Below are 144,179 nucleotides of genomic sequence, written 5' to 3'. Positions count from 1 at the left end.
CGACCCCCCTGTAGAAAACTTCCATTTGAAAGTGGAGATATTAATGTGTTTAAACAATTTTCCGATATTTGTCGTCTGAAATATCAGACGATACTTAATTTTGTAAATCCGTCACCTCTGTCAAAAGTTTTCGGCAGACATGAAACCATACATACAGAGATGCATACACACCTACATACTGTTATATATTGGTAACTAAAAATATTCGACCCAAACCGATTAAAAAGCTTGCCCTATCTCTGAAGACCCTTTATGTAAAATTTCAAATGTTTAGACCAGAAACTGTCTGTGTAATTTGGTAGAGACCGCAGTGAACTATTTTTTTTATAACTTTGACCCTTATTATAACCAATTAACATTTATTTTTTAGGCTCAAATCAAGTTATTCATTTAGATACATGTCAAAGGAACCTATATCTAAAATTTGTAGTGTTATGGCCCGAAATTGTCAGAGGAGTCTGGTAGGGATCTCAAAAGTAAAGTCGTTGAACTCTGACCCCTTAACAGCCACATTTCTGGCCGAAACCCAATCAAAAAGTTTTTCCCAAATCTCTGTACCCTGTATGTCAAAATCCGATACATAAGACTTAAAATTGACGGAGTTATTGTGACACACAAACACACATACAGACACACAGACACGTTCGCTCATATATATATATATATATATATATATATATATATATATATATATATATATATATATACATAAACACATTCGTATTTCGTGTTAGAGTATACAGTTTTTATAATTATCTTGTGATCGATTTTCTCACATCCTATTAATAAAGCAATAATATTGGGTTTAATATTATTACCGTATAAAAAATGAAATTAGTATCAAATGAAGCACACATGCATGCGCATACTCGCGCAACCCCACATATATATGTATCTTTCTCTCATTATATATATATACTAGCATTTAAGACCAGCCATGCCCGGGTGTTTGGAGGTGTATGTTGAGAAAAAAAAAAAAGAAAACGCGGTTGATTTTTAAAAATATTTGACCCCTATTATTAGCATTTGACATTTATTGTTTTGAGCTCAAATCAAGTTACTAAGTTAGATCCATGCCCAAAGAAACCTATATCAAACATTTCAAGTGTTTAGACCCAAAATTGTCGGTAGACTTCTCAAAGTTCAAATCGTTTAACTTTGAACCCTTTAACAACCAACTTTCTCGCCGAAAATTGATTACAAAGATTTTCCCAAATACCAGTACCCTGTATATCAAATTTCCAGTCTGTAGACGGAAAATTGACATATCTATGGGATTGGACAATGTATCCGCACACAGACACGTTTACTTTTATAGATGTACTAGGCTTGGTTCCCGGCGTTTCCCCGGTGTTTGGATGTGTGTGTTGAGCACAAAAAAAGTGGTTGTAGGCAAGCAGGCTCGAACCCCTACTGAAAAAGAGGAAAAGAACATGAAAAAACGTGACGTCTTTGGTGTTTCGCCCATCTCTAAAGCGCAAGTGATGCATGTTAAAATTAAGGCTAATCAATTGAAAAGAGACGATGGATTTCGAAAACATCAGCGAAAAATCGCCCAGTTGAGGATGAAGTGATTAATGCTTTGAGACCTTTTTTCCGTATTTGTCATCCTTCACAACGATACCGATCTCGTGAAAATCCGTCGCCTGTCGAAAAGTTTAGGCAGACAAACATACACACATATATACATACATTTAAACAAACAGGTGAGATTTATATTATAAATTATATTGGATGCCCTATATAGTAATGATTTAAAAGGTAAAAAAAAAAAAGAATCTAGTGCGCCACCACCGAGAATCGAAACCAAAACCTTCAGCTTATGACTGGGCAATGAAAACACATTTACTGTGAGGCTTAAAACTAAAACATTAACAAATAGCTACTCCGGTATGCGTTCGTAATGGCAGCGTTCGACTTTCCTCTGGCAAATTTCATTTTTTTTACATTTTCACACTTTTGCACCGATTATTCCGGGCTAAAACCCAAATATAAAGTTTTGCATGGATTCAAATACCTTATATAGGAAGTTTCATGCCTGTAGACCAAAAATTCTAGGAGAAGTTTGGTAGGCAGAATTTTTAAACAAAAAATATATACGTAATATATGAACAAAAAAATCCTGTTTACTACCAACAAGGTAATAGTTAACTGAAGATGCTTATCTCCTTAGAAAGCCGAAGAAACTAATAAGAAATTAATTCAAATGAACTTTTAAAAGAATATGCAAATTAGCTAGGTCTCCTGCTGGTGAATGCAATTCCACGCCCAATACAAAACGAAATTGTATTTTCTTTTTAAATAAATAGAGAAAGGGATTTTAATATGAATAGCAATACATGCGCTTGAAAAACGAATTCATAGGAGTATAGAAGATAGATAAATAAACAACGACTACGTTTAAATCTGGTACAGTTTTTTTTTTTTTGGTTTCTATTAAAATAGTGTCCTGCCTGAGCATTGCTGATAGAAATAATAATTCAGTATGTCGTCATATATTAAACATGCATCGGGGGAAATACCGGAGGAATTACTGTGCATAGCAGGAAACGATAGAGAGTAATTAACATTTGACGACTGCATTTCAAAGGAATGTCCTCCCTGTACAGTTTCATAATTGCAAACGCGAGCATGTAATTGTTATATAATCCGTATGCCCTCTTCTTTCCCCTTTCTTTAATTCTTTCTTTCTCACTGTCATCTGACGCCCATTATATTTCATCATATCAAGATAATATAATGCAATTATTGCTCCGGTTTTGTATTTAGCGTTCATTAAGCGAGCACCCGTGACCCTCATTAGCGAATCTGTGTAACATATTTTGTTTATTGTTTCAATATTCTTTTACTGGGTTATCATTAACTCTTGGAAAAATATCAGTAAATATATACATGGCAAACGGCACTATTTCATGTATGCTTTTAAATGTGACCCTGAAAATATGCAATATAAAATTGGAACAATATTAGGTAATCTTGTTTGCATTTTCTTATTAGAGTATCACGCCACTATTTTCCATTTTGATTTTAAATACACATTTATAATCTACTAACTGACGAACCTGGCGTTGCCTGGTTGTATATGATATATTTAATATTTTGTCCTTGTACACTATACTAAAATAAATTAAACAGACCATAAATTCATGATAGAGAATATATATTTCTTTTTCTTGAGAATCATATTCACGGAAAATAACTATTTTCGGTAAGCAAAGCAGCGTTTTATAAAAAAATAATAGGCAACAGGACTGAGAATGTGAGCGCTGACGTTAAAAATGTCTTTAAAAGTATGGATTGTATTCGACTTCGGTTGTGGTGGATTTCATTCATTCATGCATTACTATGAATTTTGAAATTTATTATACAAATTGCAAAATTTAATGAAAGGAACTTTACTCAGTGATTATTTATAATTTATTAGTTACAAACAATTATACTTTGTATGAAAATAAAAGTATATTTTCTGTTATAATTGTTGTAAAATAATTTGTACGCAGTAACAAGTTTCAGAAAAAATATTCTAAAAATCAACTTTAGAGGACCACAAACACGCATCCAATAATATGTACTGAAATGTATATCAGTATAATACACCTTTATGTTGTGTTGTCATAATATCCTGTGTAAACAGGCTCTATCAGATAAATTAAAAGTAATCCTAACGTTAGAATTATTGTAGTACCAATGCACTGTACGAATTATACTGGTAGAATAACGTTACTATTACGTTAGCCATTCTTAATATGCAGAGGGAAGCCCTTTTTACTGTTTTGCACTTTCACCAAACAATTTAATAAATTGAAAGATGCCATATAAATTTAATTTTACTTTGAAATTCTCTCTGAAATTCTATCACGGTGCCTACACTGTAAAAACACAGAACATCTATTTGACATTAATAATGGTTAATCTACTCGATCAAATAATAATAGTAAAAAAATATAAAGATATGTTTTCGTACATTATAATTAATGTCTAATATGTTGACTTTTATAAAAATAATGAAAAACGCACGCATTTGGAAGCGTTAGAATTTTGAAATTTGAAAGTATTGTTTGTCTTCTCGACAAATGAATAATAAAAAAAGATATTTAGGTTTTTGTTCGTATTTACAAATTCAAAACCGCGAGTATAATTTATGTATTATTTCATTTTTTTATTTATTAATACAAAGACACAAAAAATGAGTTGGTGTCATCAGCTAGAATTGAAATAAAATAATCTAGCGTTCCAGCCTGATATTGTTTTCTAAACAACTTGGACGGATGAAGCGAATCTGCGCATGCGCATAAAAACAAACATGTCGGCTTGATTACTTATCTGAATTGGCTGTTCGATAAATATAGTACCCCTGATTGTGTTCCGCTTAAATATTTCTCATTCATAATACATATCGTAAAAAATATGTTTCCGAAAAATATATTGTAATTAATATCCTGCTAATACATCCATTAATAATACTACGCTAGTCTTACAAGAGTCACGTGACATGAGGTATTTTCAGACACTTTCTTAGTACCGACTTACAATATTAGAATACATACACCGCGTGTCCATAGTTTTGTACCTGTAACCTGTAACCCATCCCTAACTCCACATTTCTTTGTGTTTCATTTTACTTCAGTCGAAGTTCTAAGAAATCAAGCGGGCAATTTTCCTTGGAATATTTTTCCTGATATTATAATATTTCATTAAAAGTTCCCTTTACTTCTCACTCACTTAGTTTGTACATGAGTTCAGAATATTAGTCCACCCCCCCATCTGATCATTTGAATATGTATAGTGTCTATTTACCTTGCAGTCTTAGATTTAACGAATTCCAGAAAAAGTCTGCCAGAGTAACTATATTCGTAACATTACTTGGAGAGTTTATTTCAGGCCGTAGGTTTTATGTAATTTGAATATGAATATGGGTTTAATGATGGGGAATGTATTTAATGCTATGTTATCCTGAGAAAACCCTGTTTGAGTGACTTTATCTTCTGGAGACTAGTGGTTTGTAGGCATTGAACTTTTCTAAAATCCCAATTCAAGTTCCATTCCCTAACCATTCAAATTTTTGTGCACAGTGTAAAAGATAGAAAACAGAATACGCAGAGAAATCTGAAATTATTTGGAAGTTTTCCTTTTTAAAAATGTAATGTTTGGTCTAACGTGCCATAAGAGGCTGGATATATTGATGCATACACGCATTTCAACTGATATTAGTAATTGATAGGCATTGGTTCTTTATTAAACCGATGAGATAGGTATGTAACAAAGAGGGTGCTCTATCCCCACGGTAAACTAAAGAAAAATTCAGCGCGTACACGAATTATGACATCACGTATAACAAACATTAAAAACAAAAACAAACAAATTCAGCGAAACTTCTTAAAAACTATTTTTAGTAAACTAAAATTTTGCAAACGGCCGACGTTGTTAGACCCTACAAAAATATAAATGCGTTTTAGTTCATTTTGCATAATATTATAACATGCTGACGATCTGAAATCTTTCATGTTAAATTTTTCATGTTTAGATCCGGTTTCGTCAACATTTCAGACATAATTAAAACTCGAAAACACGATTTCTTTAAACGAGTGAAATCGATCGTATTTATCGTTTCCAACAAAAGAAATAGATTGTTTTAATACATTTAAAGAGAGATAATATTGTAGAGGTCAGTTCCACTATAATTTGTATTCTCTTTCATATTTACTTGCGTATGACCGTTGACTTTAGAGAGACAAAATTACGCAAATGAGTTGCGCACCGGCTTCTCGCGAATGAAGTATAATTGTGCTAATTATTCGGGAGGTAATTATATAGATGACATTGTGATTATTAGGGCTTAGTATTATAAAGGGTTACGGAGTTGGACTTTTATAATTGAAATAATAGAGAGAGGAATCATTATAATATTACGATGACAAAGGAAGTAGAAAGACAAAATGGAAGTAATTGGACGATACAAAATGTATATCAAAATAAAACAAGAAAATAAACGAAGAAAAAATAATAATAATAATAATGGAAGTGCTAGTTGAATAAGAGGAATAATTATAAGAAAAATGTTATATATGAAGGAAGATGAAGAAAAAAGGAATGATAATAAAGTCTATAGTAGTAGCCATGATATGAGAGAAGAGAATAGAGATATATATCAGAAGTAGTAATATTATAAGGAAATCAATGCGTATTATGTAAATGGATTTATCAAACTCTTACAAACACGTATCTTCTAATTCCACCAAAAAGTAACGTTGTCTTGAGACCAATATTGTAGCGAAGTAGACAAAGAATAGAACATAATTTAGCTCGCTTTTTTTGTTGTAAAACGACAAATATTTCCTCATTCACTCGATACTGTTGTGACGTCCTTTACGTGATTTCGAATGTCATCCACGCCTAAGTCGTTTTCTTAAAAGTTATTGCCGTCTCTAAAGTAATCGCCGTTTTTACGTCTTTATTATCCCCTAAACGTAACTTCCTTTCGCATGCATCTCTATACCGGCATCTCCACTAAAATACCGGAGTAATCGATAGCATTCAAATTAAACTCGAGGTCGAGTGTTCTAATACTGCATGCAGTTCTGTACGTTATTGTATGAGGAATAATGAAGATCTAAGTATAGGACGCCTGCGTTAATACCATGTTTTTTCAAATGTGCCACCGACAAAGACAGCACGAATTTTTACTTGTGCTAGATGAATCAGATTATATTAAGTGTTTATCGAGTAATAATATATGATTTAATTACTCTTGGAATATCTTGATGCAAAACCTTTTACGAGGTTTGGAATATGTAAAGGTATGCATCTGCCTTTCTTGCCAGCTTATTTTACAGACGTTCCAATGTGATCGTAGGATAATCGCAGTATAATAACCCTGCTTGAATCCATACTATTGACCAGTTAATGTTTAGCTTTTATTAAGTGTTGGAATAATGTTTTGTTTAGTAATGACTGATAATGGACTGCAACCGATAGAGTTATATTTAAACTTGTCTGATACTTTAAAGCAATTAATTGGTATTATGAAGGTTAATATTCAGATGCTAAGAAAGTATAATAAACACATTCTTTATTTATAGTAAAATAAAACTGAGGTTTGCTGTAGGGAGGATCTGTTTATTAATATACTGCACATAGTAGGGATGATAAGTGCACAGTACTGGAAAACATTTATATCTTTATATGGCCTCAAACGTGAAAAGACATGATTTCTAATCCCTCGCGCGTGGCTTCTGCAAACTTACGGAACTTATTAAGGACATGATTTTATGTATATAATTTAAGTTCGATGCAAACTGGCGGCCAATATTTTAAGAAAGGAAATGTTGGTGTTCACACTATTATGGTTTTTCCAGAAATCACGGATTCATAATATAAGCTTAACTATGATTTCTTATACCCATCAATTATTATCTATTTTCACTTATTCATGGTGGATGAATGGATGGATTTCATACTGTTCATACGCAATGGAAACTGCACTTGTTTATGCGAAGCATTGAATCATGGGTGGCTTAATATACAACATCAGTGTTGGAATCTGCGCTTAAGTTGATGCTTAAAAGTATTCAGTTGAATTATTTGCATACTGCGCAGAAGGTAAAGTAATATATTAAGAGATGGTATATATCTATTTTGATCTCTCATATATTTCCAATGTATTGATCCTTTTGTAAATGTTTTCTCATTTTAGGAAACGGTACTGACCTTGTATTCGAAACGTAGGGGTGGTATCTACCAACATATAACAATGTGCTGCTTGTATCTGAGTGGGTTATGGACACGTGTCCCAAAGTGTCCGAGTAATCTGTTAGAAATCCATCTATAATTCAGGAAATATAGATTTGGTTTTATCTGTATGATTTACTTATATCATCCAAGTATCTGTATATCTTCATGCATGTTTCTTAGTATATGTCAGAACTTATCACTACGAAGTTTGAAGTTTGTTAAACCTCACACACAGACTCACACACGCACACACATATGTATTGATGATTTTAGATACTTTCATAATACAATAAAGCCGATACGTGACGATGATCCTGTGGAATTTAATTGGTGGCTCTTAAACTAAGATTCTCTAGTAATAATGCAACAACCCCTTCTACTCAAAGTAACAGAACGTGTAGCTTTTCTACTACTGTTGCTGAAACCTATGGGAAGAAGAAAACGCAAGAGCTGTGTTGCATTTTATAGAGGAGGACTAGATCGGTCACTAAAGAGATGAGAGTCACGAAATATGAAGTAGAACAAACTTATAAGAATAAATAAACAGTATTTTGTTCATGTTTTATGAGTTAAGTATAATTTTCAAAATTCTAAACCCAGCTTTCCTTGACAAACAGAAATCGCAGACATTTTACACCACTGAAAATTTCGAACTTTTTCTATAATCTATTAAATTATTCATCATATATTATAAAAATGTAGTATTAGCTTATTTCCATTAACTCCAATCCATAATGCAAAATGAAAATTTCAAATTAAATACAGGAAAATAAGCAATAATAAAAACTGTGATAATATATGTTCTGTTTAAATTAAAACAATCATTTTTTAGCAAAAATAGACACACCTAATATTCTACAATACGCGATGCTTCAGATAATAGATGAACACGTTCAATCTTTAGCTTAAATTCATACCTATATATGAATCCAACCATTATTTCGTTTATGATATTTAAAAATATTCTTACCCTTTAATCTAATAATGAAAATAGTTTTACTTCAGACATAGTCTAAATCTGATTTAAAAACATTTCTGCGATCATGCGATTATGGAATTTCTTAAACTCAGTTGTAAATCACCCCTTCTCAGGCGCATGCTATCGTAAGAAATCTGTACACTGTGGGCCTGATCTCATCCCGCTGTGCAAGTAAAAAGTGCTCCAGCGAAGTAGCTCCAATTCTCTCCAAACTTTACACCAACTGCCTTACTGAATCTTGCTTTCCTGCCTGCTGGAAAACTGCCTCTGTAGTACCAGTTTTCAAGAATTCTGGAGAATGAACTGATTCAGTAAATTATCGCCCCATTAGCCTCCTCTCACTTTGCACCAAAATATTTGAGACTATAATTAATCAAGCTCTGTCCACAACCTTACAGATTCTAAACTTCTGACTAACTAACAATAAAGACTTAGGCAAGCTTATTTCGCAGCAGACATCCTAACTGTAATCTCAGAAAATATATACCATTCACTGGACAAAGCGGGGGAGGGTAGAGCGATAGCTCTAGATATATCTAAGGCTTCTGACAGCGTATCGCAGGAAGGTCTTTTCAGGAAAATCACATCATATGGTATCACTAGACGAATACATTACATAATTAAATCCCTCTTATATAAGAGACTAATCCAGGTTGTCCTCGACGTTCGTTCATCTAAACAATATGATATTAATGCGGGGTGCCTCAGGGGTCTATACTTCGACCGCTGTTATTCCTAATATTCATAAATGACCTCCCTGACAAAATTGCCTGTGAGATGGGTATATATGCTGACGACACTACGCTCTATAAAAGACACGATAGGAAAACAAATGAACACATATCTAAAGAAATGGCAGAAACACTAGAGGATGACCTACTATCTCTAGTGGAATGGAGACATAAATGGATGGTCGCATTCAATGCTGCCAAGACTAAACTTGTTTCCTTCAATAATTACAAGAAACCTTCTCTACCACTAATAGCAATGCCCAATGGCTCTTTATCTGAAAGTACATCTTGTAAACTCCTTGGCCTAACGCTCAGAGGAAACATGAGTAAGAACAATTAGATTGAGCGTATCGCCAGGAACGCTGCAATGAAATTAGGTTCTCTCTACCGTGCTAGAAAGATACTAACGCCCGATAGTATCCTATACCTCTATAAGGCCACCATTTTCCCATGTATGGAGTATTGGTTTACTATTTGGGCTGGTGTATCTACCACTAGTCTCTCGCTCCTAGACAAGGTTCAAAAGAAGTCTCCAATCTGATAGGCTCTGATCTGTTATCTAAACGTCATGCTCTGTCCCATCGACGAAATATTGCATTCCTCTGCCTGTTCTACAAGTACTTTAACGGTTTATGCTCTGACGAACTGCAGGCACTTGTGCCCCCTCGACGCAAATACTCACGACAAGGCCGACAAGCAGCTAAATCCCACCCCTTCACGATAGAGATCCCTAGATGTAAGAGAACATTCTACTCCAGTAGTTTCTTCCCCAACAGTACTGACATCCAGAAATTAAAGTGCAATGTAAATCGACATCTTGCTGCCCTACTCAATACACAATACCCCTGATGCCTATTACTGTAATTGCTATTTTAAATGTGAGTGTGCGGATACCATTTTTGCAATCGACTTATATATTTTCACAGTCATTCTTAATATTATACTTTCATACACGATCATGTCAATATTGCAAGCTTTGTAAAATTAGTCAGTAGCATTGAAGGTCGTTGTATTTCTGATCCTCCTATACTAAGGGTTGTTGTCGAAATGCTGTCCTATGTTACGTATTTCAGACTTTGACGTATTCTATCTAAGATTACTTGTTTATATGTATACATTATATGGTTTATGTTCCAATAAAAGAAGAAATACATACACCTACATATATAGCAAAATGACAAACAACAAATATATGCTTCACTTACACACACATGTAGATACAGGAATGTATACAAATGATAACACCGGTATTCGAATGGATATTTAAATATAAAAATAGAATTAGACATGAACAAAATCTAATCAATAAAGACGGTTTAAAATTGACCAAATCCGTAATTAACTTTTATTACATAGATCCGTTGATTTGGAATAAAAATATTCAAAGCTTTTTGTTCTGTAAAAGTTTGAACGATTAGGTTGGAATTTTTGCTGGAGAAACTATGAATTATAGGTAAAACATGGTTTATTGAATTCTGGAAGAAAAATGTCCACTTTTACGTTTCATAATTTATATAGAATTAGCAACAAAATGTGATTTGGCGTTTATATGATGATGTGCGATGTCTTACAGGAAAATTCTTCTATCGTAAATGAAAAGATAAGACTAAAAGCAGAGTAAATTAATCGTGAGTAGTGATGCATGTGTGGCAGTAAAATAAGTCCAAATAGATAGGTAGTTTTAAATAGAATACGTACGTCGCCCAGGATTGAATAAGGGTCAATATATATTTAACACTCCGATATATTTATTGACATCGAAATCCGTGAAATCACCCGGAAGAAAGCTTCACATCCCTCCATGCAGTATATTAGTAAAAAATATACGTTATTATACATTGCACACTGTCTCTTTTATAAACTTATTTAATATACATTTCTTTTTCAGTTATAAAAAAATGAGGAAATTTACGTGCGGAGTTTGAACTTACACCGCCTGTGATGCAAAAAAAAACAAAACCGTAAATTTTCAAGTGTGCTAAAGTTATTTTGCAGTTAATGAAAAAGAAATAAATAAACTTATTCCTGGAGTTTTAACCTACAGACCAGGTCATGCAAAACAAAAACAAAAATAAAACATGCTATAAACTTACCAACAGTACAATGATTACGGCCCGTTGTTCTATAATTGCTGCTAAGAAACGACGTGAGAAGGTGGTTCTACAGATAATAGATGCATTAAAATAACAGATTGATTATTATCAAATTGATATATTATCGATAATTATGTGGAGTATTCTGAGACAAATCTTAAGTAAGATAACTCCCGACGTATACATGCAAATTCTGTAAGTTGTAAACATATCTATTTAGCCGAATCGGAGTCTCTCTGGAATGAAATCACGCACACCGACAAAGTTGCATGCATGTATATATACATATATATATATATATATATATATATATATATATATATATGTTTATATATATATACATATATATACATATATATATCTATATCTATATATATATATGTTTATATATATACATATATGCACATATCTATATCTATATCTATATCTATATCTATATATATATATATATATATATATATATATATTCTTGATAGCACCTGTTGTGTAGCGCATAAACTAGCATTTAATTCTTATCTCAGAACAACAACTAGTTGACTTTAAAATAGAACGAAAAGAATATAGATATGAATATATAAAATCTGTCAATAGTGTTCAAGGATATTCGTAACACTTTTCAACATCTTTAAATTGGGAATACAGATATTTGTCATCCATTTGCTCTATATTTATATTTAACATATATCTAGGTGTATAAATAAAAGTATAGGAATAAATCAAATGTAAAACATAATCTAATAAGCAAATCTTCCTATATATACATATATATATATAATATATATATATATATATATATATATATGCTTATAGGGGAATATGTTAATCGAATTTATATATATATATATATATATATATACATATATATATATATGATATTAGCAGCCTATATTGCAATATCCCACACAACCTAGGAAAAATATTGGATTGACAAACATACACAGACTTTACCCCCCCCCAGATTTAATAAACAATTCGTGATTGATAGCATTGACATAATCCTAAACAACTCCTTGCGATTCAATAATGACAACTACATCCAAATACTAGGCACAGCCATAGGTACTAAAATGGCAACAACATATGCTACCCTTACACTCGCCTTCCTAGAAGATACCTTTTATGAAAGGATAGAGCAGAAGTACGGGCACAATATAAAATCACTCTTCATAAAATCTTGGAATATATACCTAGACGACTGCTTTTTCTTCTGCAGAACGACACGGGGGAATATCAGATAACTCCACACTTTGCTACAAAATCTACACCCCCCAAAAAAACTTCACATTAGAACAAAGCCCCTACAGAACTACCTTTCCTAGACATCCTAGTGACACTCAAAAACAAAATAATCACAGACATCTACCACAAACACACAGACACTCAACAATACTTCCACTTCAAAAGCCACCATACTAAAAACTGTCTAAAATCAATACCCTACACCCTAGCACGTAGAGTCTGCACCCTAGTAACAGACAGACACCTCCGCTCGACTAGACTGAATGAACTACAAATAACACTGCGGAAAAGAGGATATCCACTACCACTTATACAGAAAGGTATTGAACTGGCAGAACAAATTCCAATAGACCAACAAAGAATCCCAAAATCACACAACAAAGAACAAATTTTAGCAGATGTCTCCACACACAACACAAACAAACCAGCACTATTTACACAGATAACTAAACACTTTATACTACTCAAACAGAACGACAAACTAAACAACATACTTAAAACAACAAAAATAATAAAAAGCAAACGCCAACCCAAAAACTTAAAACACATCATAACTTCCTCAAAACTCGTTCCACACACTACAAAAGGGGTTACAAAATGCAACAAACCGCAATGTGGTGTATGTGACATAATAATAGAAGGAAATACATACACATTCAAAAGATCAACATATACATTCAAAATAAAAAAAGATCTAAATAGCACCTCCAGAAATGTTGTATATGCACTAAGATCGACAGCACATAGGTACCACCAAAGATTTCAACAATAAAGTGACCTTACATAAGAACAACATCAAAATTACAGATAACAGACGCATCTATGTTTCAAAACACGTACGTCCATACAGTTGAAACAGCTTCAAAATAATGCCGATCTTCCAAATTGACAATTATTTTTATTTACTTACACAGGAAAAAAAATTCATAGCAAGATTCACTCCTGAATTAAATAGAGGCTAATATCAACACACAAAAACATGAAATGCAAGGCACACTCGCATGCGTATCCATATACATATACACACCCACACATAAATCAAAACCCACACATTAAAACACACACACAAACGCATACAACCACACATAGACATAACACCCCTATCTCTAATACACCACACTGAACAATACCAATCCTACTTAATCTCGAAACCAACAACACTAGGAAACACCTAGAACCATAGTATAATATCTGTTCCAACACCTCGCTCCCCCTTTAATCAGTGTAGGAGTAATCCCTCATGACTGAGACAACTCTCATCCCTCCTATCATCCTCCCTCCCAAACCTATACCCCTCCAATGCCCTCTCCCTCTGGGGAACGATATCTTCCACACACTAGGAACCGATCGTGGGTCTGGCCATACCCACATGGGGAGACAAATAAATAGAGACATTGAAAAATCCCCTACACATATTTTTAAATACACCCCTCTATCTAAACAAACATAATATAAAGAATACCCGAACAGTCTAAGACTGGAACGAAAAATCACATTACTAAAATCTAAGAATCCAAAAAATAAAGATAAAAATTGAATGAAAGCAACCCTACCCTTATTTCAGAAGAGCTGGTTCTTCCCCCTCCTCACGCATACACATTAGTAACGACCTTGGATCAAAGTTACCTTCCTTGGGAAGCAAACAACTCCATAATACTATAAAACAGTACACACATTCTCCAAACCAATAAAAGAAAACACACACACATCCTATCCTAAAGGAAAAGACAAACACAAGCAGAAAGAGAGAGAGAGTGCGAGAGAGAAACACAACACAGGAGTTACCACAGCTCAATAAAACGTAATAAAAATTGAACATTCCAATTAATAGTAGACACTAACACGTTTCCACCTCTTCAAAACATTTCACATGAACTACGAAAATGCTATTTTTACAGCTCCAACACATTTTGAAAATAATGTCTGAAGAGGACGCTTCACAGAACTTCTGAAACGCGTTAAAAACGATTTCAATGGTTTAAAATCATTATTACAATGATCTAAATATAATACTCAATGAAAAACCAAGACACGGAATAATAAAATAATGTTAAAAAATACACATTAATGGTGACCACCCCCTTATTTAAATATGCATCTTTCTTTCGTTGGAATTTCTTCACATATTTTATATATATATATATATATATATATATATATATATATATATATATATATATATATATACACGCCAGTAACAAAATGGAATGTTTAAACGGTAAGAACATTTTAATACATACTTTACCTTTACTATGTAATTAAATGCGACATGGAATTAGTTAATTTAATGTTGAATTGTTTATCAATTAGAGATGTTATAATTCTTTGTCTACATCGATGTACAGTTGTTTTCTAAATGCCGGTGTATTGGTTACCAATATTGTTTCATAAGTATACGTCAAATTATTCACAATATTTAAACTTTGGAATCTGCTGGAATAATTAACTATTATGCTTAAATTGTTTTCGTTATATTTAGTTTAGCTTTTTCCCTGTGAATAGATGCATTATCAGCTTTAAATATAGTATATATTTCTTGAATCATCTGCATTGTTATAGGATTTACTTGATGGCACAATCAAGTCAATGGCCATCACGAAAGCAAGAATTTTGTAATAGTGTTTATACTCTATGCAGGACCTATAACAAAACCAACCTTAATTTACGTTTAACTGTTGGAAGAATATTAAGCAATTATTTCAGCTACACAAACCAACAATACGGCTACATCATGAAAATAAAGGTTAGGTTGTTTATAAGAATAATAAAAGAGATCATTGCAGTAGGAAGGCTTTGCGGAATTTTTAAGCATGATTTGACTTATGTTACATATTTGGAATAAAAATTTAAAAGAAGGTTAATTTAACTTTACCGACAGTTTCTCTCGATACAGTCTCAATCATAAGAAATCCTGTCATCTAAAAAACGCTATAATAGCACCTGCCCTCTACTTTCTTTGTATATCTGATATGTATTTCGTCTTATTTTTTTTTCACTGAAGTTCGCTATTTGGGAGGAAAATAAAACGTTAACAAAACAATTCCAATTACAAATAACATAAAATAAAATTAAAAAAACGCACATTTTCCTTATTAATTTATGCATTTTTAAATATTAACAAATGAGGTTTGTTCAATAAAAACACACGCACAAATACGCACGATATATATATATATATATATATATATATATATATATATATATATATATAAGAAGGCTCATTCCGTCTTTGATAGGCGACACATACCCTGGGCGTGCAATTTTTGTAACAGGAGGCGCGCAATCTCCAACTACACCTTTCTTAACTCGACATTGTTTAATAACATCATCAATTGTGATGGAATGCTCTCGTCTGGGTGAGGCCCCGTGTTTTGACAAGCTTCTGGGTTTTACCTTTACTCCTGATCTGAAATGGAACACGTACATCAAGTCTGTTGCCAACGTCGCTGGAAAGATGGTGGGATCCTTCTACCGCCCCAGAAGATATCTCACTACTGATGCAATTCTCTATCTATATAAAAGCCAAGTACTTCCAAGGATGGAATACTGTTGCCATATCTGGGCAGTAGCTGCTAAAAACAGCCTATCCTGCCTTAACCGATTACAAAATAGACTTCGTGGCTTGGTGGGGGACGCCCTTTTCTCTCTCCCACAGAAGAGACGTTGCGTGCCTGTCCTTGTTTTATCGTTATTTCCATGTCAGTTGCTCGGCTGAACTCCAATCTCTGGTCCCCCCTCGCCAATCTTTCACAAAAAAATACCCGTCTAGCTGAATTCACTGTGATAAATTTCCCCCACTCTATATCTGTGCCTAAATCAAAACGCGGATTCCATAAACAAAGCTTGTTTCTTATAACTGCACGCCTGTGGAACTCTGTTCCGTCTGGCTGCTTCCCACCGGACTACAACCTGGATGTGTTCAAGTCCTACGTAACCAAATTCCTAATGAACCGCCCCCTTAAGTAAACACTTCATCAAATCCCCACACTAACGTAATGTACTTGCAGTAACCCTCATCCCTGAGTGGCTTCCGGGCCTTGATAAGTGGTGATCACCGTGTAAAAAAATACCAGTGGCAAATAGAGTTCATGTCCAGGGCGACTAGAAACACTGGCCGAGATAGGCGGAGAGAACATACAGAGCCTAAAATTCCCTAAGTGTAATCCATCTGGAACTAACCAGGCTGGACGTTACTTAACTTCAGTAATCTTACAAGAACCGATGTGTCAACGCGATTATAGATATATTCTGTATATATATATATATATATATATATATATATATATATATATATATATATATATATATATATATTCACATAAATGTGTGCAGAGTATATATACATATATATATATATATGTATATGTATATATACATATATATGCGTGTGTGTACATGTGTGTTTATGAGTAAGAACATTATAATTCAATTTTCTATATAATGTTTATATCTGTTGCAATTTAATCATGCATACTACTTTTACTTGCTACGAAATGTATTAGAATTCGCTCCATCAAATCAACAATACTTTATAATGCACAAAAGGTAAAAAAGAATAATAAATTTACGTTGGAAGCATATCAATAAACAGCGCGGATGAGAAATGTTCGACAAAAAATGTGATTAGTTTCATCATCATTACATCTCAGTGACACTTCTCTTGCTGATGGAGTACGATTTTATTGACTTCACTCTGACAGACGAAATGAATTGAACATGTCATGCAATGCCATTAATACCCGCTGAGTCAGTAATTTCAGAAATTAGTGAAACTCCGAAGCTCTTTACCGCATCGGAACCCATCATTACTGCGACTGCGACTATTCCTGCTACTTTGCAAAAACTACCTCTGCCACCCTTACGAGGCATAACTAATAAAAATACTGTATATATATATATATATATATATATATATATATATATATATATATATATATATATATATGTATATATATATATATAGGAAAGTGAAGTTTCCATTCGTATAAGCTGTATCACCTACAGAGATTTCTAGTTGCTATTAACTAGCTGAACGAAAAAAGATCTGTGCTGGGTAGCAACATACTACTATTTATGTAGTAAAACAAATAAAAAGTATATATATATATATATATATATATATATATATATATATATATATATATATATATATATATATATATATGTGTGTGTGTGTGTGTGTGTGTGTGTGTGTATATATACATGATTTTTTGTAATATATATATAATAGAAATAGAATCGGAGGCCTGCAATATAAATGCTGGAGTCCCTCAGGGGTCAATCCTTGGCCCAACTCTCTTCCTGATCTACATCAATGACCTCCCGAAACACATACTTAAATCATTCGTTGACATCTATGCTGATGACACGACCATCTACGGCAACACATCAAAGGCTGTAAATGATGAAGTTCTCTCGGATTCTCTCTCCTCTGATCTCGAGCGCGTGGTTCAGTGGGGGAAGATGTGGCTAGTTACCTTTAATGCATCTAAAATCAAACTCCTATCCTTACATCATCAACGCTCTGATCCCCAGCTGGCATCAATTGTGATGGATGGCTCTCGTCTGGGTGAGGCCCCGTGTTTTGACAAGCTTCTGGGTTTGACCTTTACTCCTGATCTGAAATGGAACACGTACATCAAGTCTGTTGCCAAGGTCGCAGGAAAGATGGTGGGATCCTTCTACCGCTCCAGAAGATATCTCACTACTGATGCAATTCTCTATCTATATAAAAGCCAAGTACGGCCAAGGATGGAATACTGTTGCCATATCTGGACAGGAGCTGCAAAAACAGCCTATCATGCCTTGACAGAGTACAGAATAGACTTCGTGGTTTAGTGGGGGATGCCCTTTTCTCTACCCTGCAACCCCTCTCCCACAGAAGAGACGTTGCGAGCCTATCCTTGTTTTATCGTTATTTTCATGGCAGGTGCTCGTCTGAACTCCAATCCCTGGTCCACCCTCGCCAAACTTTCACGAAAATCACCCGTCTAGCTGAATCCACTGTGAAAAATTTCCCCCACTCTATATCTGTGCCTAAATCAAAACGCGGATTTCATGAGCAAAGCTTCTTTCTTAGAACTGCACGCCTGTGGAACTCTGTTCCGTCTGCCTGCTTCCCTCCGGACTACAACTTGGATGTCTTCAAGTCTAATGTTAACAAATTCCTAATGAACCGCCCCCCTAATTAAACACTTCATAAAATCTCCTCACTAACGTGATGTACTTGCAATAACCCTTATCCCTGAGTGGCTTCCGGGCCTTGATAAGTGGTGATCACTGTGTAAAAAAAAAAAAAAAAAAAAAAATTAAGGACGATACTTTAAATTTCTTCATAAACTGAGGACACATTAAACATAATATACAAATAAACATATAGCAACAATAAGATCATGCTAAGGTCTTATTTAATAACTACTCAGAAAGATTAAGAAAATCATATACAAAATAATTAAAAGGAAATATTCATTGGTACTTTACCTTAACTATCGATTGCGCTCATAGAAATTTCATTGAATAAAACTGAATAGATAGATGCATTAATCCATGGCTGATGAGAGATATGTTTTAAGATGAAATGAGAGAGTAGGAAACAGTAAAGAAAAAGGATACAGAGAAGAACAGATTAATACAATCTAGTTAGAATATATATATATATATATATATATATATATATATATATATATATATATATATATATATATACATATATATATATATATATGTATAAGAATATCAAAGGAAAGAATTTTTGCTAATAACATTTAGTTTTCTGGTGAATTTCTGTATAGAATAATCCAAGAAAACATTCTTAAGTGTTTGAATCCGTTCGTTGTTATGGGTTAAATTAAGATATCATAGACATAGCGTGCATATACAGAACGTTTACTAGTCTTAGTAATCTTTAATGTAGCACTCACTGAAAATTAATCCGAGATCGGAACTCGTTGAACTTCATATGCTTTGGTGTAGATATTGCCTTATACCCGTAAAAGTGTACTACTGTAGTACAAAATAATAGGGGTTATTTAATGTATTTGCTTGTTAATTTAAAGGGAAAGAAAAGCGAGTTGGTGTATATATGTCAGGGGTTATATTACTACTTTTTCTTGACGGTTAGTGAAAAGGCTGTCAAAATCGTAATGATTTTTTTATTGGTTTACTCAATTAAGCTTTTCCAATAGTAATCAGATAAATTTCCCTTAAAAACTTCTCTATGAACACTCACACACATAAAATATTGTATTTAGAATTTAAAAAAATGGCCAACCTATATACACTTCAAATTAATAACTATATTTGATAAAAAGCGATACAAATCTAATTAATAACAACACTCACGAAATAACAAAAAACAATCAAGCTAAATTTTAGACGGAACCATTTTCTCGTTACACTTTAAGCCCACTTAAACTCTCGCGTTTAATACTAATAAGACGAACAGAAACATAATACATCATCATCCGTCAAACGGTGAGTGCAAATTGAATACTTCATAAATAAACACACAAAAACGATTTACTTACCTAAGGTATATGTCTAGCAGGTTTGGAATTGGAATGTCGATATATACCTTAGAGAAATATTATAATAAAGCAGCGTTAGAAAACTAATCACGTAATTGAGCCTAAACGATAACTAAGTACTCTAACTAGAGGTCGTTGGGAACGATATACTCCAGAATATAGACAAATACATGCTATTACTTTCATGTGTGCATGCATATTCTCTTGAAATCCTATCTTTATTACAAAACATATAAATCTAAAACATATATATTCACACTATATATATTCAAGACCAGATAAATAACCCAAATAAAAGAATAGAAATGGTCAAAAGTTAGTTTATCTGTAGATATGAATACCATTACTCTTGTAATTATATGAGCCCCCAAGGTATAGTTTAAAAAATAATTCCCATTAGACCACCTTTATGTAAATCATATAAATAAGCGTGTATATCTGTTCATTGACTGTTAATTAAACCATATATAAATATATCTCATTAAAAAACAGTCAAATAAATCAATAACTAATTTAAAAGTAGAGGAATAAATAAAGGGATAAAAAGGCGAGGAAAAATGAATAAAGCTTATCAATAAAATACATTGATAGTGAAGTAGACATCAGAAACAAAACGAAATAAAACACCAAACACACATAAGTAACGGCGGTGAGGGTATAAGAGAATTTCAGATCAAACAAACAACCTTAGCTTATATACAACCGCCAACTTAAAATAATACACACACAGATTATAAAGATAGTTTCGAACTGACCCCTTCTTTCTCCTCCATTCCTTTACTCCCTTGTATAGTATATACTACACTGCTTCCAGAGAATAAACAACACCCGAATATCGTATAAAGAACACATGCAATGTTGACTCTCGCTTCAATATTGTTCTATTTTCTGTCTGATTAGGTGGTCTCATAGAATCGGCATTGGGATATATATATATATATATATATATATATATATATATATATATATATATATATATAGTAAGTTTGAACATATATATATACATATATATATATATATATATATATATATATATATATATATATATATATATATATATAGCAAGTGCAGTACACAGACTCGTCCACGTTTAATTCTAGTGCAAATTAATTATCTATATTCCAAATTTCAGTTACTTTTGATAATTAAGAATCAAGCACTGTCGAAATAATTACAAAGGCTATAAATGTATGTAGATACAAAAATATTATTTAATTATGCTTACACATATGTATATACACATTCACATACATGTGTGTAAATATATATACATACACACACGCCCACGCACACAAACACACGCACATGCACACACAGACAGACACACACACACACACACACACACATATATATATATATATATATATATATATATATATATATATATATATATATTAAGAGAGGGAGAGAGAGAGCGGCAGAAAGAGAACAAGATAGAAATAGGGAGACAGAGAGGAAACTAAAATACCAGTAAAATATATTTAAAAACATATTTTTTGTAAAGCATGTATTTTAATATATATATATATATATATATAAATATATATATATATATATATATATATATATATGTATGTATATATATTAGGGAGAATATTTTCAGAGATTATTCGATTATCATTGAATAAGGAATAATCTGATAATGGTGAAAAATAATATTAATGGCGAAAATAAAGGAAAAGGGAAGATTTATTTAATTACTAGCGGGGGTACCCGGCGTTGCCCGAGTGTTTGTTTCCGGGACGGGGGGGGTTAAAAATGTTATGGTAAGTAAGTTGGAAGGATCAAACCCGGAGTCATGAGTAACAGTAGGAAAATAAAGTGTGAAAAAAAAAAAAACAAAAAAAAACATCTGCAACGTTAACAGTTCGGCCACCAAGAAAAGTCCATTCCAGTTGTTTAGGAAAAAAAAAACCGACTACGGTAGGTCGGCGCGAACGTGAAACTATAATGTGAATTGTCCAGCACGCTAACCACTACGCCACATAGCACTGCAGCTTAGTTTAGTGATTTTAAATAACTTCACATGAAAGAACTACGAAGTCAAACTGGTGTTCTCTTCTCAACTGTTCCTTGTGAACGATCCCCAAACGGTGTTAAGTGGTGGCAGGGGGAGGAGGAATTTATGAGAGAGAAAATATTTTACCACTTCCATTGATCTTAACCGATTTTGGTCGTGACTTCTCAGCAGAAAAATATAGAAATCTAAGATTATCGAGGAATTTGAGAAATAATAAGCCTATAACACACCTCAGATATTGTTTTGCTGTTTGTGCATATTATATCTGCATGAAATATCTTGATTTTTAATCCTATTAAGGTCAAAATCCGGCGGGAAAAATGAGTTCATTTTATTTATATAGAGATTTAAGGTACCAAAGGACGATTTGTATGAGGAATGTAATTTAATAAACGAGTTTAACGTGAGTGAAATGGCACCGCGTCGGAGTATAATATAGATCGGATGTGGTAAATGTTTTTTGAAGAGAGTTTACCCTAACAATCAGTCTTGTCTACCTGCACAAAAAGTTTTCGAATCGCGATAGAATTGGAAGTACATCGAAGACCGTAATAAACCACGTTCTCTGTAATCCTTTCTCCTCTGATCTTGAGCAGGTGGTACAATGGGGAAAGAAATGGCTGCTTACTTATAATCCATCTTACACCAATATGTTATTTTTACATCATCAACGCTCTTATCCTCAACTGGCATCAATTGGTTCTCGTCTTGGGAGGCCTCAAGTTTTGACAAGCTTCTGGACTTGATCTTTACTCCTGATCTGAAATCGAACACATTCATCAAATTCATTTCCAAGGAAGCTGGTGGAATCCTTCTATCAATCCTGTGTATATCTCACTGTTGATGCAATTCACTATCTATATAAGGCCCAGGTATGTCCAAGAATGGAGTACTGTTGCCACATCTAGGCAGAAGCTGCTTGAACGGACTTATCCTACATTGATAGAGTTCAATACAGGCTTCGTAGCCTCGTAGGAGGTGTTCTTTTCCATTCCCTGCAACCTCTTTCTCACAGAAGACTCGTTGCGAACCTGTCTCTGCTTTATCGTTATTTTCATTGCAAGTGCTCAGCTGAGCTGTTATCTATGGCTCCCCTCACAAAACTTTCAAATAAAACACTCGTCTATCTGAAAACGCTACTAATAATTCCCACCCACTCGTTATATGTGTCTAAATCTAAACGTAGATTCCATGAACAAAGCTTCTTTCTTAAAACTGCACATCTGTGAAACTCCCTTTCATTTTCCTGCTTTCCCGCTGACCAGGATATGGTAGTCTTCAAGTCCATCATAATAAAGTCCTTTATGCGCCGGTCCTCTTAAGTAGTCCAATTTTCCAAATTTTCTCTACTAACAAGTAAAATAATACAAAAGGTCGTAATCCGTGGACTAATTCATAAATAGGTACAAAGAAAAAGAATTCTTCATTACACATTTTCTCGGTAGCAGTGTCTAACGCATATCTTACTTTTCTATCAATAATATTCTTGAAATTCTTTCCTCTTTTCATTGTACCTATTTGGTAATTATTCTACGGATTTCGGCCTTTTGGATTATTTTGGAACATCTTCCAATTACGCGATTTTCTTGGATTTTACTTGTGCGATTGGAAATTTAACTAACTTTCTTGGATCTACATTTTCGGATTTTACCGTCATTAGATACTTTACCTTTCACCAGACTATCCATTCCCGTGAAATCACCCTTTTCTTCATCCTAAGTAAGATCTTTGGACTTACTTGCAGTTTCATAAAATACATGTGCAAGTAAAATCCGCTCCCACATTTTGCTAATTCCTACCCTCTAATGAGAAGGAACTGTTTCTTCGAAAGTCCGCGGATTAAGGACTATCCACTTTTTTAGTTTCCTTTTTAAATTAAATATGTTTTCAACTCATTTTCAGAGTGTTTTACCCATGATTTATTAAATATTTGCATTTTATATATATATATATATATATATATATATATATATATATATATGTGTGTGTGTGTGTGTATTATTGGCCTGTATATATATATATATATATATATATATATATATATATATATATATATGTGTGTGTGTGTATACATATAATATATATATGTATATATATATATATATATATAAATATATATAAATTATAATATATATATATATATATATGTGTATATTACTGGCCTGTATATATATATATATATATATATGTATATATATACATGCACACGTATATATATATATATATATATATATATATATATATATATATATATATATATATATATATATATATATATATAGGGACCCCGGGATACGGTGCCCTTAGGATACGTATTTTAGCTTACGATGCTGAATAAGATGTTGTCTTTTTTTTGTGTTCCTGCTATCGGTATTTGCCATGTCTTACTGTGTTATGTATACAGTTATTTGATTATATACATGTGTATTATATACTATACTATATTTTTTACTAATGTTTATTACGTATCCCGTAGTTCTACTGCCCGAGTGTGTGTATGAGTGTGTATAAGTTTGTGCGTGTGTGTTTATGTAAAGCGTGATAGTTAATGGATCGCTGAAAACTACGATAACATATTAGTTTATTTGGAACAGTTTTCGCTTTGTATGATTTAACTGTTATGTTAGGCATTACCCTTGCATATATATATATAGCCTTATCCATGATTCACTTTTGATTTTAAATTAGCCTTTGCTTAAGTATAACATATTGAATGCTGTCTTTAAAAAGATTAATTGTGTCTGATGTATTAGTACAAATATGACATTATACAAATCTACAAAGAAAATGATCTAATGGGATACAATCACTGGGATCGGCTGGCTAGTTAACAGCTTCATACCTGTACGTATTCATTCATAGAATGTTTCTCAAAATAAAGTTGTCGTCACGAGAACTAATTAATAAATTGATAATAACAAGCTAAAAACATAAGAATAAAATGATATATTTATAAGCGTAAACACTATTTAATTCCATGTTATAAACAATAGCATAACGTTATATGTTATTTATAGATTACAAAAATACAAACACATTTCTTCGAAAATGTGTTTGTTTCATTTACTACCTTATGAACGGCCGTAATTGCCTGGTCATAAAATACGCTTTAATATATTTTAATTTGTGACGATTTCGTTGTTATTATTACAGGGCGAATTCGTCATGGAATATAATATTTTACCTTATATAGGGCACTAATTTCAAAAAGTTTACAGCAATTACTTCGATGCCACCAGCTAGAATCAGAACTAAAACATCATATGCACCGACCGCGTCCCTTACCGTTTTAGCTATCGACAAATAGAAGAAAAACGTTCTAAATATAAGCGCATCAAGTTGTTAAAGAATTTACGCATGTGCAAAAGTAATAGAAATATGTCGGCAAGTTTAAATTGACGTTTTGCATTTCAACTTGCCTACATATTTCTACACCAGTTATTATTCCATCCAAATGCTAAATTCATTCTAAGCCATAATTCATTATTATTTATTGTTAATTTAATTTCTATGTGATCAGAAGTTTAAGGGACTAGGGTTATTATGTTCATACTGCCAAACACACACATACATGCATCTAATGTTTTATTTATGTGGATATCATGAAGTTGATCGATACAATTTTTCTGTGTAACATTTTCTGTGATTCATTCATTCAAAAGTTTTATTCGTGATAAACCCTCTTTGGTGAATATTTATTATTTATTGATAATATAAGTGTTATGTTATTACTAGATTTAGAGATTATAGGTTAGATATTTTTATGCAGACAACCCACATACATACATGCAATGTTTTACGGCATCCATCGATGCTTTTTTTCTGAAAAAATATTTGCTGTTTTAAAAACTTTTTCATATATTTTGTTTAGTTGTCTTCGATGTAGCACATACCACACACACACACACACATATATATATATATATATGTATTGCTGAAAACGAATATGTATATATATATATATATATATATATATATATATATATATATATATATATATATATATATATATATATATAAATATATATATATATATATATATAAATATATATATAGGGTGACACCAAAAATACGGGCCCCAACTGTAATTAGGCCCCGATTCTTAAAGTTGTGTCTAAATGAAATGAAACTTTGGTCATAACTAGTTTATTATATTCAAAACATGGGGGCCTTTGGCCTTTGTTTTCTCCGTTCTACAGCATATGTTCTAGATGGTCTCCATTTAGCTTTTGCTTTTTTTGGTAACCCTGTATATATATATATATATGTATATATATGTATATATACACATATATATATGTATATATATATATACATATATATATATATATGTATATATATATACATATATATATATATATATCTTTATTCGATTGGCAACATTTTAGAATAATTATAAAGAAGTGAACCATCGCGTAAATTCAATCAACTAAAAAATGGAAAACCGGGTGAGGAAAAGAAAAAAAATATATCTATATAATGGGGCAAGTTATATGTACAATTCAATAAAATAAATAAGTCGATTAAAAACGATCGTTAAAATATACCCAAAGCGTTTTTCGTTCAGACTAACATCTTCAAGGGTCATAAGTCTGAAAATTATTATTTTTTTTTTTTTATAGAATATTTGGTAGTGGTATGGAATAAGAGCGGAGAGGAGGTTAAGAGAAAAAAAAAAAACTGACTACGCAACTAATTCTAATTGAAGCAGGAGGTTTCTCTGCTTGCACAAAGTAGGGGGGTTAGCAATGATGGCAAGTGCTTCGAGGACAGACAGGTGGAACTTTGTGCGTCCTCGGTACAAGATAGAAAAACACTCCGGAGATCAAACAAGACCGCACTCCTTTTTATCGACCAAGTGTTGGCCGATGGACGATTCTATAAGTTGAGATTTTCTGGTAGTAGGTTGATAATCTCGGATGAAACGGGGAACATGTTGGGCGATTCTGACCTGAAGACGCTGGGTCGTCTTGCCTATATAGACGGCACCACACCGACATTGAAATTCATAAATAACATTACTTGTTTGAGAGATAGGCAAGACATCCTTACGAAATGAGGGAAAGGCTGTTTTTGTGGAAAAGGCAATACGGAGCGATAGAGCACCAAAATTAGAAGACACCAGAGAGGAAATCTTATCGCAAATAAGTTGGCCTTCAAGTCCAATCCGCTCTTATTCGCTCTTATTCCATACCACTACCAAATATTCTAAAAAAAATAAAATAATAATTTTAAGACTTATGACCCTTGAAAATGTTAGTCTGAACGAAAAACGCTTTGAGTATATTTTAACGATCGTTTTTAATCGACTTATTTATTTTATTGAATTGTACATATAACTTGCCCCATTATATATTTTTTTCTTTTCCTCACCCGGTTTTCCATTTTTTAGTTGATTGAATTTACGCGATGGTTCACTTCTTTATAATATATATATATATATATATATATATATATATATATATATATATATATAGATATAGATATAGATATAGATATAAAGCTGAACGTACGTATGTGTATGTCTAGTCACGAATAGACTCCTATATGTTTGACTATTATAGAAAACTGATCACATATTATTATAGAAGATGTATCGAGACACAGGGATGGGTATTTTTGATCTGGTATAATGATGATTCATTAAAATTATGGGGTCTGCGCTCGCGCCTTGTCCACAACGTATGGAAATAAAAAAAATAAAATAAAAAATACAAGTGTTTTTGATATAGATGTACATAATAATACTTTGATAATTATGTTTTAACTTAAATAGGGATAGTATAATAAAATTTAGGGGTCTGCGTTCGCACCTGCCCTACATAGAATGGGAATAGGCACAAACTTTAATAAATACTCTTCATATCTATCTGTGTAAGTATACTTTGATAATTATGTTTCAGTTTGAAGATATATGGTATAATAAAATTATGGGGTGTTCTTTCGGGCCTGATCACCGTAGAATGGAAATATGTCACTAAGTTTAACAAGAGTTGTTTAGCATAGATCCACAGAATATTGTGATAAGTGTTTCAGTGTGAACAGCTATGTTATAATAAATTATGGGGTTTATCTATTTTATTTTTACTTTCATCGTATTTTGCTTTGATTTTGATACCCCCAAATTCGAAGCTATCTCTTTACAACCCTTCCTTTTCATAATTTATCATACTTTAATAAATTAAAGTCCATTTTTATAGGCTATTTTTGAACCCAGTAAACGACGAGCACTTCTGCTAGTGTACATATATATATATATATATATATATATATATATATATATATATATATATATATATATATATATATATATATACATGTATATATATATATATATATAATAATAATAGGACCAAAATTCGAAAGATGAGAAATGATTAATAAAATACTGTCAAAATTGAAAGTGCGACAATATGAATAAAAAGGTATATATTCATAGAATAACAATCTTATCCAGATTAAAATCTCTTCATCAGTGATAGAGGTTTTGTTCTGGCATGTGTCCTTTTACCTCTTTTCTTGTTGAACACTATAGTTTTTTTTATAAAGAAAAACTTTACATGTCTCTTTACACAAGAACTAAAGAGTGCATACGTGTATTTACTCCTGCATTTGACTACAATATTGTTCTACACTGATTTTCATACCATAAAGAGAGTCCCAACAATATCTAACGAAACTCTTGTTACATTTGTTAATTACCCCGCCCATTGCGAAATTTTGGATATCACTGAATATATACAACCATACTATATTGGATTTTGCCAATTATTCCATTTTATTTCATCTATAAATTAGTACTTCTCTTTACATTTTCATATTGACTGGTTTGAAAAATTGAGTTAACCAGCAAAAATAGATACCTGTCCAGACATCGTATTGCTAACTATTTCCTTTGTTAATAAGCGCCTTTATTTTATGTTCTATGTAAAACTCAATTGCTACAAAGCCAAAAATTAAAACATGAAGCAGTATCTACTAAGCTATGCATGCGTTTTCCTAATGCCGTGGTTGGACTTTCAGCTAGCAATTTTTTTTTTCTTAACAATTATCTACTGGTTTTTCCGGGCAAAACGAAAATATAAACTTTTGCATGGGTTTTAATGCCTTATATATAAAGTGTCATGACTGTAGACTAACACCTGTAAGAAGAGTTTGTTAGGCAATTTTTAAAAATATCTATGCTCTCAGAAATTTATTCGCAAATAATTTTGTGTTCACTATAAACGTTTTATGCAAATATTACGCAAGCATAAATCATGTAGAATATCTGCATTAATATATTGAAAGCAAATAGTTAGCTAAAGATGATAATCCCATAAGATACACCCCCAAAAAACTGATAAAGAATAAAGTAAAATTAATGTTTAAAAGAATATGCAAATTAGCTATATCTTTTGCTAGTGAATACAGTCCCACGCTCATATATAAGAAAGTTGTACTTTCTTTTAAATAAATAGAAAATGGTTATTTTATATAGATATCAATCCACAAAAATACGAATTCATAAGAGTATATAAATATATATACGTATAGTAATATATATATATATATATATATATATATATATATATATATATATATATATATATATATATATACCTCAGATACGAGTTGAAACATGAATCCAGGTGAGGTTAACTCCGATTTATAACGTGAGGGCAATTCTTTACTATGTTTCTGGGATGTAATTGAACTGATAAAGATTTGTAATTATTCCAAAATGCGAGTAGGGCCCTATTCAATCTTTACCAGATATTATAATTGATCTTGCAGATCTGGACGAACGTGATGTTGTTTAGACCTAATTTTATTGTTTGCTTTTACAAGGTGGGCACCACTTATCAAGGTCATTAGGCCACTCGGGGATAAGGGTGATTGTGCGTTCAGTACTTTTATGTTGAGATTTAATAAAGTGTCTACTTTAGTGGCGGTTCATCAGGAATTTATTTATGTTGGACTTGAAGACACCCAAGCTGTAGTCAAGTTGGAAACAGACTGACGGAACAGGGTTCCACAGACGTGCACTTATAAGAAAGAAGCTTTGTTCATGGAATCTACGCTTTGGTTTTGGCACTAATATAGAGTAGGGAAAGTTTTTCACAGTGGGGTCAGTTAGACGGATATTTTTCGAGAAAGATCGGCGAGGGGGGACCATGATTGGAGTTCAGACGAGCACCAGCCATGGAATAACGATAAAACAAAGACAGGCTCGCAACGTCTCTCCCGTTAGAGAGAGGTTGCAGGGAAAAGAAAAGCGCACCCTACACTAAGCCACGAAGCCTATTTTGTACTCTGTCAAGGCAGGATAGGCTATTTAAGCAGCTCCAGCCCAGATTTGACAATAGTACTCCATCCTTGGACGTATTTGGCTTTTATATAAGTAGAGAATTGCATCAGCAGTGAGATATCTTCGGAGCGTAGAAGGATCCTATCATCTTTTCAGCGACCTTGGCAATAGACTTGATGTGCTGTTCCATTTCAGTTTAGGAGTAAAGGTCAAGCCCAGAAGCTTACCAAAACATGGATCTTCCCTAGTTCAGAGCCATCCATTTCAATTGATGCCAGAGGGTATCAGTTCGTTAATGATGTAAAGATTGGAGCATGGTTTTAGATACATTAAAAGTAACCAGCCACATCTCCCTCCCCCCCAATGTACCACGTGCTGGAGATCAGAGGAGAGGGAATAAGAGAGAGCTTTGTCACTTACTGCCTATGGCGTGTTTGCATAGATTGTTGTTTAATCAGCATAGATGTCAACGAATGATTTAAGTATGTGTTTTGGGAGATCATTGATGTAGATCAGGAAGGGAGTTGGACCAAGGATGGATCCCTGATGATCTCTAACATTAATCACCCTCAACCACTACTCGTATGAGCCTATCAGAGAGAAATGATTTAATGATTGAGAAAAAAATTCCAGTAATACCGTAACTGGAAATCCTGTGAAGTAGGCCTTTATACCATACTTTATCCAAGGCTTTTCATATGCCAAGAGCAATTGCCCTAATGAGAACACCCTTGTCAAGAGATTTACTAATTCTATGAGATATAATCGTTAGCACATCTGTTGTAGATCTGGCAAAACCTAAACCATATTGTATGTAACTAAGAATTTTTTTCCTGCAGAGGTGTTTTACTACCTCTTTATTTAATATGGATTCTAGCAACTTACTCATGAAACACAAGAGATTTATTTGTCATCACTGAGAGGGCGGCGACTTAAAACCTGAATTCTTAAATACAGGAAATACTGAGGAGATTTTCCAGAGTGTTGGGAAGCACTTCTCTTTAAGGAAACGCTTAAACAGTTTTGTAAGTATGGGGGAAAGAATCTTTTTCATCACTATAATTGGAATGCCGTCAGGGCCAGTTGCTTTACTAGAATAACGGTTCTTTATTAGCTTAGCGAACTCACGAACAGATATTTGTATGTTGCATAGCGTGTTGTCTGTTATAAGAGGAAATACGGGGAGCTGATGGCCTTCGTCGTGTGGGGTAGAATTATCTGCAAAGTTCTTGGCAAATCGTTTAGCCTTGTCTGAAGCTGACGGGATGATCTCAGGGGCATTAATGATGGTTGGGATGGAACGCACGCTTCTGTTCAGGAACCTGTTTGCTATTTGCCAAAACTGGCGGGAACAAAGCAACTGCTCAGCAACTTTGGATTCAACGGACTGAGCATATAGCTCTCTTGCATTTTTATTACTCTTTTACAGTGGTTGCTGGCAGTCCTGAAAACAGCTTTAGTCACAGTGCATCTATTACGTTGGTAGCTATGGAAAAAGTGATTTCTGTGCGCGATGGCAGCAGCACATTCCGGGTAGAACCATGGCTTGCTGTAAGGTTTGGATTGAAAATTTTTGGATAATATGGATCGGTCTATGCCTACAATTAACCATTCGGTCAGGTGTAATACTAATTATCCTTTTCAAACATGGAATGTAGGAGTAGATCAGGTATCAATGTACGGAAGCGGTCCCAGTCAGCTGTAGAGTATCGATATACCGGATGGTGGAGAGCTATGTCTGAAGACTTGTTGCATTTCGTTTTTATCCTTACTGATACAACCGAGTGGTCGGAGGAGCCCAGAAGAGATAGAACGGAACATGAACAATCTAGGCGAGGTCATAGACAATGGCGAAATCATAACAGGATCTTCCCTCATTATCTGTCTTGTTCGAGTGGGTCAGCCATTCCACATTGTGGACATTGGAGTCAACACAAATGTGGATATTAGCCGAAGGATGAGCAGCCAGGATGTGGTCAATTTTTTTTCAGATATACACTTAAAGATAGTACGTCCGCTGTTGTCGAGACAATAGAGGGCACATATTAATGCAGTGGTGTAAGCTAGTGTAACCCGGAAGCACATATAAGGTAAATTAGGGTCTTCACTACCACATGGGAAGCCATCTTAAATGTAGGCACATATTAAATGCCCATGGCGATCTTGGGAGTCAGATTTAGATGTTAAGTTATATCTTTACATTATGAATTCTTTTAGCGATGTGGTCGTCCCCATTCCAGTTTCACTTAGAAAGAATATATCCGAAATATCTGGAAAGTTGGAACGTAGACCTCTGATGTTAGAGAAGGGGGCATTGAAGTAGGAGTCTACGTTAGAGGATGGGGTTCTAGGTTTATTCGTGATTATTTCCCGGGAAATATTTCATGTTGAAAAATTGGGATTTGTGGAACAGGTCTACTGGCTTGGTTAGAGCAAGACAGAGAGGAAAATCAGGAGAGAAAAAGAGAGGATTTTTTGTAGCATATGATAAGGTAAAGCCGTGACAATTACCCACTAGTATGCCATCGAGAGGCCCCACCAAAATCTACAGCATGGTCCAGAATCCATTCCCCAGATGGCAATACAGCAGCCCCATTACATTGCGCCTGCTGATAGGACAACTTCCTTAGTGGTTAACCCAAGGTTCTCGTCCCTGACTATCAGGCGGATAACATCAGACCAGATGAAACGTTTACCTCCAGCACCTTTACTAGTGACATGCCCACCAAAATAGACACAGAAATAGAAGATTTTCGACATCTCAGGCTACTGTTCACGAAGTATTGCCGTCCAGAAAAGCAGCTTTTTCACCCTTTGTCAGAAAAATCGCTCATTGTAAATGAGGACTGAGGCACCATTAAGGAGACGCGAGAATACCGAGAGGTTGCGATAACGCATCCACAATGCGTTATCTACTCTCCATTAAAAAGGGGGGAGGGGGTTAAAGACTTATTACTCGAATAAAAATCATAAATTCCCTACATAAAAAAGCTTATTATAGCTTTACACAAACCATCAAGGCATGAACAGATTTTAGACAATATTATTTTTTAGAATATTAATGATTTGCGTGTTTCTGCATCATGTATATATGATGTGGTATATTATTAAATAGGTTAATAGAATTATGAAAAGATAAAAGTGCTAGACAATGTCGATTAAAATTTACTCTTCCGGTTTTAATATGAACGTTCGTCTATCTCGTAATTACTTTTCGTTTAGTGGAACCGTTCTTAAAACGAACAAATAAAATATAAAATGTGAATTATTTTATGTATATACAATAATAATGCATATTAAATAAATTTGTTCTGATTCGTTGTTTATGACCATTTTGTATTGATGAAAACACCTTTATTGTTATATAATGCTTAGTTAATTTGCCTAAGGATATTTTTGCTATTTTTCAATAAAGTATGTGTTTTCTAACATTAATTAGGGGGTAAACATGCATATTTTACAGGCAATTTATCGCGACGTATATTTATAATTATAATAGTTTTGTAGAAATGCAACAAAATTATGTGCGTATAAGTGGGTTAGGGTAAAGTTTAGTGTATTTATGTCAGCAAAAGAGAAACGTTATGTTTTATATTTTACAAACTAAATCTTTTTGTTCAGAAAGTACAAATATAAATTTATTTGGAGTTATGTAATTTTGTTTTGGTTTGTGGAGAGTATCTTTAATATCATCAGTGATTACTTGTTAACATTATTGCCATGTGTTTATCTCTACAGTTTAACTAATAATGTATAAAGTTTATAGTTATGAAAAATGTATGCTTTTAATAAATTAATATTATGTCCGGGCAGCATTTTGTAGCATACTCATTTTTAAATATACTGAGTTGTTTTATGTTCATAAAATGTTTGTTAATAAGTGAGTTACGTAATTTAGATCGACAGACAATCAACATTGTCCGAATCAGTCATGTAAAGACGTAGACTGATAGCGATCTGACCTGAACTCCAATGGAATGGAAGACTTGTCATTTGTTTATTGTCCTAACGCGTAGTGATAAATAAGACTGTCTAAATACCCTGATCGTACCCTCATGAAGATTGAAAAGATTGTAACAGCCACCTATTTTGTAATATAATGAAAACAGTCCTTTAAAACTAAATTGTATTCAGTAGTGTAAAATAATATATATATATATATGTGTGTGTGTGTGTGTTTGTGTGTGTGCCTCTCTGTGTGTGTGTCTGTCTGTGTGAGTGAGTGTGTGTCTGTTTTCTTCTTTATTTATTTTTTACATTTTTTGTATTTTCCTTGGTCGGATAATTATATATAAATATATTATTATAACGTGTTTTACAGTAGACTTTACTTTTACTTCAATTATTTAAAAAAAATGATTGTTTTTTATTTTTAAATACATATATTAATATATACGCATATACATATATTTCCAAATATATGTACAGATACATGAAGATATACATACTTTTTAAATGCATATATAAATATATACAGGCATGCGTACTTTTTAAATATGCATACATAGCCGTCGTCGGCGACCGATTTCTCGTATATGAAAAAATCAGTTTCCTCTTTCCTCGGTGTTCGGATCGCAGCTGGCTTCTCAGACCAATCTGAGCGTGGAATTTTCGTGGCAGAGAAGGCAAGCAATGCTTGGCAGGGGTCGTTGTTGTTCAGCACGATTTTTTCTTGCCTGCCTCTTGATCTCCACCAGTCTTCTTCTTTTTGCCTCGTATCCTTTGATATAATGTATGATGGATTGGCGCCACTGCCACCGATCTTTAAATGTTGTTTTCCAGATGTGAAGATCAAATCCGGTATTTTTAGGGTGGATTTGAGATGGTCCTTATATCGCAGTAGAGGGCGGTCGATAGGTCTTTTCCTGTGGCTGGTTGAGGGAGTTTGCTTTCATCCATATGCCCCAACCAACGAAGGCTGTGCCTCATGGTGGTGGCCTCAATACTGCGGCTGTTTTCTCTCTCAAGAACGCTGTTCAGTATAGCTCGGAGTTTTTTGTTGGTGGAATTTTTCAAGTTTAATGAGATGACTTTGGTATATAGTCCAGGTCTCACAACCATACAGAAGTGTAGGTATAACAATCGCGTGGTACACCATGAGTTTAGTTTTTATTGAAAGATATTTATTATTGAAGACGTGCTTCGTCAGTTAACCGAAAGCTCCATATGGGAGGCCAATTCGGCTTTCTATTTCACTCTCATTTGAGCACTGTTCCGATATTATGCTACCGAGATATGGAAAGTGATGTACTTGCTAAAGAGCAGTATCATTTATGTGAATGCTTACGTCCTGTAAGATTGTATGCGGTACGGGTTGTATTGACACTTTTGTCTTACCAATATTAACAGAGAGTCCGAAGCGATGGTAGGTTGCCGTAAAGTTGTTTACGGATCTCTGGATGCCTTCCTTGGGATGGCTCAGGACCTTGTTGTCATCTCCACATTGAAGATTTGCAATGTGTTGGAATTTCACAAGGCTTTGAGATTTTAATCTAGCAGGCTTGAAAAGCCCTCCATCAAAATGGTACCTAATGTGCACCCCGGGGTTATTTGGAGGAAGTTCGTGCAACATTTCAGCAAGGTATAAGGAAAAGAGGTAGGTGCAAAGGCATAACCTTGTTTTAGTCCACGGGTATCTGGGAACGTCTTTGTTTCCTTTCCTTGGTTCGATACATATCCTGACCTGCCTTCCTGCAGTGCCTGGATGCGTTGTACAAAGTGAATTGGGCAACCAAATTGCTTAAGAACTTTCCACATTGCATCTCTTGGAACGCTATCGAATGCTTTTTCAGGTCATAAAATACAAGATAGAGGGGTTTCTGTTGTTTCCTGCTTTTCTCCTACAGCTGTCGCACAGAAAATCATTTCTATTGTTCCCCGAGAGGCACAGAAGCCGCACTGACATTCTGGCAGGAGGGATTCCGTGACTTGCAGCAAGCGATTCTCTAGTATGCGGACAAAGATTTTTCCAATTATGGACAAAAGGGCAATCCACGGTAATTACTACATCATTTTCGGTCGCCCTTTTCGAAGATGTCTACTATTACTGCATCTTGCAGATCCTTTGGTACTTGACGTTCTTCCCACATCTTAAGAATGAGAGTGAATAGTCTTGTTTTCAGATGTTGTCCACCAGGGTGAATAAGTTCGAAGGGGATATTATCAGACCCTTAGGCTTTATTTACTTTCATTTGCTCCATCGCAATTAGACATTCTGTTAATGATGGTCGTGCATTCATCCATAATTGCGCTGGGTACCGTGGAACCATTATGGGAAAGTCCTCAACTGCAGAAGATTCTTTATTGAGTAGAGTGGAAAAGTGCTCCTTCCAACGATCCAGAATTGATTGTGGATCGTTTAGCATGGTGGCATTGTCTGCTACAAGGAGTTTTTACACCGGCATGGAAATTTCTAAGGTCTCGGGCTTCTGCAAAACCCTCCAATTCTAAAGCTTTCAGCTGTCACCATTTGTTTTCTAGTTCCCGTAATTTTGATTCTTACTGTTTTTTGTGGGTTTTATAGATGTGGGTTTTATGCCGGCTTCGAGGGTGTTGTTCATAAGCATGGCGAGCGTTTATCTTTTCTTGAATGAGTTGATTAATTTCAACACAGTTTTCATCAAAACAGTCTTGATTTTTCTTTTTCTTTAAACAAACTGTGACGTTGGCTGATCTATTAAGGATCTTACTGATTGACAACCATTCTTCTTCCAGGTTACAAGAATTGGTTGGGTTTATACGAAGTTGTTGTCCATGGTGTGTTGGTATTTTGTTTTTTCCTCTGTTAGGTCAAGTTTTAAGAGGTTATATTTTTTCCGAGGTTGCTGTTTTAATTTAAATTTGGGCTTCTTTCTGGTGGTATATTTAGCACCTGTGATGACCAGACGGTGATCAGTCCAACAGTCATCTACACTTTGTGCTGATTTAGTCATATGGATATTCCTTTTTATCTTTCTGGCGGACGATGACATAGGGTAGAAGGTGCCAATGCTGAGGTCGAGGATGTTTTCACGTTGTCTTAAATCTATTTCGAAGCTGGAGCTGAGTGTTGGTAATTAATAGCTCAAATGCTGAGCAATGTCCTAACAGTAGACGGCCGTTTGAGTTTCATTTACCAAGTCCATGCTTCCCAATGACAGAATTCCAGAGTTTATGGTGTTTCCCAGACTCTCACGTTTAAGTGGCCCAGCAGCATTAATTTGTCGCGTGGTGGGGTTGCCAAGTTGCTAATAGAATTCTCATTTCACTTCACTGTCGGCCTCTAGGGTTGGTGCATATGCCGAAATGACAGTAATGAAGTTATCCGAAGGCAGTGGGACTCTAATAGACATAAGTCTCTCATTTACAGCTGTTGGTGTGAGCTGATGACCATACACGATATGTGACTTTATATCAAAGCCAACTCCCTGTATTCTTTTTTTCATTTTTCTTCCCTTCCAAAATCATGTGTATCCTGAGACCTTTTCTTCCAGATTACCTTCATCTGAGAGTCGGATCTCACTAAGTGAAGCAATGTTTTGAGGCCAAAGCAGTTCGTCTTGCTGGTCTGTCCGTGTCATTGAGGTCTAGCAGGGGGCTTACGTTCCATGCACATAAGGTTATATTTGTGAATTTGTTTTTTAAATTTTTCTGGTTTCGACCGCAAAATAGGGTGCCCCACTGGATGCGGCTTTCCAATTAAGCACGGTTGTGACTTCCGATTTTAAGCCCACATATTATCGGGTCTTCCCTATTCAGGGTGGGCAGCGGTTGTCCTCAATAGGCCTGCTCAGTAATAGACGCAGGACAAAGCCTCCGGATAGTCAACGTTCCAAGAGAGGGCGACCATCTCGCGTCCACCGTCAGCTGGTCTTGTAGACGAGAAAGAGAACAAAAAGAGAGAGTAAAATCAAATCAGAGGAAAGAAGGAGAAACTATTGGCATATGGATTTGTTTAGGGTGGGCATCAACTCGCCAGGAGAAAACCCACACACTGTGACTACCAAAATTTCCTTCGCGACACTTTTAGGGGCGACGTTCGATTTCAGGGAAAGGGGGTTGCAACAGACAGCCGGAAAAGAAAACAGTTTATATGTTTGTTAACCGCCGCATAGCCAGTCCGACTGGCTATTGGGATATTTTAAAGTCAGAGTTTTCCCTCTCTTAGCCTTATCCCAGCCAAGGGACCCGCGAGGCAGCGGAGCAGGGTTTGGCGGTGTGCCAGGGCGTGTCCACACGATTAGTGGGCCATGTAATAGAATCTCGGTGGCCCCCGGCTGCTCCGAGATCCCCTGGCATTTAGCCTGGTGCTGCAAGGCGCCAGTATCCGTGTATGGCCACGAGGAGGCATGCCAGGGGTCTTAACAATGGAGAGGCTAATTATACGGGCAGAGAAGCCTTACGCATTCTGCTTCTTATTCACCTAAAGGCTTGCCAGCGGCAGAAGCTGGAAGTGAAAAGCATGCACTAACGCTGCTCCACTAGACGCATCACAGTGCCCTGTGTTTCTATACAAGCACACACGTATGTATACAAAACATAAATATATACACAACGTGTATAAAGAGAGATGCGTCTCATTTTATTCAATTGTTTAAGATTTTCTGGTTGTTTTTTGTTGCTCTTTTAAAGAATTGTTTTCTGAAGAAGAAGAAGAAGAAGAAGAAGAAGAAGAAGAAGAAGAAGAAGAAATAAATAAATAAATAATGTTTTTCTGTTTAACGAAAACTCGAAACATTCTGTTAGATTATTTAGTTCGTTAATTTGATAAGGAAAACAAGAAAAAGTGTCGTAGTTTATTTGCTGACCCGGGGCAATTTACAATTTTTTGCGGATTTGACTTCTGATTTTGTGTTTCTAAAACCAGATTTATTCAATATTAAATTAAAACACGTTCAGCGATAAAATATTTTAATTTCATCTTAGGTTTAGGGAAAATGTCCTCTATATTATGTTTTAGGTTTTTCATGATTAAGAATAATACATTTTTTAATAACTTCATTTCTTGTGAAATCATATTTCATGTCAATATGATTCGATTTTGTTTGGTCATAGAGGTTTTTGCAAATAAGACAATACTCTGGTTGTCAAAATAACTATTCGTTTTTTACTAAGATGTGGTTTTGAAATAGACTTTAGAAGGGTGTTTAGAAATAGAGGTTCGAAGAGTGTCTTAGCCTGAGTGCGAAAGTTCACATGCAGAAAAAAGCCACATTTTTTTTTTGATTTCCAGATCACAGTCTCAAACCGGGTCCCGCTATACGTTTTCGATTCTCAGAGTTTCTCCTATCTGAATCTGAAAATCCCTCTAAATGTAGGGGATTTATGGATTGTTTTAAATACTAGAGCTTGTTTCATGATACTTTTTAGATAATGTTGGAAATGTTTTCCACGAGTTAAGTCCTTCATTGTAAGTTTTGATTAGTTTCCAGATAGCTTTGTTTCAGTGTGCCATATATCAGGCCTAGTTGCTGTCATCAAATAGATTAGACTTTCAATACGTTCTTTGTATAATCGATCGTCTATGACTTTTGATTCAGTCTCTGTATTATATATATATATATATATATATATATATATATATATATATATATTTATATATATATATAAGATTTTCAGAATGTGAGAGATTGTATATAATAAATTCCACAGCCAAACAACGTCGCAGCTCACAAGAGCCATGACAGTCAAAGAACCGGAAGTCCAAGACTCGAGTTTCGCCCTCATTTTGGCTCATCAGTTAGACACATCCGAACTCAGGATTCGAAACCCGAGCCTCTTGCATGCAAGGTAAGCACTCTACCAACTGAGCAAACGCCCTGCCCACAAGAATTTCTATTAACCAACACAGATCAAGCAAACCGCGCCGAAATCCGACTGTGAAATGAACCTACTTCGTCATCAAACCAGCTAATAACCCGAAGCCGATGTATCACAAGTAGGAGAATTTATTATATACAATCTCTCACATTCCGAAAATCCTATCATAAGTTTCTCGCTTGGTTAGTATTGCTGGATGGCATCGTCCTTTCGAGTTAAAACTCCTACTTGTGAGACATCGGCTTGGGGTTATTAGCTGGTTGGATGACCGCGTCCCTTGTTGAGATGAAGTAGGTTCATTTCACAGTCGGATTTCGGCGCGGTTTGCTTGATCTGTGTTGGTTAATAGAAATTCTTGTGGGCAGGGCGTTTGCTGAGTTGGTAGAGTGCTTGCCTTGCATGCAAGAGGCTCGGGTTTCGAATCCTGAGTTCGGATGTGTCTAACTGATGAGCCCAAATGAGGGCGAAACTCGAGTCTTGGACTTCCGGTTCTTTGACTGTCATGGCTCTTGTGAGCTGCGACGTTGTTTGGCTGTGGAATTTATTATATATATACATATATATATATATATATATATATATATATATATATATATATATATATATATATATATATATATATATATCAATCTTAACGGGGATTAACCGTGGTTTGGAAACTTAAATTCCTAAGTTTAGCAGAAGTATTTCAATGTACCTTTATTGGTTTGTTGTTTAGTTTCGTTTTCACAAGTAAACTTTATACTCAAGGACAATGATAATTATCCAAGATCGGCAAGTGTATTTGTGTCATTTAATGTATGTTTAACACCATTAAATATAAATCTTAGACTACATCGGATCATTAAACGAAACATTTTTTACATCCATATAATGGAATTTTGAATAGTATTAAGCGACAAGTTGAAATAACATTCGTATCGTCTTTAAATGTGTCGCCAGTGAGAATGTGGCAAATAATTCGACCCCGGAAATTTTGAAAAACAAACCTTTTGCAATAAATCCGGCATTAACAGTTTCACTATAGAAATCGTGTTTTTTTTAGAATCCCCAGCGGAACACATTTTATTCTTTTCCTTTGGCTTTGCCAAAATTTCGTATGCATTATTTTTAGATAAAGCTTTCCATTCGAATCCCATATCTTTTTTCAATTCTTGTGATTTTCGGAATAAATCGCCTCAATATAATTTTCTGGTGGGTTTTTTAAACGAATAACACAATTGTGTTGCGTAGTCTTGTAGTTTAAATTTTACACATCTAATTTTTATTTTGCATTTTGATCGGGAAAATACATTCAGTAACCGGACTGCTTTTACTGTGAGCGATGAAAATACTTTTCTCGCTTTTAACAATTAGTTTAATGGTAGTTACTATGAATCCATTGCAATTCTTAAGCTAATATACGCATTCGGTTCAATTTGGGATTTCCCTGCAGAACGCTTCATGCAGTGTTTTGCCTAATCTTTTATTGAATGATTTATTTCTGATACATGCCACCGACATTTAAGGGCACGTCTATAAAATTTGGATACATTTCAATTTGTTAAGTAAAAATCTTGCCATTTCAAAAAGGGTCCGCCATGCACTTTCCGCAGTGATATTTTTAAATGAGCAATAACTCGCTGATTTGTTGATGATTTAATAAGATGGTTAATTAATGGAAGTTCAAAGTCCTTACTAGTAAATTCAGTTCCATTGTCTGAACGAATACATTTTACAGAACCATACAGTGCGATGTGAGCAAAACATTTCTTATAGTGTCGGATTTGCTTTTTAAGAAATGAGTCATAATTACACCTTAATAATCGTCAGGGGAATTCAAGGCATATTGTGAGAATTTTGAATTGGTTGACTTGCCGAGGGTAGGTCGGTGGGGAAGAACGGAGTACTGGTAGCTGTGACCAACACGGCCGGTGGCCCGTTAATCAAAGAACGTGAGTTCCTATTCCTTACAAGTTAAATAGAAATTTCAGTCAAGCGTGAATCTCGTTGACTAAGAGTTGGAGTAGATAAAAAGGGGTGGCCGCTCTACTGTTATGGTAGTAGTTGTTGTAGTCATTAAGACGAATTACACTTCGACCATCGTTACCCATTTGTTACGTTTACAAGGAAAGACTGCTTGTAAGCAACGTCGACATTTCGTTGCAAGACTGAAACCGTCTTTTCTTCCCCTCCCCCCTACTCGTCGGTATGCTAATTCCGACAATATCTGACGTTATCTTTTCCTATCGGTTTCATTAGGCCTTCCAAAGTACAGTGCACAAAGGAGAGCATTTTCCTGACCTTTTTGTCTTGTGTTTTGCTTATATATTTCGTCATCTTTCCCTGTGGACAAACCTCATAATTCGGGGGGCCGTATGAAGGTATTATTCCGACTAAATTCAGCAACTTTTTAATATCTGCAGTATTGCAGTGTCTGAGAATGTTACACCTAGTTTTCCAGTCAATAGTAAGTAAAAAAACAGATTTTGAGGGAATCATAATTTTTAAATAATATAGTCGGCCATTTTCTTTAACGTTAAATACAGTTCCATTTGGGTCTATAAAATTGGACTTGTTATGACCAAACATTATATTCGCGCTTTGTTTGATGGCTGTCTATCTGGAAAATACGTATTGCTTGAATGTAGGAATGGAAAGTACATTTTAAAGAATACAGTTACAAATTAAACTATTATTATTTTAGTAATATTTTAGCATTACCTCTTTTCAAGCTATATCATTTGCACCATTCGACAAAAGGATTCTATGGATTCAAGTTCGAATCAAAAGTCATACAATCAGATCCCTTATTACATGTAATGTAGCACCTCAAACTAAAATAAACATTTTTTATCGTTTGCCGCATTGTCAAATTTACATGTAAATAGAAAAGTATGTTTTTCATCAAAGTTCTCAATGTTTTTCATGGAGCCCACTTTTGAGTTTTTATATCGACATTGGAAACGTTTGTGGTTGTGTCGTCTATAATTTTAGCAGATAATTTTATTCTTTTTCTTAGGAAAATTATTGTTGGGGAAAACACTGCGGTGAGATGTGTAATTTGGTTCTGTCGGTTTTTGAGAAGCATTTTTGAACTTTATTACATTGCTAGAGTTATTATTTTATACAGGCATCCGAGTCTGCGTTTTGTAACTACGCAATGCTACTTTAAATTCACTAAAGTTAAAGGTGTGTATTTTTGCTTATAACATTTGTAAATGGTTTAAAATCGACTGTAAGTCTATTGAGTGTCATTAAGATGAATAGGCTTTAGTGTCATTAAGATAAATAGGCTTCACTGTCATTAAGATGAATAGGCTATCTCACAAGAAAATTTTAGTGAATTTGCTGTTGTTTCATAGTCAGAAATTGTCTCGTCTTCGTATATATAATTTTGGGTGCCCTTTTTTGATAAATACATTTCTCTTAATATGTTCAACGCTTTATGTCAATCAACCAAGTCATCTCTTATAATCAGGGATATACTTATGTCTTCTAAGAATTTCAGTTCTGAAAAAACGCTTCCCTTTTTTGATAAATTTGGGGTCGTTAGGATTTTCTGGCGGAAACTGTATAGCTTTTTGTAGTTTTTCTATCCTTAAATATCCCAGAAATTTCACTTGCCAAAATTTGAATTTAGATTCCGATCCGTCAAAGTAAAGTCAGTTGTTTTCCCATAACCTGTAAAGAGTTATGCCATTATGTTAAAAACTAAGGACGATAGTAAATGAAATCGGGGAAGAATCAATGCAGTCAAGATCTTAAGTGTTAGGTCCTCCTTTAGAACAAAAATCGCGGCATTAGATTGGCGAAGAATAAAATAGTCTGAATCAGCGGTGGTTCAGTTGTGTGAAGACGGAGACTGATAGGGAACTGGCTTGAATAAAAAAATTCGATATTTTCCTAATGATGTCACAGGTTTTCGATTTGTTGATTGTTCTAACGGAGCGTTATAAATAAGATAATCCAAATACAACTTTACATTTCTTTGCTATTCTTCCTGGTTGTGTGGTTTTAATGTTCTTGTTGTACTTTATTACTATTTTTACATCGGCTTTTTATCGTGTTTTTTACTGTTATATATAAAAGTTTTGTTGACATTTTGAACCGTTTTTTAACGGGTTGGTTATTACTACCTCCGCTAGACATGCACGCTAGAAAGATGAAAGAACTTCATGGAGATTGAGGGTGTTGCTCCAAGAAACATCTGGTTTTAGCATCCCAACGTTGTCATTAGTGTCTCCGAATTTGTGGAAAAAAACCAGGAGGTGTCCACACCTTGTTACGGAGAAAAGTTTCGCATTGGAACTACAAACACATTACGATCCAGTAAACATGTCTCATTTTGTTCATCGTAGATCGGAAAACGAGGAAAGTAATTGGTGCTTTATCCGATATTGTCAACAACCTCCTGATAACAAATGACTAATCAAATGTAAGAGCTAAAACCCGTGGTAGGCCGTATTAAGTTCTCCCCACTACTGTCTGAAGAAGAAATAATCACACTAAATTATATACTTCGAACTGAGTATATAGAAATAAGACAGATGACTGTATATGTGCTCAACGTGGCTCCAATGTAGACATGGGATATATTGGATCCTTCATTTAAAATACACGTTCCAATACGACGATTTCCATGGCTTCTGATCTTTTAACATCCGTCAAGACCGAGAGAATTCCAACAATATTCGTTTCTTTATCGAAGTCAAAGACGATAAAATGCCTATCATCGTAGTTGAAAGAAGATCAACTTGTTGGAACTACCAGTAAATTGTGCATCTCACTTCTGAATGCCCTACAAATACCTACAACTAATCTAAAACTAAAGTGTTGCAACATCTGAGTATTCAGCTAAAGTTAAAGATCGTCGACCCTTTCCTAAAGAGAAAATGAAGAGAAGAAGGAAAATAAATAAAAACCATGAAAAATCATCCTCTGGAAGACACGGCCTGGTATACTTTCTTTCAAACAATCTAGGGAGAATGCAAAGCTTGAAAAAAGTCCTAGCAAGGCCAAATATGTGGGAATAGTATACCTAAAAATGTATGCACAACGACCAGCAAACGTCCCCTAGTAAACCTCTTTCTCCGAAACAAAGCTTCCAACTTCAAACTCTATTAGTCAATCTCCCACAAAACCAAAAATCACTTCTCCTGCCAAAATTCCTACTCCAGTTACATCTGTTGTCCCCTAGTTACTCCCCTTATCGATCCCGCTCAGCTCTGTAAACAAATCCATCAAACAATCCCGTCCTCTTCTTTCTACCTCTGCGACACCGTACAATACCCCTGCTGCATTCCCCGCTACACACAAACCCATGGATATCGAAAACATCCCCCTCCAGGGATAAGGAAAAAAAACCTCTACCTCCCTAGCAAAGACATGTGCAGCATTAAAGGAGCAACCACAAACAGCACTTCCTATTTCAAAGGAGTTGACTCACGAACTTAATTGAATGAGGGAGGTAGCAGGGAAGCCCAGTGATTACCCCACAAATTGCCCGAATTGCAACATTGTCCTCGCAGTAATTCCGAAAAAAAGAAGAGGCGAAAGACCCTTGTTCGATGTTGGAAGAAGCTAACAAGGTTTTTAATATTTCACTCCCTTAAACATTTTTCAAGACTTTGATATTCACAAATTAAGAGAATGTTTTCTAGGGAGAGGGTCCCTGTTAAAATGCATCCCTTGCTATATTGGATATCTAACATTATTTACCCATTGCATGTGGGCGGTATTTTTCGTTATATGTTCATCGACACTCAGCTAGGTACCTATTTTATCACGAGAGCTGTCGGCACGCTAACAACCGCGATATACGTTTCTGGTTCTCAACCCTAATGGCATTTGCATGGCTCTCAATTTTGTTAGATAAAATGTCCGATGGCTAAGAACCGACTCGCGAAAATTTCGCTTGAGCCTGAACCTGCAGAACCTTTGTGAATATTTGTTGCCTACAAGAAACACCCCTTATTCTCTCTCCTCTGATCTTGAGCGCGTGGTTGTGTGGAGGAAGAGGTGGCTGATTACTTTTAATGCATCTAAAAAAAGTTCCTATCTTTACATCATCAACGCTCTGGTCCCCATTTGGCATCAACTGAAATGTATGGCTCTCGCCTAGGGTAGGTTCAATGTTTTGATAAGCTTCTGGGGTTGGCCTTTACTCCTTACCTGAAATAGAACACGTACATCAAGTCTGTTGCCAAGGTCGATGGAAAAATTGTAGGATCCTTTTACCGCTCTAGAAGATATCTTACTGCTGATATATTTCTCTATCTCTATAAAAGCCACGTAGGTCCAAGGATGGTGTACTGCTGCCAAATCTGGGCAGGAGCTGCTAAAACATCCCATCCTGCCTTGACATAGTACGAAATAGACTTTGTGGCCTAGTGGGGGATGCCTTTGACTTCCTTGGCACCTATTTCCCACTGAATCGACGGTGCGAGCCTGTATTTGTTTTATCGTTATTTCCATGGCAACTTCTCGTCTGAGCAATAATCTCTGCTCCCTCCTTCCTAATCCTTGACGAAAAACACCCGTCTAGTTGAAACTAGTGTAAATAAATTCCCCTGTTCTTTATCTGTGCCTAAATCAAAACGTAGATTCCATGACCAAAGCTTCTTTCTTAGAAGTGCCCGCCTGTGGAACTCTCTTCGATTTGCCTGTTTCCCACCTGACTACAACTGCGATGTCTTTAAGTCTGAAATAAACACATTTCTGATAAACCGATCCCTAAAGTAAGACACTTTATCAAATGTCCATTGCCAGTGATTACTAGGATATTATTCCATTTATTACTGTACACGCAATAACCCTTATCCTCGAGTGGCTTCCTGGCCTTGATAATGGTGACTACCATGCAAAAAAGGTTGCCATTTGGATGCGCTATCTAAGTCTTATTGTGATTTCTTAACGTACTTTAATTCTTATTCGAGAGAGGTTTGTTGGCTAGTTAAAAAGTAGTTAGATGCGTTCTGGATGAGGATCGTTCTAGATTTACCGTAAAAAGTAGCACGTTTCGTTTTATTAGTTTTTTTTTAGCCTAATAGCCACGGTGAGCTAGCTGCATCTTTTATGACGAACAGGGCAGTTCATGAATACTTCTCGAATGGCTATCTTAACGGGAGATTAGAAGGCGGTCTTCGATCCCGATTTTTAGATAGAGGTGACTTTCTAGGGGAACTAACAGAGATCGGGATTACTTTTTATTTCGTGAGTTTGTGGATCAGTTGGATCTTATCGACAAATTCGGAAAAGAAAAACCTAGAGATTTATTGTGGGCTTGGACACGTAGGTGCAGCTCCATTGCAGTATAACTCTTTAGTTGTATCGACAGGTTCTTAGTAAGATGAGTCGGCCTAGGAGTATTGAATTGTCCAAATTTTCACACGATAGTTAACTCGGATCACCGAGTTGGTTACGTTCTGGTAAGTTTCGATAGACCTAAGTCTAGATTACCCGGTTATTGGAAGCTCATCACGTAATTGTTCGACATGGGGGTATACTGTAACAGGATCTTACTAAGCATACAGGCGAATTGACGGGGACGATAATTAGAAGTAAATGCTAGGTCAAATTGAAGGAAGCCATTAGATCCTTTTCTGCCAGTTTTAGCAGACAACTCAATATAGACTCTAGGACAGTGAAAACGACACTAGAATCTAGATTAGATCCGGCGATAGACGAGGATGATAGTGCTAGTGTTAATATAATTTAGGCTCTGATTGCCTCTTTGTCTGAATAGGAAGTCAAGCTTTAGTGATTTGGGCTAGATTAAAAAAATGCCCCGGGAAGCAACAAACATGCAATCTGTGTGCGGAGGAGATTCGATATGCTATTCAGCTTATAACAATCTATTCTTGAATCGAATATGCGCACAAAGAGAGGGAAACGGCGGCTCCTGGGAGAAAAAGACACTAAGAAAATATTTCTGGCTTTGAGAAACGTGCACTTGCCCGAGTCGGCACACAGGTTGTCCCGAGATTAGTGGCCCTTTTATCGTGAGTGTTGCCGCGCATTAAAGTTACTTTTAAGAGTAAAACAAAGCCTCTCTAATACTGCTGTTGTCCCGAAAGGCATTATGTGAGGTTTTAGTGAGGGTATCCATTATGGATGTTTTAAATCAGGGTTTCCCTTTGACAAATGATTTTCTTCACTCAATTTGGTGTTGGACGCCCGAGTCAAGCAGTAACGATCAGGCATCTTTGCCCTGGTTAGTGATTTCACATACTCTGGGACGGGAAGAGACTACACACAACTAGCTTGGCTATTTTTTAACGGTTCAGCGAAGCGATCAAGACTTTATATAAATCCTCTGTTTATTGCCCCATCGTTGAGCCGCTAATTGAGTTTGTTCCAGGTCTCACTGTCTGCATACTTAATGTACCGTCTCTTACTCTAATTCTCATAAATGTTAGTAGCAAATGACCACAAAAAACTCGATTATAAGTGAAATGTGTTTGGATCTTGCTATATACGATGAGACCTGCGATTATAAACGCACGTACGAAAGTTGTCCGGATCTGAAGACTTCGCGCCTTTCGACCTTATACGAATATTCCGTTATCATTTGATGTTTCATATTAAGGCTGAGAGTGTAACACTCTCAACATCTGACTTTGCTTAAAATGGGGTGTTTATCGAATGAAATGAGCAAGGTTGAGTTGTATTTAGACCTGCTATACGTAAAGAATGTTGGGTAACAAAACCGAACGTCAGCCTTAACATGTTTTTAATGAAGAATAGGCCATGTTTTAGACTAGATTAACGAGCTGTTTTGTAAGTTGTTGTGTTTATACCTAGCTAGTGTATGGTGGTGATCATTTGATTCCGTTTTTACTTTGTCCAGTTTGCTGTGTTTTTTACCCTAGATCTCCCTCCCCAATTTGGTGACAACACACTTGATTGTGCAAAGATACGAGTTCCCTTTCAATGTTTTCGTAATGGATGTTTGAAATGAAGCGTATGGGCCCGAATCCCCCTTTCGACTGGCAAAACTGCCACAGTTTAGTCATGGATTTTTTTGTTACTAATATTGTAAATATCATCTTTATTTTGTATATAATTTTTTACATCCCCTAACCCACTCGTTGCATATATTTTTATATGTGGGTTTAAAGGAGGTTCTCGTGGTATGCTTTTTTTATAGTCATCAAAGAAGGATGTATATAATGACGGATGTGTAGTAGGATGCGGTATTGTAGTGAAATTAGAGTGAAAGTATGAACTACTTAGGTTAGTTTAGTTAACATTAGTTTGATTTGACCGTTCTCCCCTTCCTATTTTCGGCTTTGGGCCAATTTTCTTTCAAACATTTTGCATTTTTACAATAAAAACAATATTTACCCTTATTATGAATCGTTGGGTTTGAATCTCCTAGCGGCTTCGGCGGCTTGGAGTCTGAGTAAAAGGATGACTTCTTAAAACTCATCTTGATAGTTGAGGGCGGGAAACTAGCCCAATACCTGTCGGACTATTGTATGCCACCTCGGTATCACACAGGAGATTCACCCTCCCAAGAATTGCTACGGAGTTTTATGGTGAGGCAAATTTATTACTCTTCTCCTGATGCGCGACGACCGTGTAATGACAATGGTAACGCTCATGCATTTTTAGTCGAGACTAGAGTGATGTTCCTTTCGATGAGCTTGCCTGTATTCCATTCTCCGACCTTGTGTCACTTATTGCTCTGGTGGACAGCAATCAGATACTACCCGCATTATGAATGGTGGGGATATCTCTTAGCGACTTCGGCGGCTTGGAGATTGGGTAGAAAGTACTCATCAAAAAATCGTTCTTGACTATTAGACCGACGTGAGCGGGACAAGGAACCGGACTAGTACCTGTAAGACTGATATATGCCGCCCGGCTATCACCCAGGATGTTCACCCTCCCAGGCTTTAGGGGAGCTTGCCTGTATCCCCGTTTCCGACCTTGTGTAACAAATTACTGTAATTGAAAGCAATAAAATATGTACCCTCATGAATAAAAAACATCTGCAAACATATTGCCATGGTGTCAACACACACACACACACACACACACACACACACACACACACACGCACACGCACCCCCCCACACACGCGCGCGTCCATACGCACGCCCATACATATATATATAGTTACATTTGGTGTGTTGTTTATATACTAGATAATTACATTATTGTTTTCTATTGGTTTAGTATATATGGAAGCGACAATACGTTATTAGACGATTAGATTATTCAAACAAAAATCGAATACTGTACGTGAATAGTTAATCGTAAATTTCATTATTTACTCATAATCAGTTGCATAATGCGAACTTTATTATATTGTTTCGTATATTAATAGATATGGAAATCATATACATGCAGCCATAGTTTTGTTTATTAATATATTGTTACTAATTAGTTTTGTCCTTTAAGCATGCATGAATATTCAGCTATTGACTTGCGGCTTTTCAGTGTCCTTGTAAATATTTAGCATTTGAAAATAATATATATTTTAGATAAAATGTTTCTATGTTTTAAGAGAAACGGCTAATATTGCATTTGATATGCATTTGCTCATTCAAAAAATAGGTGCGTAAAAAGATTGTTGCATATGAAAATGTCTTCAACGTCAAGATATATTTCTTATAACGATAAATTATACACCAATTTGCCGTGTCGAACTCATTATTGCAGTCCTGCACTATCAACAACGCCCGGGTGTTTCCATTGTCGTTTGATTGAACCTTGGCTTCCAGGCTTTGCTCTTTGCGAATGTCGTAATGTTATTAGAACGCGGAGAAAATTGTCAATAATTAGATATTACGACGGAAATTCCTTTCAAATTATGTTGCCGTGTGGGAGTCACGATAAGACGGGAATGTCTCTGAGTGACAATTACAGAGATTTACGTAAGGAAATATGATCACATTTCATACCGGGAATAATGGAATATATCTTAATAGAATGGGTCTCCCATTAACGCTGGCCGTACTCTCAAGCCGGAAACAATCACTATTATCTCGTTTAATGTATGTTATTTATGCAACAGTGATTAAATTGTTAATAAATTTCACCGTATATCACGCTTTCCTACTTTATATTCTGAAAGCGAGAACTTATTGGTTATGGCTTATGGTAAACACGTTATTATTTTTAAAATAGCTTTGGATAAAGTTCATAGGCTTTTAAATATTATTTAGAGTAGTTGAAATATTTTCATATACTTACAGCTTGTTTCTGTGTTTTTACATATCAACCACGTTGTTTGTAATCTTACGTCGACATGCAAAACCTTATAGCCACGATTGTATTATGTGTCAAGGGAGATAAACACAAGTATAACTCGGAGCACAATGTCGTATTTCTCACTCAACGTATACAGATTTAGTATAATTATCATTCACAGTATTATATACGTAATGTTTACATGCAAGAAAAATAAATCGATTCTTTTAAGTCAGTTAAAACTTTTGCATCAAGTATAATAAAATTGATGTGTTAGTTGGAGCTTATTTTTACGTTCATCCCTATATCAAAAATCGTCTCTAACAAATAGCAGAATACCTGCAGAATTACTGAGATGTGCAATAAATCAGAGCGACATCACTCAGCTACTTCGATTACATTTAACAAACCGATGTTAAAGGTTTTCTAGTAAGATATTATATATAGTCATGCTATAATATATCTCAGTTTGGATAATATTGAATTACATGCGATGCAGACAGGTACAAAAGTTGACTCTTCCAATTATACAACGCGATTCATATCTGAGATGTCCCTTAGACAGGGTCATTGTTCTTTTTCTAAAGTAAGAGATTGGTCCTGCTGTGGCAAATGAATGCGAATAGCCTGGGGACACACACTTACATGTATTTATACAATCACATTTTATATCATGCTCAATATGCAGAAATTTATAGTTATTGGGATTAAACGGCATGTATTATATTATGACAACATCGAAATCAACAGTTCAGATTTCTTTCTGTTTTCAAAAAATAATATAATATGACTGCGATGGATAAAAAGGGGGCATCCATAAAATACTTGTATACAATAGGGAAAATCATATTTGCAATCTTACAGACTAGAAATATAATATACAATGAACTGTATGTGCGATTAGAGATGACCCTACAATATTTGCAGTAAAACGGGTTTGCTTATATACATATTGTAAGTGATTAAGAAGTCTAATATTTAAAAAGTTGATCAACCATTAACTGATATATTGAAGAGTAAACAATTTTAGCGAATAGCGGGGTTTAACTAAAAGAATGATTACTAAGAAGTCAAGACTTTTTGAATACTGGGACAAAGCATTCACGTTCAATGTATAAGGAAGTGGATACTAAGCTGGAAATTTATTGAATAATTTGGAGAGAATAGCGACAAGCTGTACGTATCAGTTCTTAATGTGTATTGCAGTGGAGAGATCACACTCATCAGATTTGGATGTGTCTTTTAGAATTTCTCTGACATAACCATGAGTTATTTTCGCATCTGCTAGTAGGGTTTCTATCCACAAAGGAAAATTATCCAGCGTCACGGATTGCTCTATTTTGCAACCCGATACGTATCCTTGTCACTTCTGGATGCCTCTTCTTGACATCAGATATTTACAGTTTTAGAAAAAAATTACCACGGCTATTGTGTAATTTGGAATGTTTATATAGCCACGCAATAGTAGTGAAGTACGTGCTCTGTCGTCCGTTAGCCGATGGATATTTTAAGAGATATGGGATCAGCTTATACCCTTTTAATAAGCAAACAATAGTACTTGTATCAGGTGGTAAAATAGAGAGTCTGAATGGAAGAATACAGAGAATACCTAGATGTTCATTAAGTTTATTAAAACTTATGTTTTATAGATTTGTCTATCATATGGCGAATTATCATGTAATCGTTTATAATGCTAAGAAAGTACAACTGTAATTAAAATGTTAGAGATTTCTAGAAATGTCATAATTACTATTATTACTAAAGATTATTCGTGCAACTATTGTGGGGATTTTATATTTGCAATTACTGCTGCTATTAGTTCTATTATTGCTTCCATACTGTTAATAATACATCGCGACACATGAATAATTACTATTTTCTTCTCTTCAGTAAGCTATTATAAAGCAAGACAATAAAATGTATACTGATACAGGAAAACTAATAAAGTAACATAACCCACGCCAAAGTATAAAGTCTTGTACGCGATTGTATGTTATACATTTTCGAAATGCTACAGAAATATTATAATAAAACATGTGGGGATATAATCATTACTCTTACTTTAGTTTTCTAAAATATTCTTACTCTGCTCTGTTGTGCATTATGATTACGAAGTGAACTTCTAGCGATACATGTTATCATTACCATATATGCGCATCTAATTTATATAAAGACATATTCTCCAAATAAAAGACAACATATCATGTATAACAATGTAAAATTTAATTTTACTTTGTTTTTCTTTCAGAGTATAAGAGTAAATTTTTGCACAACATATTGAAAAATATAATTTTCACATATAAAATCAATTCAGGAAAAAAAAGAAATCTTTGCCTGGAGTAATAAATAATACACTGCAGCACAAGCAGCATTTTTCCGGTATTCGGAAATGCAAAAACTTTTCTCTAATACCAAATCTAAAGATAAAAGGTTCAAGAGGAACTATTTCGAAGGACAGGAAATGATTATTGATGCTGCTTCTGGCTCCTTTCTTTATAAGCTTAAACATTTTTTTCAAATCGAATTCAAAAAGTGAAAATATCGCAAGCAACTTTGGAATAAGTTATTCCAGCAGGCATTTGTTGTATCCTTAAAATATCCAAATAAAGAAAAACATTACGGATGCGGACATAGATCAAAAATATTTATGTATTAACTGTTTTATGACATAATCGAAATTAATCCAGATTTCATCGCTCATATTTGTTTCTTTTACAAATGCATTTGCTGAGTTCAGGGCTTGTTCTTTTTAAAATATATTATAAGAATTGGAAAGTCAAGGAACGATGTGTTTTCTTTTTCCCCGAAACAAATCATTTCTTTATCCTACAGAATAAGCAAGTGTTCGACTTATATAAATTCTAATTCGCGTTCTGACGTTTACTATTGTAAATCAGTTATACTTTTGAAAATAAAGAATGATTTAAAATAGCACTCTGTAAAGGTGTTAGTCACATTATATTTAAATGTATCTTGTTCTAAACGCGTATGCATGTTAACGGTTAATACTTTGAAGGCTTATTAATTATTTATGATAAACAAGCCTGGAGGCTTGGCGGTGTGTGTTGACTAAAAAAAAATAATGATAGTAGACAGGCAGGCTCGAACCCATACCGCGAAGGTGGAAAAGAACGTGAAAAAAACCGTGACGTCCTTGCTGTTGAGCCCATCGCCAAACCGTACGTGACGAAGTTATTAGTTAAGGCCAGTACATCGAACAGAAAATACCAATGAAAAAAGCGACCCCTCCTTGAAGAAAAATTCCTTGTTGAGGGTAAAGTAATTAATGTTTTTTTTGTCTATTTTTAAATAATTGTCGACTAAAGGGTCGGGCTTTTAAATAGTACCGATCTTGTTAAGATCCATCGTAACTATCTACATTTTTAGGCAGACATACAAGCATACATACATACATACATGCATAATACATACATAATATATACATACATAACACATAAATATATACATACACATATACATATGCATAAATACATACATACATACATACATACGCCCATACATACATACGTATACATTTTAACAGGCAGGTAAGATTTATATAATGAATAAATAATGTGTTTTTAGAGACAAACGCACACACGTCTTTATTTAGATGTCTCATCTCTATAATATAATTCGAATAGAAACGATGTTTTCTAAGTTTGTGATGAAAAGTAAATAACCTTACTTCATGCATCGTGCGGCTCGTGTTAGGAAATAAAAAAAAGAGAAAATAAAAACGGTCGTCCTCTGGTATGTATGGACTGAAAATCACGTGAATGACGAGAAGGGGAGCGGTATGCAAATGAAATGTGGTTGGGTGTCTCTATAAAAGAGCCGTCTACTTTATCTTGGGCGTCAGTGTGAAAAGTGCAGAGAGAATAGAACACTTGAATTTGAGTTTGAGACTTTTGATCGGAGGTTGAGTTCAAATTTAACGTCAAGCTATTTCGGCACAGTGACAAAAATGGGTGACCGAGTAAGATTGAGCAGCGATATCCTGAGGCCATTTACTGACGAAGGTGAAGTGGTTGTGTGGCTTTACAACCTAGAGTTGGTGGCAAGGCTGCAGAAGATCGAGGATGTAGCCACGTTAATACCAATGTATTTGGAAGGAAGTGCTCTAGCGGTCTATCTAGAAATGTAAGAGGCGGATCAGGCCATTGCTGACAGCATTCAAAACCGGTTAAAGACCGTATTTTCCGAGAGCGCGTTTTAGGCTTAAAAACAAGCTCAAAATAGTCACCTGGACTGGGGAGTCTGTGGACGTGTATGGGACAGAGATAAGGCGACTAGCAGGATTGGCTGGATATGGGGGACGCAGCCTTGAGAAGATTGTAAAGCTGGCGCTTGTAACTGGTTTCCCTTATCGCATCTCCACGAACCGGCATCGACTTACTGATATTGGTGCAGGAGATTCTAAGGCACGCTAGAGATTTGGCGAAACAGCCCGGTGAGCTGGTGGGAGTCGTGACTGCTGAGGCAAACAGAAGGAAGCGACCAGTTATAAAGCAAGGCCGTGGATTTACCGGTAAATGCTTTCGATATCAAGGACCACACCTGATGAGAGACTGTAGGGAGCAACGGCTGAACATTATCTGTTTTCGGTGTGGCCAAGTATGCCATTTTGGCAGGAATTGCACTTCGCTTCCAGGAAATTGGTAAAGGGGTGCTATTGCGCCAGTAGTCACCTCTTTTATACTGAACAAGGGTATGAGAGTTTGTTGCCACAGTTAATGATCACAATCAATGGAAAGAGGGCTAGAACTCTTGTTGATACTGGCTGTGCAACAACACTTATTACTACGAGCGTAGCAAACTCTTGGAATGGAACTATCAACGTTAGAGCGATGGACGTCAGAGAAGTGGAATGCTGTGGAGAGGCCGATGCGGAGATTGTAGTAAGGAATATGACATTGCGACTAAGAGACATCCTGCTGGATGGAATGGTTGCAGGAATTGATGTGGTGATGGGCCTGGATGTGATAGACCGACTGGGAGGAGCTACTATTGCTACAGGCCAGGTGAAGTTTGGCAATCAGAGTGCATCAGAAATAACAGGAAAAGTAACCACGGGTGATACCAACCAACCGTCGAAACATCGACCATGTCTGATTGAGGATGATGACTTTCGAGCCTGCTTCGATGGCGAAAAATGGATTGTAGAATGGCGATGGACCGCGGAGCCACCTGTATTGACGATTCCGGTCAGCTGCTACAAAAGCACACTGAAAGGAGCTGCGGAGCCGCAGTTTGAAAAAGAAGTTGAGAGATGGATAGATGAAAGAATATTAATGCCGTGATCAGGGAAAGTTGAAGGAATTTTGCCACTCATGGCTGCGTTCCAACATATTAAGAAGAAAGTTAGGGCAATGTTGGATTTCCGTGAGTGAACAAGTTTGTCGCTTGTCACACAAAGGACGGTGTGAAGAAGTATGAAGAAGTCGTAAGGAAATGGAGGTGGATGAAGCAGGCAACTAAAATTGTGGACCTGAAGTCAGCCTACCTCCAACTTCATGTAGATGAGAAATTGTGGAAATATCAATTGGTAGAGTACAACGGTCAAGTTTATTGTCTGACCAGACTAGGATTTGGTCTGAACTCCGCAGCAAAGATAATGACGCGAGTTCTTAAGACAGTGTTGGCCGATGTACTAGTGGACGAAACAGAGATGACTGCGGAAATGGTGAGAGAGCATATCAAAGCATATGGACTGACGACAAAACCGCCTGAGTCACTGGAAAACGGAATGGCTTTGGGATTTCGACTACAGAACAATAAGGCAGAAAAATGTATGATGAGTGAGGAAATGAGATCCCTGAATCCAAGGTTGACCTAGCCAAGAGAGAGATTTTCTCTACATGTGGCAAGCTGGTTGGCCACTACCCAATAGCTGGATGGCTGCGAACTACGTGCAGTTTTATTAAAAAGCAGACTGGGACAGATAGTTGGGAAGATGCAGTTGATCAGGAACTGCTTCTCATGATAAAAGAAGTCATTGCAGAAGTGAAAAAATGGACCCGGTGAGAGGAGAATGATATGTAAAGGAGGGTCATGAAGGGGTGATATGGACTGATGCTAGCAGTGTAGCGTTAGGGGTATTATTGGAAATAAGAGAAGTGGCTGTTGAAGATGCTGCTTGGCTACGCAAAAAAGATGATATCGACCATATCAATGTTGCGGAACTGGATGCTGTGATGAAAGACATCAATCTCGCCATGTATAGGGGGCTACAGATAGTGAACTTTAAAACAGACTCTGCAACAGTGGTGTCGTTGAATAAATCGGAGTTGTCTGGTGACAAGCGGATCCAAACAAATGGAGAAGGTGAGATGCTTATCAAGCGTAGACTTGGAGCGCTGGGAGACTTGGTTTGAGAGTTCGAAATAAAGGTAGCTATTACGTTAGTTCCATCACAAAAAATACATCAGATGGGCTGACAAGAGTCAAGAAAGTCTTGCTACACAAGGAAAGAGACGGGGCTCCAGCATGTTGTGCAGTAGAGAATTTAAAAGACTTGCATAACCTGCATCATTTTCGAAAGGAACGGACTCTCTACCTGGCAAGACGTCCAAAATGTGGTGGAACAATGTAGGGAATGCCAATGAATCGACACTGCACCGGTTAGACATGAAAAAGGGGAACTGCATGTTGAAGAGAATTGGCGGAGATTGGCCATTTACATCACACATTATCAATATGAACCGCATGTAACTATGATTGATTGTGGGCCTGGGAGAGTAACGATATGGCGGAAAATCAAGAATGAAACAGCAGAAGAGGTAAAGAGAGTTGTCGAGGAGGTTTTTAAGGAAAGGGGGCCAGTAGAAGAGGTGTTGGTGGATAATAATACGTCTTTCCACTCGGGACATTTTAGAGACTTATGTGCGCAGTGGAATGTGGGGCTATATGTTAGATCTGCATACCGTCCAAGTGGAAATGGAATTATAGAGAGACACCATCGCACTATAAAATCTGTGGCATCAAGAAGCCAGATTTCGCCCCAAGAAGCATTTTTTTGGTACAATATGACGCCGAAGTCTGGTCAAGACGAAAATTCAGTGCCACACCGGTCTACTTTTTTTTTATGAATGGCGACATCCATTGGCTGTACCACAGAGAGAACAGACCTGCGTTGCCATCGCAGTTAGTGAAGAGGTGTGGGTGAAACCACCCAATTCTCATTGCAAGACTCGCTGGGGAAAATGTACAGTGACTGAAGTACTCTCCAAAAACAAGGTAGCGATTGATGGAATGCTTCGTCACATTTTAGATATACGGAGAGTCTCCTTGCCGTCAGAGGAAGGGTAGGTTGATGCTGATGTTGAAATGCCTGAGGAAGAGCCTCTCCGACGATCGCACCGCGAAGGAAGACGCCTAGCGTTGATGGTAGCCTATGATACTAGTTATTGATCTTAGAGATCAAGTGGGCGTGTGGTTAAAAGTAAAGAACCTTACCTCATGCATCATGCGGCTCGTGTTAGGAAAGAAAAAAAGAGAAAATAAAAATGGCGTCCACCTGGTATTTATGGACTGAAAATCACGTGATGCGACGAGAGGGGGGAGGAGTATGCAAATGAGATGTGGTTGGGTGTCTCTATAAAAGAGCCAACTTCTTTATTTTGGGCGTCAGTGTGGAAAGTGCAGAGAGAAGAGAACAGTTGGATTTGAGTTTGAGACTTTGAATCTGAGGTTTAGTTTAAATTTCACATCAAGTTCAAACACCTTTTTTTATTAACAAAAACTATTGGGTATAGTAACTTCGGAGGATGCGATACAGGGAGATAATCGCTAAAGAATGACTTGAATGCAATTTCCAAAAAATATCACAATAGCCACAAATACGATTTCAGAAAAATTAGAAATCGAAAACTATGAATATTTACGCAGTGTGGTAATACTAAATACATTTAGGACATTGTATGGATCACGCAGTAGAACTAATTAAAATTAACCCCGGTTTCAACAGGACGATTTTACGTTGCACACACTCATAAAAATTATTATATTATTGTGTTTGCAATGTAAGTCTTAGCTAAATCGTTTGTTGCACTTATTCGAATACACTAAAATAAACATTGCAACAATTTATTTAAACGGAATGCCAAATTGATAGTTTTCGAGTTACATTCTAATTAGGATTTGAAATGCGAAAAGCACGCCTCCAGTTTATTAAAATCACATACTGATGTCGAATTAATCTCATTGGATCTAAGATTTTGTAACCACGAATATTAATAAGATCCGGTTATAGGACGAAGAGGACTTAGTATATTTATAATGTTTTTTTTTGTTCTAAATTTAGAATATCTAAAAATATTCAGGTGTTAATAAAATTTCTGTATTAATCTACAAGACTCAATGGTCAAATCCTATGAAAAATACTGGTAGAAATAGATAATATACACACTTATGCATTTTTACTTATAATTGTCATCTACCCTTCTCTCTCTCTCTCTCTCTATATATATATATATATATATATATATATATATATATATATATATATATATATATGTGTGTGTGTGTGTGTGTGTGAGTGTTGTTTATAATAATGCCAGTTTTGATAAAGTAAAGATGTACTCATCTAAAATCTGACATTAGTCTTAATTTTTAAGAAGATTTTTATAAATTTGTTGAGAACAAAAGACCTATCAAAGTATACATTTTGATAAAATGAACTACACGATGTATTATATAAGATTATATGTAAATTACCGTCCCATTATCACAAACACCAAATGTTTTTCTTTATTCTTTACAATTTTCTGACACTATTTGGCGTAACAATTAGAGTCTCTTGATTGTTGAGGACCACTCTTTAATCGAATATTACAAAAGATTTAATAATATTGCATTACGTGTATTTATTATATACTTAAATCAAAATTAAAAGAAAGTTTAGGAATGCAGTGAATGTAGTGACGTCGTCCTCTGCATCTCCTTTAAGTATAATTTCATACTTTTGTTAGCGGAAAATAATTCGCCAATTTCTTATATTTTGTCGCTAACTAGAGAACAAGATAAAAGTAGAATTTAACTATTCGAGTAGTGTTTAGTGACTTGTGCGGCTTTGTATATCAAAAAGGTAGTGAAGGGAAGTAGAACAAAAGATACATGGAAGAAATGTGTTCTCCTCTGAGAAACAACATAGCAAGTAAGTATTATTAACAATTTAAAAAGAAAGCAAATGGATTCTTTTATAGATTATCAACATCGGATCTTATCAATATTAATTTGTCATTCATTAATACTAATAACCTTGCCGTGTCAAATAATATGTATTTTCATGGGGAAAAGAAAAAAACTTACATTGCAATATATCAGCTTATATTTCAGTTGATTCTGACAGCCAATTGTACTCGCCTAAACGATATTTTACTTTTTTTAAATTCATTTTATGCTCACATTTTATCTACTTTAAAGAATTTACAATGTACTCATACAAAACATCAATTATATTATATTATATACAAAACATAATGCTACAATTTCATTCTACCCTACATCTAACACAATAGATAGCCTTCTACGATATAGCCGCATATGTTATTAGTCGTATCATATTTCTCTCACATACAACTACATTATTATATACTTTGTTCTTCGTGTTTTTTTCTGAAAGAAACGCTTAGACACTTGCATATGCAACATGCCACGGACGTGTCATATATTTCGCAATATATGCGAACTTGTCTTTGAGATGAATTGATTAAATGCCACGAACGAAAAGTAAAAAGAAATGAATGAAAAAATAGTACGCATGATATTTCAATAGAAACACTAGAAAGATGCAAGAAGATCGCAGAGAACAACTACGTATTATTATAAAGTATTAACCTGTTTGGTTAACTATTTCATGGTGGTTTATTAAATATATATCTTACTTGCATATTTCTGGACTGTTTGTCCGTTAATTACATACAAGATTCATAGGCATTCACAATAAATAAACGACAGTTTGTGGTTTTAGTCACATTTCCTCTACTATTTAAACAACAACCATGGTCTCAACATTTCTACTATTACTAATACTATTAATAATAAGAATGATAGCAATAGTTGTCATTATTATTTTCATTATAATTATAATATTAAAGACAGCTGAAAACAAATAATCTTTAAATAATAAAGTGCATGTTTATGTTGTTGTTTTGCTAATGCTGCTGCTGATTATGCCTCGGCTGCTGTTTGTCTTTATTGGTTTTTAAACTAAACAAGTATAAGTTATCGATGTTGGTAATGTTGTTTAATTTACTGTAGCCGTGGTATTGAGGATTCGTTCTGAATGAAGAGATTTAGTAAAGAGATAAGTTGAATAAACTTTGTGTTTCTCATTTAGAAAAGAGATTTATATACAAGCAATAATATTATATCCGATTGGCTAATCAAATCCAATAGCGATGTGCATTTGACTTCGACAATCTATGAAAAAGAGTCCTGCACCATATTTCCTATGGACATGTTAAGAAGCCTGCGGGAAAATAGATAGAGAAACGCTGAAGATGATATCGATAGCGATAAAATTTTCAACAAACAGGATATTGTTCCTTATCTCTTTTCACTGTCAATCTTTCTGACGAAAATAATGCTTCAACATTGTTAGAGGCTCGCAGGCTTATAGAAACAAATACATTATTCTTGTGGATCTGAGGTTCAACAACTTGGTGAGTTACAAGTGAAACTTTTAGCGAACATAGGAGAAAAATTACGAAAATAAGAAGCAACCAAAAAGGAATCAAGACAATATTAAATACTGAGCTTCGTAATAAAATTAACACCTGTTACAATGGGTGTGTATATGTTTGTGTTAATCTATATGTACACAGATAATTTGTACTTGTCAATTAGAGCGAAAGTAAGTAAGATTGATGATAAATAAAGATATGGTTCTTTCTATGCATGTGGGTCATAGAGCAACCAGATAATAAGCTCAATAATATATGGGCTGAAAACAATGGCAAATTGTATCATTCTCATTGAAATGTCAATTAGCCAGTTAGAATGATAAACTAAGCATTTTAAGCGGAAGAAAATTCCGGAGACTTTTTTCAATAAGTAAAACCTTGTCGATAGTTTTTTCAAACGTAAAATACTCTATAGAATACTTAATTGTATTATGTACACTTTTACATGATTTTTGCGTCACATAACCCCTTCCTGAGTTATGCAATAACGAATTAAATATATATTTTTTTAAAGGTCGTGTGATAAGATTTATAGATATATTTAAGATTAATTTGTTTATTAACGTTTGCTTGCTGGTAAAATTATTTTGTAAATTAATAGTCTGATAAAATACGTATACTATATAATATTTAAGTAAAACTCGTATACAAAGTTACTCTTGATATCCGGATATCGTCTGAATAACACGTAATTATTTCTTTAAAATAATATTTAAATGTTTTTGATGATGTAAAGTAAATGAAAGATAGCAGTATTTCTGAAGAAAATACTCTGATCCTGTTGATTTAAATTAACTACCGCGTAAATTTTGTTCATGTCTAATTACATCTTATCGGTCTAACTTAGAAATAAGAACACCAATTTCAGAATTCAGTTTCAGCTCCGTATATAATATTTTGATTGTAGAAATTTCCCCGTGGAAAAAAGTATCGTATGTGTTCAACAATGTTACGTTAGAAAGTTATCATAGACAGATTTAGTGGTTTTAATAATATGCTATATTTATATCCTATGATCAACGTCTTCACAATCACAACCATTTTTAGGGGACGTAGAGTCTATTTGTCCCTCTAATAATTTAGTCCTGCTACACCCCCTAGTCATCATTGAGTGGAATTCTGCACTTTCGACGGATATCAAGATTCACTCTTCCTAACTAGATCATAAACTCCTTGACATAGCATAAACTTTCTATTTTTCGATGTCAAAATCACAGTCCCCCAAGACTAATTCCGCTCAATGTGACTGGCTGACTTCTGCCCATTCTTATAGTCCGGATTAACGATATTTGCCGGCTAAAGCAACGCTAATGTTCTATTTTAATATGTCGCAATATACTTTTTTTTGCTCTCTGAGTAAATTGCTACGTTCGCATTGTTATATTTTACGGCTTAAGTTTTCATTTCCTCTCCCTCGCTGCCGCTTTCTCTCTGTATATACTCTTTACAACTCCCTTTCTTTCGGTATGTCTCTCGCTCGCTCACTCTTAATCCCTATCTCTCGCTCGCTTTTTACATTACATTTCATGCCGTGGTAAAAAAAAAAAAAATCCTTTACAGGGTTGTCGAAGAAAAAAACAACAAACATTCTTTTCCTCAGTTGCTTGGTACAATTGTTAGTTTTATTTATGATATTTTATCAAACATAGTTAAGTATTTCGTAAGTACATTATTTAAATATACTTCATTTACACCTTTGTAATCTATTTCAATCGTCGGAAATTAAAAATAAATATTTCGGCAATATCATCTACTAGATTCTCGACATTTTATATTGGAGGAGGGATTTGCACATTAGGTCCATCTTCACAATTTTTTTTAATCAGAACTGAATAGGTATTCTCACTATGGTGATTTAGAAAATCTCATTCTAATTTGGCGTCGACAAGTAATTATAGAGATATAAATACATGTATTATGCAATGTAATTCACTGGCTGCCAGGTTTGTTCGCAGGCGCGGCAAACAAATATACTTCTCTCCTATCGACACTGCCATCCCTATATTTTCAGCATTAGCGGGTGACTATGCTTACAAATATTATCATGGTTAACTTTTGGGGATTATTTTTTAACCCCGCACAAAAACGGGAGTTGTCTACTCCGAACGTAGTTCTTTACAAAGGGATGTAAAGGTGTCTATCACGAAGCGATTTTTAAATTTTAAAATGTTTCAAATCTCAGCGACTACTGATTAGAATTCAACACATTACTGCTCATTAAATAGCTTATAACATAAATTGTAGTAAGTTTTATATAATTTCCTTTAGGTCGCACATTTATAGGGTTATCCGCCATTCACGGTATACTTTTTACACATTACACTAAAAACTGTTTCAGTCATTTGTATTCCTAGTCTTGCATATGAATGGCAAAATAACTGATATTTCCGCAAAACCTCTGGCCTTGGTGGGGGAGGATTAAAAATTGCTGCTATGGTTTTAATAACTTTGGTTCGATGGGCCCCCAAAGTAATTGCTCTTCGCAGAAACACACGAAACTATTCGCCGGTTGCTGACACACTCTAAACATGGTCAGGGGGTGATTTGGCCATAAGCGAAGAGATACACATATATGCAATCCCAGAATTTCCCTCTTCATCGTTTTTTTTTCGTCCGGACCGCATGGGGTGAGCACTTGTGATTCTGTCTCTCCGTGAACGCGAGTGGGGCGACCTCATCCCCCTCAGCACTAGTTAAGCATAGCTCGTTTAATACCTATAGGATATGTAAATTGTATATTTTATTATGATATATATTTTTGTAAAATAATTAGTTAATATTATATATTTGCAATTGCGTCGCATGTCGTTTGTGTGTGTGTGTTGCCATAAATATCTTAATTAAAAAAGTTGCCTTGAGGAAAAGGAAGACTCCAACCCGAATGGTACCAAACGTCAAGACGTTTCCTGGGATAAGAAGGAGGCACACACCTACATCCAACATCTCAGGTATGATTTTTTTCTCGATACACCGACAACTCGACCCGTTTTTGTTGATGTTTCCATGTTCTTACCTGTGAATATTGTTTATTTCTCCGGGGAGCTAGTTGCATTCCCAGAACGTTTCTCAACCAAGCAGCCCCCCCCCTGGAAAGCGATAGTAACATACCATTATTAGCACCAGGACTGGCCCACGGAGGCACTTTCTGTTTTCTGATACATTACATCGTTGCAACTTAATTCAACAGATTTCATCAGCTCAACAAATGTGATTCAGATATAAGAGGACGCATTATCTTGCTACGGCAGAAAAATATGCACATATATGTGTAGTCTCTAAAATCGGACTGCAATTAGGGGTTACGCATTGAAGTAGCGATAATGGAAACCGCATGCAGATACTTTTTATAGTTTTCCATTATCTTCATGCCAATCTTTTAGTCCCATCAATGTCGTTTCCTTCCTACGTCTAAATACAGACCTTGATCCGCACTCCTATTATGTCTCATGTATATACAACGAAATCATATTTTTCACAACATTTGACGGGACCTTCTGATATGAATTCCTTATGACGAAGAGCACCTAATATTTTCAATGCAAACTTCGCTTTCAAATAAGCGGTATCGCCTAACGAGATTTCTAGTTACTGGTAACTTACTGACTGAAACATATCTACGACTGTGCAGCGACATATTACTGCTTATGTATAAAAATGAGTATATATATATATATATATATATATATATATATATATATTTACTTGTGTGTTTAAATTGAAAGCAAGCAGACAGTGAAATACACGGGGTAAGAGGGGTAGGTGATGAGATCCATTCATAGAGAATATTCATTTCTATATTTATCCTACGTGACTTTCTTGTTTAACTATTCTCACGGGCACAGCACTACTTTTAAATCACGTTCGCCGAATAACATATGACGTAAGGATCTTCAAAAATATCTCGCCATAGAATAACACGCGGCCTTGATACTGAAAAAAAAAACAAGCAAAAGAAAAATGCTAATGTGACACAAATAAGAAATGACATGTGCAGAAGAGACGCGCCTCTCAGAATCTTGAAAGTTATTTCCAGTCTAAATATGTTCGAGAGACCACGCGAACATAAGGCTAAGTGTTTTAGGAATAATTTGGCGTGCAGAGAGCAAGAAGTGAAAATATAACTCAGAATACAAAAAACTATCTATAATTGTACTCGTTGTTATTTATATGTTTCAGAATGTTTTCTAAGTTTATCATATTGCATGATACTGCTTCTTTGCTTTGAAAGTAAAAACATATTTAAATTTATCATAAAATAAACAAAAAGAGCATTTGTCTAACATTTACTAATGTCACATGATTAATTCCTAGAGTTCATGCTAAATTAATAATAATAATAATAATAATAATAATAATAATAATAATAATAATACTAATAATAATAATAAAGTGCAATATGGCATAATTGTAACATCACTCCTGATTTTGTAATCATGTGCATATTCCTGTACTGTCATTTAGATGTAATGAGTTATGTTTTATTCTGATGAGTTAAGGGCGGAATAAAGTGAAAACTTGACATAATGATTCCATGATTGATTCTGAGCTATGAAAAAACTGTGTTTAGAAATTAAAAATTCCTACATACCTTACAAAGATATCGGTAAGAGTAAAACATCAGAGATTTGGAATATAAACTTGTGTCATTTATTTTTATATGCTCTATGGTTACATCAAGGTTCATTAATTAAATGATTGGTATAAATAAAAGGTGAAATATCATTGGATTAGTATATTTCCTTTTATATATATATATATATATATATATATATATATATATATGTATGTGTGTGTGTGTGTGTGTGTGTGTGTGGCAAACAAAATCACATTAATTATAACAATATAATTACGTTGTCGATCACGGTATATATGTTACGATGTAACCCACTCCTTTGGGCGTTATTGAGACCAAACTATGAATAAATTAAAACTGTATACATTTCGTTATAGTGTTCCAGTTCAGTCATTTAAAGGTTGATATTTATTCTACCCGGCCGTTTTGATAGATTAATGAAATAAATATGTTGATTACAACAGTATTCTATTGTTGTGACGAAATAGAATTTTTATTTCCTTAAATAAATAGAGAAGTACCTTACTCTTTTTTTCTGACACTACTTACAACCTCTTTAAATTTATTGTTTTTTATACTTTAGTATACGATTACACTCTCAGCAGATCGTAATATAATAATATAATATACATTATACGTAATGCGAAAAATATTAAATGTATACAAAATACATTATATGTATATATATATATATGCATACATACATACATACATACATATATACATATGCGTATATGTTTTATTTTCCGCATTATTTATACGCATGTGTGTGTCATATATAAGACATACCTTATAATAAGGGGCCCATCTGGAATTTATCTTTCTGGAGGGTTGGCACCTGTTATTCACTACAATCAATAATTGATAATATTTTTTTAAATTCATTTTGCTAGATGACGGCGCATATGAACATCGAAAGTGTGTTATTTTCTTCTTGTGTTTAACAATCTTCATTGAGAGACACGCACCTCCCTCCAAGGGGGTGGGCTAATTATTAACCCAACTACTGTTCACCGTGTCCAGCTTCCAACTTCAAGTCATCCCCAGTTACTTAATCCAGTCGAATCACACGTAGATCCGATCAGCTGATAAGATGCTTCCGGTAAACTTGTCTATGATCAAGTTTCGTTACATTTTGACAGGTTTTATGAAAACATCATGATATCCATCTCTAGTTAGATAGATGAGTCACGATGAACATATATCAAAGCCGATACATAGATAAATATGTACAGATTAAGATAATTACTTCCGTTCTACTATTCCATAATCTATATCTATGTATCTATAAAAGTGAACGTGTATGTGTATCTGTCTGTCTGTGTACATTTCCATACAGAATAATGCTGTACATACTCGAAATTTTATATTCAGGGTAGTGAGATTAAGGAAAATCGTTCTAATCGGTTTTCGGACAGAAATTTGGGTGTTAAGGAGTCAAAGTTCAACGATTTGACCTTTGAGAACTCTATCAAACTCCTCCGACAATTTTGCGCCTAACCACTTTAAATTTTAGATATAGGATTCTTGGACAGGGATCTAACTTAATAACTTAATGTAAGCTCAACACAATAAATGTTTAGGAGTCATAATAGAGATCAAATTTAAAAACAATTGATCACTGCTTTCTCTACCAAATTATTCAGACAATTTCTGGTCCAAACATTTGAAATTTTTCATAAAGGTTTCCAGAGAAGGGGCAACATTTTAATCGGTTTGGGTCAAAACTTTGAGCTACCAATACATAAATGTCTGTATGTATGTTTTCATGACTGCCTAAAATTTCCGACAAAGGCGACGGATTTTCACAAGATCATTATCGTTTTGAAGCTCGACACTTCAGAAGCCATATATCGAAAAATTGGCTGGAAACATTAATTCTTTCATCCTAAACTGGGCACTTTTCTACAGGGATGGGTTGCTTTTTCGCCGATATTTCCAAAAGTCATCCCCCATTTTCGATTGTCTAGCCTTAATTAAAACGTACTTCACTCACGTTTTGGCGGTAGTCGCAACAACAAAGACTTCACGTTTTTTTTCGCGTTATTTTCCTCGTTCGCTTCACGGGTTCGATCTTGCCTTCCTTCTACCACTTTTCTTTTCTCAACCCACACCTCCAAACACACGGGCAACGCTGGGCACCCAGGCTAATATCTTTAAAAGTGAAAGTGTCTGTCTGTGTGTGTGTCTGTCTGTGTACATTTTCCTACACAATAACTCTGTCGATTTTCAGTCTACAGGCTCGAAATTTGATATGCAGGCTTTGGGGATTTGGGAAAATCTGTGTAATTTGTCTGTTAATAGGGTCAAACTTTAACGATTTTATCTTGGAGAACTCTACAAAACGCCTCCGTCTATATTCGGTATAAACAATTGGCATTTTAGATATTGTTTTCTTGCACATGGATCTAACTTAATAAGTTGGTATGAACCCGAAACAGTATTAGTAAAGGGGCCATATTAGGGGTCAAATTTTAAAAGCTTGACCCTTTAAACGACAAATACCGAAAAGTTGGCTAATACTTTAATTTGTCTGCCCTCATCTGGGCACTCTTATAAAGGGAGGGGTCGTTATTTTCGCCCGTATTTTCGAAAGTCATCCACTCTTTTCGATTGTCTAGCCTTAATTCAAACCTACGTCACTTCCGGTTTGGTAGTAGTTCGTAACAGCAAAAGTGTCACGTTTTTTCCAGTTCTTTTCCTCTTTCGCGGTACGGGTTCGGGCCTGCCTTCCAACTACCACTTTTGTTTCTCAACACACACCTCCAAACAACCGGGCAACGCCGGGCATCCAGGCTAGTATATTTTAATCGCAGAATATCTGGTAAAACAGCATATTACTACATCTAATATAGTTTTTTTAAAAGACAAACAGCTTTAATATTTATTAACTTTACCGGCGACTGATTATTTTCATATATATATATATACATATATATATATATATATATATATATATATATATATATATATATATATATATATATGCGTGTGTGTGTGTGTGTGTGTAATCACTCTTCTTTGTGTATACGTCAGTTATATTTCTCTATTTCTTAATAGTTCTGTTAAGATTTAGCGAAAAAATACTTTTATCCTGTTAACATGCGCATGTACACATTACAGCATGTATCTAATGTCTATCGTAAAAATGCATGTTGTTTTATCTCAATTTACATTATAAAAATGTCATACTTTTAGTTGTATAGAATGATAATGCTTAAAATACTAGCCGTAAAATATAAATATACGCGTTAATTTTAGGCATGAAAGAGAACGTGAAAAGAAATGCCAGTTTCTGAAATTTCGAAAAATTCAAAAATAATAAGTGATAGAGATAGTGACTCCACGCCTCACGGGTTCGTATATATTTACACACGCACACACACACACAAACACACACACACACACATATATATATATATATATACATATGCATATATATATATATGCATATGGGTGTGTGAGTGTATGCGTAATATTTAATGTTATACATTCTTTCTTTACGTATTTATCATCAATCTGATCACGCCTACAATTATATCATGACATTTTTATCCGAGGCACTTCGTGCTGCGCTAATAGATACAAGAACTATTCAAGTACTAAGTTAATAATAAAATGTGACATTTTCATAGGGTGTGTCAAACTATAATAAGCCAGTCTATATTTAAGCATGCACCTGTCTCGTCAGACGTCTTTTAATTTTCAATTTAACACGCCACCCACGAATTGGCAATGTTGAAACAATCGACAGGAAAGTGGAATACATTATTAAAAGATTCTTTTTGCCATAATATCTGTTTTTGCCTTCACAAAAGCAATGAATAAAACATTATTCATTTAAAATATAATTATACTAGCATTTAAGTCCGGCGTTACCCAGGTGTTTGGATGTGTATGTCGAGCAAAAAAAAAGAAAAGTAGTAGTAGGAAGGTAGGCTCGAACCCGTACCGCAAAGGAGGAAAAGAACGGGGTAAAAACCTAACGTTTATGCTGTTACGCCCACCGCCAAACGGGAAGCGATATTTTTTTTTAAATTAAGGCTAGACAATCTTAAGGAGGTGATAACTTTTAAAATATATCGGCGAAAAAAGTGCCCCCTGTAGAAAAGTGCCTAGTTGAAGGGGAAGATATTAATGTTTTAACCAATTTTTCGATATTTGTCGTATGAAAGGTCGAAATTTAAAACGATACTGATCTTGGTAAAATCCGTCCCCTCTATTGAAAGTTTAAGGCAGACATGCAAACAGACATATATACATACATTTATATATTGGTAACTAAAAATTTTCGACCCAAACTGATGAAACAGCTTGCCCTATCTCTGAATACCCTTTATGTAAAATTTCAAATATTTAGACCAGAAATTGTCTGAGTAATTTGAGAGAGACTGCAGTGGTCAATTTTTTAAAACTTTGATTCCTATTATTACCCCTTAAAATTTACTGTTTTGGGGCTAAAATAAAGTTATTAAGTTAGATCCATGTCCAAGGAATATATATCTAAAATTTCAAGTGCGTAGACACAAAATTGTCGGAGAAGTTTGGTAGAGTTCTCAAAGGTCAAATCGTTAAACTTTGCCCCATTAATCGCAAAATTTATTGCCAAAAACCGACCACATCGATTTTTCCAAATCTCAGTACCCTGTATATTAAATTTCGAGTCTGTAGACTAAACATTGACAGAGTTATTGCGAATGAAAATGTACACAGACACACATACACTTTCACTTTTATATATATATATATATATATATATATATATATATATATATATATATATAGATGAGGAAGAACTTACAATTTGTTAGTCTTATGTATATAAAACAAGTATAATTAAATCGTTAGACCCGCTAGAAAGACGAATTTTTGTATAGTTTCATGCGGAGGATTATTGTTACTTATTGAATCAAATGCATTGAAATCTTTTTTTTTTCTTATAATTCACACTGAATATGATATAGTTTAAAGCGTAAACCCTGATTACGACACATCGAACGAATTCACAGGTGTATTCTGACATCTTCAATACATAAATAAAAACAATCAAGTTAAAAAAGAGAATACAGACTAAATACATCACTCGCGTCATTTTTTATCGGGAAAATGTCAATCCGATTTATTATATTAAATTACATTGTGGTGTTACATTTTTCTACATATAAATGCGATAGTGTATAACATATCGGGTGTTCTTTCTCTCTCTCTCTCTCATATATATATATATATATATATATATATATATATATATATATACACATAATATACATTTTCGCTGTATCACATCTCGTCAGTGCAGCTAGACAGGCAACTACTTCAAGCCAGCATCGAAAAACAACTGCCCAAACGTCAATCAAGGCATCTTACCATTACGCTATTTATATGCATATATGATCTTGCAAATTTTTTTAAAACTTTGAAACGATTTTTAAAAATGTAAGTCGTTGGGGCATTATTTTTTTCAGTAAGTCAATTAATTTCCCGTATCGCTAGATAGATTTACTTACATGAACAAACAGTAGTATTTGTTCTTAGTTATTTACCGGTGATTTACCTAAAACTTGGGTTGTAAGAGATCAAGAAAAACAAGACAAATTGAGAAACAACGACGGTCAATACGTTTAATCAACCTTAGCCATCATATACTATTGTTAATTATTCGAGTAATGGGTGACTAGTAGATACATTCGATTTAACATAACCGTTTTAGTCATCCTCTACACCTATGAATCGATCCATCTTTTTAAAGCCGACATTATAAGAAATGAAATCGATTATACGCACATATGACATCAGATAAACGATACTGAGGATTTGGGGCGAAATTTTTTTCATCATTGAAAAAGCATTGATGAAAATTTATGTGTGTTTTACTGTCTTACGAAAACGGTACTATGATGATCTTACAATAATTGACTCACTAATCCCTATGCTTTTTGTCAATATTCCTTCCATTATTTAAGCAAAAATAAATACAAGTATTATTTACTAAATATAAATAAATTACTAATGCGTCTTTCGAAAATATGCTTCGATATTCATAACTGGTTTTTGCAATTAATGAATAAAAAACAGCATCCAATTGTGCTGAAACAACACGTATTAACTAATTCGGCGGTGAAGAATAATGGTAAATAAGTACGCACACACATTTTGTCGCAAAGTTGGAATTTGCTTGAATGACTTGAATTACTAAAATAAAGTAACTTAAAGACACGTACAGACACAGAGCATGAGATTAAGAATCTTTTCAGGAAATTTAGCTTTTAATCTATTTTTATTTTAATTTTGATATAAGTTTTTGTCTTAATGTACTTAAGGTGACACATGAACATCCAAGAACATATCATGAAATCGATGTCATTGTTTGTCGGATAAAAATCTCCCACACATAAATACAAGTAGAAGATTAATATCTAATGCTTGTATTAATGTGTGCGAAAGGATGTTTTGATTCGATTATATTTCGTTTTCCATGGAGTTGTGCCATGACGGATGAAACGATATAATCATACCCGGCCGGAATGTATCGATTTTTTGCAATACGCATCTATGCAGAACTCTTCATTTAATAAAATCAGAAAATCCAGGCGGTTGACCTTGTCATGAAAAAACGAATATTGATTTAGTGCATCTCGCATGACAGGTTCCTTGAAGGAAGAGCAGAATCAGAAAAAAAACTGAATGAAAGAGAAGATCGAGCTAAAAACAACGAGAACTAAAAGATTAAGGAAATCTTAAAACAGACTCTATGGAATATGTGAAAGCGTGGGGCGATAAATGGAGAAGGGGGTCAAAGGAAAACAAGGCATGAAATATACATATATATATATATATATATGTATACTAGGAAAAGTACGTGTCGTTGACTGGGTTAAAAAAAAACAGCCTACAGAAAATGAATGATATATGAAAGTATGATAGGTTATGAAAAGGAAGGGTTGTAAATTTGGGTTGAATTTAGGGGTATCACAACCATAGCAACATATGATGAAAGTAAAAAAAAATAGATAAAACCCATAATTTATTATACCATACCTGTTCACACTGAAACACTTATCACAATATTCTCTGGATCTATATTTAAAAAAAAAACCTTGTTAAACTTTGTGGCATGTTTCAATTCTATGGAGGTCAGGTGCGAACGAACACCCCATAATTTTATTATACCATATTTCTTCAAACTGAAACATAATTAGCAATGTATACTTACGCAGATATATATATAAAAAGTCTTTATTAAAGTGTGTGCCTATTTCCATTCTATTGAGGCCAGGCCCGAACGCAGACCGAACAATTTTATTATAAATGCCCTATTTAAGTTAAAACATACTTATCAAAGTATTCTTATATGCATCTATATCAAAAACACTTGTAAAAGTTTTTTTTTTTTAATTTTTTATTTCCATAGTTTGTGGACCAGGTGCGAACACAGACGCCACAATTTTACTGAACAACCGTTCAGCCAGATCAAACATACCCATTCCTGTGTCTCGATACATCTTCTGTCATTATAGGTAATCAGTTTTTTTTTTAAATAGTCAACCATATAGGAGGCTATTCGTGACCACACACAAACACACCCACACCCACACACATACCCCCCACCTACACACAGACATATATATATATATATATATATATATATATATATATATATATATTTAAATAAGGGAGTAGTCACCAACAATGTGTATTTTTTAACATTATTCTATTATTCCGTGTCTTGTTTTTTCATTGAGAATTATGTTTGGATCATTGTAATAATGTTTTTTTAAGTCATTGAAATTGTTTTTACGCGCGTTTCAGACGGTCTGTGATGCGTCCTCGTCAGGAATTATTTTCAAATTATATATTGTATAAAGAGTTTCAATATTTGTGAATGATGACGGCATCTAAATAAATTCTCACACGCATCTAAATAAAAATATACAGTTTCTTATCATTCAATATCTTTCTTACATAAGTATCCCATGATCGTATCCTGATAAGTTCATTAATTGTATCAGGCACAGTCACCGGCGGTAATAAGTTTATGCTTAATATATGTTGTTGGGAATGACTATATATAACTTTTGTTTATATATTTTACTCACTGGTGGTCAATATATATATATATATATATATATATATATATATATATGTATATAAATATATATATATATATATATAAATGTGAATATATATGCATATATATGTGTGTGTGTGTATCTTTTTTTGATAAAAAAGTACCTCTCTGTATGAGGTCAAACAAAAATAGATAGATACAAGTTTATTGTTTATTAAAGATTTATGTAAAAATATAACTCATTAGACACACATTTTTGAGCATTTTATAGTTTTACATGTAATATCTTACTAAAATATATACCCTCAGTCTATTTTAAAACAACCTATAAATACTGTTCATTCTGCTACTTATCTATTTATCTATATATCTATTTATCTATCTATCTATTTATCTATATATACATATATATATATATATATATATACATATATATATATATATATATATATAATTAATCAAGGATATGACAATCCAATGGATACTTTTCGGAAGCATATTCGAATTTTCTTAGTCACACACTTTAACAAGAAGTATAAACCGTGTGATTTTCACTTGGAGGAATTGCAGTATTCATATCCCGTATTAGGTTCCACACTCTTTTTATATTGTTATCTTTATTTATATTTATCTCACTTTATTTCAATGTGTAGAACGTGCTTATTAACAAGTATATCTAGTATACATTGATTTTTTTCCTGCACTTAAGTATCGTCAATATTTTCTACCCCTTTATATTTCGAAACGATGCGTTTTACCAATGAACTTGCAGGGCGATTAAGTGGAATGATATTTACAATGTATATTTTGGAGGAATGTAGCAAAAACGCGCGTGCTCGTGTTTAATTTAAAACTTGTGAATGTTAGAAATTATAAATTCTAGCCGTCTGTGGGAATAGAATTTCAAATATCTTCCCTGCATCAGCTGCCTCAAAAGAAAAAGAATTACATTTTGCTACTGGTCAGGTCCATCCTGGGTATTTACATTGAATGCGCACAATATCGATGGGTTAATTAGGGCAATTTAAGTACATTGAGAAAATAACATAGTATACGATATGTTTGTATACATGTTTATACGCAGGCTTAAACAGGTTTGTTTGAGTTTATATAAGTATTTTGTGGGCATTCTGCACACACACACAGACACATATATATGCATAAGTTGGTTGATATAGGAATTTAGGCCTGAAAATATATTAGTATTATATATTTTTATTTCTATTATTGTTTCTATTATGTTATCTGTATTGTATTTACTATTATTTATACGTAAAATATATCGGTTTTTCTGGTAGTGTCTGAACAATTATCTCGGTTTGTCTTTATACTGGCTGAGCAATTTTTGTATTTTTCAGTCGATTTGTTTGTTTTCAAATATAGAAGTAAATAATTTCCCACACATTATTTGTAAAATACTAACTTTCTGTTCTTAAATTAAAATTTTCATTATAAAACATTAATGTTTAAATGTTTATTATATATATTAAAAAATTAGTATCTCGTATACTATATTATATTAAAGTTAAGAATATTAAGTAAATCAGGTATTACGTACATTGTATTCTGTTTTATTTATGAGTAGCTGTCATTTTTATTACGAATCATTATTATAATCACGCATAATTTCTCCCCAATTTAATTGTTTCATTTTTTACTTATAAAGTATTGTTATTTTTAGTCATTTTTAACATGTTTTCAAGAATATGTGATTGCTCTTCTGATTAAAATTTCTGTATAATGTCTCACTTTAACACAAGAGCTGCATTTCGAGCCTGCCTCTGCTTTACCTTTTCTTCATCGCAAGTGTTCAACTGAGCTTCAATCTATGACCCTCCTCGCCAACTTTTCACGAAAACACTCGTCTAAAAGCCTCATTCTTGGAACTGCACGCCTGTAGAACTATCTCTCGATTGCCTGCTTTCCAGCTGACTACAACCTATTTGTCTTCAAGTCCAACGTAAAGAAGTTCTTGATGAACCATCCCCCTAAGTAATCCAATTTACAAAGTTTCCACTATTAATGTTTACTAGACTATAATTACATTGACTAATGTATACTCCATATCCTTTATCCTCGATCGGCCTCTTGGCCATTATAATTGGTGATTCCTGTGTAAAAATATTCCATAAAAACATAACTTTTGTAATTGACACATTGTATGGTTATATCTTTAGTTATATATAACTTGTTAACTGACACATACCCATGACTATGTTGCAACAAAGAAATATGTATGCAAAAACTGATAAAAAAGTATGTTTTTCTCTACTTTGTATTAAACATTATCATATACACCTCGAAAGGTGCATTGTATACTTTTACCTCTGAATAATAATAAGTTGGGGTTATAACTTTGTTCTTAGCAATATATACAACGTTTAACTATATTTATCATATACGTTTTCTAGGAACAATAAAAATGCAGATACATATATGTGTGTGTGCGTGTGTTTGTGCGTGTGCGCGCGTGTGTGTGTGTGTGTGTCACTTCGTTTACACCATTAATCTAACTGAATGTTTGTTCGGAAGAAAGCCGCCACCGGACATACAACTGGAGAAATAGAGTCGATATTTTTTCTCAGGTCAGAAATTTTATCCTGAATTTTCGATGGTAGAGAAAAACATTTCGTATATTTCGGATATGATTCAAACTCTCTTATGTATTTACTCCAGTGAGATGCCATTTTTATATTTTATTCACTTTTTATATTCCAACGAAAAAAAATCCTAAATCGATGTTTTAATAGCTAGCAGATTCAGCTTCTATAAATATAACCTTTCTTAACTATGTCGAATTTTTTATTCTCCAAATTCGAATTTCTCTAGGATTTTATTGATATTTTCTCTATTCAGTTACTTCTTATCATCCCATTGACAAACAACATGCCCTTATGTACGAAGCAGAATTTTGTTAAGCACGTACCTAGTTGAACCAATAAGAAAACGTAAACAAAAATAAATTCATTTTGAAAATAAATAATTCAACAGGTATTAGATTACGTTATGTAAGAAATACTTTTTATATTAGAAAGTCAATGCTTTATAAAAAGTAATTTAGATACGCATGTTTACAATTATCCTATATATATATATATATATATATTTATATATATAAAAATATATATAAGCATATTTATGTATATATAAATATTTATGCATATATATATATATATATATATATATATATATATATATATATATATATGAACATACATAACATAAGTGAATTATATTGGTTAAGAATGCCTATCTGTTTACAGAATAAAGAAATCTTGTAGTTGAGACGTCTCCGCATTATAAATTTTTATAGCTGTCCATGAAATCTTTTACTGCATTAATTGCAGATCGTATATGAGGTTTTTAAATACAGAAAATGTACACCGCCACTTCGATACATTTTATACTGGTAATATTATTAATAAAACTACGAAACCTATTACTACTATGACTCCTACTAAAATAATATGTTTGTGTTGTCGTCTCTTGCCTATTCTGCCATCTTCTCTAACTCTAAACTATTATCCCCTCATCGTGAAAACGTTACACATGTCGAACATACAAATATATTAATTAAACCTACTGTGACTTATATGCTCGAGTCATACGATAAACTCGGTGAACTTATTGTATAATTACATTTACTACAGGTTAAAATTTCTTGTGTTATTATTTACATCATTTTTACACGGATTCAAGAAAACACTCTGAGAGTTTTGCGCTTAACAAAGCCGAACCCCATGCTCCAGCAGCAATTTCTTAATTGTTTTGTTGCTGATAGTTGTAATCCAATTGAAGTTCGTAATAGAATGTCAACTTGCGTATGTTTCAGCCGACAAAATATCTACAAGTGGGCTATTATTTAATAGAAAATGAAGTCTTCTGAGGTGATCTAATAAGTCAATGACCTTATTTAGTTAGACAGAAGAGAAAAATTGATGACATTGCAAGGATTTTAGATCATATGTTTTAATAGCCCACAAGATTGTCAAGGATGACCTCCACATCTGGAGGTTTAGCTGTTTTGGGTTGCAAAAAGAGTTACTGCAGAGCAAAACCGGAGGATAATTGAATTGTTCTAGTAGTATCTTGCTCGCTCTGAGAAAAATGATCATGTCTTTCTGAATAAAGTCTTAACATATGACGAGGCATGGATTTGACACAAGGAGCTCGAGTCCAAAGACCATCCAATGGAGTCGAAGCAGGCAGAATATGCATTGAGGAAGATCAATCCACTGCGTCTTAGGAAAATGTTGACGTTCACAGTGTGTTTGCTATATGCAAGACCCAACTACCATTTATTTCCTTGTAAAACGAAGCACTGTAAATAATGCCGATTAATGAGAACTGCTGAATCAGGTCAAGAAAGAGATTAAGAAAAAACGCAGTAGTCATCAGTAGATAGGAGCCATCCTGCATGCTGGCAAGGCAAAGAGATTACATAACAACTCAATACGTGTAGACAAACAACGAGCTTGGCTAGGACCTGTTCCGAATTCCTCTTACCTTCAAGATCTTGTCTAATCGGATTGAACCTGTTTGATCTGGTAAAAGCGTTGTTGAGAGCTATTAAGTTTTAAAGTGACGATGAAATAAAAAGTGAGGTGAGCGACTGGCTGATACATATATCAGTACAGGACTCGAACGCTGGAAGAATATGGAAAGTTGTATACATGTGCGCGGGCTTACTGGGAGGCTATGATAAAAATAAGGTTTCTATATATATATAGTAAAAGTAATTAGTAGTTCAATTAATATATTAAAATACCCTCGCATTTCTGCATATAGTAAGCTTACAATTAATATTCATATAGTATTACATGATATCTCTCTCTTACTCGGTATGATTGATTTGAAGGTGTTCAGATGAATAGGAAACGCCAGTGATTACAGAATTATTTTCCATTGCTTTTAATTTTTTAAACTGTTAACCACCTTTATTTTTACGTAAATAATATATTTATAAATAATATATTATATATATATATATATATGCATATATTATAAACGTTTTAGCTTGTAAAAATCAGGCAAAATGTATAGTTCATTAGAAGTAGTGCTTTATTTCCCAATAACTCAATTTACTTGGTTTATGTTGTGCTCAATTTCAAACAAGTACTAATTCATATTAATACTTATAAAACTGTATACCAGAGAGTGGGTTGCCTCTTAATGCAGCAAAAACGTACAAAGTATATGCAAATCAACCTTGTAGTGTCCGTAAAAGAAAGTATAACCGACAGAAAGTCAGAGAGAAATGCAATATAAATGTTTCAATACGATCCAATATTTTGTCGAATAAGACCAAGAATAGAAATACTATCAGATCTTATAATTTTGGCATGGCAGATACGTTTCAATTATGATTTAGTCGATGTAACTTTAAAAATTCTTCGATTTGTTCTCGTTAAACTTTGCGATTTACACTCATGTTTTATAGGGTGTAGCTTATTTTTGTTTGCCCAGCAAGGAACAAGTAGGAATAAACTGGCGTGGCAAAACATACGTCGTTTCAATGAACAGTCTACATTTACGTTAACTCAAAAATCTAAAGTGCTACGAAGAAAAGTATCTGATCTTTGTCACGACCATTACCAATGGAGCTTGCCTTAGGTTCAATAGCTCATTTAAGCTTCTGACGCATGTCTATGAAACGTGTCTCTGTATTTTCTCCGTCAATATATTCAACAGATGTAAACACTATTTAAACTTTAGGTTTGTATTTGTACTAATTAGGTGTGTATTGACGGGCACAGTTTTTATGCACATACTGTTTAGGGTGCATTAACTATCCTGAATTGTTCCGATTTTCCTGAAAGATTACCATACTTAAATTTTTTTTCGAAACATAAAACATCGCAATGGAATTCACACAGGAAAATAAAACTGCATAGCTTAATTTGAAATTACTCATGGTTTTCTAAACGTAGATTTTTGAACGCAGCTAATAATGATATTAATAATAATTAAATACTTAAATGTAAAGTAAATTAAAAATAAATTGAATAAATCAAACTAATGTAATATTTCTAAATATAATACTTATCAAATCTATTACTAATTTCCATTAGCAAAATAGAGCTAATTGTTAAAACAGATGTTTTTTTAGAAACTATACGAATAAGAGAATCTCTGAACTCTTGGTTCTAGTTTGAATAAATGCATAGATATATAGAAATCACGCAGTAATAAAATATATATGTCTCCGTTTCTACTATTAAACTCTAATTGAGAATCAGTGTAACTTTTATGAATATTAACCACATTGTGAACAGACAGACAGCTATACCACGTTACTACTATAGATAAAGAAATTAAAAAAATAATTATAAGCATACGTATAGCGATTAGTCAATTTAATAAGGCAATACATATATATATATACATATATGTATATATATATATATATATATATATATATATATATATATAGTTGAATTATATATGTCCATAGTATGTACTCATGAAATAGATCATTTGCCCTAAAGAGATGTCATTATGGAAATTGATTCTGTTCCTGTTTTAATAAAAGTAAAAGGCCTATCTACTAATTCAGATCCAGAATATCTGGTAGATATACTACTACGCATGCTATAATTGAAAACCATTGTTATTAATAATGAAATTGAAGTGTTGATTGACAAAATCGTGTTACACGTTTTTGTTTGTTTTTTTACAAAGGTGTGCATGATTAATTATTGTATTTTTGCACAAGAAAAAATTAAGGATATATTATTACAGCAACTATCAAGGCGTTCCACTTTTGAATGGGAAATGTATGAAATTACCGGACCCTGCTAAATCGCGTGAGTACACATATCTGTTATTTTAGCTTTTTATGCTACACGGAATTTAATAAGTAGGAATACAGCTGATATGAACTTTAAAGCTCATCAATGCAATGACAATTTAAGGAACATTATCTCGATTAGATATGGCATACATGGGGACCGTAAGCAGCATGCAGCGCATTGGATGTTTATAAACGGCCAGCACGGACATCAAATAGAAACACAATGGGAGGCAAATATCAAAATAGGATAGTCTCAGAAACTTGTCGGATTTTTTTTATTTTCTCTTCATTTACGTAATTCGGTATTTACATTGAATCACCAGCTACAGAACTAAAGAAAATTATAAAAAATGACGCTCTCCCGATTGCACATCATTATTTTCTCCAAATAACTACAACCAGTTATATTATCGAAAAACTAAAAAAGGAATTACAATAAACAATATCCGGAACTTTTTCAATGGACTGGGTCAAATTATAATCAATTGTAATATTTACATGGAACATGCACTGGAATACACACATTAAGAGAATTGCCAAGGCTGCTGCAAAGAAGGTTGGCTCCCTTGACCGTGCTAAAAAACTATTTGCTCCTGAAAGCATCCTGTACGTCTATAAGATCACCATTCGCCAATATATGGAGTACTGTTGCCACATTTGGGTTGGTGCATCTGTTATTTGTTTCTCACTTCTTGACAGGGTACAAAAGAGAGTCACCACCTGATATGTATGATATGTCCTGGCCTGTCATCAAGGCTTCATCCTCTGTGCCATCGAGGAAATGTTGCATCCCTCTGCCTATTCTATAAGTAGTTTATTTTTCTATAACATTTTCACCACAAACAAGGCACATTGCCACTTTGGTGTAGGGGGCTACTATCAGGGGTAACATCTACTGGGGTACTATGTGGGGGTTTGGGCAGCAAGATGTATGTTCACGTTAACCTTGAACTTCTGCACGCCAGTAAAATTGGGGAAACGGGGACCTGGAATGGAATTCCAAAGTCTAGCGGTTCTGGGGAAGAAACTACTGGAGTATAAATATCTTTTACATCTAGGGATCTCTACTGTGTGGGGTGAAATTTAGCTGCCTGCCAGGTTTGTCGAAGGTGTCTACGTCGTGGGGGCACAAGTGATTGCAGTTCGTCAGAGCATTCTCCATTATTATACTTTTAGAACAGGCAGAGGCATGCAACGTTTCATCGATGGGACGGAGACTGAGGCTTAGATGCCAGTTCAGGGCGTATCAGATTGGCGACTCTCTTTTCAACCTTGTCTAGGAGCGAGAGACTAGTAGCAGATGCACAAGCCCAAATATGACTGCAATACTCCATACATGGGCGAACGGTGGTCTTATAGAGGTACAGGATACTTTCGGGTGTTGGTAATCTTTTAGCACGCTAGAGAGAGCCTACCTTCTTTGTAGCGGCCCTGGCATTGCTTTCAATGTAATCGTTCCAACTCATGTTTCCTGTGAACGTTAGGCCAAGGAGTTTGAAAGATATCCTCTTAGATAAAGAGTCGTCGGCCACTGCTATTGTTGGTAGAGAACATTTCTTGTAGTTATTGAAGGAAACTTGGCAGCATTAAACATGACCGTCCATTTTTGGCCCCAATTCACTACAGATCGGAGGTCATACGCTAGTGTTTCTGCCATTTATTTAGATATGTGTTCATTTTTTGCCTGTCGTGCCTGTTATAGTGTGTGGTGTCATCAGCATATATACCCATCTCAGAGGCAATTTTGTCGGGGACCTCATTTATGAATATTAGGAACAACAGAAGTCCAAGGATAGACCCCTGGGGCACTCTCGTATTTGTATCATATTGTTTAGATATACGAACGTCGAGGATAACCTGGATTTTTCTCTTATGTAAGAAGGAGTTAATTATGTTTAGTATTCTAGCAGTAATACCGTATGATCTAATTTTCATGAGGAGACCATCATGTCATACCTTGTCAAAAGCCTTATATTTATCTAGAGTTACCGCTCTGGCCTCCTCATCTTTGTCCATTGAGCCGTATATGCGTTCAGAGAATGCAGTTAGTATATCTGCTGTAGAACGGGCTTGACTAAATCCATATGGTTGGTCAGTCAGAAGTTTAGCATTTGTAAGGTGATGGACTAGAGCATGGTTAATTAGGGTCTCAAATATTTTGGGGGATAGGTGAATACTCTGATGAATTACAAGCACGTGTACCTTCTCAACGCCAGCATCCACGACAAACCCGACAAGCAGCAACATCCCACCCCTTTACAGTAGAGATATCCATGTATAAGAAAGTCTTCTATTCAAATATTTTCTTCCGCAGAAGTGCTAGACTTTGGATATCCCTTCCGGGATTCTGCTTTCCCGACTGTAATCTCTTGCAGAAGTTCAAGTGTAATGTGAACAGACATCTTGCTGCGCGCCTCCCGTCATACTACTCCTGTAACTTATGTCCCCGATAGTAGCGCCTTACTTTAAAGTAACAATGTGCCTCGGTTGGGGTGAAATTGAATTATAATAAAAAAAAACTGAACAAAGGTAGCTACCTGACATATCTTAGATTGTATACAGCTAGTAGTGTTAATTATCACAAAAAAACAACAACAGGAAAACGTTTAAATTTTTACATACTTACGTAATTTATGAGATAAGGGAATTTAAAAAATGATTAAAATTGACGCCACCAATACTTATATTTTCATTAAGAAAAATACTTTTCGTATTACGTGAATCTGTTATCGTTCTTGACTTATGCTGCCTCTTCTCTTCGTTGTTGCGCTTTCGTCTTGTACTTCCTATACGGGTAAAAACATGTCTTCGTGCAAAGAAAACATAAGAAGGCGTTCACTGAGAGAGTTTTATAAATATTTTCTCGAGGAAAATCGACGTAAACCGGAAAGACAGGCAAATGCACTTTTAGCTAATTACAAATGGTAACTTTTAAACGTAACGTAAATGGTGACACTTGAATAGAAAAATCGTGGGAAATTTGACTCTTCAAGATGTTTTCTTCCATCTAACATGTATTATTGGCGACTATATGTATGCGTGAATACATGTACATATATATATATATGTGTGTGTGTGTATCAATGTGTGCGGTTTTGCGTGTGAATTAAAGGTCTTACACTGTTATCACTAATAATGATCAGATTCATAACACCTGCACTATTGTTTTGGCACGTAGTTTCTATACAAATTCGCCTTTAAGAAATATGAAATCTTCGTAAAAAAAAACGCCCACAAAAATGGAAGCATATGTTACACTGTTCGTTTATATCATAAAACAAGAAAATAACAGGAAAATAAGAAATAAAGTAAGAAACAATTATTTCAGAGCCAGACCTAAAATGCAGCCATATACCGACTATAATTGTGCTATTAGCAGAACTTTATTGCATTTACAAAAGCTGCATATTCAATAACAGCTGGTGAGGAAGACTTTCTAAGATTATTCACTTCTTTTTCTGGTACTTAATTCCGGTGAATTTTTTCTATGGGTCATAAAGCGAAAGTCTAGGATCATAAATACTACATTTGAGTTGTCCACACCTTTTAATATCAGAACGTATATCGTTGTCGATCGTATTAGAGATTAAATGATGAGTTGACCATAAATGTGAGTATTGGTAATTCACAAAATTATAGCTGTGATTTTATCCGACAACTTGCTGCATCCAACGAACGCGTGTTTTGTAAAAACATAAATTCATTTGGTCGGTTTATTTTATGCCATAAGATATTTATAGCGTTTTATTATTTAAGTATTGATTTCAGAGCTTACAAAATATTTTGTAAACTGAAAATATGTTCAAGATATATCTCTACATGTTTTGTTATTTTTTTTTATTATAATAACCTGATACTGATTCATATCAACATAACTTTAGAATAATTCCGGAGCTTATTCTCGCAGCCACACATTTATGCGATTGTTATGCATGTCTGTAATACTCTTTATTTGTATTAAAACTAGTAAATAGATATTTAAATATATGTTTCAGATAGGAATTCTTTGATATCCAGCATTGTTAGGCAACTACTTCTGGCGATTTTCACAATATTTCTGTTTTTTTTAAAAGGGGACTGTAGAGTGTAGAAAAATAGATAGTAAAGAAGATACCAGTCGGAAATGGTATCTAATTCTCTATTCCGTGATTACTCTCTCTCTCTCTCTCTCTCTCTCTATATATATATATATATATATATATATATATATATATATATATACATATGTATATATATAGAGAGAGACAGACAGACAGACAGATAGATAGATAGATAGATAGGTAGATAGATAGATGAATTTGTGTTACATCATTATAGGGAACGTTTTCTATGCATTTTTATTGTCTAAAATTTTACTTTAATAAACTTGTGCATGTTCCTAGAAAATTTGTTAATGCATTCAGGTTTTTCAGAATGAACTCGCACTCAACATATGGACGTACATGCATATATAAATGAATGTATGTTTGTAGTTATCTATCTATGTATTTTCATATTTTATATGTGCATAATTTAATTTTCTCTCACTTTACTTAGCTATAAATATGTGCACACGAGCTACAATATATATGCATGTATATGTCTATCCACCCCTACCTTAGCAGTAAAAATTACGACATATTTTTACATGTAAGTATACACATTTTATGCAATTTGAGACTGTGATATCGTTCATAAATATACAATTTTTCGCTGCCGCATTATCCATTTTATTTATGCGCGCACTGATATTTAAAAATACGTATCATGAATCTAGCGAGACCCCATGACAGCTCTAAAAACGCTCGTCCAACTTTCCAAAGGTATCATTCATCCTGCTGATCCGTAATGATACCTAATAATCCAGGGCACCGAACATACTTAGTGTGCTACCCAAGTATATAAACTTAACGACAACTGCTTCCTTCATCCCGTAGATATAAACGGATGGTTCATAGTATGGCATGCTAGGCGCAGGCTGATACATTTTTTCAGATTGATAGTCAGGCCAAATGCGCTGCAGGCAACCGCCAAGGCGTTCACAACATGCTGCATATCACTCCCGTATGAGCCACCAAATCACAGTCATCCGCATGGGGCAAGTCACTGATCGTATTGATGAGTACTTGAAGCCCGTAATGTTGAACACCCCCCAAATATTTCGGTAGCGAATATAGCCACCATCAGAGCAACCCGCGAATGCACCCGAAAGACCATGATGAAATACAAAGCAAAGAGGGTGGGAGCTTGAATGTCTCCCTGCTTAGCACCATTTGCTATTAAAATAGGATCAGCCAGTTTTCTACCAACGTTGATCACAGCCTTCATATCATCGTGGAAGAGCTTTAAGATCGTTACAAACTTGTTCAGGACAGCCAAGCTTTTTCAGAATCTCCCACAAAGCATCGCTACTGAGTGTATGAAAATCCTTCGTTACATCGATGAAGATTCAGACCCTTTCGCTGTTCTATACATTTTTTCTGTAGTTGCCTAGCTGGAAAAATCATATCCACTCTCCCTCGACTACTTCTGAAACCAGACTTGCGACTCAGGTAAAACATCGTCAGAAATGTGCTCGAGCATTTTGTCTAGCATTATCCTACAGATAACCTTACCGACTAGTGACAGCAAACAGATACCCCGATAGTTTGCACATTCATCTCTGGCACCCTTTCCGTTCTATAGCACCACCATCAATGCATCTCGCCAATCCTACGGAACACACTCATCCCGCCAAGCAGTGTGAAACAAGTCTGTCAAACGTTGCATCATGTTGAGCGCAGAACATTTAAAGATCTTTGCATGCAACCGAGTCAGGTCAGGAGATTATCCTTTGGTCAGCTTAGGGACAGCTGCATCAATCTCCTGGAGAGTGGAACCTCTACCAAGATATCCTTGACCGGATTGCTAGAAAGCGACTTAACAAATTCCTGATCAACCTGGGCCTCACAACCCACTTAATTTTTGCACGGAACAACCGATGGTCGGTCCAGCACTCTGCACCACGCATAACACGAACACTGCAGATATCCCTCATCTCACGTTTTTTGACTACCACATAGTCTATCCAGTGGCATTATTCGGAAACAGGATGCATCCATATCGTCTTGTATTTGACCTTCTGATGAAACACGGTGTTAGCGATTTTAAAACCCATCTCTGAACAAAACTACAACAATATCAGACAATTGCTATTACACTTACACATCCCAGGTTTTTAATCTCTTCCTACCCTAGCATTAAAATCTCCAAGAATGAAGATCTTGTCAGCAGAAGGAATGCGTTTAACTATACTGCACCATGCAAGGTAGAAACTTACCTTTTCATCTTCTGTTACATCCATAGTGTGTGCATAGACAATCCAAAGAGTTGTATAACGACCATTTACCAGAGGTAACCTCATAGTCATGATCCGGCCACTCACACCACAGGGAAGGTCTTCCAGGCTAGAGAGAATTGATGCCTATATAGCAAAAGAAACGCCTGATTCCCTCTGGCATGCATCTGCTATACCACTCCAAAAATGGTGTAGGCCCTAAACTGCCCCTCATCAGCCTCGTCTAAGATTGCGCAACTTCATTGTGCGCAATGTCATAACATTGAAGTTCCTTAGATACAAGAGCAGATCTACGGCCAGGACACATTATTGCTGACCGCATACATACCTACATACATACATACATACATACATACATACATATATACATACAAATACCGCCTTTTTTGCAATGTTCCTATAAGCCATTACACAAGTAAGGTGTTTGCAATTTTATATATTCGTAATCTCAACTATGAATGCTTGTGTAGTGGCCTATATTAAAGTTGCCAGTAAGATCGCACATTAAGTAGACCATTCATTATCCAGAACCTATGTTTGGCACTTTTTTTACACCAATAAAATGATTCGGTAAAGGTGCATTATCTTTCCACTCAAAAAAATCATTTTAATTACTATAGGATTTATTATAGGCGTTCGAGGGTGTTGAAACGAAAATAGCAGTTAAGATTTCATGAAACAACTACATTCTAAGATATAAAAATAATATAGTTTAAAATACTGAGGATGACTTTCTTACATAAATTTAACGTAAAATGAAAACCCACTTTACGGCCACCATTTTTTATGTGTCTCTTAATTTTTAGAGGTGGGTTTTATCATTGCCTAGCAGACCAACATAAACCCTATTTAAAAAAAAAAAACAACTGTTTTCTTTAGTTTTTTTTTTCTGGTGTGCTTAAAACATAAATCGAATTTATATTTTCCGGAAATAACTTTTTTCAGATTATTAAATTTAATATCGACGCGCTTACGCGCAGAACAATGCCCACCTCTTATGACATACAGATAAACATTGTACCATATAGAGGGAGACACAACAAATAAAAATAATTGGAATCAAGTCTCCCCTGTTTGTTATTTCAGATCATTTCAAACCATAGCAGCAAGTTTTAGTCTCACCTCTATTAACACCAGAGTATGTGGGTATATATATATATATATATATATATATATATATATATATATATATACACCTATATATATATACCTATATATATACACCTATATATATATATATATATATATATATATATATATATATATATATATATATATATCTGCGTGTCTGTGTGCGTGTAAGTCTTTTCCCAATAAAGAAATCCCGGATAAATTTCCAACACATCTACTGACTTAGAAACTATGTAGTAAAATTACCAGAGCATCTGCTTTAAGAAATCTACGATCCCCAAAAATATCTCCAACAATTAAATGAGGAACAGAAAAAAACGGCGCAAATAAACGTGTAACTAGAAGAGAGTGTAAACTTCTACGAAAGTGTACATATAATGCGTGATTTAATAAATACGATTAGAAAATGTATGATAATATGATCAACTTTATGAAAAGGAAACGATTGGATGATATTGCCTGGACTATTTAGCCCCAATACAATACATAATAGGAATAAAATCACATTACTGAGATGTATCCGCCACTTTTATCATTATAATGATACGACTGAAGTTGCATACTAACAAAGTGTGATGCTGCATAAAAATTCCATTTTTTCACAAATATTTTTTTAAATATGTATTTTACATAGTAAAATATTGGAATGTTGACCAAGATCTGATAATAAGGATTTAGTGGTAAGTGTGATATCAAACAGAGAGGAAACCAAAAGCATGTAGCAGAAGAGAGCGAATATTAGAGAGAAAAGTAAGGAGATGAGGTTGTTTTCACTGTAGTAAAATGTGCAAGGCTAAAAGGGGTATCCACTATGATTTTAGTATGAATTCACAATTACATGTTTTCTCTTCAAAGTCGTGCAGACTCAGATAATTTTGTATCATGTAAAACTGATAGAAATACGAAATGTTCAATGACATGTATGGAGTGTTGTTATCACATTTGGGCTGGTGCATCTGCTGCTTGTATCTCACTCCTGGGCAGGGTTCAAAAGAGAGTCGCCAACATGATAGGTCCTTTACTGTCATCTAGGCTTTAGCCTCTGACCCATCGACGAAACATTGCATCCCTCTCTCTGTTCTACAAATACTTTAATGGTGAATGCTCTGATGAACTGCAAGCATTTGTACCTCCTTGACATGAGTAACCCCGACGAAACCGACAAGCAACTGAGTCCCATCCATTTACATTAGAGATCCCCATGTGTGAGAAAGCCTTTTACGCAAATACTTTCTTCCCCAGAACTGAAAGTCTTTGGATATCCCTTCCAGGATACTGCTTTTCCATCTGTACTGATGTGCAGAAGTTCAAGTGTAATGTGAACATACATCTTCATACTCCTCTCCCTTCATAATTCCTCCACAAATTATTCCCCGATAGTAGCCCCCTACTTCAAAGTTGCACTTTCCTTGTTTGGGGTAAATATCGAATCCAAAAAAATGGCATACCATCAATTTCGTCATTGTAACTTCAACATATTTACTTGGTGCAAAAATATACATCTACACTGACTGAAAAGTCGATTACAGGATAAAATAAATAATGGGACTTTTACTGATATATGCTCATACTTACATCGGTTGTAACGTAAAATCCGCAGCAACGAGTACTCTTCCATGTTTGCGGCAGAATTTCTCTTGAACAAGCAGTTCATAATAATATAGCATAATATTTGACGAATTCGATTCCGCAAAAAATTAATCTAACATTGAGTGATATTTGTACATAATAGGTAATTAACAAAGTGTTTCATGGGTCTTGCTTCCTATGAGACTATCTTATTCGATAATTATATCAATTAATATCAAACAGTGCCATTTACTATTGTAGCGTAACAGATAGCACCAATACAACCCACACTGAAATAGCTTGGCAGAGCAAGCAACAATAACCGTTAGTAAAATTATTTGTCATAACAAATATTATATTTAATAATTTTTGTTTATTTTTTGGTGTTTTGTGAGTTACTTCAACACAAACATTGGAAACCAAATACTGTCACTTCGCAAATACATCTTATTTGTGACGTTTCCTCTGCTGTAATCGGCGTATAAACAAGCGGAGCAAACGATGTCTGCAATCTGACACTGAATCGACATAACGTAACGATCAAACAGGAATGACATCGCAACAAACAAACTGACTTGAAAGAATTAAAAGCATAAAAACAAATACATTTAAATTTCATTTCACATTTTATATTTTTATTTTTTTCTTATATTTCCTTCAAATCAAAGACTGTTAGCACCAAGATTAAATCCTCTTCGCTGTGGATTTTAGAAATTTGAAATTCAAAAAATATTCTCGGAAATATAAAAGTAAAATTCTAACAAAAATAGATTTGGCATAAATAAAAAAATAAAAGCATGCTTTTACATTAATAAAGAAAAATAATTCAAGAAATCGCATGAGACGCGTCCGTTATATACGAATATTTATCGAAGAAAATCATAGTCCATCCGTTAGACTCATAAATGAAATGAACTACACATGCTGATATACAGCAGCACGGACGCAACTAACATACTGTTTCAAATTTTAAGTGTGACAGACAATAGACAAATATAGTTTCAAATTGTTATTCCGGCAGAAAGACCCCTGCGCCGAGTGAGATGTATATACAATGATATTTTAAACTTAATCGTTGCATGAGAGAATAGTTACTTGAATTTAACCGACCTTCCATTATTCTCTGATTATATGTCTGGAGATATTAAGTATGCATATGCGCGTGAACTGATGAGACTGATTAAACCAAGGCGGCCGATACGGAGACAAAATATAAGACAAAGAAGCTATATGACAGACCGACAAAGCCTCACACACATTGTAATGTGTTTCCGACAAATGAATAAAAAAAGGGCAAGAATAAAACAGCTGTCAAGTTTCTGAATTTGAATGATGAAACATAAAGAAATTTCACATTTCAAAAAATAGAAAAAAGCATTTAATGTTGAAAGAACGAAAATACAAAGACACAAAAGTAAATAAAGTCGTGTTTGAAAAGAATATGGTTTTCGCCCGATTACATTTGAAAAGTTCGTTAATGGAATCCGAGGTTGAATATTGATTCTTGTAATTTGAAAATACATTTTATTCAAGTGAATAAAAAGCACACCAACTATGAATAGATAAATAAATAAATAAATAATGTTAATAGTAATAATTTTACCGCTACGATAATAATAATAATAATAATAATAATAATAATAATAATAATAATAATAATAATAATAATAATAATACGTAGCCGAACCGGTAGAAATTCCACGGTAGTTGAAAATTAAAAAAAAAAACACACACATCAGTAAGAAACATCTTATCACATAATCGAACAATTTCATTGAGGTTGGACCATGTACTTTTAAAGATTGAACTAAATAACGAAGCTTGAAATCTTCAGGTCAGGGTAACTCTGCTGACAACTGCATCCATTTTATGACATGTCCTGATTTTATCCTGATCTCGCAACATTATAATCATGTGACAGAACGCGACCCTCTTTTTTAAAATTCAATAGCATAAACATTTGCAAACAGAATTCCCAGTACATATCTGTCTTTAGTGTCTTTCAAATGATCAGCAAGATGTACATAATACATAGCACTATTAAGTCAGGTAGATTCCATGTAAGTTCCGATGCACACAAGTTCTTTACTATTTAATGGCATCTTAGGTTACACGTGTATGTAAACAATATGCCCGGTTTTCCGTATTTAAAAAAAATGCTTTGTAGTAATTGAGTTGGAATAATTTCAACATGTTATGTAAGTAGATTAGCATATTTTCACCTAAAATGCGTAGGTTTAACAGATGCCTAATCAAAAAAAGGACTCATGATTATAAATATTTCGACATGACACTTACGTATATAATGTTTTCACGTGAAATTTATTGTCATTTATAATACTTTAAACATAAATAACACTCATGTTATAATCTTTTCATCTGAAATGCGTTGGAATTTGTATTATTTCAGCATTGCATATTCGTCAGTAATTATGCTTTTACTTGAATTTAAAATATTCTAAATCCCCAAAAGCACTATGTGCTTTTACTTATTTTAACCTACCATTTAAGTAGCTTATAATGTGTTCACCTGAAATGTATTAGAAGTTGAACTAATTTCAATATGACATGAAAGTAGTAAATACTGTTTACATCGGAAATTGGTAGATAAAAAAATCCTTAATCAAAATAAGCAAATCTCTCGACGGAGGCAACCTTTCTAGGGCAATTGCTCTTGACATATCTAAGGCCTTTGATAGGGTATGGCATAAAGGTTTACTTCACAAGATCTCTAGCTATGGTATTGCTGGAAATGTGTTCTCAATTATTAAATCATTTCTTTCTGATAGGTTCATAAGAGTAGTAGTTGAGGGGCAAAAATCAGAAGCTCACAGTATTAATGCCGGTGTCCCTCAGGGGTCCATCCTGGGCCTAACTCTTTTCCTGATCTACATTGATGATCTTCCAAATCACATCCTTACATCATTTGTAGACATTTATGCTGACGACACTACCATTTATGGTAGCACATCTAAGACAGTAAACGACCAAATTCTCTCCAATTCTCTCTCCTCTGATCTTGAACACGTAGTACAATGGGGTAAGGAGTGGCTGGTTACTTTTAATGCATATAAAACCAAGCTTCTCTCTTTATATCATCAACATTCTGATCCACATCTGGCATCAATTGAAATGAATGGCTCTCGTCTTCAGGAGGCCTCAAGTTTTGACAAGCTTCTTGGCTTGACCATTACTCCTGATCTTAAATGGAACACGTACATCAAATATGTTGCCAAGGCCGCTGGAAAAATGGTGGGATCTTTCTATCGATCCGGTAGATATCTCACTGCTGATGCTATTCGCTATCTATATAAGAGCCAGGTACGTCCAAGGATGGAATACTGTTGCCACATCTGGGCAGGAGCTTCTAGAAAGGACTTGGCCTGCCTTGATAGAGTTCAAAATAGACTTCGTAGTCTCGTAGGAGATGCCGTTTTCTCTTCTTTGCAACCTCTATCTCACAGAAGAGATGCTGCGAGTTTGTCTCTGATGTATCGTTATTTTCATGGAAAGTGTTCGACTGAACTTCAATCTATGGTCCCCCCTCGCCAAACTTTCACAAGAAACACTCGTCTAGCTGTAAACACTATCAATAATTCCCCCACTCTTTATCTGTGCCTAAACCTAAACGTAGATTCCATGAACAAAGCTTCTTTCTAAGAACTGCACGCCTGTGGAATTGTCTTCCGTTTTCCTGCTTTCGGGCTGACTACAAGTCTTCAAGTCTAACGTAAATAAGTTCTTGATGAGCCGTTCCATATAAGTTATCAAATTTACCAAATTTTCATTACTAATGATTACTATATTGTCCATTTTCTACTGTACACTCTTTAACCCTTATCCTTGAGTGTCCTCTGGGCCTTGATAATGTGGTGATACATATGTAAAAAAAGCACACTATGATTGTAAACATTTCGACATGACATTTTTACATTGTGATATTTTCATGTGAAATGCGTTGGAATATGTACTAAGTTCAACATGCCATGTTAGTAGGTAAAACATTTTTCATCTTAAATACGTAGATTTTATATATCCCTGAACAACAAAAACACAGTACGATTTTAGTTATTTCAATATAGAACATAAAATAGGTAATTATGTTTTCATCTGACATGCATACAAGTTGTACTAATTTCAATGTGAACTGTAAGTAGATAATATTTTAACCTGAAATGTATAGGTTTAAAAGACGACTTATCAGTACATTATGATTTTACTTATATTGGCCTGACGTAGGCAATAATGTTTTCACCTGAAATCTCTTGGAATTAGTAATAATTTAAACATGGCATGTAAATAAGTAATAATGTTTTGACCCGACATGCAGAGATTTTAAAATCCCTAAACCAAAAAGCATCATATAGGATTTTATTCATTTTGACATGACACTAACATAAATGAAATAAATGCAAAAAAATGTAAAAGGTCCCTAATCAACAAAAAGGTACTGATGCACTTGTATTACCGTGCTAAAACAACAGGTTCATTATTATTATTTTTTACACGGTGGTCACCACTTATCAAGGCCCGGAAGCCACTCAGGGGTAAGGGTTATTGCAAGTACAGTACGTTAGTGTGGAGATTTAATGAAGGGTTTACTTAAGAGGGTGGTTCATTAGGAATTTGTTAACGTTGGACTTAAAGACATCCAAGTTGTAATTAGGTGGGAAGCAGAGAAACGAAACAGAGTTCGACAGGCGTGCAGTTCTAAGATCAAAGCTTTGTTCATGGAATATACGTATTGTTAAAGCCGTGAGATGAGGAGAGTGTTTTGTTACTATTTTGTACTTCTTCATAAATAATTAATTAAAAAAAAGATATTATGATACTTAAATTTAACATGAACATATATTAAAAAATAGCGCAGTTACAAAAGTGCATAAGCAACAACAAAAATCAATATATGTTATTACTCTTTTCGATATGAGCCTTTAGAAGCTAATTATTGTTTCTTTGAAAGGCGTTGGAAATTGGTCGAACTTCAACTTAACATATACGTATGTAAAAATGGTATGAACTTTTTTTTAAAAAGAGAATAATTTTCATGATTATCTTATAAAGTATGTCTATAATAGCGCAATAACATAGATGCACAAGCATCCAAATGATGTTTTGTTTTAATTTTCATAATATCCGAGTCAGGTGAACATGATGTGCATTCAAAAACTGTGATATATTCATTCAATAAAAGTTTTGTGGATTGGTGCATTGCGTTACTGAAATCTCAAGTTACCACCCGATAATCGTTTTTCTTTTATTTATGAGAGATGCATATCTCAGCATGTTTACATAACCATAACCATCTATTAAGAATTTAAGAATTTGAAACTTCATTATATCAGCACGGGGGATGGCTCCCTATATCATTACTTCTTCACCATGAGCTTGGCTAGAAAAAATCTAAAAAGATTTTTGCATTATGACAGTAAAATCGGAGACCATCTGGATGTCAAATAATTTTTCCTCATTTGTACACTCAACATTGTTCGTCTCATTTTTCCACGTTTGGTACTTTTTGCTAATGGGAGCCAGGCTTCCTTATTACTTCTTGACAATTTGCTTTCTGCTTCCTCCGCTTTTTCATACATTTGCTGTTCAAGAATGTTCTCGTTTGGCTGTGTTTTTTACTGCATTGTACTTTTCTACTCATTGCTTAACAAATCTTTTTTGAACCACATTCCAGATTTTTGAAATAATCATTTAGGCTTATAAAAAGCATGTGCACCGACTTAACAGCTTTTTTTGTGTCAGCTATTGCAAGAATTAATAAATTATTGCAATATTCTCTCTACATTAAATTTCTGTTAATTTCATGGCTTTACCTGTCTGAAAACAGTATCTCATGGTTTTCTAGTGATAATATTATATTCCAAAAAACTATAAAATGTTCTTCAGATAGAGTAAAATTATACGTTATATCTCCAAAGATATTATCCCAAATTTTATATATCATTTATAACGATGAAACAACTATGTTACGTATTCCTATTAATGACTACGTTATACAGTTTCTTACTAAGCACTCACGGAATTTTTACATGAAGTAAATTTTTAAACTAAAACATGGGTGGGTAGAGGGTTTCTACAGATAGGCCCAGCAATATATATATATATATATATATATATATATATATATATATATATATATATATATATATATATATATACTCTGTGTTATGTGAAGGTATGTGTTCATATATTCATATTTAATAGATGTGTATTAAAGTGACAAATACATTATATATTATTTAGAAAAAAAGCATATTAGATTTTAAGAGCACTATATAGCTAAATAGTTCAATCTATGAGCATACCTTTCACAAACAATAAGAAACATAGCTAACTATGTTCAAGTAACAATATTCAATGAAACGTTTCAAATGAACGTTCTAATTCTCCTTTGAATAAAGCCAAATGTATAGTATAGATGTACCGCAAAATTAATAACCAAACCCAGCCACTTATCACATACCCCCCACATGCAAACCCACTACTCTTACTAATAAAAACAAATTTTACAGTCGGAACTTCATTTCTAATTCTCTTAATAAACATATTATCATACCGCTACTGATAAAGAGTTAGCCAACTCATTGGCATCCATTATAGTAAAGGCCAAAACGCACATACGCCCTAATGATATTAAATTGATACTATTTAATTTTTTTATATCTGGTATTGTTAACATCGCACTCAGTGAACTTGAATCGATCACAATAGCAACAACAACAAGAATGAAAGCATTTTTGCATTCGCTAAAGAGCGAATCAATCGATAACATCTACTTTTAACAAACGGAATTACTATTTTTTGATTTGTTCTTTGTGAATTGTATGGAGTTTTTGTTATTATTTTTATATTTTCACCTGATCACGTATTGTCACCATGGAAATAGTAATATGGTTTGATCACACGGTAAGATATTTTAACAGCATAATTAGCTGGTTCGGTTCTATTCTCTCAGATCTATTCTAGAATATCATCGTAGAAGATTCTTTAAAAATTACCTACTTAATAGCAATGAAATAGACCCATTTTAATGCACGTTTAAATAGCCGATTTCGGCCAAGACATGTTTTTGATCTATCGACAATTATTAAAAAACAATTATAAACAGTTATAAACTTTATTGTTGTGTAAAAATGCAGGAGTGTTCAACATAGGGCATACATGTAGCTTATCTGTGTAAATAAATAGCATCGTAAACATTACGTTAACAGCTTTTTGCCACAGAATAAATAACTGGCGATTAGACATTAAATATGTAAATGTACTCGTATAAATGGTGCGCATTTTTATAATTTGACGCAAAGAAAATATATATGTCTTTTTACATAACAGAAACATTTGTATGAAAGGATATTAAAACTCAAAAAAAGAATATAGATATATTTCTATGAGTCTTTCTGTTTATAATTGTTTTTTTTTTAAAAGAAACTTATAGTCATTGAATTATAAGTGGTTTGCTATACTTATAGGTAAATCTACACTGTTAAAATTTTGATATGTGGTGTAATTTAAACGCAAAAAAAACGATTGGGACGCTGAAAACGCACACATTAAAACAATACGTTGTAAAATGCTCTTATGGCTCTGAAAGGTTAAAGTAGATGCATTTGTCAGAAAATTGCGTTAAAATAACTAAAACGTAATACAGAAATGAACGATGTAAACAAATGTAGAAAGTATTAACAATTATTTAGATAATTTAAACGCGAAAAAACAACAATTGGGACGCTGAAAACTTACACAGTAAACAATACGTTGTCAATGGGTCAAAGCTGATTTATTTGTAAGAAAATTGCGACAGTATACTTGTAATACAGAATAGTTGCAAAACATCCTCACCCTTCCCATATTAAATAATGATTTCGAAATAATAACCTTAACATTTCAGTGCCCAGATCAAAATCTGCAAAAGAAGCGATTTGTCTTAATTTGTTTACGTTGTTATGGTTAATGTTTATGCTCGCATGCGAAACCGGATGTCGTAAACCGAGAAGTGGGTTACATCACTCGTTACAAGGTCATTTGAGTTTTATAATTATATAGATTATAGATAACAAAAGATAAACAGATCAAATAGGGTGAATAAATATTATCAGTAAAAGGCAAAAAACCGAATGTTTCCAGGCTATGAATTGGACGATAAATCCATATCACATGCAACAAGCTATTTTGGCGCTTATTTGTATTAGTTTGAATTTATCCAAAACAAGACACCCAATAACCAAGTACTACTGTTAATTAATAGTAGATGTATATGTTCCTTTTGCAGAAAGATGTATGTATACATTACATTATTACTTTCACTTGTTGATACAATCCTTGAATCTAAAAGGTGGAAAAGTACAAACGACTTAAATTGAAAGTCATCAGACATATTTTAAATTTAACGGTTTAAAGACCAAAAAGGGAGGCAGAAATTGATTTAATAAATGAACATATTTACTTATTAGAGTAAAATTCGATATTAGGATTGATAACAAAATCTTCACCAAAAAATACATTTTTTCATTCCATATCAACGGTGCTTCTAAACAGCATACATTTAATCACTTATCATCAATATTTATTACTAGGGCTATTACAAGATAATTTCCGTTTCGTTATTACACTCCTAGAATATACATAAGTTAATATCGTGTATGTTTAGAGATAATGAGTTGGTTCTCAATTGATTAACTGTGTCTAACTTTGTCGAATATATACTTGAAAGTCAAAACAATGAATGTAATTTCTTCTTGTCATCGCCTTACTTATTAGTCATCATCAGATATGTGCTAATCATACATATTTTCTGGGAGTTTTTTCACTTCTGTTAATAAGCATGACTTGATCCAGGCACATTCTGTTGAAGTACTAAACAGAATGACCAGGAATGGTATATTGGTACGATGAAACGAGACTTCATGTTTGTAAATCGTGAGGCATGTCTTATAAAAGTGTATCATATCTTTTACTCTAAAGGTCTATGTTTTTGAGTTCGGCTAAGAAGCAGTACATGTTAATGCACTAGTTTAGTATATAATATCACATACCATATATATATATATATATAGTATAATAAATATAAATAGCATATCAATCTCTTTGATTTATTATCAAATAAATTTATCGTGGCTCAAAATGTACAAGTCTTTTACATACTTAATTTTATACCCCACAATTCACAGTACCAATTTAATATTAACACGACACTCCAATATACGCTAAAATATTGGCTTTCACAAAATGATGCATAATAAAACAGAAAAAAAAACTAAAAAAGAGAAACATAATTTAGAACATTTATATACACCCTGTTGGTTTAACTTTACACAACGCCATTTTATATAAAACTCCTCTTTATATAAATACCAAAACCAGTTTTCTTTCGTCACTATACACTGTCAGATAATAGTACGACTATACAAGCTGCATCCAAGAAGTTCGAATGATATTTCGACACTCTCCAAGACATGTAAACGATAATAATATACAATTCAACGACATCAATATCTTTATAATAACTCTACTAATACAAAGCCAATTATTTAGATTTGTTACATATAAGAAACAACATTAAGTGACCAAATAAGTAATCATACATATCTAAGTTAAACAAAATCTATTCTTAAACAATTTATATTAAAATTCATATAATAAATCTGATATGAAATACAATTAAAATTGATTAAAATTAATTATTATTTTTCGTTTATTACCTTACACAAAATATCACACATCAACAAATTCTTTTGTAAAATATGTTAATAAACATTTTTGTCTTACTTTTTTAGAGATAATCATTAATAAATAAATAATAAATCTCATAAAACTTATCTGGATGGTCTGACATTATAGAAAACTGAAAAAACACATTAATCCATATCTTTTTAACGAACGCACTAATTTATTGCTTGATAGTTAAATAGTAAAACAATTCGAAAAAATCGATTGATGATATTTGGAAATATAAAATATCATCATAAAGCTTAGGTCATAACAGCGCGTCTGAGTTATGTAATCTATAATTTCAGTACGTGAATAAAATATAATCCATCTCGTTTCACTTTGTTTACTAGGAAATCATTTAATAAAATATGTTGCTATAAGAATACATTCGTATTATACCTCGGAAAAATGGTTAATGCTTCTACATACATTATTAACAGTAACAACATTTTTTAAAATTATAAACACATCTCTGGGAATCATGAATAACAAAATACTTATTAAGCTAAAAACAAATGTTTTAATATATTTATACTCAATATAATGGTTGATCTCTAAAAGGATATACATACATCAAAGTAGCAAAAAGTTCACGAGAATGTTATACATGAACAAACCGCGAACATTTCTAAAACCCATATGAAAATATTTCCAGGGAGAACAACTACGACTTTCACAGATGTTTGACAAAAATGATTTGCTAACACATAATGATATCTTGGAAAAGAGTAAAGTCATCCGGTGCCGAGTTGGTGACCTACGTAAATATGATATTTACACAGTTAATATAAATTGAGAAAGTGTAGGTAAAAGGAAAAAAAACGCACAATAACATTCGATAACAAGAAAAATGGCTGAAGTTTAACGATAGAAAATAGCTCAATCGTTAACATAGGTTTAGAGGCAATGGAATAACTTATTACACAGGAAAAAAAAATGAGGAAATAGTCAGAGTTATTCGCTGATTGATAGAAGAGCGTTTCAATCATGTAGTCTATATGCAAGCAGAAAGTCGTTTCAGAAAACCCAAGTCAGACATTGTCAATAAAGCCTATGTACAAAACAATCCGAGAGTGCGACTACTTTCAGCTGTTTTGTGGAAGGAAACGATCTAGAATAATTTTTTATTCCTAACCGTAGCACAATGTACGTATGTTTGCTGTGTGTGTGGAAAAACGATATCCATAATCTCCACGTGTAATTTTACAGTTTAACTAGTAAATATTGATTATGTATACATATGTAAAGTGTTCATTAACTCTCTGTATAGCTCCCCATGTTAATATGTTTCTTTGTCGTAAAGGAGTATTTTGTAATTTGGAGTCAAACAGTAGTTTTTAAGAATGTATAATGCTAATATCTTAATGTACACATTTATTGAATGCGTTAAACACGTGAACTGTGTACTGTACATTTTTAAAACGCATTGATTTCACTCCCTAACACATGTTGGTGCAATAAATAAAAGTCGTGATAACACATAAACGTATAAGCCAATCATTTGTATGTAAGTTGTTATCATTTCCCCATGATAATCTGACTACCAAGACCTACATTTAAAAATCGATATGAAAATCATTAAAACACATGAAATAACGATAGCGAACAAGTGCTTTGTGCTCAAATAATATAAAACCCCACAATTATTGGAACACAGTACGAAAATCCGTTTTACGTAAACTTTAACACGACTCGTGTAGATTATAGTCGAATAGAAAATTTAAAGTTCCACACATTAAATATCCTACTAGCCTATTTATATGCAGTAGAAAGATAGAAAACAAAAACACGAAATAATCTTATCTCTAGGGTGAACATACATAGAAGAAAATAAGTAAACAATGAAACAAAAATATATTATTCAAAATAATTATTAATGTATAATACGTTAAACTAATCGGGAACTTAACGTAAATCGGTAAAATTTACACTGATAATTTAATGCGACACATAAATATGAACAAAATAAAACGGAAGGTTGTTTATGTAAGCAAATTCTTAGGAAGTAGATAGATTGGTTAAATAGACACATTAAGCAATATTCATCTGTGAATTAAACTCGGTAACATAAAAAGCATGCATTCTAGCCTGACGAGTCCTTACGGGTAGAAAACTCTACATTTTTGTGTAGCTTAATTGGTATATATATTTAAAAAAGTAACATGTGTATGTATAGTACCTCTACATACTGGCATGCTAACTGATGTAATAATAGTTTTGAACAAACCTCTATTTTACAGAAAAAAAAAAGCTTATTCAAACTTTCGTTTATTAAATTTTATTTAGAATGAGTAATTTCTCTGGAATATTTTATATTCAGGTTATTTTAAAATACATACAAATTGTGTTCACTGAGTAATTTATATATATATATATATATATATATATATATATGTGTGTGTGTGTGTATATATATATATATATATATATATATATATATATATAATGAGAGATAGATATAGATATATAGATATAGAACCTAGATACGTTTATCAGAATATACCCTTCGTATCATTATATATATGTATATATATATATATATATGTGTGTGTGTGTGTATGTGTGTATCTGTGTGTGTCTGATGAAGCCTAGCGTGGATGAAACGCGGAATATTATTTAGTGTAGCTTATTGCAATAACTATTACATAACTTACTACCTAGCTCTACCTATATATATATATATATATATACATACATATATATATATATATATATATATGTACTCCTATAAAATAGGTTTTCTTTTGTGTGCATTGATATTCATATTAATAGCTTTCTTTTGCATTTATTAAAAAAATAGAATTTTGTTACATATGGATTGTGGGATTGAATTCACTAGCAAAAGATCTAGCTAATTGTCATATTCTTTTAAACATTCATTTTAATTAATTCCCTATAAGATTTTTTTTCAGTATTCTTATGGAGTGTTCATCTTTAGTTAACTATTATGTGTAATTATATTCATGCAGATATTTTACATGATTTATACTTGCATAATATTTGCGTAAATGTTTATAGTAAACGCAAACGTTTTTCAATATATATTTATGCATACATATATATATATTTATGCATACATATATATTTTTGTTTAACAAATTTTGTCCACCAAACGTTTTCTAGAGGTTTTGGTTTACAGACATGAAACGTTTTCTAGAGGTTTTGGTCTACAGACATGAAACTTCATATATAAGGTTTTTGAATCCATGCACAAATTTATATTTGATTTTAGCCCGGAAAAATCGATGCAAAGTGTGAAAATTAAAAATAAAATGAAATTTTCCAGGTGAAGGCCGAACGCCGACATTACGAATGCATAACGTAGTAGCTATTGGTCCATGTTTTAATTTTTAGCCTAGCAGTAAACATGTTTTCACAGCCCAGTCATTGTCGGCAGAGGCAAACTAGATCGGCAGCTGAACGTTTTGGTTTAGAATCTCGGTGATGGCGCATGAGTCTTTTTAAATACTTTTTAAATCATTACTGTATAGATGAATGCAATAGCATTCGATCTATCTATCTATCTATCTATCTATCAATCTATCTATATCTTTCTATACTCCTATAAATTCGTTTTTTCTTTTGTGTGTATTGATATTCACATTAAAAACTGTATCTATCTATCTATTTATATATCTATAAAAGAGAAAACGTATTTTTGTCGTTTCTCTATTGTAGTTAAATGAGCCTCTTATACAGAAATGCATTACTTTACATTTTCACACTTTTTAATATATACATATGAACAAAAGCTTGTGATCAGTACATAGGGCCCAAGCAAAGCCGGGCGGAGCTGCTAGAATTTTTTATTGCATTTTCACCCCAAACAAGGCACATTGCATATTTGTTGTAGGGGGCTACTATCAGAAACATAAGCATCAGGGGTATTGTGTAGAAAGTTGGGCAGCAAGATGTCGGTTCATGTTACACTTGAATTTCTGCATGTCGGTACAGTAGGAGAATTAAAAAGTCTAGCTGTTCTGGGGAAAACCCTACTGCATCTAGGGAGCTCTACTGTGAAGTGGTGGTCGGGTTTGTCGGGGGTGTTTACGTCGTGGGGCACAAGTGCTTGCAGTTCGTCGGAGCATTCTCCATTAAAATACTTGTAGAACAGGCAGAGGGATGATACATTCCGTCGAAGGGTTGAGGGTACCGGATTGACAGGTGTTGTATCCGACTCATAGTACAGGTGCCCTAACTCTTTGATAGCGCTTAGAGCAGCTGCTTCATCAACAGTTGTATAATATCGCGATGTTTGTAGTATCATGTCGTGCATGAAAATGGACCCTCCACTCATCCCCAATGAATGTACTAAGGCTACCCTCCTATAGGCGAGGAGACAGCTGATGGTCTACGTGTATTGCATGTATGATATTCTGCACAGCCACTTGTCCATCACTCCTCACTCACCCTTAATAAAACCCTTTAAAATAAATAAAAGGAAATGACAGTTCAATCAAAAATTACGTTTAAACCAGCACCAAACTCAAGGAAAACCAACCTGCCTCCTCCATTGGGGCTTTCATTTACTAAGATCATCGGGCTTAGAACTAACTTAGATGATGCAGAATCATTTCTCTTAGTAACCATCCCAGATATTTTAGCATTAACTGAAACAAATCTACACTCCTCCATTACGTCTAACCGTTTTAGCATGTCATGTTATCTCCCACCCTGCCGTAAGGATTCAGACAGAGATATGCACGGGTTTGGAGTAACACCCTCCCCCTGACTAGAAAAACGAAACGAGAATCAAACGACCAGGCCTTTATGTTCTTCAGACTAAACATGCAACATGATATTAGCTACCGCCCCCCTCAACCCAGGGTTCTACTATAATAAACTGACAGCATAGATATAGCACTCTCCCTCAATACTAGCGCACACTACATGTATTTGGTGACTTCAATATCCACCACACTAACTGGCTCGTATTCTGTACTTGCACAGACGTAGCTGTAGCAAAACACATAGCTTCTCTATATCTCATTGTCTACCAGAGACGGTTACATTTCTGACAATTTTCCTAGGCCAACAAGATCAACTTGCCTAACTTTCAGATATATTTCTGACCACAGTTCTCGATGATTGTATAACGAATGCCCACAACACACTGGTGAATTTTGATCACGCTGTGATAATTGTAGAAATTCCCCTTTATTCACGAGCCCAAAATAAAGATCCACTGCTCAAACAACCAAATATTACCAAAAAGACTCACAGGGGAACCATCGGCGATCTCATCAGCGATGCCCCATGGGGAAATATCTTTTCTCTTCGAGCTGAACAGTGCGCAAATGAGACCACTGAATGGTTCAAAACTGCAACTGAAGCACATATTCCAACACGAAAATTCTATAGAAAGCCCAACTCTCCTCAATGGTTTACATTTACTTGTGCAAAGGCAGCATGTATACCGCATATTCAACCGACACAAGTTCTATTCAAACAGATGTATATAGAAGCAAGAAGTACTTTTAAGAGTGACATAGCGACAGCTAACATAGAATACTCTAAAACTATCAGAAAACGCATCAAGGAACCGAAAGTAGGAACCCTTGACTTTTGGAAAATCTACAACACTATTGTAACTAATGGGCAGTCAATTATTCCTCCACTGTCAAAAAACCGTGGTGAGGTGGTTTGCACGGCAGCCGAGAAGGCTAACATGTTTGTCAGTCGGTTTGCTTAAAACTCCATATTGGACCTGGCACACATTTCCCTCCCTGACTTTCCTTTGCGAACATACGCCACACTAGATGCTTTGAAAATCACCACCTCAGGTACAAGTATCATAAAGAACACGAGCATTTGTATCAATCTCGGCTGTTCTATTAATAAAATGCTCCGCTAATAATAAAATGCTCCGCTAAGGTTGTTCCAGTTCTCTCCAACCTTTACAACAAATGCCTTAACGAATATTGCTTTGCTGTCTGCTGATAAACTGTTTCTGTGGTACCAGTTTTCATGAATTCTGGCGAAAGAACTGAGAAATTGAATTATCGCCCCATTAGTCATCTCCTGATTTTCGCTAGAATATATGAGTCCTTAATTAATAAGGCTCTTGTCTATCACTTTACAACGCCTGACCGACCATCAATATGGATTTAGGCAAGCCTGTTCCACAGCAGATATCATTACTGTTATCACTGAACGTATATACCATTCACTGGACAAAAGTGGGGAGGGTAGAGCGGTAGCCCTCGATATATCTAAGGCTTTTGGCAGGCTATGGCACTATGGCCTTCTAAGTAAAATTTGCTCATATCGTGTCACTGGAAGAATACATAATGTAATAAAATCCTTCTTAAGAGAAGACTTCATGTAGTCCTCGAAGATCATACATCTAAACAATATGATATAAATGCGGGAGTACGTCAGGGGTCTATATTTGTACCTGTATTTGTCTTGATATTCTTAAATGACGTCCCTGATAAAATTGTTTCTGAGATGGGTATATTTGTCTGATGACATCACTCTCTATACCAGGCACAAGGGGAAAACAAATGAAAAAAAACTAAAGTACATGTCTAAAGAACTGCCATCTAGGCTTCAGCCTCTGTCCCATCGACGAAATGTTACATCCCTCTGTATGTTCTGCACGTACTTTAATGGTGAATGTTTGAAAAGGTACACGCACTTGCACCCCCTCGACGTAAATACACCCGGCAAACTCGACAAGGAGTTACATCCCACCCCTTTACATGTAAGAAATACTTTTACTCCAATAGTTTATTTCACAGAACTGCTGTACTTTGGAATTCCCTTCAGGCATTCCGCTTTCCCAACTGTACTGACATCTGACAAGATCACGGATTTTTTTTAAATCGAGAGACGCCGAGAAGAGAGAGAACTGACGTCGGTCGCGTAGGATCAGCATACTTCAGCAGGCAGGGACGGGAGGGATCAAGGTGATGCTCTTATTTAGGCTGGTGTGGACGTCCACCGCGTTAACAGTGAGGAGGGGTACCGCCTTCAAGAAAATCACTGAGGTAATGATGTCGCAGTCAAATCAGTTGGTGACACTAGGCAACAATTTGCGGCCTTACGGAGGATTAATAAGCGAGCATCGTAGGGGGATCGATAAGTTTGACGAAGTTAAAAGGCAATTAGATATAACGTATGAGCAAGTAGAAAAATATATCTATACATTGAATCCTTAGGAAGATGAGTTGCGCATATTACAACAATGGGATCACGTCCAGAGATTTAAAGATCTGGAGGCCAAATTCAAAAGTGCGGTTATCCTATAATAAGTAACGTATTATAGTCGTTATTCAGGGTGGTCACCGAAGAATAACTCGGATTAGAAAGGTCGCGGATAGGAGAATTAGACAGGGAGCAGAGGACATTGGCACAGGTTACCAAAGAGCGATTACCGATAAAAAATATAACTAGGATAGAGGTGAGATCGAATAGGAAAGGTATCAATGATATCCTTAGCCAACTGGAAGTTTTCCATGAGGAAATTTGTAATGTATCCAGTAAGATCGAGAGAGAATTCTCGAGGGGGGAAAGCTTTCTTTCAGCGGTATATGCATCTGATGCATATGTTGCGTCGATTACTGCGAGCCGAGCAGACTCTGATCGAATGGACCAAAAATATAACGGCACAGTTGGACGCCTTGGCGTTGGGGCATTTTCCTCCAGTGTAATCGGCCCTGAACAGCTGCGAAGAGTACTAAAGTATATAAGACAGAAGTTACATGCGTCTTCAACTCCCGCTCAGCTCAGAAGAAGGATTGTGGGAACATTACAACACCCTCGGTTGTAGTGCGCAAATGGAAGCTGGAAGAATATTGGTGTTCATCTCTCTGCCGTTCTGGGATCGGGGAGATCAATATACGTTTCATCAGATCATCCCTCCACCCGTTCCGTATCCATTGGACACACCCAGATTTGGGCCGGTTGCCAGTTACCAGGTGGAGACGGAATACTAGCGAAGAATAGATTTGACAGAATTACAGACCCGATTGGAAGGTCTAGAGGACAAGGAGTCTAGAGATTATCCCTATGAATTAGCGATCATGGGTGCGGGAATAAGCACGCTAATAAGAATGAGTATCATTCTGCCACAGTGCTGTGGTGTGTAAGAGGACGAGTGAACATGAGAGACAGCGAGAAGCACCTTGAGACTATCTGCGCTGATGACGGAGGTAACTCCGGTCCAAACCCACTTTTAGCCAGGATGATTTCGCCTGAAGAAACCCCATTTCCTGACAGGCACCCAGACGAAGGAAGCCCGCGCGTTGCAGCTGCCCCGGAAACCGAGATGCGGAGTCAATAAGAGCGATCTTGATTCTATTTTTCTTTCTCTTTTTTCTCCATTTCTATTTTCTTGGAATTCCATTAGGAAATTTACACGGGATCCGCCAAGGAGAATTCACGATCGTGACCAGGTAAGTTGAGCGGAAATAGAGTAGCCGAATAAAGAGCGTGTACTAGTTATCCAGAATAGGATCGTTATACCATCTAGACATGTGTCTTTTATAATTTTTGTCAGAATGAAAATTGTGTAACTTTTATAACTTGTTTGAGAAAAAAAAACTGTACAATGTGTTGGGAAAAAACATATGACTTCTATAGTTTCTGATTGAAAAAAATGAATACCTTTTTTAACTTGTTTGAGAAAAAACTTTTATAATCTTTTGAAAAGAAAATGTGACTTTTATCATTTTTGATGGGACAATGAGTAGCTTTTATAATCTGTTAAAAACATTTCATAATCTATCGAAAAAATGACTTTTACAAATACTGATGAAAGGAGCACATTTTTATGAAAAAGAAATGAGTAATTTCTGGAACTCGTATGAAAAGCTATTTTTTATATAATGTGACAAAATAGACTATATGACGATTCTAATGTTGATGAAAAAAAAAAGGAATGACACTTTGCCAATCTTAACCTTTTGGAATTTAAAAACCAGAAAGGGAACAGCCCGATTGATAAGCTTATGCAGGGAACCATCATATGTGTGAGTTTGTTGTTGAACTCCAGTTCGAACTATATGTTTTTCTTTTCTCACAGGTCAGCCAATAATGGAAACAAAAAAAAGCCGATGGAATAATCTGGTATAGTGGGCGGTGAGAGATTGACAAGACAGACACAGTATGGGCAGACAACTTAGATTCATTCGTTTCCTCGGGAAACAATGATTTAAGGTGGGCGGAATGTGACAGCCCAGGGAGCGATTGATCTCCCCACTAAGGGAGTCAGAATCCAGAAACATTGAATAATGCCGAGCAGATATGACTGTTTTATTCGTTAAGTATCGTTTTATGCCCGGGCGACAACAACCAACCCCTGCCGAAAGACAGATTTTATTTATAAATTTCTTTATTTTATGAAAACGAAAAGTCCATATCATTGTGAGAGTCGTAAACAAAACCACATTTTGTTTCCGATGTCAACGAGTGATGATTCAGGGTTGCCTGGCCTTTGAGTGCACTTACGAGATAGACGAGGTCACTGGGTTAACCTTTCGATCGTTAGAATAGCGCCTCCAATCCACAAGTCCGACGGAAGAGGAGGAGTCCTCGCCTGAGGTGACGTAACTAGTTGCTATTGGTCCAGGTAGCGGCCCCGGCCAACCCCGGTACTTCACTACAGCACAGAGTCCTCGGGTCAAAACCAGCAGATCGAGCGAAGAATTGGGGAGAATAAATACGATCAAAGGTCGTAACCTCTTCTCTTTCTGAATCCATCTACTGCTATATCGGAAGAGAGAAAGAGAGAGAGAGAGAGAGATCAATATATTATTTTTGTGGGGGATGGGGTCAGTAGAATTTGGAAAAGCACGGACAATTGCATATAAGTATATATATATATATATATATATATATATATATATATATATATATATATTGTACAACTTACACTGCATTAACAAGGAGAATATATATTCGAATTTGTCTTCCTTTTATGTGCATGAAATTGATTCTCCTCAAGTAGGACAGATTGAAAGAAGCAGCGGCATATCGACCCGATCTTTGTATCAATACCACCCAAATCAATTGACGCGTATTGCTACACTTGATATACATAACGAAAGATTCCATGCGAAGGAGGAGCACGGGTCACATGTGGTGGCCTACGATGCGGATATCCTCAAGTGTGGAGCCGTTTAACCAGTATCGGGCCAAAAAATCTGGAGTCTGTAAACTGAAAATTGATATTGTATTTTAGTAAGGAATAGTACAGAGACAGACGTACACAGAAAGATAATTTCACTCATATATATATATATATATATATATATATATATATATATATATATATATATATATATATATATATATACACCACATAAAATGTATTCAAGAGAAAAAAACTCGTGAGGTTAATAAAGTTATTGAAAATGCTCAATAAAAAAGGCAAGATATATTTAAATTTATTTCAATAAATTACATTGTCGCGACACTGGATACGCTAATGTTTCAGGCAGCTGTTCGTTCAATAAAACATGCCCTCGTAAGGCGAAATAATAAATGTAAATTTATCTCCATCAATATAAATGTATATATAAATATATATATATATATATATATATATATATTTATAAATATATATGTATGTATCTTTCGCTCACTATATGTATATATCAATATATATATATATATATATATATATATATATACATATATATATATACATACAATATACATATATACAGATATATACATACAAATATATATATAAACATATATATATATATATATATATATATATATATATATATTAAGGTGCGTGTGTTAACTGCAACTATATTTCTCGAGAATGTCCGACGTGTCGTTTGTCTATAGCTAATGAAGAAGTAGCTGCGTTCGAATCACGGCTGGGTTCGAATCTTCCAAGCGACTGTCATCCTGACTCCCTGCACTGATGATTCTTGAAAGCATTAAACACAAGTGTCCGCAGTTATTTAGGATATTCATAGTAATAAATATTTCACCCTATTAATAAACTCGATTCTCCTTGTTGAATACTGTTGAAATAGGTCAGTGATTTAAGCTTACACGTTTAGGTTATGATGTTATAGTCATAAGATTAATCTAGCCGTGCATGGCGTTTACGCCTTTTACAAATATCAATGCAAAGCTTCAAACTGTATTTTCCTGCGGTTAACGTTTGCCGCGTTTTTGCTGCTTGGCAATGGAGTCAGAGACGCGTCGCGGCCAGATTCGAACCTCCCGACCGACTGTCGGCACTGATCATTTTTGAATAATGAAACAACATCTGTAAGTATTTAAAACGAAAATATATACACATGCATATATATATATATATATATATATATATGCATGTATATATATATATATATATAAATATATGATTGCAACGTCTTGTCAGACGAGTGCCACTCCCTCAGACACTTCAAGTCCATGAGCCCTAACATGAGTTTTTATTTTTTATTTTTATTTTTTTAAGGTTTATTTAGTGGTACCGGCGAATTCACACACTCAAGCAGACATGACACTGAAGACGGGCATTGGTATATTTTAATATATATATATATATATATATATATATATATATATATATATATATATATATATATATATATACACATACACACCCATATATCCATAAACACACACACATATATATATGTACATACACAACACATAATACATATACATACACACATGCATACACACGCAAATAAATACGCATATATACCCATATGCAAATACAAACACACATATACATGCATATACACATACAAATACGTTAACATGTATCCACATATACATACACGCATTTAAATACATATGCATATACATATATATCTATGCATTTATACACAAACATACACATATGCATAAATACACATACATATACATATTTACACAAACCAAACATACATATACATATATACATACAAAAACACACAAACATATATACATATATACATACATATACACACACATATATATAAACATATACATACACAATCACATATATAAACATACGAACACATATACGTACATACCCCCACCGATATATATAATTATGCCCGAACAATTATTACATGCTTCTAGCATTTCAAGCCTTCATGCGTCACAACTTTTTCATTGCAATAGGACTATTTTATAGACAAATGTCCGAAGGAGTGTCTATACAAAGATGATGTTACAGAGATTTAGCTTTGTACGACGGATAAATATCTCTCTCTCGGTTCAAAATTTTGAGGGCCAGCAACAAGCAAGAGCAAGATTACCAGCAACAAGTTAAACTGCAGACAAGATTGATGCGGGTATTGGTCTCCCGCTTTATGTTTTTTAAATCAGAGATTTGCTTCTCCTAGAGGGGTTGGCTTCACCACGGCTTACGGGAGTCCTCTCCACCCCATATACACATGGAAATAAACACATGCCTGCACACATACATGCATACACACAGAATGCGCGCAAACATGTATATGAATGTACACACACATGCAAACATACAGGCGTAGAGGCACACATTATAAGCATGTACTTGCATATCAATACACAGACGTACACATGCACATACATGTAAGCGTTCCAAATTCCATGTATCCTCAATGATCACGAGGAAGGTGATGGGTACAATTCAATTAGTTTTACAAAAAAAATCAAAAAAAAAACTAAATAAACATAGAATCAGACGATAAATCCAAATGAACAGAACCGCGTTTCAAACGGGTGGATGTTTTTTTTAATATAATGTTTGTACAAAAAAACTCAAGTCCCGAAGGCAGCCAATGATGACGAATATCACACATAATTTACAACTAAATATACATAGAATCAGACGAAAAATTCAAATGAACAGAACCGCGTTTCAAACGGTTGGATTTTTCTTTACAAATTTTTAAATAAAATGTTTGTACACAAAAACTCACGTCCCGAAGGCAGACAATGATGACGAACTTCACACAATTTACAATTTATAAATATATATATATATATATATATGCATATACATACATGTATATATACACACATGTATATATATATATATTTATATATAAAGATATATTAATTGACTACTGAACTGTCCAGAAAAAAGTCATTATTTTAGATTTTTTGAAAACTTTGGAACACATTCTATCTAAAGAATTATTTTGCATGTTGGATCAACTAGAAAGTAGTTTCATTGAAGCTGAAATATTATGCGCGGCATGTTTTTATATTAGCTTTTTTACTTATCCAACATTTTTTTAATTTTCTTTTATTTGGCAATTTATAAATACAATAAATTGCTGTTCACTAAATTCCTTCACTAGCAAATTCTAGCAGTGCTCCAGATATAATTTGTTGATTGATTTATGTTCTCTGATGAGAACAATAATAAGAATAAACTCTGCGGAATAAGGACTTTGTAAATTGTTTTGGGGAGTATTCAGTCGAACTCAGAAATTTTGATTGTAAAGTACAATTTACAGTTTTAATTTCTTTCACTGTTATATATATATATATATATATATATATATATATATACATTTATATATATGTCTCAAATTTGTTGTTATTGTTTAGCGATATATAAACGTGTGCTTAGTTTCGTAGTTTAATTGTTTTTATTTCAAACTGGTAACAGGAAAGACGTTATTTCAATTTTATTTTTATGTTTTACGCCGCCCGTCTTTTTGACGAACGATTTTTGTTCATTGTATTATTTTTATTTATTATATGGTTTAATATTTAAAAAATAGTTTCCGCGCATAAAATATTAAGTAAACGTGTTTTAAGGTAAACTCCTCCGCAGCATGCATGAACCATCAACAAGGATCGAACTCCCAACTATCACATCAACATCGTATCAATGAGCTACGAATCCTTGTCAGATATTGTGCACATTTATATCGCTTAAAATATATGTTAGTGTGATTTAAAGCAATATAATAGCCGCGTTATTTTTCACCCGTTACTTATTTGTATGTGTTAATTTTCGCTTTCTAAGTAGTGATAATAGAAAATGTTCCCCGCTTTTTTCTTCGTTTTTTAAGTCGATTTTTTTTGGACGGGCGCATTTTTAATTATTGTATACTTATTAATCTGTACTTAAATTTACTTAAATTTTATTTATGTATGTATAAATATATATATATATATATATGTATATATATACATATATATACATATATATATGCATATATTGATATAATATGTATATAACTGTACACCTGTGTAAGTGTGAGTAAGTTTATTTTTCTTAAACTTTTTCTTCTAGGAGATGGGGCATCCAACCAGATGTATGGCATTTACTCCTATTTTAGTGAGTCCAACCAAGAGATCTTTTCAGGATTCTAGCCGTCCCTTCCAGTGCAATCGTTTGTATTTCACTTGCACTTGGTTTACCGGGTATGGTTGCTACGCACTTTTTAAAGTTCTTTTTCATAAGCCCAGTTGCTCCTATGATGACTGGTATAATTGAAACGTCTTTTAATTTTCAATTTCGTTATGCGTGTGTGTGTGCATTCGAAAAGCATTTTGAGCCAGCTATTTACGAATACAAAAATATATTTTTTTCGGGAATCAAGGAAATATATTTAAAATCTTGCATTCAATATAGGTTGTTATATATCGATTCTCAAACTCTACGGAATTTTATATGATGCATCATGATCTTAAACAATTATTTTGGACAATAACTTTCCTTCTAACTTTATTAAGAAAACTTATGTAACTTTAACCATCACTTAGCATTTGTTTTTAATATGATCATTACATTATTATGTGCAAGTCTAGTAAAATGCTATATTAGTTATTCTCAACTCACGTTAAAGAAGAAACATAGTAATATGAAGCTGAAAAAACGGTCTGTTAAACAATACCGTTGCTACCTGATTCCAAAAAAATAAATTTTCGTAGAAACATGTTCAGTCTTTTCTGCAGAAAAGCGCCGAATAAAATAACTTAAAAGGTACAATATTCATTTGCTCTCGCGTGGTTAGCAGCTGCGCGAAAGGAGATAATTTGTCGAGATCGCACCTGCCGAATATAGGAAACAAAATTTCAAACAAGAAATGTGAACGCTAAAAAAGTAGAACACATAAACCCTACTTTAATGAGATACCGTGTGGTTAGTTCGTTTTGGAAAATGTCGGAAAAAGAAAACGTTACACATGTGTGGATTCAACCAAAAGAAAATAAAAGATAGAAAGTATTTTTCAGAAATGAATCAGCAGATGGAATATATAGATAAAATATTCTTATATAAGAAACAACGAAGTTAAGTCATATGTTAGTTTGTCTGCCTATATATATATATATATATATATATATATATATATATATATATATATATATATATATATATATATATATATATTTGTGTGTGTGCGTATATATATATATCTTTATGGATTTTTATTATGAAATAATTGTAAGTGTTTAGTACTAAGGTTTCTTTACAGAAAACCTGTTTCCTAGAATTTTTTTAAATACTATATACTACTACATATGTTATTGGAAATAGTTCAACAATATCCAAGGGGAAACCATTATTACAAAGAGTTTTAATGATAAAGTTGAGTTAGTCCTCCAGATTAACTATAGAACAAATCATCAAGCCCCTATGTGCTAAAGTTTTAATTTAATACTATTTTTGGTTTATAGGGCAAAAAGAGTCCAACGCGTGTAGAGACCCGTAAAAGTTGGTTTACGATAAACAGAAGTAAGAAAGCAGGAGAATGTCTTGGACACAAAAACCTTCGAAAACGGAAGAGTAGAATTCGTTTCCTTGTCTACCGTAAACTTAAGAGCTGGATGAGCGTTATTGAGGGACACAAAAAAACCCCGCATTCGTCTCGTTGTCAAATAAGCAGAAAGTGTCGTCAACGTAACGAAAATAAATGTCCGGTTTATGCAAACCAGACAATTGCCCCTATTCATGAAACCCCACAAAGATATTTGCCACGCTGGTCCCAATGGGGAACCCATGGCCACGCCATCCGGATGTCGGTACATAATATCGTTGAAACTGAATTCTACCGACATGGTGGCGAATTCCGTCAATGCTATTATTTTCTGGAATCGGGGGAGTCGACAGTTATGTATCAGCACAAATATTAATAGTATCTAACAATGGGATACAAGTAAAAAGACTGGAAATATACAAGGAAATCATTATTAAAATATTTTAGCATTAAACGATGATAATATAATGCAAAATTGAATTTTCCAAATAATTCTTATTCTGCGATCTATTAAGTTATAAATGTATTACATTGCTTACTAGAATATATTGCCTTTTTCTTTGTTAGTTGGAACAAATAGTCCTTTTCGTGTCTAAGTTTAATCTTTACCATATTAGTTGTCATGTCCCCATTTTCTATACAGTATATATATATATATATATATATATATATATATATATATATATATATATGTGTGTGTGTGTGTGTTAATAAATAGATATGCACGTACACACACACACATACACCACCACCACCATGAACAACATTGTACACCTTAATGATTTATGGTATTATTTCGATTGGCTGAGTATTTAATAAACGTAAACTCAAATTTCTTTAATTTGCAAAACGCGAACCCAAGGCAACAGCTCTCATTCTAATCCAATGCGTTAATATGGAAATGGGGTTTTATTAAATTAAATACTACACTGAATTCTGCGCGTCACTTAAAGGAGGGTTAGTGAATAGGGAGATATTATGTATTTCCCATATTATGTTGACTTAGCATACACATATATTTGGCGTTTGGATTTTCTTGCAACAAGTTATGTCTTACCACAAATGGTTTTCAAGTGTTTACAAATAGAATGCGCATATGTTGTGGGAATTATTTAGTTGCATTGAATAATACCACCAGGGGGTAAGATATTTCTTGTTCTTAAGTAGGCAGACATACATTTTAGTGCATATCTTGTAGTTCATATCCGGGTTGAAAACAAAACAAGAATATAAAAAAGTTCGACATTAAAATAACTAAAATAGGGCCCCGCCTTATTGTCTGCTAAGTTTAAAATGATAAATCACCGCAGAAGTAAACTTAAATTGATATCTGCAATTGTTATGATCTTAAAATATTACATTTTTATGTAGTAGTCCAAAGTTTTTCCTCAGCAGTACATATACGAATGATAATATTTCCTTACTTTTTTCTAAATAGTTATATTTATACCAATGCATGAATTCTATGTTATAAACTGCAATTACTAGTGAACAACAAATGATATAAACTATTAATATATGTATTTACACTAACTTATCGTACGTGTCAACAATATTTTACAAAGCATGCTCTTTGTTTCTTATTAGGGGTAAAGAAATTACGATTTAAAATGATATACGTTTGTATTTATCGATGCCTGAACGATCAATTATAAGTTTTCCCCTTAAATATGACGAACTTATTTAAATGTTCTCTTGTGCTTGCAAGGTCATATCGCTGCCAATATAACCTAATTCATTACGTAATACTGACTCATATAAAACATTGCAATGAGTAAGCATTGTCTGAATTATGCCAGAATCTGCTTAAGGGAAATGTCAATTATAGAGTACGCAATAGAAAAGAAAGGATCAAATACGCAATGCTAAAGAAGGTAAAAGAAATAGAAACTCTCCCTACTCTTGTATTCTGTATTCAGGCGACCCAAATATTTTTCTGACGAATCATATTTTTATATCAATTAAGTGATCAAGTGGATTTCGACCAATGAAATAAGCTCTATTCGAACATTAGATATCTGTGCCTGTCACTGACAAGTCAATAAACTAGCAGCAATTTATTCATTTAAGATCGGATATTCCGATTTTAGAGCACAAGGCGTTATTCAAAAATCATTTTTCTGCGCTGGATATTAAAGGATCTCCATTAATTTAGCGTTGTTAACTGTTGTACTTAATAATAATGTTCGAAAAATTATATTATAAATGTATTGTATATAATTTATTACCAGAAATGTAATATTATATTTTTTGACAAAGAAGTAAACATAAGTCAGATTATAATATTTAATAATGAATATATCCGTCATTATATTGACACATAATACAATAAAAACAGTTCCGGTCAAAACGCTATTATCTAGTCGACGCAAACACCCACTTATTTTATATACCATTATTTGTAATCATAAAACACCATTCGTTGCAACTGCATATCTACGTGCGTTTGGGTTGTTTTTCTGGTTAAAGAATTTTACAAGAAAATAAAAATCATAGTATTTTAATAAAAGTACTAATGAGGATATCTATAATAAAATAATTCGTTTGAAATCGGTGTATGAGTATAAACAAAACGTAAGTATTTTAAGAGATCCCAGCTGATCGGTTTAGAAGAAAAGTATTTGCAAGCGTAAAAACAAGAACATTTTTTCATATATTCTTTTTTATATGTAACTTTAAATAATGAAAAAAAGGAGCAACAAAGTAACCAGTTCAAATTTGAAAGATTAAGTAAAAGAAAGGGTACCGATGGTATGAGAGAGTGATAGCGAGTTTAGCAGCTAGTCGATCAGTACATCATCAGTACAATGTCTGACTTTAATCTTTTCAAATTATGATTTTATTAATCAATGGCTAAAGAAAACTTTAGTTCAAAGTCCTAATTCGACGTCGATATACTAACCGATATTCTTCCAGAATATGCTTGGTGAGGATTTTTTTTGTACTGTGTTTTACGTTAAATTAAACCAATGAAAAGTTTTCTCGGTAAGCACACCTACTCTAGATACGCATTCATCCTCATTACATCAATATCTCATAGGAGCGTAACATACGCTTCATATACACACACACACACACACACACACACACACATATATATATATATATAATGATACGAAGGGTATATTCTGATAAAAGTATCTAGGTTCTATCTATATCTATTTCTCATTTTATATATATATATATATATATATATATATATATATATATATATATATACAAATTATTCAGTGAACACAATTTGTATGTATTTTAAAATAACCTGAATATAAAATACTCCAGAGAAATTACTCATTCTAAATAAAATTTTATAAATTTTTCTTGTGCTATATATTCTTTTTTTAGTTAAAGGTACAGCATGTTTCCACTTTCAAAAAATCCATAAACATTACCACTATTATAAGTTTTCGAGGGGGTCTAGACCAAACCATCAGTTTTTTTAATTGTTTACATCGGAGTCAATTCTTAAAGAGGTTCGGGAACTACTAGGGGATAAGGGTTAATAGGATGATATCGTAGTAATTGTTATTAGTGGAAATTTGGTAAATTATATTACTGAAGTGGATAGTTCATCAAAAACATATTATGATGGAATTCAAGACGACCAAACTGTAATCAGCTGGAAAGCAGACAAACGAGAGAAAGAGAGTGCTACAGGCTTGCAGTTATAAAAAAAGTGTTGTTCATAGATAAAGAGTAGGGGGAATTACTTATAGTGGTTTCAACTAAGCGAGTGTTTTTTGTGAGTTTAGCGTGGGAAGACCATGTATTGGATCCCAGTCGAGACCTGCCATGTAAATAACGATAAAGCAGAGACAGCCTCACAACATTTCTTCTGTGAGAAAAAGGTTGTAAGAAAGAGTAAAAGGCCATCCCCCGCTACAAAGTCTATTTTTAATTGTGGCAAGAAAGAATACGGTTCTTCCAGCAGCTTTTGCCAAGATGATGGATCAATACGCCATTATTGGACGTACCTGGCTTTTATATAGGAAGGGAAATGCGTTAGCAGTGGGATATCTACTGGAAGGGTTGAACGATCCTACCATTTTTTCCAGCGACCTTGGCAACAATGGATGTTTTTGTTAGATTTCTCATCATGAGTAAACGTCAAATCTAGAAGCCTGCCACTACTTGAAGACTCCCCAAGCCGAGAGCTATTCATTTCAATTGATGCCAGATGGCGATCAGAGAGATGTTGATTTAAAGATAAGAATTGGTTTTAGATGCATTAAATAACCAGTCAGTCTTTTCTCTGTTGTATCACATCAGGTACCAGATCAGGGGAGAGAGATAGAGATAGCTTAGTCATTTACCGCCGTCGGTGTGCATCCATCGATAGTAATGTCGCCAGTATAAATCTTTACAAATTATCTAAGGATGTGATTTGAAGGACCATTGATGTAGATCAGGAGGAGAGTTGCCCCCACTATAAATCCCTATCAACAATTATACTTATCAACCTATCAACCATTATACTTATCTGCCTATCAACCATTATACTTATCAACCTATCAGACAGAAATAATTGAGAAGGCATTTCCAGCTATAACGTAACTGCATATCTTGTGTAGTAGACCTTTTCGCTATACTCTATCAAAGGGATTTGATTTGCCGAGAGCAATATTCCTGGAATGGAAACTTGCTTCCAGAGATTCGCTAATACTATTAGACATAACGATTAGAGCATCTGCTGTAGATGTTGCAGAACACACCATATTGAATGTTACTAAGTCGATTAATTGTTCTGGGGTGGTTGACTACTTCTCTATTTAGCAAATTCCAGCAACCTACTCAAGAGGAACAGGAGAATTATTGTTCTGTTTTCGGGTGTCCCGAAAACGAACATGACCTTGAAATTGTCTGCTAATAAGTATTTTCAAGGTATTAAACCAAAATATACGCATTTGGTCGTACAACAATAGCCACTACTTATAACATCAATACTTACATTGTTTAATACACATACTTATTTGCTGAAAATGTAAATGACATATCCGTATCAATACACCTCCAAACCTATTGAAAAAAAGTTTTTACAGAAGGTTTTCTGTTTCTCTATCAGGCCGCAATTAAGAAATGAACACAAACCATAAGAATAAAAGACGCCCCCATCACAAATGTGTATTAATAGCGAGTGATGATTTTACGTTAAAGTGATATAGATATAAGTTCTCCCACATTGTGAAACTATAATTTCTTCATATATTAGAAACTACTCGTTTCCTTGAATTTTAACTATTATTTCTGTGTTTAGCACCTTCAAAACCGATACTAGTGGTATTTTTTAAAAAAAGTGTAAGGGGTGGAAATCTAATCCTATGTTTTGCATATAGAATTAAACATTATCTGATATTTCCCCTAAAACTTTCCACCTTGATGAAGGGAAGACTAAAATTTGCTGCTATGCTTTACAATAGTATGAAATAACGGCCAGGAAAAACTTCGTATTAAATATTTCTAATATGGTATATATCCAATTTTTGGTAAGGATTTTTGGATACTGGAGATATGCATAATCGTACCCTAACTCCAAAAAGATGAGATAAAACATAAAATATTGTGAATCGAGTAATCCCCTTGCTGTTATTAAAGATCATTTGAGCCCATAGCAGCAAGTCTTAGTTTCCCGATCATCAAGGGCAGGTGTTTTAGGCAGGATAACATTGGAGACAACCGAAGCATCTAAACCAGCAATTGTAGGGGAGACAACCAAAGCAGCAAAACTGACAAAGTAAGGCGCGACAACCGACGCAGCAACACTAAGCTGCTTGCAAAGGAACTATATGTCAAATGTGGGCAAATTTTGGTATCTACATTAGTTTAAAAATATAGGTTCTTTTATTACCAATTGTCATAATATTTTAATAAGCTTTTGTAATCCTGTGTTATACTAACAACTAACTTCTAGTGAAATTAGTTGGCGAATTGGGTCCCTAGGTTTATCCCATGCACTGTGTGCACTGTTTTTAAGATATATATATATATATATATATATATATATATATATGTGTGTGTGTGTGTGTGTGTGTGTGTGTGTGTGTGTGTGTGTGTGTGTGTGTGTGTGTGTGTGTATGGGGGATGTACTAGAAAATCACACGACTATGATTGAAACAGTATATTGCTTGGAAATTAGGTGTATAATTAAACACAATGCAAACAAAAAAAAACTAGAGGTTTTCTAAATGTGAGATATTAATGGGAAAGTTAACACTTACTATTGCATAAATAAAGCTGAAAGTTGCGATAAAAATAAACTTATGTTTGCAAAAGTCTAATGATTGAGTGCTCATTTCTTAAAAGTTTATAAGTTCCAAAAATAGAGTGTGGATGAGTGATGATTAATAAGCGACCTAAAATACAAATGTCACAGAGCACACTAGAAATTTGAGTTAATTACTTTTCTAACGAGCCTTCATTCGTAAAACACTGACTAATAGTCGTTGAAATTATTAACATAAAATTGCCAAGATATGAAATATCTATTAATATATATATATATATATATATATATAATTATGTATATATATATATATATATATATATATATATATAGAGAGAGAGAGAGAGAGAGAGAGAGAGAGAGACATTTCTTACAAAATCATCACCACTTTTCAAGGCCCACAAGTCATTGAGGGTAAGGGTTAAAGAAATAATCTTCTTAGTGACATGCAATATGATTTCTGTTCTGCTAGATCTACAGCAAGTGTGCTAACGGTTATATCTCATAGGACCAAGGAAACTCTCGACAAAGGCCTTCCCTCCAGGGCAATTACTCTTGACATATCAAAGGCCTTCGATAAGGTACATCACAAAGGCGCACTGCACAATACCTCCACCTACGGAACAACTGGAAATGTTTCTCAATACTTAAACCACTTCTATCTGATAGGCCCATAAGAGAAGCGGTTGATGGGCAGAAAGCGGAAGCCTACAACACTAATGCTGGAGTCCCATCCTGGACCAACCTCCTTCTGATCCACATCGAGGATCTCCCAAAATACGTACTTAAATCCTTCGTTGACATCTATGCTGACGACATGACTATCTGCGGCAACACATCAAAGGCTGCAAATGACAAAGGTCTCCCCGAGTCTCTCTCTTCCAATCCCGAGCCAACGGCACAATGGGGAAAGAGGTGCCCGGCTACCTTCGATGCATCTACAACCAAGCTTCCATCTTCACATCATCAACTCTACGATCCCATCTGGCATCAACTGAAATTGATGGCTAATATATAGAAATATAAATATATATTGTTTTTAAAATATTATCCATTGACACGTTTTCCTGGTATATGACTACTTATATATATATATATATATATATATATATATATATATATATATATATATATATATATATATATATACTAGTAGCCAAACAGAATATTAAAAGTTTCATATCTTTTGATCTATAGAGCGAAACTTCATGAATATCTGTAGCCTTTTTAGAAAATAATTATACTATGTTATCTTGAATATTTTATGGCAAATGGTAAATAAAATAACTTATATCGCCATACTAGTAGAAACGCCTAAATCTGCCTACATTTGTATATATTGTGCTATTGCATTCTAGTTTCAATCTTGGTCTTTCGGGATAAACTTTTCTTAGGAGTTTTGTGATGTTGTATATCTGGTGGCTCCGCTAATCAACTAATATACGTGTTATTTCTGTATCATGTTCATGTATAAATTTACACTTAGATTAATAATATAAAACATGCAGCATTATAAGCGCAATGTCAATAGGTTTTCTTATTATTATATTTAATCATTTCTTACTCATGCTTTAAGTTTGAAATTAAATTGCATTAGTAATTAGATCAACTATTACTGGTGTTAATAACGTTATTATGTATAATTGCCTTTTATATTCGTAGCAACGGATTTTCGTGTGATTTCTGGAAAGTTCTTTTATGTAAAACCCATAGCTTTTATATTCCCTTTTTCTTGAATCATTGCTTTTATATTTTCGATTTAAAATAATATTTGCTTTACTTGCCCTTTGGAATATTTTGCTTGCTATATGTTTGAAATCTTAGTTAATCAAGCACGAATCAACCACCTAGCAAAAGCAAATCTTCTCCTGGACGAACATTATTCATATAATCATCAGCTCACAACTTTCTGTATCCTCAGACTCTTAATTTCTCAGATCTTTTATCACCAAGACATCCTTCTGAATAGATACAAGAATTCTTCTGAGCAGCATAACATCCAGTGATCATATATCTGCTCCTCATGAAATTGCTTATATAACTCTGAATATTACCTTAAATTTTCTTTCTATCCCTAAGCTAAGTAGAACACCTCATAATACTCTATTCAACTACTTTTAAAATTAGATAAACCCAGTTGCAATATTAGAAGTGCTTCGTCCCTGACCTAGACTACGGACTTGTACAACACACCATGAAACTATTGCACCTAAAATTCCTCTCAAAACTGAAAAATACTGCTGGTTGTATACTAAGTACCCCCTATAGATACTTTACCTCCAAGATGACTGCATCGTCTGTTTTGCATGACAAACCTTTTTATTTTTTACTTAAATTCTCTTTATCCTGATCACTAACAAATCAAACTGCTCTATTTCTCAAGTTGCCATTAAACCTAATCCGTTTCACGTAACTTAGAGAGGTCCTTGCTCTCCGCCCTTGACCCTAAAACACTCGAAAATCGATACCCATTAACAACCAAAATTTCCTAGGCATGCTCCTGATTAAAACTCCTAACGCATAACCAAGCTTCTAAGTAAATACTTACTAGCCATAGTCCTATACATTGACATAAAGTAATCTATAATGACCAGCAACCATTAATATCTCTTTATTAAGAGATAGTATTGCAATAATCATTACACAAACTTAAACGGTACTCATTGAAATAAAAACTTCCGGATATTAAGAGAAAGGCGAAGTCATTCTCCTTCGTTGTAGTCTAAAGGCAACTTCCTCAAATTGTCCAAAATTCCATGCATTCGTATAAATTACTACTTATCCATCCATCTATATTTAACTACATTTACAACATATGCAATAACCTATATCTATCAGGTATAACTGTACTCCATATCAAATGTTCTCTTGTATCTATACTGAGCATATCTTCTCTTTAAGTCTTACTAAATATTCGGTTTGGGCACCAAATCAGAATTTCTAATAACAAGTAAATCATACCCTAACACTTTAGGTTTATCCTAAACCTACTAAACCATATCTAATCATCCATTCCTAAACTTACAAAACTATATCTAACCATACATTAACTCGTCTCTCTCAATCCAATACTGTAGCAAATTTAGCTGCTTCCACTGTACGAATTTTTACCTATACCCTCTCCCAGTAACAATGGAAATGGAAGCATAGTAATGCCCTTTTTTAACCAGGTTACCTACTAAAACCAGCCCATATATCTATTTACCAAATTACACATGACTCAAAACTTACTGTTTTACCCGTACTATATTGCACTCGCATCTCATGCCCTGCTATCATCTAAAATATAGTTTGGGCACAACTCGTAGTTCAATTCTTAACACCTACTCACACTCTAATATTATACTAGACCCAAGCTCACATGAATAAAAAAAACTAAAAAATATAAAAGGAAAAAATAAAAACATATATATACAAAAGAGAAAGCCTCAAACCACATTACCTCCTCCTAACAAGCCTCCTTACAATCATAGTTGCTTACACTGCATTAGCTCTACTCAACCTCTTTATCCAGTAACAATGAAATAACAATGTCCCTAATACACTTTGAGGAGTGTAACTATTTTAGCAGATATAACCTCTACAAACTAACCCAATAACATTAACTAACCACGCGGGGTCGCAGAAATACCTGGATTAGAACCCAGGCGCGGAGCAAACCCTCTCAGTGGTGACGGACCCAGTAGATCTTTCCAGATCATCCGTCTAGGAGAAGGAAAACTCTGAAACCAAACCAAAGAGGAGGGAGGCCTCTTCAGTCTTGGATGACAACCTTCCTAGAGCTGGTGACTCAATCAAATTACCGGTTTGAAAACCTTAAATGCTTAAGGAGTAGATAGGTCCTGCCTATCGCCCGGCTTCCCTACTCCTTCTTTGCCTATTAGTCAGACGCAGAGATACTATCACAGTGATTCGACAGAAACACCCAGTGTTAGATCTTGTTTCTTGTCTAGGGCAATGAACGCCGTTTCCCCACTCCCGACACACCCCACCCCTAAAGCTGGGCACTTGAGAATGCTTGTGTACCACATATGCCTGAGCAATTAGATTGGGTTGACCTTCCTCCGGTGGGTTGAGGGTACCGGATTGATAGTTACTGGCTGCTGTTTCCGACTGGTAGTACAGGAGCCCTAACTCTTTGGTAGCGCTAAGAGCGGCTGCTTCATCAACAGTTGAATAATATCGGGATGTTTGCAGTGCCATCGCGCGCATGGAAAGGGACCCTGCACTCATCCCCGGTGGGCTTTTCTGAGGCCACAGTCCTAGTTGATGGAGGGTCAGCTGATGGTCTACTTGTGATGGATAAGTGATATTCTGCATAACCTCCTGTTCGGCTTCCCCTAACCCAACTGAAACTCGTTAAAAAAATGATGACAGTACAATCTTAAAATAAGCTTAAACAAGGCTTAAGGTCAAACAAATCCAACTTGCCTCCTCCCTTGAGGCTTGCATTCACAAATATCCGTGGGCTTAGAACTAATTTAGCTGATGTTGAAGCATTTCTCCTAACAAATACCCCGGATATCTTAGCACTAAGTGAGACTAACCTACACTCCTCCATCCCCTCTAACTACTTTAACATGCCTGGATATCTCCCAGTCTGTCTTAAGGACTCTGACAGACATATGCACGGACTTGGAGTTTACATTCGTAATACCCTTCCCTTGACTAGAGAAACAAACCTAGAAACGGATGATCAAGCCTTTATGTGCTTTAGACTAATCATGCAACACAACATTAGCTACTTTTACTTTCTCTACCGCTCTCCCTCGACCCAAGATTTCACCATAATAAACAAAGTATCTGACAGCATAGGCACAGCACTCTCCTTCGACACTAGCGCCCAAATACATGTATTTGGCGACTTTAATGTCCATCACAAAAACTGGCTTGGATTCTCTACTTACACAGATGCAGCAGACAGCGCAACTCATAGCTTCTCTGTATCTCACTCCCTATCGCAAATTGTTACTTTTCCAACCCGCTTCCCTGATCAGAAAGAACAACACGCATCACTATTAGATCTGTTTTTGACCACAGTTCCTGATGATTGTGTAACGAAAGCCGACAGCCCACTTGGGAACGCTGATCATGCGGTGATAATCGCCCTAAACTCTAGACCCAAAACTGAAGAGCCAGTGCTCAAAACAACGAGATATTATAAAAAGGCTGACTGGGAAGCTATCAGAGATCTTATCAGAGACGCCCCATAGGGAAATATTTGTTCTCTTACTGCTGAACTGTGTGAAACCGAGACCACTGAATGGTTCAAAACTGCAATCGAAGCGCATGTTCCCATGCGGAAATTCTATAGCAAGCCCCACTCTCCCCAATGGTTTACTTCGACTTGCGCAACTGCCATTGCTCAAAGGCAGCATGCATTCCGCAGGTTTAATCGACATGTCTAGTTCAAACAGACAGAAGTACATAGAAGCTAGAAGTAAAGTTAAGAAAGAAATAGCGACAGCTAAGAGAGAATTTACTGAAACCACTAAAAAACGCATCGAAGCACAAAAACTAGGAACTCGTGACTTCTGGAAAATCTACAACAGTGTAGTAAATAATGGACAATCAACAATTCCCCCACTAACCAACAGTCACGAGGGTCTTTGCTCAGAAACCAAGAAGGCTAACATGCTTGCCAGTCGGTTTGCCTCAAACTCCACACTGGACCCTCTAAACCACCCCCTACCTCAATTTCCTATGCGGACAGACGCCACGCTAGACGATCTGAAAATCACCCCTTCTCAGGTGCATGCTATCATAAAAAACCTTGACACTTCCAAAGCATGTGGACCCGACCTCATCCCAGCTGTGCTATATAAAAAGTTCTCAGCCGAAGTAGCTCCAGTTCTCTCCAAACTCTACAACAAATGCCTTAATGAATCTTGCTTTCCGAGCTGTTGGAAAACTGCTTCTGTAGTACCAGTATTCAAGAATTCTGGCGAAAGAACTGACCCATTAAATTATCGCCCTATTAGCCTCCTCCCACTTTTTGCCAAAATATTTTAGACCTTAATTAACCATGCTCTAGTCTATCACCTTACAGATGCTAAACATCTGACCGACCATCAATATGGATTCAGACAAGCCCGTTCCACGGCAGACATCCTCACTGTAATCTCTGAACGCATATACCATTCACTGGACAAAGCGGGAGAGGGCAGAGCGGTAGCTCTAGATTTATCTAAGGCTTTTGACAGTGTATGGCATGAGGGTCTCTTCAGGAAGATTAAATCTTACGGTATCAATGGTAGAATACTTAACATAATTAAATCCTTCTTAGATAAGAGAAAACTCCAGGTTGTCCTCGACGGTCGTACATCTAAACAATATGATATAAATGCGGGAGTGCCCCAGGGATCTATCCTTGGACCTCTGCTGTTCCTGATATTCATAAATGACCTCACGACAAGATTGCCTCTGAGATGGGTATATATGCTGATGACACCACACTCTATATCAGGCACGACAGGAAAACAAACGAACATATATCTAAAGTAATGGCAGAAACACTAGAGGATGACCTCCAATCAGTAGTGGAATGGAGACAAAAATGGATGGTAACGTTCAATGCCACCAAGACAAAACTGGTTTCATTCAATAATTACAAGACACCTTCTCTACCACCTATAGCAATGGCTAACGACTCTTTATCTGAGAGTACGTATCTCAAGCTCCTTGGCCTAACGTTCACAGGAAACATGAGTTGGAAGAATTACATCGAGGGCATTGCCAGGGCCGCTGCAAGGAAGGTGGGCTCTCTCTACCGTGCTAGGAAACTTTTAACACCCGAAAGTATCCTGTACCTCTATAAGGCCACTATTCGCCCATGTATGGAGTATTGCTTTCATATTTGGGCCGGTGCATCGGCTACTAGTCTCTCGCTCCTTGACAGGGTTCAAAAGAGAGTCGCAAATCTGATAGGCCCTAAACTGGCATCTAAACTTCAGCCTCTGTCCCATCGTCGAAACGTGGCATCCCTCTGCCTGTTCTACAAGTATTATAATGGTGAATGCTCTGAAGAACTGCAAGCACTTGTGCCCCCACGACGTGTACACCCTAGACAGACCCGACAAGCTGCAAAATCCTACCCCCTCACTGTAGAGATCCCTAGATGTAAAAGATCTTTCTACTCCAGTAGTTTCTTCCCCAGAACTGCTAGACTTTGTAATTCCATTCCAGGTCACTGCTTCCCCAACTGTACTGACATGCATAAGTTCAAGTGCAACGTGAACCGACATCTCGCTGCCCAAATCCCTACATAGTACCCCAGTAGATGTTTCCCCTGATAGTAGTCCTCTACACCAAAGTGGCAATGTGCCTTGTTAGGGGTGAAAATGTAATAAAAAATAAAATAAAATAAATAATAATGCTGATTTACTTTCACAGTAATGTCTGAACCCGTGTAACATTTTTATTTAATATTTTGTTATTATGTGCTTTAATTATCATTAAATTTTCGCAACAGCTGTAGGATAATTTAAATGTATTTTTATTGAAAATTTCGTGTAAGGGGTGGGTTGCGGGAAAGTGTTTTTCAATAAGATCTAGAAATTTCTTGCCAAGTTTTGTTCTTAAGGTTTGGTTGTATGGTAATGTAAGTTGGTCATTTTTGACCATGACAAATTTGAGAAAATTCAATTTCGTTTTTATAATCAAGTAATTGAAATTAAGTTTATAGTCCCCTTTTTTACATATTTATTTACGCAAAAATTATAAACCTGACCTATTTTGGGCAGATTGATACAATACGCATTAGATTGTTATGTATAACGTCATGCACATACCCTTACCTTTTTTTATAGATGTATATGTTTCTATTGTATTTAGAGATGATAATTAAATCACATAATTACAAGATATTAAATAAAAATAATGTAAACAACAACAAAATAAACAATAAAAAGTAAACACGATGACAAAAAAAACTAACACTAGCGGAAATAATAATAATAATAATAATAATAATAATAATAATAATAATAATAATAATAATAAACCAACTACGGACAAGAAAACCATACTAGAAATAAAAATATTAATAAGGAACAAGATAAACGCAACTGTAGACACCGCAAACTTTTCCCACTTCAAAATAAATGTATAACAAAAAGCGCAGTTTACCAGGCCACAATATTTGCGAAAGAAACCCCGAATAACAAGAAATATTACGTAGGGATGACTTCCTTAGATTTCAAAACTCTATATTATGACCACAAAAGTATATTCAGCAATAAAAAACACTGTATTACGATAACGCTTTCAGATAAATACTAGGAACTCAAGGAAAGTGGCCATTCGCCGGTAGTCGAATGGAAAATAATAAGACAAGGTAGGACGTGTAGCGACCTAGACGACCCATGTAGATTATCCCTTCATGAACATTTGCTATCCTGTACTTTAAAGAAACCCAACACCTATTAAATTGTAGAAGAGAAATAGCGAACAACAGTGTTCACAAGATAAGATTAACTCTAGGATAGCGATAACAGTTGCATGTAAAAAAAAACATAATCGATGTTTTTCCTCTAGAGATGAAACTTCATTTCAGCCTTTACAGATCCGTCAACCAAAACAAAACAAAAAAAAATGCACGGTGGTATGTTTCCTTGTTTGACAAGATTTACATTCCAGAAAGATGTTATCCACATTCTTGTATTAAGAACAGTCTGTTTGCAAATTAATATTGTCCGTGTTTGCTGAATCATATCTATACGTATACGTATAGTTGGGTGTATATGACGATAATATATATATATATATATATATATATATATATATATATATATATATATATATATATTATCGTCATATACACCCAACTATATAACACATTTCAATTCGGGTAGAATTTAATAAATAAATACTCTTGTTAGTCAAATCTAAAGGGCAATCGACATAGTTGGCATTCACCGAGAATTTACTGTACTAATATAAATGTGATTTACGAAATCATTAAACTATTAAAAAATAATGAATATAAATTATATATAAAGTTTCTTGAAATGACAACGAATATCTGTGAAAAGAGACATATTTTACTAATATGAAATGATATAAGCTGTTATTTTTTTAACAAACCAAATTTCTCTCATCTCCTATAAAATGAACGAATTATGAAACCTATTTTAATCTAGATTTTCTATCCTCTATATTTCTGCTATACACTATAATTTTCTTTTCATTGACAAATACACAGGACTTTCATATGAACATCATTTTGAAGAAAAACTAAAACAATAAAATCGTTACATAAGCAATGGAGGTCAATCTACACTACAAATGGGAATACTGTCGTAAATCGCCGAAAGAAAAGTAGAGTAGCATATAATAGAAATGATAATAATAATACTTATAATGCGTAATTAAAATTAAGTAACACTACTGTAATATAACTTACTAATATTAATATGCACACTAACATAACTACTGAAAGTAATCTATATTATTAGGGTTTTATTAAGGATAAATCTACTGCTGTGTAAGTAAATAAATTTTGAATAAATTAAGTCCGCCATGTTGACAAAAACAGGGTAATTTGAAATTAATACATATTTAAAATCTGACATCCTTTCACTCTATCTGAATATTTAGCTGACAATTATATAATGGTAATTAAATACAGAGAATGTATAGTCATTAAAAAAAATGATGAAGAAATGCATTTATTTGTCTCATTATCGTAAACAATATTTCGCTGCTAATGATAATATCCAAAAGCAAACAGGACAGTAAATAAATTGATAATATTGTCCATGTAAAACAAACATGCATTCCTCATATTATAGCAATAAGCTTGTGTAAGATTAAAACGTGTATCTTGAGGTAATGCTCCCTTTGAGCTGTACTGATTGAGCACATCTCTCCACTACGTCAAGGAACCTCAAAGGCAATAAAATTGAGATATTTTGCTCTTATAAATCCTCTTTTGTGTTCTCATTTTTTCCTTTATTGTCGGGTCCATATATGGTCATTTATTTTTTGAATCCTTAGATATGCAGCTTTATAATTTTTGCATTGGTTCTTTTACGAACTGTTATCCTCACTTTCATAGTTGTTGATGTTGCATATTCTTGTTTCCAGGTAGCCATTGTCTGAAAATATCAGTATGAATCCAATCTAATCAAGCGAGATTTAGCACGATTAGTAAGATAAGATGTGGTTAAACGACAACTATACAAGGCAGTAATTAGTGGAGATGAGTAATAAGACTCAACATTCCTATCCCGTCTTTGTTAATCAGCCGAAGAATGTCAGAGAATGAATTGGCTGAAACGTGATGAAACAACAGAAACCATGAACACGAGGAAGACATTCTGCATAAAAAATGCACAAATTATAAAATCTTAAAAACAACATCATAGCAAAATAGACAATATATTATGTTACATTATGCCGTAGTTCTATTTATTCATAATCGTGTGTCAAAATTCTCGGCGAATGTATAAAACAAACACTGTCAAGTGTGGTTATGTAAAAAAGTGACAATTTTATTCTTGCAATAATACTTCCACAAATATGCTAAGGAGTAATTGAGTGAGTGAGTGAGTGAGTGAGTGAGTGAAAGAGAGAGATACGCTCGGTGGAGTACTGTGGATGACACAAAGGGCCGACTGGTCGATTCGGTGTCCGTCTTCTCTCTGACTGCCTCCTTCCCTGGCTGGCATTTGTTTTTCTTTAAAAAAATTAAAAAATAGATGGCAATTTCGTTTGTCTATGTCGCATTCCACTGGTCCTTATAAATTCGTCCAACGCCAAATTTCAATATGCCTGTGTTTAAAACTTGTCAGTTGAAGAATGTTGATTAAAATCTTCTGTACTCATTTGTAAATTGTTATGACCTTTGTTGACATTTCTTGGTTTGAAGATGTCTGCAATATCTGCCCGTGTTCACCCAGCTTCATTTGCGCGTGTGCACAACCAGCAATAATTCCGTCGTTTCCAGAACATTATTACAGAATAGTACTACAGTGTATAAGGAGATTCTATTACAGAATAGTACTTAAGTGTATAAGGAGTTTCTATTGCAAAATCGTACTACAGTGTATAAGGAGATTCTATTACAGAATAGTACTATAGTGTATAAGGAGACTCTGTAAATAAAGAAACAAAAATACTAAAGTGTATAAGGAGTAAATTAAGAAAAAATAATCAACACAAAAAGCAAATGCAAAAAAAACTCTTTGGGTGAGAAAATTAACTGTGATTTCAAATGATGTATTTTCAAATAATTTTTCGTTATAATAAGTTTACTTTATATATCATTTTAAAGACCATTTTTTTATTTATATAATCGTTGTAATTACTTTAATAAAAGATAAATACAAGTAATTATCACAATTTTCTGGTTTAAATTCAAGGAAGCCCGAAATGCTTGCATAGTTCGCAATATCAACGAGACATTTGGCACATATACAGCTACTAAACGCACATCACAACGATGGTTTAAGAAAAATTGCACAATATGCCGATTCTGATTGTTCTTATTTATATTAATACATTTTTATGCGAGCCGACATATGTTATCGCAGTTTAATAGTTCAAGAACTTGCATGTAAAGCTTATAGCCCAACAAGAATATTAGACTAGGCACAATTAAATGATATAGAAGTATATTGGTAATTATGCAGGGATTTTTATCTTCAACGCCTAGACAATTAGTACAGCTATAATCCTGGGGCAGTACTTGAAAACGAAAATCACAACACTCTTTGATACATGAACTTAAAAACAATAAACTTATCCAAGCGAGGAAATCAGATGTAATAATAATTAGAAAGAAGGAAAAGTCCTCTTTAATCATAGGCGACAGATTATATTTCAAAAAGATAGAGCAGCATAGGTAATACACTGACCTCCATGGGGTTGAAACGGTATGGTGAGAAAGCTAAGATTGCACTGCAATAGTGTGAACTAAAAAAAATTAGAAAAATTTAGAAAAAAGGCATCGGAAAAAGTGAACCAGAATAATGTCTAAGAAGATATAATTGATAAGAATTATGAAATATGCTAAAATATTTAAGAATACTTGTAAGGTAAAGTCTAATACACATGGACTACAGGGACTAACCGTGCATATAAAAACAATTGCTGAAGTAAAACACCCAATAAAGAAGACTGCATGAAATTAATAACTTACATCACCGTAAAAACGTGTCGATATAAACTGATGCTACATCAAATGTTCGAGGAGAGTTAAGAAACATTTTAAGACTGAGGTAAGAAGGAATTGAGCAGACATATACTGTAAGAGTGCGGAGAGATGTGGGAGCTTGTGGAGGCTTATTTCGAACCAAGTTCCGATGAACTTGATTGTCTATACAAGTTAGAAAATAGTAATCAGCTGTAAAGATAACGTAATTTTTTTGGTAAACGTTATCGCAATAAAAGAGAATATATGAATTATGGAGAACCACTTTGTTGCTTAGATTCCGGAGAACACTACAGATCGTTCCTGAATAAAAATCACTGATGCATGTTTGCAAACTCCTAATAAGTATTAAGCCTAATATTAAGAACAAGTAAGCACACCCTTGTATATTTTGAAAAGCGCTGGTTAATAAACTATAGCTATTTACATCAAATACATGATAAACTTTAACATTATTATTGTGCTGAATTGCATTTCAGCAATGACATTAACGAATGCATGTTGGATATGTGTTGTTTGAAGATATACTATTCGAATGAAAGAATATAGAAATGTGCGAATTTGCGTTAAGCAGATGTTTCCTCAACCGTTTTCTTGACAGTTGATCAGCGCGTTGGAATCTGGTAAGTATTGATGGTTTTGACAGTACGAGTAATATTAGTTAGATAGTCATGTAAAACTTCATAGAATAAATCATTTGTATTAATTTCGCACATTTATTTAGAGGATTAACCTCTAAGAGCAGACACTTTAACAAAAACACGGTAAAAGTCTTGCAAAATAAATCGGATTTTATTAATGTCGTGTATGCTATTGAGTAATAATTGCAGCATATCTACAGTTATGAAGGTTCAGTTAAGCACCTATAAAACATATATACCTTTTATATTTACTAACTTGAGGAATAAAAAAAAACACTTCGCTTTTCTATCGTCTTACATAGGTTATAAGAATAAGCTTCCGTTCACGTTGATTTTCAATATTCACTACTCTTTTAGAATAATAATTTATATTGTGGTGGAGTTTCAGGCAGGATTCTATACACTCTATACTCTGCTTTTTTATTCCTATTATTAATCTATAACCCTCATAATTTGTATTATTTATACCAATATTAATTATAATTTCATTAAATGTGTATTAAATAAATATCTATGCACGAATATATATATATATATATATATATATATATATATATACATATAAATTTAAATATATTAAAGTGACCAAAACAGTGGGACAATGAAAACAAAATAAAAACTATAACATTGAAATATAAACATACCAAAATTGATGGACATATATTTAATATCTAGAGAGTAAGCCTTTATTTTCCATAACGGCAGCGAACCTTCTACTACAAGATTAAAGGAAATGGCGACATTCCTCAGGTGAAACTTAAGCCCCTTCTTCTTTAAGTTTTACACAGAAATCTTCAGTATTGATAGAATTTCTGGCAGTCACACTATTCTTCAAAGTAGATCATAGGTTTTCAATGGGGCTGAGGTCCGGACTTTGAAGACGCCAATTTTACCATTCACATTTTACTAGATCAAGAATTCCATTTCAAGATTAACCTTGTAACAGAGGTCGTTATGCTGCATGAAAATATGGTTTTCACACTCAGAATTTCGAAGTATTGGGATGGCATGATCTCTCAACATCTTCCTGTATATTGTGCCAATAACTCTCGTATTTAAACGGACTAGATCAATCGTTCCTTCACAAGAAAACATTTCAGACACTATTATACTACCCTCACCAAACTTAACCGTTTACGTCGTGCATTTTTTATTAAATCTTTTGCGAGCAACCCTTCTTATAAATTTCCTCCCATAAGATCCAAATGCATTAAACCTACTTTCATCAGAAAAATACATTTCGCCACTGATCATCTGTCCGCAACACATGTTCTTGAGCAAAGCTTAATCTTAGTTCTTGTTCCCCTTGTTTATCAACGGTTTTCAAGCTAGTGATCTCGCAAACAGACAAATTTCATTCAGGCATCTTGATCCTGTTTTACGAGATGCTTTTATGTCATGATAGACATTTGGTTCACGAGAAATGCTAGCAGCTTTCTTAACGCTTTCGTTCAGTGTAATCTTCGTAATCAATCGATCTTGTCTAGGAGAAGTTATTTGTCTGTCCTGTTTCAATCGGTGGTAGAATTTTCCAGTGTATTAAATCCTTTATAACTGTCTTACTGGTACTTTTCAACAGCTTCAATCTTCCGTATTGAATGGGATTCCCCATGAAGTTTAATCATTTATTTTTTAACGGACACATCAATTTTAACTGCCATAATTATGCTGGATAAAACTACAATGTCTACAAAATGGCGTAATAAACTTATTCGTCATTTTCGTACTTAGAAAAGTAAAAATTAAATGCTCTAAACATCCTTTATAATGAATTGTAATAAATACAGTGTATCAGCACAAGATATATGTTGAATGTGTGTAAGTTTAGTTGTAGTCCCTCCAGAATTTTCTGGAGGAATGAAAAAAAAAAAAACTGTTCGATACTTTTTGCCGTTAGTATATATATATATATATATATATATATATATATATATATATATATATATATATATATATATATATATACGTGCGAGTGCGAATAGCTCATAATATAAAGCTGAATATCTGTGTGCGCGCGCGCGTGTGTGTGTGTGTGTGTGTGTGGTCCCGAATAGGCTCCTATATGGTTGAATATTTTAAAAAACTGATTACATATAATGATAGAAGATGTATCGAGACACAGGAATGGGTATGTTTGATCTGGCAGAACGGTGGTTTATTAAAATTGTGGGGTTTGTGTTCGCCCCTGTTCCACGAAGTATGGAAATAAAAAAAAAAAATTAAAATTAAAAACAAAAACGTTTATAAGTGTTTTGATATAGGTGTACATAAAAATACTTTGATACGTATGTTTTAACTTAAATAGGAATTGTATAATAAAACTGTGGGGTCTGTGTTCGCGCCTGGCTTCCATAGTATAGAAATAGGCACAAACTTTAATAAAGACTTTTCATATCGATCGGCGTAAGTATAATTATGTTTCAGTTTGAAGAAACATAGTATAATAACATTATGGGGTATTCGTTCGCGCCTGACCTCTATAGAATGGAAATATGTCACAAAGTTTAACAAGTTTTTTTTTAATATAGATCGACAGAATATTATGATAAGTGTTTCAGTGTGAACAGGTATGGTATAACAAATTACGGGGGGTATCGGTTTATTTTTACTTTCTTCGTATTTTACTTTGGTGTTGATACCCCCAAATTCTAAGCTATCTTTTTACAACCCTTCCTTTTCATAACCTATCATACTTTCATAAATCAGAGTCAATTTTTGTAGGCTGTTTTTGAACCCAGTCAACGACGGATATTTTTGTTAGTATATATATATATATATATATATATATATATATATATATATATATATATATATATATATATATATATATTATTCCTCAGCTCTGAACAAGTTAATATGATATAAAGCTACCATCGTGCTTAGCGATTGATTTAGTTTATTTTTAAGAATTTTTGACGCCTTTTTGTATAATTATTGTTACTACTAAACCTATTCGTTTTAAAGTATCCCAAGCTCTCAGAAGTATTCCGTAGATAATACTCTCATAAATTAATACACAATACACAAACTATCTGTTGGTTGGTTTATTGTTTTTGTTTTATGGCATATCAACCTTTTTCGGGTTATTTAATGCCGAATCCAAAGATTTTGAAGAAAACAATTTTTTAATAGAATATATTTGTTGTTTTCACGTCAGTTTCTATTTAACCCATAGTTGTGACCCTAACAAGTACTACCACTCCGGGTCAGAGTGGACCTGGGAGTAATGGCAATTAAAGGGTTGCTCCACACTCCCCAAAGCCCACAAGCTGGGGTCTCACCACTGGATATAGTTTAAGGTCATATCCAGGACACAAGCTATCTCACACATATATATATATATATATATATATATATATATATATATATATATATATATATATATATATATATATATATGGAAAAATGTGTGCATGAAAAGTAATATTCTTAAGATTTTATTAAACCTGGAAAAGTAAAGGACAAGAAATTTAACCTGAAAAAGTAAAGAACACGATATTCTAGTAAAGTAAAAAATAAGAATTTTTTAGACTTAAAATATTTCAGCTAAAAATTAATAATATTATTATATCATAATTAGGATCATTTAATTCATTTTTATGTAAATGATAAAATTATTAATTCCATCTACTAACTAACTAACTAATGAATTAATTTTATTCAAACAATTTTCACTACATAAATATATGCAAATAATAGGTGAGAAATAAGTTCAATTCAGCGACTGACATCCTTTCTTACTCAACAATAAACAACAACATATGCAAATAATAAATATAATATTTATCAATATTCAAATTTTAATTTAGCTGCAATATTTTAAGTCTAGAAAATTCTTATTTTTTACTTTACTAGAATATCTTGTTCTTTACTTTTCCAGGTTGAATTTCTTGTCCTTTACTTTTCCAGGTTTAATAAAATCTTAAGAATATTACTTTTCATGCGCGCATTTTTCCATATAATCCATGATTTGTCCAGGCATTGCTATTGTATTAATATATAAATGTATTATATTTATTAATAATTGTAAAAAAAATTAGCTCTGAAACACACATCTATGCAATATTTATCATTCAATCACAGTAGTTCCGAGCCAGGGTCTCTACCGAGACTGCGGTTCATGAATTCGTGATCTGTATAGAGCGTAAACTAACAAAAAAGAAGATAGCACTCGGTGTCTTTTTAGATATCGTTGGAGCTTTTGACAACATACCCTTCAGTAGTATGTTCAAGTCGCTACGAGAACACAATGTGCCACCAGTACTCATCCGATGGATTGAGTATATAGTGAGGCACAGAAAAGTTCAAGTAGAACTGCTGAGGGCAACTGTTAAAAGGGAAGTAGTTAAATGAAACCCCCAAAGTGGGATTTTATCACCTTTACTATAGAACTGTATGCTGAATCCTCTTTAAAGGAGTTTAAAAATAGGAATATTTATGCCCAGGCTGATGCTGATGACATCGCAGTGCTGGTCGCGGGTTCAAAAGCATCATTGGTCAGACGCATTGCCAAAATGGCATTAAATATTCCTAATAAATGGTTTAATCGAAATGAATTAGAATTCAGTAGCCGTAAAACAGAAATGGTCTTGTTTACATATAAAAGGAATTGCCAACTTGGTGACTTTTTTCTGAGTGGACAGAAATTGAAACTTTCACAGGAGGCAATGCTGTTATGGGTAATCCTTGACAGTAAGCTAACCAGGACAAGCCACATAGAAAAGATTTCCTCCATGGCGACGGCAGCCCGTATGCAATGCAAATAAATTGTGGGGAAAACAGGGCAGTAAACTGGCATGTAATGAGGTGGATATACATTGCTATGGTATGCCCCATTTTGTCGTATGCATGTGTTTCCTGGATCCGCGGGACAGAGAAACTGTACTTGAGGAAGAAACTCCAGAAGGTACAAAGACTTGCGTGTTTAATGACTTCTTCAGCATATCCGAGCACACCTACTGGAGCATTGGATATGCTGTTGAATATCCCTCCGATTAAAGAATTCCTGAAGGCAGAAGCGATACGGGGATCCTATAGAATAGATCTCATGGGTCTGTGGTGGGCAAGATCTGTTGGGACTACTGGAAAAACAAAGAGTCACGTGGATTTTTGTAATGAAGCTAGGAAGGAACTGCCGCTCTTGCATATGCCGGGTGACCTTATGACTAAAACCAGATCATTTGAAAAGCATTTCACATGTATGGTTTATAACAGAACAGGCGCAAGAGATTACGAAAAAGAGCTGGAAAGCAACGTCATCAAATGCTATACTGATGGATCTAAATGAATGATAGGATTGGTGCGAGTGTTTATATAGAATACTCAAACCACCTCACTGTAGAGAATAGGAACGACCATTAAGACGTGACACACAAAAGAGTGACACCGTCGTCTGATTAGTAGTATATATAGAGCACGCACGCACGCACGCACCGGGGGAAGAACGACGACTACGACGATAGTCGACTCGGAAACCTTACATGGCGCTACGAACAGGATTTATTTTTCAACATAATTTCTTTTGCACGATTTTTGGAATATAATGGCGTCAGGACAACACGAGGACGACTAATACATGCAGTTGATTCAACAAATAATAAATCTGCAAAGAGAAAACAATGAGCTTCGCGAAGGGAGTGCCTCGAGTCGGTCTAACACCAAGAAACCAGACCGGCCACGTATCGAACATGGATTCACCGACGCGGACTGGGCGCTTTTCATCGACTCCTGGGCCCGATACAAACAAATGTGCGGCCTTACCTACCCCGTGGAAATCCGCAATGAACTAAGGACAGCCTGCTCAAATGAGGTAAATAAACTTTTATTTGACTTAGTTGGGCCTGAAACCCTCAATTCTGTCACAGAGGAACCACTCTTAAGGCATATACAGTTCATTGCGGTGAAAGGTCTACACCCGGAGGTGCATAGACATAAATTTCATAACATAAGACAACAGACGGGGGATGGACCCGCACAGTTTTTGGCAAAGCTTCGGTCCCAGGCACGGTTTTGCAATTTGACGGTTCTGTGCCCCAACGAAAACTGCCGGCAAGCCGTAAACTATTCGGAGGACATGGTAGCTGGCCAACTCGTAGCCGGTCTGGCAAATGCGGAGTACCAGTGTAAATTGCTGGCCGAAGCAAATATTCTAACCACTGTGGAGCAGAAGCTTCACAGGCTGGTTAGTTTAGAAACTACAGAGACGTCTGCTCCTCAGTTGCAACGAGGCTCAGAGGGGCACTCGACTTTTGGCCTACTAACAACCGAGAAAAACCATCTCGGAAGGAGCAGCTGCTCAAAACCCCTCAGAATAGTCCTTGTGAAGGGTGTGGGAGGACCTCACACCCCAGTGGGTTAAAAGGGCGGAAGAACTGCCTGGCGAGGGGGATAACATGTTTTAATTGTGGCGTCACAGGCCACTTACAAAGAGTGTGCCGGAAACAGGAGAGGTCGACGGCGGAGTCAACAAACGATGCCACACGTCAATCGAATAATTTCGGCAGCAGAATGGAGGGGGCACCGGCATGTTACAATCAAAAAGGTAGAATAGCAGCAGTGCCACACCTTGCATGGAGCAGTGGTGGGTTCAGGAGAAGTCCCCCTGAGCCACCACCCTCATTAATGGTCGATGTGTCCCTGATACCAGAGTCCCAGACTAAATTCGGGTGCGCTTTGGATAAGGGAGTAAGCTGTCGAAAACACAGCATCCAGGCCATTGCAGATACCGGTGCCCAGACGTGTTCGAGTGGCCCAGAAATATTGAAAATATTAGGGTGCGCCAGCAGGATCCTGATACATACCACCCACAGGATACGGGGAATCACAGACGAACCCCTAGATATCAAGGGGGTGGTCCTGACTCAGATTAAGCTCGGTCAGAAGGAAACGCGACAAGTTGTCTACGTTTCAGAAAACACGTCAGGATTCTACTTGTCAGAATCGGCCCTAAAGGCCTAGGAGTAATCAATCGCGACTTCCCGCATCGAGTATCAAAGGCCGATTTATCTGCTTCAGAAAGTGGGACAGCACCGTGTGGATGTCCGAAAAGAGAATCCGTCCCGGACAAGCCAGCGAGGATCCCGTTTACTCCCACTGGAGATAATAGGGAACGGTTAGAGAAGTAGTTACGTGAACACTTTAAGTCCAGCGCATTCAACACCTGCCCCCATCAACCGTTACAAGTCATGGTAGGGAGGCCGCTGGATATAACTTTTACCCCGGGGGCGAAACCATCGGTCATACACACACCCATTCCAGTCCCTCATCACTGGAAGAAAAGGGTAAAGGATGATTTGGATCGAGATGTTGCGTTGGGTATTATCGAACCGGTACCAGCAGGCACACCTACGATCTGGTGTTCGAGGATGGTAGTCGCTCCAAAGAAAACGGGTCACCAAGAAGGACGGTAGACCTACAAAAATTGAATGCAGCAACGATGAGAGAGACTTATCACACACCGTCCCCTTTTAATCAGGTGTCCGTGGTGCCTGCCCAAACCAAAAAGACTGTCTTGGACGCATGGAATGGGTACCATAGTCTGCCACTCTCCTCAAAAGCCCGGGACGCGACCACGTTCATAACGGAATGGGGTCGTTATCGGTATCTCAGGGCTCCCCAGGGTTTTCACGCATCCGGGGACGGGTACACGCGCTGGTTCGATGACATCACAGTTGACATGCCTCGAAAGACCCGGTGTATAGACGACACACTCCTATGGGACAGGCCCTTAGAATTGGCTTTCTGGCATACTGTGGACTATATTACCCATTGTGGTAAAAGTGGGTTAGTCTTTAACCCTGACGAATTTCAATTTGCTGACGATGAAGTTGAATTTGCCGGCTTTGTGATAACCTCGGACGGCGTGAAGCCAACTAAAAAAATGACGGAGGCTATTCTCAATTTCCCGACCCCAACAAGCATTACTGATATCAGGTCCTGGTTTGGTTTAGTTAACCAGGTGTCGTATACATTTGCACAGGCCGATATAATGGCCCCTTTTCGAGAGTTGCTGCGGACAAAGAACCGTAAATTTTACTGGGATGCCACATTGAATAGACTTTTCGAAGAGTCGAAGAGGAATATCGTTCAGAAAATCGAAGAAGGGGTGAAAACCTTCGATATGAACATAGCGACCTGCCTTTCAACCGACTTCAGTAAGGTTGGCATTGGGTATTTTCTGTTCCAGAAGTATTGCCAATGCCCAACGGAATTAGGTCCCAACTGTGGTAAGGACCACTGGAAGATGATTTTGGCCGGGTCTCGCTTCACCAAAGATGAAGAATCTCGTTAATACCCTATAGAGGGGGAGGCTTTAGCGCTGATTTATGGCTTGGAGTCTTGTAGGATGTTCATCCTGGGATCCCCAGACCTATTGGTCACCGTGGACCACCAGCCCCTAGTGAAAATTTTCTCGGATCAGATCCTGGAGAATATAAAAAATCTCCGCCTGTTCTCATTCAAGGAGTGGTCGTTGATGTACAGGTTCCAGATTAGGCATGTTCCTGGGAAACTTAACGCAGCACCGGACTATCCTCCCGATACACGGCGCCGTCAAGACACAGCAGACTAAAGGGCACTGACACTTCCCAGCAAATCGAGGGGAGTATACAAGCATCCATCATAGCTGCATACGCACATGACCCCAAGTTCCGAGCGATCACCTGGGATAGGATAGTCGCAGCTGCAGCCACCGATGAGGAGTGCCGAACGTTGGCGTCATACATTCAAAACGGGTTCCCAAGGTCACGCCACGAACTACCACCAGAAATCCGGCAATTCTGGCCGATGGCAGACCAACTATATTGTCTGGAAGGGGTACCTATAAAAGGGGACAACATTTCGATACCAAAACGGCTTAGAGCTGAGGTGTTAGAGGTATTACACTCCGCCCATCAAGGGGCGAATGGTATGTTGGCTAACGCCAGACAACGGTTATTCTGGCCTGGTTTAGACGCCAGCATCCGACAAAGAAGGGCGCAATGTCGGAGTTGCAATTCGATCGCCCCACCCCAGCCTAGGGAACCACTAATGCCTCCCATAAACCCGGAATT

The sequence above is a fragment of the Euprymna scolopes genome, chromosome 16, assembly GCF_053919585.1.
Source record: "Euprymna scolopes isolate OS-2025 chromosome 16, ASM5391958v1, whole genome shotgun sequence".
Lineage (NCBI taxonomy): Eukaryota > Metazoa > Mollusca > Cephalopoda > Sepiida > Sepiolidae > Euprymna > Euprymna scolopes.
Note: the sequence above shows the minus strand (reverse complement) of the source record.